Source organism: Rhipicephalus microplus, chromosome X (assembly GCF_043290135.1).
Source record: "Rhipicephalus microplus isolate Deutch F79 chromosome X, USDA_Rmic, whole genome shotgun sequence".
Classification (NCBI taxonomy): domain Eukaryota; kingdom Metazoa; phylum Arthropoda; class Arachnida; order Ixodida; family Ixodidae; genus Rhipicephalus; species Rhipicephalus microplus.
Genome location: NC_134710.1, coordinates 291,923,577 through 292,066,522, shown reverse-complemented (window position 1 = coordinate 292,066,522; position 142,946 = coordinate 291,923,577). Strand labels below are relative to the sequence as shown.

At 43.5% G+C, this 142,946-nt stretch overlaps 2 protein-coding genes and 1 long non-coding RNA gene across 3 annotated transcripts; 2 read left to right on the top strand and 1 right to left on the bottom strand.

Moving 5' to 3' along the window:
* The first annotated feature begins 494 nt into the window (after positions 1–494).
* On the top strand, positions 495–1,055 carry LOC119161412 (uncharacterized). The gene is made up of 2 exons (XR_012887359.1): positions 495–634; positions 840–1,055. It is a non-coding gene; the product is annotated as an uncharacterized LOC119161412 (long non-coding RNA).
* A 20,342-nt stretch (positions 1,056–21,397) lies between these two features.
* On the bottom strand, positions 21,398–32,025 carry LOC119161413 (uncharacterized). Its single transcript, XM_037413868.2, has 6 exons — positions 31,830–32,025; positions 31,208–31,268; positions 31,048–31,119; positions 24,234–24,370; positions 24,042–24,147; positions 21,398–21,632 (listed from the first exon to the last, which is right to left on the bottom strand). Exons 1-6 carry the CDS (start codon positions 31,915–31,917, stop codon positions 21,542–21,544), a joined length of 555 nt encoding a protein of 184 aa, XP_037269765.1. The 5' UTR covers positions 31,918–32,025; the 3' UTR covers positions 21,398–21,541.
* A 5,483-nt stretch (positions 32,026–37,508) lies between these two features.
* On the top strand, positions 37,509–120,682 carry LOC119161414 (uncharacterized). Its single transcript, XM_037413869.2, has 10 exons — positions 37,509–38,197; positions 42,260–42,502; positions 48,879–48,954; positions 55,020–55,172; positions 80,835–81,108; positions 82,208–82,561; positions 84,268–84,441; positions 85,221–85,358; positions 113,000–113,105; positions 115,166–120,682. Exons 1-10 carry the CDS (start codon positions 37,663–37,665, stop codon positions 115,435–115,437), a joined length of 2,325 nt encoding a protein of 774 aa, XP_037269766.1. The 5' UTR covers positions 37,509–37,662; the 3' UTR covers positions 115,438–120,682.
* The last annotated feature ends 22,264 nt before the right edge of the window (positions 120,683–142,946 follow it).

The following is a 142,946-nucleotide window of genomic DNA, read 5'->3' as shown; positions in this document are numbered from 1 at the left end:
ACGAAGGAGTTTAGACACGGTATGCAGTGCGTGTGGAGAGGAGGAGGAAACTGCCGAACACTTGATAATGTTCTGTAAAGGGCTTCACCCTATAGTTCAGGATGATGGCTCAGAATACTTCGGAGCATTGGGGTTTAGGGACAGGGAGGGCAAAAATAGACTTTAGGCGGGTAGAAATAACTAGAAAAAGGTTATCTGACTGGTGGCTAAAGTCAAGGCACGAGTGAAAATTAAACTCTTCATTGCAAAGCACCAGTCCTCTACTTCACTTTTTCAAGGAAAAAAAAAAGATAAATGTAGTTTTTGGTTCACTAAGTATTACGGCTAGGTGGCGTTAGCCGCCGCCTGATCTAAAGGGTACAAATATATTACTTCATCCATCTACCCACCGGCGACTTCATTAGCGTGAGCAACATTGGGAGCGGTATTGTGATGTGACGTCATAACGTCATAAAGGCGCGCAAGAGCGTGAGGTACGTTGTCAGGTGTTGGGACCAAGAATCTAGCAACGTCGGTTGTGACAGCCTATGGCTCGCCCACGGTAGTTCATTCCAAACACACTTCGCACTCACCAGAATATTTCAACCGAGAACAACTGCAGCAGGCGAACTAACTGACGTGGGCTTCAAATGAGGTAAGGCAACATACCATTGTTTCTTGGCGCCTTCCTTTTGTTTTTGAAAGAGTTTTTGTTTGCGTCGGTGAAACTTTATATTTGCTGCGTTCCGACTTTTGCTATTATTTTCTGAAATGCAGTCATTCATATCGAACACTTAAGCTGTTTGCCAGATAGGTTATTGTTAACTGATGTATATACATTTAAAAAAAAATGTGCGCAGGTCCTGCTGTTATGGATGCACAAGACGACGGATATTACGCTTCATGGAACTCCTATCGAAGGAGACCGCAGTGCAAGCTCCTGGAAACTATATATGAATATCCAAAGCTGCGCATGAATGGCAGGAAGCAGTTCATGTCCGTGAGGAAATACAAGCGGTTCATAGATTTCACTGCAGGGCCAACAGCAAGCAAAACGTGGAAAAGAAGTCAAAAAGCGCGGAAACTTGCTAGCAGTCGCTTAAAGCACGCCTTTGGAGCTTCCAACTACGGTGACGGGCCGCTGCACTCGGTCCGCCGTGTGCGAAATGCAAGAGCGCGCACACCGCCTTTGTTCGAGAACCGATCGGTCTCGCAAGAATGCTCCGAAGCATGGACGAGGCCGCCGAGCTTCTTCAAAACTGCCGTTGCTGCTGCTTTGGAACGTGTGGGCGAGACAGATGACGGGTCTGCCAGGAACGACGAGCCTCGTGTGGGGCCAGCGTGTATTGGTAACTTTGAATTGCCAGAAACCTTTGTTGTGTCAAACACGGACTTAATTGTTGAGGAGGCTGCCACTATTGAATTGCCTCTAGATTGCAGAAGCGAGAAGGAAGATACTCTAGGCATCGATTTTAATAGAGATTGTTCAGTACGTGAATATGACGAAAATGTTTCATCCGGGGATAGCACTATTACTCCGTGGTGCTGTGTGCTGCAATGTCCAGAGACAAAGGAAGATCAGGCCATGTATTGTTACAGCAGTGGTGATCCGTCGCGGGTGGTTGACTGTAGAAACGGTGCTTTTTGTGGGAAAAGCCAGGGGGAAACACTGGGCGGAACAGTGCCATTATAAGGTTTTCGTACAGTTTCTGACAGGAGGCCCCTGCGTGCGTGGCCAACATGCCAAGGGGACGATGTCTCTAATACCGCGATGGAACGGGTTTCAGTGGTTGACACAGCTCACAGTCTCTGTGAGAGTGTTGTGAAAACCAGTGGAGCAAGTGGTCATTAGAATAGTAAGAGTTGTTTACTAAGCCAGGCAGTAAAAGCTAACAATGGTAATGTTATATAACATTATTTTGCTAGCTTTTATGTGCACATGATATGTGACAGTCGCTAGTACACAAGAGTTTTTTTATGCTGCATTTGTTGTTCTATGTAAAACTTATCAGTGAGCAGTGCATTATTGCAAAAGGCTTGTGCAGTGCAGCTGATACAGTGTAATACAGTCCAAATGCAAACATAATGTGAACCTGCATTGTGATCCTCTGCTGTGCCTTTAATTGCTGAGCAACATGCAGGAAGTTTTATCACAGTCAGTATGGGCTACGGTATGCGAGTGCATAGCAAAGGGCTGTCCCAGGTTACTCGTACAGATTATACTTTGTTCACAAATTGGACAAGGCACCAATGTTCCCGTAGCGTATAAATACAGTGGTGCCTTTTTGTCATGTGGAATAGTTTAGGACTGTCGAGCAAAGAATGTTGAAGTTGTGGCTTGTTTTATTTCTGGAATAATGAGCGCTCGCAACTTGTGCAAAAAGTGATCACTGCGTGTTTTCGCGAGACCAAAATTTTGAACATTGATCTAAAAGAAATAGTCGTAATGAGCCCTGAAAAGATGTTTGAGACAAGGGAGCTTGCATCCTCCCCTTGAATGTCCCAGTATAAACTGGGACTTCGTACAGTATAAACATCTTGTGATAGGCACCATTATGCAACTTTGGGAAGGTGCTTTGCCATGCGCTCTTGCAATGTAGGCCATAATGAACAAAATGCTACTTGTTTATTTTATTGCTCCAATGGTGCGAGAAGAGTCTAGCAATTGTTTGCCTGGCCAGCATGCACATTTGTCTAAAAATTCTTGGACCAAGGTGATGGCCCTCTGACATATAGTTGCACTATTACTGTATACTAGTGATCTTTGGTTTATAAGTACCTGCTAGTCCGATCTGATCGCAACAAGCATTTGGTTGCATTGCAAGTTTTTTTTAGATGTTTTCAGATACTTTAGCGTTATAGACTAAGAGATGACTTTTTGTCACCTTTGTACTTTAACTGTTTTATATATTAACCAAACTTTTTTTAGTTCTGTTCCTGGTGCAAAAAGCTGAAATGAGAATTGTGCGCCTTTTCAATGCTGTACCAAAAAGCTGGTCTTTCATTACTGTTGTATGTTATATTTCGAGAACTGTTGTATAGTTAACCGAAGTTTTCAAGTTCTGTACCTGGATTAAAAAAAAAAAAAAGAAACCGGGGATGAGATGTAGTTTGTCATGCTTCTTGAAAAGTAGTAGGTGGTGGCAGGCCGAAAATGCGAGAGCAGCTCCTGCTGGAAATGCTGGCTCTCCGTGCCTCCGTGCAAATTCAAAAAAAAAAAAAAAAATGAGGCATTTTAGTGATACGGCAACAATGGAATGAAATGTGGTCAGTGGTCAGGAACAGCCAAAATGAGCATGTGCAGGAAGAGTGACTATTTCACAACACATGCATGGTTTACTGAAAATTTGTGCATACTCATTTCCACAACATGAAAAGAAAGACAGCATGACCGTGTTGTAATAAGCTTATGCTGATTTCTCCATAATCATCAGGTAACTATACTTGCAGACAACTTTTCTTGGCAATGAAGGGAATGCTGTGGGGACAGAGCTCGTGCACATGTACTCCTCTGCAAAGTAGTCCGTTTTTGCTCACGTTTCGAATGATGGCTGTGTTTTAATGATATTGCATGTAATTTGCTTCGTCTGCTTGGACAGTCATTTCGGAGCGAAATTCCTTCGGCAAGTCATCAGAATAGCTGGATGGCGACAAGTGCTCACCTGAAGGTAAAGACGCCATTTTGCCTGACGTGCACTGAAAATGTGCCACGTTTTCACATGTGAAAAAACTTAAAAATGACACTGCATAAAGTAAAACAAATACAATTATCTCCTCAGTGTGTTTTACACAACTTTATAAACAGCGTTCCGAAGAAAATAAAGTAGTGTTGTTTTTATGATTTTCATGGGGAAAAGACCGACAGACATGTGGCACTATATCTTTCAGCAGTGGTACACGCCAACTTTGGCTCCATAGCCTTCCCTTCATTGGCAAGATAAGCTGCCCACGATTATAGCTCTGCTGAGAATCATTGCACAAATGTGTATACCCACTCCAGGGGCTCTGGGGTGCTACCGTGGAGTGATTCTATTGCAGTTCTGGCTTTTTTGTGCCTTGTGTCAGACCAACAGCCATCTCCAACTTGTCACAAGGGGAGGCCCAAAAATATTGACCAATGGCATTGAAAGGCACAAGAAAAAAAAAGTTATCGAATCGCTACACGTTAGCCCTCTAGAGGTGTTAGTGTTTCTGCTGCTGAGCACATGGTCACAGATTTGGCATTCTGCTTGGGTGAGAGTATTCTAACAAAAGTGGAATGTGAAATTGCTTGTGTACCAAGCAAGACTGCTGTGGCACCAAGAAGCCTGCACCATGTTATCTCATATCGCTTGTGTCACTTGATAATGTTGGACATCATTGCACAATATGTGTGCAAGAATACAGGGGATTTTGGGTTAAACAAGCTGCCTGATCTCGTACCTAAAGCTGGTGTTTAACCCAATAAGCTGCCATTCATGAGTGAATGCCTGATGTTTGCATTTCAAGCCGTTGTCACTACTTGTCACTATTTGGACTTAATAAATGTGCTCTTCCATATCTTTGAAACCCTTGCGTATGAAACAACAGTAGCTAAATCATTTTCTAGCCAGACTAACGGTCATTATAAATTTTTATTTCCCCCTGACAAGGGTTGCAGGAAGTTTGACAGCTTGTTGGTACGTTCTTGCGACTTCTTCTGAGGAGTGCTACATGATGGGACAAGAAACTAGCACAGTATGTTCCTCCCTTGAGATTATCATTTGTTATAAGGTGAGGGTGTCTGAACAGCAAGCACTCGTATAAAATAGAATGCACATATTTCAATAAAATTGAGCTGAAAAGACTAATCAAATATAGAATATTTTTTATAATCTTAAGGAGCAATGTGCCGAGGGCATTTGATTAAAAGGTCAGGTCTACATTATTTGAAATGTAAAGTCAATTCTGGGTAGATTTAATGCCATTTATAATAATCTTTATTGTACAGAACATGAAAAGAAGGGAAAAGGGGGGTGTAGGAGCACATACAAGGTGAGGGACTGCCTTTGGTGGCATGCTAGGCATCTCGATTAGGTTCAAATCCTTATGTGAAGTGCCTGCGGCCCACCTGTGAGAGCAGCTTCTGATAAAAAAAAAGCTTAAATGTGATTCTAACAGAAATGGGGCATGTATAGAGCACCATGGTTGTTACAGTGATCTAATACAGAAATTTCATGCCAGATAGTACTTTGTAGTGAGTTGTGTTTATTGAAGGAATTAAATGTAGTGCTATAGCTGCATACATCCATTTAAGTAGATGCAATTGTGATGTTAATGTGAAAGTGAGAGACTACTTCGCACTTCCTATTTTGATTGAAGTGAAGGAACAATGAAACAGAGGAAAAACAAGTTACAGTGGACAGAAAAACAACTCTATGCTATGGGGGGCAGCGACCTTGCATTGTGCTCGACCAGCTAACTACAGTGGCGGCCATCGTCCTGCTGTCTTTAATATTAAACTACAAATACTATCCTTGTACTACTTTTTTTGGCTTCATAACCTGTTTGTTAGCTTCGTATGGCTGTGTCTAACAAAAAAACACTCCCCTCAATCTATTCGTTTTTCTTTCAGTCATGGCATGTGTACCACAATATGTAAAATGAGGAAAAAAAAATCAAACCTTATTATAAAAGCTGCATGTAGCAGTGCCTCTGCGAGTTTTCATAGGGACTGCAGTTTATGTAAAAAAGGTTTTTGCACTGCCTCAAAAATAGAATTGGACAGGCACATTAGGTATTGTTGCATCTGCCCACTTCAGTGTATATGAACTACCTGCAACACCATTTTACTTCTTTTTTTGTGTGGTAGATTAACATTCCGCACATTTCATGCCAGTTCATAAATAAAAACATTCAAATTGAGGGGTATAATCTTTGAAAACTGCCCAAACTGTTAAAAGTAGCACCATTGTGGTAGATTAAATGTGTGTTAATGGGCTAGGTTAGGTAGGAGCCACGATTTTTGAAGAAGCAGCACACGAAAGGACACAAAACACGTACACATAAAAAGACGCAAACACAAGTGCTGCTGTAGTACAGCAGTTGTGTTTGAGACTTTTTTTGTGCATGTTTTGTGTCCTTTTGTGTGCTGCTTCTTCAAAAATCATTGTGGTAGGCTTTACATTTATTTGGCCACCCACAAGCATGGGTCTGCAGTGTTGCATACAAGTGTTTTTGTTTGGTCAGCTTTCAGAATCCAATGGCCATAACTACAACCCCTCAATTTAAGCCAGAAAATTCAGCAAAAGGGTGCGTAACTAGTTTGGAATAGCAGTAACCACCAAAAAACAAACAAAGGTTTAGAAACACTTTTATTATACAACAATGCACCAGGTGAATTAGTAACTATTCATCATCACATCAGTCAACACCACTATAAACCCACCACTTCGTAGCACCCATAAATGTGATGCTGAGAAAACACTTCATAGAACAGTGTATACTAACAGACCATTTAGAACGACTAGTATAGAAAATACTGGTGACAATAGTGAAATTAGTACAAATTAAGGATAAACACAATACATGTACTCATTATAAGATGAAAATTGCAGTGTACATGAAATAAAGGCATTGAAAGTAAAGCTGTCATTTTGAACAAAGAGACCAGTAATTTTATTACACAGACACACACACAAGAAAAGGGCCCCACGAAATCTGCTTCAAAACAGATATCTACTTTGAACTGCTGTGTGTTAAATAATCGAACATGAAGGTCATGCATCACTTTGCATTGCAAGGCTTTCTGCTGATGGAGCTACCTAGTCTAATCTAGGTACATAGCAAAGTTGGCGGTTGGTTAAGCGATATTTTCACATTTTTAAAATTTATATCTTAACATAAAGTGCTTTCAGAATGCTGAAATACCAAAAAGCAAAAATGAGAAGTATTAACAGAATTAAGATGATTTTCTTTGTCAAACAAGCTGCTGCAGTAAAGTACACAAGCTGTACAATAACCGGAATAACAAGTATCTGGAGCAAGATAACCATTAGAGACTAGGAGCTCTATCATAGCTACTGAGAAGGGGAAATGTCATTGAAGCCAAAAAAAAAAAAGGGACACTGAAATGTTATTTGTATATAGTATGCTTTTGTTTACATTCACGGGGGAAAAGAAAAAATTCATGGAAGCGAACACAGGCATTTGCTGTTGGATCTGAACTAAACTATACACGATGTCTGTGGTATTTCGATAAATAGTAGCACTTGTCTACTTCCCTTCCTCTGGTATTTATGAGCTGTTCTCAACTATCGAAAGATATAACCTCATTAGTGCTCAAGTGACCATAGTAGCTTGAGACTAGACTGATTACACACAGCTTAGTCTTTCATTATTGAACATCTGCATTAGGCATCACAGTAGCTGCTTGTTTTATTTTTAGCGAAATGCAAGGAGCAGCAAACTCGCATGACTGAACACAGTTGAGGTGTTTCCTAACACCAAAAGCAATGTGCACGCTCATGTAACAGTCTTAAAAGCGAGCCAGTGCTGGTGACACCCATATAGCAGATGTGGAACACTCGATGTTATTAGTGGCTTTTGGGACATTTCCTAAGAAGCAGAGAAGCGACTGGCATATTGTACTCTTCTGCAGCTTATGCAACTCTGTGACTGAAATGAAGCGACACATGACCTTATGAAATAGTGCGAGCTATGCTTTCCTACTTTGATTGTAGTATTGCGTGTCAGTTATGTAGAACAAAACTATGGACCCCATTTACTTTTCAGCCCATTTGCACGTCTTAGGGCACAACTAAAGGCACAGCTAGATGAGCATCTATTAAATTTTTTTAGATACACTAGCTTTGCCACACACAATAACATGGCCAACATAATACACCAATACTTTATACTTTAATGTCACGCTCAGGGACACGGTGGTTGAAAATTTAGTGCAAAATATCCACTTGTATTGACTGATATGTGGAGTTTAACGCCCCAAAACCACCACATGGTTGTGAGAGACGCCGTAGTGGAGGGCTGCGGAAATTTAGACCACCTGGGGTTTTTCAACGTGCACCCAAATGTGAGCACACGGGCCTACAGCATTTTTTCCTCCATCGAAAATGCAGCCGCCGCAGCCTGGATTTGACCCCGCGACCTGCGGGTCAGCAACTGAGTATGTTGGCTACTAGACCACTGCGGCGCGGCAAATATACACTTGTAAAGTAGCCACTTTAATGGAGAGACAATGCATATAAAAGCAGAAAAAAAACAAGTAGATAGCATTACAACTTCATGAAGCAGTTATTGATGAATTTTTAAAAACTGCCTTACGATATGTTGCTTTAGAGTGCAAAAGCTAAGTATGATGATAATTTGCCTAGGCTATAAAATGTAATGAAGGATGGATTGCTAATTGTTGGTGCAATGCAGTGCAGACATCAAGAATCAGGTGGAGAAAATTTCAGTAAAAGCGAACTGCTGTTTTTGCACACATATTAGCGTGCACCCTATAAGCTGTACGGCTCAATATGAAACACAGATCCAGACAGAGCAGAATGGTTAATCATCCAGAAGCTTTGTGGCTTGGGGGCAGGCAGATATTATGTGCAGCTGAATAAATTATTACTCATTCTGCAGCAAAGTTTCAACAACCATAAATCTGAGTGTTCACACTTCTTCCCCAATTTTTGCACAGACATTTTTCTAGCATTCGTATTCAAGAATCAATGCACATAAAAAAGAGAAGAAAAAAAACACTACTGGCATGCTTTCTTCGGTGAAAGAAAAGAGCACATACACGGACATGAAAGAATAACAATAATAATTAAAAAAACATGTTGCATAAGAGTGGCCGAATGTTGCAGGCACTGTGCATTCTGCACCAGCCCTGCACAATTTGCACCAGCCCTGCAAATTGTGCTCCTTGAGTGATCATTAGTACAAGTATACTGGTTTAGATCTTCCCATTTCCAGTTTGCTCATCTTTGATAATACAACCTTAGCAACCACAAGATATCTATTGGGAATAGTGATGACAAATAAATTTATCGACCCTTGTATAGACACACATAATAAAACGAAAAGTGATAACAATACCAGCTGAAAAAAAAATTGCATGGAAGTACATCATGAGAATCCAAAGTGCAAAGGATACTTAATTATATCTTTAACATCAGTATAACTAGGCTAAATGTTCACATACGTTTAACAATATGTGACCATTAAGTTGCAAGTTATGTCTCGGTATTATATGCTACAGAAAATGTCTTCTTTAAAGCAGTTCTTGAAACACTGAACGTACATTTCAAGGCATGACAATACTTATCAGCTTAAAAATGTGTTATTTCTTACATATACGGTGTATTTTTCAAAAGCAGCCACTATTTCAAAAAACAAAGGGGGAGGGGGGGGAAGCTATCTCAAACATGACAAGATCAAACCAACAAAATTATGTTCCACATTTGCCTCATCAAAATTTAAACATAACTGCTCTAAATCCAATAGCGTTTGTCCAATCAAAGTGGAATGATTTTATCAAGCGCAAATACATAGAACAGCATTTCCTGAGATATTACACAACTGGTGTTCCAAAACTGGAGGTTGTGAAGTGAAATGTAAGAACAGCAAAGTACAAGAAAAATATTGTCAATTAAAGACAGATGCCAGTCGCATGCAAGTCGGGCCTCAACATTGAATCAGAAATGGGAGCTGTAGAGCTCGAGCTTTACATCACAGAAATGCTCCTTTCAAAACAAGTGGACTTTAACCACAAATATTTATAACTCGGCTGATTTTGAAGGAAGTGAAAAAATTTCCAGTTTGTAACATTACATTTATGAATTTCAGTAACTATATTTCACAGCCATGTAGCAGTTATGGCAGAGTTCTAATACACAATGAAAATTAAAAAAAACTTATTCAAAAATAATCAATTCGCTAAAGGCACATGCAAGTTTAGTATCAAGAACCCATGATAATAAAAAATAAAGATATTTAAGTAACATGCATTGCTTATGGAAAAAAAAAAGGCGAGACCTGAATTTAGATAAACATAGGTTGTCTCGAAAAAAAAAAAAAAAACTGCAGCCTGAGAAAATAGGGCTACAGCACAAAGCTCAGAGTCAATGTTTTAGATTAGCTACTTCTACTGGGATGCATACATATTTCATTTTGAATTTGCTGAAAGGACCATTTCACACAAGGATATTAACCAATCTGTACCCAGTGCACTTTAAAAAATACACTTAATTTTTTATGAATAGGAAATACACAATCCAATAATCTGATTTTGCTGATTAGTATTTTCGAAGCCAGAGGTTGCAGCAAGACACTTCTGACCCCCCCCCCCATATTGGCTAGGGTCTCTTTTTTTTTTCCGTGCTACATGTTGTTGAACTTTCTGAAAACGAGAGCACGTCAAATGCACATGATGTGTACTATAGTTTCTAAATTATTCTAAGTTCTATGCTTTATATATTGAAAGAATGAAATGAGTATGCTCAAAATGGAACAAAATAATTGCTATAAAGAGCAAGAATCAGCTAGAATGCATAGCTTTGTTCTGAAGAGAAATGAAATGCTGGTATACTTTTCATAGTACACTGGGGTTTTGCGGGTGCTTATATGAACATTTTGATGCATATTGCCTCCAAAATTGAACCAAGTATTTTCTTCAGAAGAATGCAAATTTCCTAGTTGTCTGAGGCTTACGAGGCTGCAACAGATGTCAGTGTTGATATATGACTGCTCATTTGTTTTGTCTGTGTGTCTCCTGACCATAACATGAAAAGAGATGAAGAGGGAAGAGGGATGACGATGGTATATACGAATGCATGCCCTCAGCCAGCAATAACGAAGATTGAACGAAAACCTCGCAGAGTACTGCTGCTGTTTCGATCCAGGAAACTATGATTTTTTCATAAAACACAAAGACAATAGCATAGTTGCTATGACAACGAACTACTACATGGTCTAGCCACTGTGCTGAGGGAACAGATGGTGACCTACACTAAATAAAAATGTAGTGTCACTGCCAAAACTCGTCAGTAGCCATTGCAATGGCATGGGAGGAATTCATCTTCATGATCAAATTACGTGTAACCTCACAATTTTCACCCAATGGAAAAAGTGGTGGAGGCTCGTATTTACAGAAATTATAAACACTGCTGCACTCAATGCTTAGAGTTTCTGGAAACCTACTGGAAGCTAGCAGGCCCAATATGTGTTCACTGCTGCCATCCACACACATTATAGCAAGACAATACCCGCACCTTATTGTACCAAACAGAACTGTCAAGTGGTCGCCAGCACCCTTTACGCCTACTATTATCCTCTATCCATACGAATATTTGCACAACAAAATTGAAGAACAATTGAGCTGTACTGTTTGTCATAAAATAAATGGTGCTACAAAAAGTGCAGCGTTATGCTTTGCAAGAACCGTCAGTGCTTTGACAAGTTTTATAAGCCAAGATAACTTTATTATCAGTTTGGCAAGGGCCTAACATGCTTGCTATTCTTTTACCAAGCCAGCTTGCCCATTGCTATCGCAAGAGACCAGCATAATTTCCAAATTACAGTATCATAGCTTCTGAAGAAATAAACGCAATGCTATGAAAATTCGCAGATGTTGTCTGCTACTGTAGTTTGATAAATAAGCAAACTTCCAATGAAATCAAACCAATAGTTCTTGCATGCACCTTAATGGATTGAAGAGGCATAGCAAGACAAATTTTAGGCATGCCACCGATTGATGATGGGGGAAAGTGAACAATGCCACATGATCCTAAGGCTAGAAGGGACTCATTGTTCTAGACTGATATTGCCAACACACATGCTTACAAGTCTTCAAATGCTTTAGGTATAGTCAATCGAAGCCTCTTAAGGATGACAATGCCACATCCACCAACCGGGCCACACTGACTAAATGTTGTGCTCACCTCCTGAGGACAAGTTAAAATCAAGGACCCTGAACAAATGGAGCAAGTATGAACTTGTCATTTCCTTGGCCAGTGACAACATGATTAGAGAACTTAATTTTCAACATGTCGAGAAAAATTCTAAGGAGCCTGTACAATGAGCTACTGCAATCTCTTGAAAGCATTGAATCATGCATCAGTTTAAGAAAGTGGCTTTGAAGTTTAAAGAACTATGTTACATTTCCTGCAAGCAAGATTAAAGAAACTTATGAAACTGTTGTGAAATATGGCTTGAGATACAAACATTAAGACAAGATGTCTATTTCATCCTTTTTTTCTCTGACTTTAAGTACATAAGGCAGACTAAACAATGTTTGAATATTAGGTTAATGGAGCACTATAGCTCGATGAAGGATATAGTAGTTTGGAATATTAATATATAAGAAAGGCCCACAATATGTTAGTCAGCCATTAATGTCCCCACAAGAAGGCAAAAATGTATTACTGGCTCGCTTGAAGTGACAAAGTTTCTTGGTGCTGAGGCCTGCTCATGTTTCAATGTTTGTGTTAAAAATGTGGTGTTTCGGTTTGGTTTATTGCTTATTCAAAATATTGTTAGTTTTTGGGCACGTAGCTTTTCAAAAAAGTCCTTTATCTCAACTGAAGTGGCTATGAAAAACCCTGAAAATAATTTATTTATGACTGAAAATATTCTAAATAAAATGCAGAAATTGCACCGCAAGCTGGAAACATAATAAAACAGTTGGTCACTTTCATAAAACTGACGGCGTGTCCATTTGCACAGCATACCAAGTTAGAAAAGTGTTTGGCTGTAGTTCATGCATATAGCATCAGAACTGTAATAGAATACGTATACTTATATTCACGTTGCACTAAAAACATATCAGGCAGTTTGTGCACGTGGGTGTTCTTTTCTTCTTCCTGTTACAGAAACCCGAAAATAAAACATAATCCAAACATTACAATATCCAAAAGAAGTTTGAAAGGTAGTATGAAAATAGTTGCACTTAGCGATGACCTGACTAGCAACGTTTGTGCGCAATTTCGAGCTAGAGGTGTGGCTGTCTCTCTCTCTCTCTCTATGGGGATTTCTCTGCACAGCTTTGGGTGTGTAACATGTTCATGAATCAATAGAATGTCATTAAAGCTAGGAATACCATGCTATGAGTTTCAGAAATGCCAGTGAAAGTCCCCTTCTGCAGCATGAGGATAGTGAACTGGGCCGATTGGGTGCATAACAAACAGAAACAAACAGCACTACATAACAGAACATTGAAAAGACAACAGACACAGCACTGTCCTTACTAAGGCATGTTGTTCTGCTGTTTGTTCCAATACCACTTCTGCCAGCAGTATAATTTTATCTCAGGTGAAAACTCTCATCACACTGATCCTATGAGAACACACTGAAAAAAACAATGACCAGGAAAAAAAAAGTTTTTTATCAGAAAACGTATGATGCAAAAACGTACCAAGATTCCACTGTATTGTAAGCACATGTTGGTGAAGGGTATTTAATTAGTTTTTAACACTTTACAAAACTTTTCTGTGTGTGCATCACATTGTTTTATACCCAATTCACATGGGCACTTTTGAAAGGCTATCCAGTCGATGGCGGTTGAAACACCACAACTCTATCGATTCGATGGAGTTATGGTAGTACATGGCTGTTTTGAATGGCCATTGAAATGTTCAGACGTTTCCCGCAAAAACTGTGTGGCACTTTGCTTATTTATCTTCGTATTCATGTCACCAAAAGTTGAATAAGGTAAATCCCCTTAAAAGCATGGATATGTCCACCGTATTTGTTTACACATTTAAATGAACTGTTTATTCATAGCTACGAATACTGGTTAACTGCGCAACTGTGGCGAATGAGACATCACAAACGGTACAATGAATACGTACAAACACGTTGCTGTTGTCCGTCGCTCAGTGAAGTTTTGACAGAGTTGAAGGGTGCCCTGTTGACTCGAGAAACTATTGACTCGATGGGCTTTGTAACATCTTGTGTAGCAGGTGGTGCTTAAACATCGAGTCAATACACTATTTGTTCGAAGGCTTACCAAACACCCATGTCACACCGGTATCAGAAATTATCACTGTGTGTACCTATAAAACAGCAATAAACAGCTGAAACTATAGTGTATGGTGTATTTAATTTAACATAGTGCTTATGTCAAAAGTGTTATTAACAGGGTTTTCATCTGAGCAAGTACTATCTGCTAGCTGGTGTACATTTTTGCAAGAAGTTTACAATGGGCATTAGTAAGGCTGGCATCACTTGAGTGCAACAGCATTGCTAATTTGCTAGATGAAAATGGCCAGATTAAATATATTTGCAATACAGTAGGTATATGTAATTATGCAAATTTTAAATCTAAAGTGCATTTTATCATACCAAAACACAATATGACTATAAATCATGGCAAAAATGACAGTGGGAGAGAGCAGAACTAGTAGGTACCACTAAAATGAAGTTTCTCAGCCTTCATAAACACAGAATGTTAGCCTTAACACATTTGCATACAACCAAATTGTTTAATTCATGCTACATGTGAGCTCGATAAAGTCGCCATTTCTTCGCAGAAGCCAATTGTGCATTATCGCTTTTTATATTCTCACATAAGCAGTGGTGACATGTTTATTTTCCACAACACCAACTATTTATAAAATTTCGAGCCACAGACAAAAGAAAACACTCACACACATTTTTTAATGATTTAACACTTGCTAAAACCCACAGCCAAGATTTAACTTCTAAGAGCCTCTCAGACAACAAACTACCACAAGAAATTGTCTGAAGTTGTTGACTTCGGTATGATTCTTGGCTATCTGGGCACTGCAAATGCAATCATAAAGATCATGATTTAATCCAAGCTTTTTTTTTTAGCCATTAAACTGTAAAACAGCAGCTTCAATGTTTCCACTCAATGTCTCTCCCAATCACCAGGTTTGTGGACAACAACTAATGGTTTAGGCTTAGGACATTTCATTTGGATTTTTTTTAATTTACCTGCCAAGAAGTTCTGCCTGTTGTGTGCAACCACTGAAGTCTCTGTTGAACGCGAAGAGTAGCACCAGCAATATGAATATGTTCATCTCCCACAGTCAATGCAGATACGTGGATATAAACTGGCACTGGAGTTTCACTAGCCACAGCAGCGCTTTGTGTGTCCTTCCGACCATCCTCGTCCCTGTGTTGCGCTGTGATTCACCAACCGCAGCAGTTTACAAATGACATAATTAAATAACAATCAAAACTGTGCTGAAAAAATGGCCATAAAAAATCTATATTTCAATCACTCTGTTAAGGGCCTTACCACAAACGGCTCCAAAATTGCCTCTCAGAAGACATATTGCAAATATCTAAAAGATGAATTATTGCCAGATGGCCACACAATGTACAAACTGATGCTTCTTTCTCCTGAGCATTCCATTTGGATTCACAATTCAGATATGCCATGAAATTCCCAATGGGCTAGAAAAGGTTAATATTTAAATGCTTAACTGAATGTAAATGTTTAACTCAACCATTTGCACATTTTGACAGAAGGGCTACATAACAGCGTAAATGCACCAGCATGAAATATTAGTTAGAGCAACTGCAATTAAACCATACTTCAGCAAAAAAAAAGAAAATTGCACATTGTGCCATTTTTCCTAAATTTTAACAAAGCCAATGCTTTTGCTCATATTTAGCTCAAGAGACCTATAGTAACCCCAAATTGTAAAGTTTTCATTCTATATCACTATCAAATTAAACCAAAGCCGCAAGTATCGAAATGTAACGTGTGCATGTACCTGCTCAGCAATTCAAACTTCAGTAACATAATTACGTACAAACAAGGCCTACAACACCAGTAGACGGGCAACAATATAGCAAATAAGGAATCGCACATGCGGCTGTCATACTACCCTTATAACAACACTCTCAATTTTCATTAAAATGCACTAGAATTTCCAATGTGACCAAGTTCACTCCACGTTTTGTTTCACACTTGTAGAGGAAAGTATAAGGAAATTGCACACAGCCTACATGAACAAGAAAGCAGCAGCATGCTTATATTATACAAAAAGAAAAATGCTAAAACATTAAATGTCTTGTGCTGATATGAACATCATATGTTAATTGCTCTGCACTTGCAAATCTGGTAAAGAATGATGGACTTGCATAGTTTTTTTTTTGCTATGTTTTTTTTTTTTTTGCCAGTACTTTACAACTGTTTCTAATAACATAGGGGATGGCTCTGCAGGCATTCCTCCAACCTCTGTAGAGGCACATGCATCAGCGATTTCAGCATGTAAAAAACAATATGCTATTCCACTTCACAACATTTATACAACAGCTCCAAGGGGTTGACAAAAGGTACGTAGGAATGCAGGCACGCTCAACTTGGGAACCGGAAATGCTGTGCCGTTCGAAGCAGTCACACCACATCAATGCTGTTTGCGTGTAGTAAAGGCTGCTTATAAAATTACCAGTGCCTGCACCTACTTTTTCACAGTTCACACATATAGCCTCAGAAATACCTTTTATGATGCGTGAGGACACGTGCGAAAATGCACGTTGCGTTGCACACACATGCGTTGTTTTTTTAATTGCCTGTATATATATATTCTGCCCTTTCTAATAAACAGTTTAGTTGCAAGAAAGCGCTTGTCCTCTCTTCCTTTCTGTTTATTCATGCGCTTGAACTGACAGTTATACCAATATACTGCAGTTTGGTTCCACAAACTTGAATCTATCTTGATATAAATCTTTATATGCTGTGAAACTCATGCCCTTTTGATTCACAGTTTGGTGAAAATTGGGTTTTAAGATCACTAGACCACAAAATGCAAAGGAGACATATTTTGATGACAGATCTCAACGCTTATCTTCCATAGCACTACACTTCAGTATGAAATGGAGTGCACTGAATTTTGTCACAATCACACACCGCCAAAGCCACAACTGCTTTGCTATGTTGCAGTGCTCTCTTATGGGGAGACTCGAGTACCCAGACATCTCAAATCTTGAGGGAATAGGTTGTATTATGTATGGCCACAATTCTGCATGTCACATACAGGCTGAATTAAAGAAAGGAATGACTAAAGAAGTTTTAAATAATTACAAGAGCAATTGCTATAATTGACAAAAGCTTATTTTGAAACACAGACGACAAATGGTAGACTCTTAACTTTTGCAAATCACATAAACAGGTAGATACAGATGTAAATCTAAAGGCACATAACACTTGTGATTTAAATTTGCACCGTGCTCAAATTACAATAACCAAACACTTAGCATTTGAAATGTCAAGAATATCTTCAACGTAGTACGAATGAATTCTTGAAGTTCTTTACCCATTTCTATTTCTCTCTACAAATTTCTAAGTAAGGGCAATGTTTTTATCATTTTCGTAACGTTGTGAAGTGTGTAGTACACAATCATGTGAATGCTATATATGTTATACTATATAGCAAGTTCAAGGGTTTTGTGTGCCAATATCACAATATGATTATGAGGCACACTGTAGCAGAGTATTATTTTAGACAACCTGGTTAAATTATTTAATGTGCAACTAAACCTAAAGTACACACCCATTTTTGCATTTTGCCACAATCGAAACATTGCCAGGAATTGAACATGCGACCTCATGCTGAGTAGTCCTATGCTATGGTTGCTAAGGTACCACAATTGGTGTAAATGATGAAACATGCACAATGTTATAGAGTGACTGCTCCAAAAGGATCGTGCAGACATATGAAATTGCTATGCTCACATAACCATCAAACTTCACGTTTTAAGCAGTAATCTGTAAATAAAGCATTTTTAGGTTCACCAATACATCATTCACAACCATAACACTAACAAGTGCAAAAAAAGAAAAACCACCTCTGATGAAGAAAGCAATAAAGTTGCCTTAGCCTTGTGGAGCTGAATATAGCTGCCCTCTACATTTATATATCGTGTGCTCCTTGAAATGTGTCCCGATATTTTTGAGATAGGCTAATAGTTACTTTTTATACAGTGGCAGAATATTTAACATGACTAGAGACATCAATGACAGCAAAATAGAGAAACTGACATTCAAATTAGAGGAGGCAGGTGGTCAGTTTCAATGGAAGAACTGAAAGTCCCTCCTGGTAAGAACCCATTATCGCTTTGAGATTTTAAAATGATTCCTGCTAGTAATTGCCAAGTGATGCAATCAGACCAGTATTGCTGGCCAAACCAAAATGCTGAAAAGCAGAAACGCCATACTCATCCAAGACAATTACAATTAGTGAGTGAATGTGATTAAAAAAAAACAAATCTACTTCACTTTATGGGTCCAACGGCTGTGCTTGACATGATAGCATGCTCGGAACCTGTGGGTTAATGAATTCAGAAGAACCAACACCACAGCAATTGTTGTTCAAAACAGTGTTATTACTCTGGGAGTCTCCTGGGTTATGGCAGGTGCACTCTTCGGCACGTCGGTTTTGTTAATGAATTTTGTCACATTTTATCACTACACAAAAATGACCAGTGGCTGGTTTTTTAAAATTGCAAAGCCATGCTGGGCTCTCTGCAAGAATACCTTCAATGCTCCTATTAAACTCAACTGCCAGTCTTCTCTAATTGAAAAAGTTCATTGTTTTCATTTATTTTTTAATCAACACAGCCATTAATATTTCTTGATATCTTAACATGTTTGCCCTCACATGAAAAAAAATTATTAAGGCAGCAAGCAAGTATCCCAATTCCTGTATAAAAAAAATTGGGGGGAGGAACACATTTCTTGAAACACCCTGTACGTTCTTGCACTTCGTTTCAGTTCCTTTAGTTTGTGGAGACAAAGAAAGTAATCTTCATGTAGATAACATTGTCCAAACAAAAGTTATTCGACTAATGAAAGCTGTGCTCCATACGTAAAAAAAATATTAACTAGGAGGCATAGCTATAGGCCTATGCACTGAGCTTTGATAAAAAATGCGGCCACACCACCGCTGCACTACTTTGCAGGTTCCCTTGTACACGCCGTCTATGCTGTCTGTGCGTCAGCATGCAGGAGGAATTCTGGTAGTCTCTAGTCGTCCAAGTCCCCGACGCATCTCAGACACAGTGCGTGCAGAGAGTGCGTGGATCTGAAATATGGTGACCCCGTCGCTAGGGCTCTTCGCAGATGACGTCAAGTGCATGCTACATATAACATGATTATGGTTGGTTGCTGGCAACCAATCCTTGACATTGCATATTCAAGCAAAAAAAAATAAACTGAATTTTCAATCATATTTTATAAGACACTGGCAGCTGGGTGCTTTTGATCACTACAAAGATAGTAAGATGACTTAAAGTCAGCCTTAAAAAAAAAAAGGCCTCTCTAAATTTATCATTGAAAAAATTTGATTATCACATCTTTGAAATACTAGCACATATGTGCCTAAATTTTTTAAATTCTATCTAGTGTACTACAAAACTTAGTTATGAACATTTACCAACTCAAGCCACAGCTGGGCCCCAGCTGCTGAGCCAGAGTAGCTGAATCAGATGAAATGACAACTCATGCATGCAAACATCGCCTGCCGAAATGACTAGCACCTTTCGCATAAAACCTACACCCTGCACAAGCAACAAATATTTTAGAGGTAAGATGTCCTAGCTATAAAAAAAATAAGTACTGTAAAACATCAAGGAACCACAGAGAAAACCTGCCTCAGCTTCATGCCTCAGCTTTCTTTTCACATTTCCAGAGCACTTGTATAGCTAAAGTGCACCATGATGCTAAAGAGATAAGTAAAGAAGCAGGCTACAGCGTAAGTATAAACCCTCTGTGTCAATGTCAGGGAACCAATGAAATACTACTCCAAGTGGTGGATTTTGGAAACAGGGATGATAGAAGCAGTGTGGCTGACTGGCCACTGCAATTGTGTGGCAGACATATAGAAATTGGGGATGTCCTCTTCTATCAATGTGTAGAAAAAAATGTTTCTGCGGTAAAAGGAGAGGCACCGCATGAAGATTGACACATATCCTGCAAGACAGAGAGCGACAAAGTTTGTCTATGAAGCGTAACCGATATGCACTTGAAAGGTACCTAAACAGCCACTGCACCGTTGTTTCTGGCCAAACTGCAGAGCACAAACTTTGCAAGCAAACAAAAAAGCAGGAAGAACAAGCACAAAGCATAACACTGGTTTCAGCTTGCTTGACATCACCCAAGCATGGAGAGAGCTCACATGGAGCAACCAGCCATCTCAGTTCGCTCAGCCTTTGACCCTACCGCCACCGCTATGCCCCGAATGACCCTCTAATTATTGTGACTGCGCTTCGGCTGCTTCCACACCTGGGAGTTCTGCCGCCCAGACAGTTCCCAGAACAGATACAGGCTTGACTCTCCTTCGTGCCCAGCTCACCATGGCGCACCATTTTTGATCCCAAAGCACACTACTCGAGAGATAGAAGAAAAATCATATCACACTTTGACTTACACAGATCATAATGGCGAAATCACCGGCTTGATTGAAGTGGCTCTATAATGGCTCTGGCAAATCACATGACCATGCTATACATTCTCTCTCGACATGAATTACCCAACCTTCTTAAAATTTAGTGCTGGTGCAATAGCAACTCCTTCTTCAAATTGTCATTTGCAGCTAGCCCACAAGGCTAGGAATAACACTACACAGGTTCAAGACTCCAGGAGTACAGGGAGAAATTTTTCACAAAGGGGGCTAGGGAGGAAGTTCACCCCCTCCCCACCTAGGTAACTATGTTCGTTGATGTATTTGTATGTATTTATTGACATACAAAATGTAAATATTTTGGGGAGGCGGTTAAATCACCGAAATCACCCTTGGCCATGCCACTGTACGACTCAAACCTTTGTCTGGTTATCCCATCTACAGCTTCACAGTTAGGCGCACCACAAGACCAACAAAACATAGTGATGAGCCAAATATGTTGCCAAGTTTTCAAAACCATAAAAAGGCAGCATGACGAGTGAAGTGTACTGCAGCCCACATTTTACACCTAGAATTAGCACAAGCATCAAGTAATAAAACTTTATGCAGCTAAATGGCACCTTAATAAAAGCAACGATGCTAAGGACTGTAAATCCTAGCACAATTACAAGGAAATAATGAAAGGGAGTATAAAAAAAAACAGCTGGAACATCCTTAATACAGATGACAGTAACAAAGATAAAATGGATGGCAAAATGCAGGCTGGAAAATGCAACAAGATCAATGAAAGCTTGTTTCCATTTTCTGAATAAAATGAACAAGTGGAAAGACAAAATATTAAGTACAGTGAACAGCCTAGACTCTAGCAGCCCACAATACCTAAAACCCATAGTACTAACACTTTGCTGAACAAGAATGGGAGAGGGGGAGTAAAAATAAAAAAAGAGGCTAGAAATATGAATCATCCACAATAATACATAACTGGTTCTGGTATATCTAGATGCCTAAAGAGATAGCACAGGTGTAAATATGGTAACAGAAAGATCACTCACTGTATATAACATCAGATCAATAGCTCAACAATAATGACAAAGTGTCTTTATACAACAAGGTGGTGCCTACAAGACCCACTATTACCAACTGTAGAACACTTCCACTATTGACTGTGGCACAAGCTGCTGTCTGTTGTTGCACATAGACACCCAGGAAACAGCAGGTCCTCATACTTCCAAGATGCGGTCTTGGTCACCAACAGTGTCAACATCAGGCTCTGGAAGTGTTTCGTCCACCTCTTCTTCAAGTGCATCAAACCTTAAAAAATAAAGTAACTCTTTAAATTTTACACATTATTATGAAGACTAGCTCCAAACAGGATTGAGAAAATGTGCCTGATTAAGGCTACCAGGGTCAATTTTTTTTACGAAATGCATTGAAAGTTGATTTTAAAAAATTAAATTCTTTATACCATTGTGTCTAAGATGACAAAAAATAATTTATTTATGACTGCAAAATAAAGAAAATGATTCGTGTTGTTACATACACATGGCTTATTTCTGAGTAAAAGCAAGATATATTAAAAAAAATTAAACCTATAAGACTGCTAAAATATTACGCTTTGAAATAAACATCTGTGTAATTCACAGACATACACAAATAAGTGCACAAAGTGGCATAAAGTGGAGACACGAAGAGGAAAATAGCCACTTTTAATCCAGTCGGCATCATCTCGCTGAGCGCACTTTTGAGACGTCGCTCAATCATCGATATCTGAGTCATAAGTTGTAAGTAACTCCTCCTATGACAGGCAAGATTACTGAATGAAATTCTGATTCAGCAATTCAGAGGTGATTAGGAGAAACTGCCGCTAGACTATCTTGCAGCAGAGCAACTGGACCGTGTGGGTGTGTACTATGAAGAAAACATTACAGCTGCGCACGCGTTTGGAAAGAAAAAACAAAGCAAGCAACCTATAATAATTCTTCGTCTTATTGCCAACAAGTTGAAAGCAATTTTGGTGAATACCAAAACAGGAAACGCAACCACAGCAGCATCGTTTGTGCCACTCCAGTGTCTGCACAGACACAGGCGTAATCGCGTACCGGGGAGCAATAAACGAGAGAGTAACAAATTTGTCACCTTTTGAAAGATCATCGGTTTTGTGGGTGCTGCAAGTGAGAACCGAGAGAAGAATGAAACCAAAACTAGCTGGTGCGCTGCTGTAGTAAAGAGTTAATAAAGCATTAAAAAAAGGGAGAGGGAGAGAGATGCATTGGCGCAAGGAAAAAATTACAAGTAATTCCACATGAAAAGCAAGAGAAATTACTGAAAAAGGTATGCGTTTTAGGCATACAGGCAATAATAGCATACATGGACATCTTGAACAGTCTTTTGGCTGTAGCAGATCATGTTTGTACATGTTTGTCTCCGACACTAAAAGGGCTAATATCCTTTTTTCTTAACGAGAAAAAAAAAAAGACCTGTAAAAGTGACCAAAGCAACACTCTTCAGAACTAAGTTTAAAATATAAAGAACATTCCCTAATAAAATATAGTTCGTTTACAGGCACCAATAGATGACATGCTTCATGTGATTCCTCAAAACTTATATAATGGAAGCCCTAAACCTAGTGTTTATAGTGCAGACAGTTCTACACCAGTTGGTCCCTATGCCAGGGTTTATACAAACAGCGAATAAAAAATTCAAGAGGTCTTACGAATGTGCAAGGCACTAAGGAAGAATTTTCAAGAACTTAACAATGCTTTTTTACATCATAGAAAGAATACAGCACCATGTACAGTATAGAGGCATGCCTTTTACATTACACAAGCAAAAACAGGCACATTTTTCACACTCAAAAGCTAACTAAAATTTTGACAGCTTCCTAATAAGCTCATTTTAACAGGAAAGTGTTCTATGCCAGGCTACTGCTGTGCTGACGTATTGTCATGGAATGTAACATATATATACTAACATGTTGAAAAAAAAAAACGAGTAGAAAACGTTCTACAGCTCGTTGTCGAACCTAGGTGATTCCACGAGAGATCGACACGGGTTGAAAAGTTGATATTTTAGATTTGATTGTTTATTTTATATTTTGTGCACATACCACCCAGTAGCCCGAAAGTGAACTTCGTTTTTTTAGTAACTGTATAGTTTAGGAGAAATAAATATTGAACTTATTTTGTACAGAGGGACCAACTTTATTCCTTGTCATTTTCGAAAGTTAACAACGATATAAAAACGCAAATATTAGCTTGATAAAGACTATTTTTTCTAGTAAATATATGCATAATGAAGAGTGAAACAGCATTGTTTGAAGCATGTATGCTGAAGCAAAGTGCTTCTAAAAAATGTCTGAACAGGTGACATTTTTTAAAAGTTGCTTGATTTGAGATTTTTTTTTCCCCTAAGCTAAACCAGCTAGTGTTTCATAACTTGGTGACCTATTACAACATAGTGTTGTAATAGGTCACCAGCCAGGGAGGCGTAAAGTAAAAATGCCTCCCCTCTGCAAATTAACGCATACCAGGATACCTGGACTGAAACAGGTATGACAAACGTCCCGGCCCCCACTTTATCCAGTAATGTTATCTCCTAGTATTAGAAAAGGAGTGCCCACATTGTCGCACATAATGCAGACAATAGCTGGCTAGTCTTTACAATTTTGTAAGCAGATGCACAACACAGCGAATATTATAAAGAAAGGGCCAGGAGATATACCTGTCATATGATGCTTCTTTGTCAGCCAAGAGGGCCTCCTTCACTTCAAGGTGGTTCTTGTAGGTAAGGATGAGGTAAAGGACACACAGAACTAATGTTGTGGCACCTAGAACAATAATTCAAAAATACAAATAGGGAGCATGCACTAACATTTGGCTACATGCTTCATCAATAAATCTTCTGCAAACTCACCAGCATAACCTCCTAACCAGGAGCTGCTGTGGTAGGCGAAGCACAGGATGGACAAGGCCAAGTAAAGGACGCTTTTCCGCCACAGATCTACCCATCGAATTCCTCTCCACAAGCGAAGGCAATAGCCTCTCTCCTCCCTTGAAATTACAGAACAACAAGCTCTAATAAATTTGACAATGAACCTTTAAAACGGTAACACACGACCAGTCTTCAATGATTATCAACTTTTGGATATCAACCTTTTCTACAAGATGAAATCAACTAGGCAGTCTGCATTAAAGGGACACTAAGGCAAATAACAATTTACGTCAGACCGAAAGATCAATGTTTCAAAATGTCTAAAACGTCAATATTAGCAACAGCAATCCTTTATCAATAGAGAAATTGAAGTAAATGAACAACAGCGTATGCACCATGAGTGAGACATTTTGAAATGATCCTAATGATATCGAAGCCCCCTCCCTCGACATAAAGTGCTGCTTGTCGGTTGCTGCTTGATTCATAGAAAAAAAAAAAAGAACTGCCTGGCGTTGCTATGGAGAATGGCATCAATGGTTCAAAATTTCCTTTTACCTAGTTTGGCTGGATAGATTGTGCCATCTAGCAGGGCCCACTTGAATCAAGCAAGCAGAAAACTTTTCAATGGCGGTTGTTGCTGCTGTGGCTCCGGTTACTTTTACTCTGCTGCTAATACCGTCGGCAGCCATGCAGAAAAAGCGGGCGACATTTGCCATGGCAACTGTGGTGTCAAATGGTGCACATTTAGGCTGGTGATTTTAAGTGTGCTAATGATATGTGGACTGCTAAAACGTGATTTTATTTCAAAATAAGCATTTACTTGGCATGAAAGTAACACTACGAGGTTTCTGGACCACTATTTCAGCAATCAACGTCGACTTAGTTGCCTTTAGTTTTAATTTAAGTGTCTATCTACAACAGTACAACTGTACATGAATAGAAAAACTACTATATTCATCTGCACACATTAATACAGCTGCTGGTACTCATCCACTCACACCTGCTGCTTTGTATCTGTTGAGAGAGAGAGAAGCCCCTAAAGCTTGAAAACATATCCAATACAGACAACTATGCAGAGAAAAATGAGGGAAGGGGAGAATGACATATACAGACAGAGCCATGTGCGTCATTCTTCCTTGCAATCATTATTCGGTGCTACTGCTTGTTTTAAGTATATTACTAACACATCCTAGCTTTTGCTTCTAAAAAGACTCACTTCAAGTTGTCATGCAACTGTTAAAATCAAATTACAGGCTCTAAAGTTACAAAACCACAACCTAATTATGACAGATGCCATAGTGGAGGGGGTCGAATTGTGGCTACCTAGAGTTAATTACTACATCCACCTCAATATATATACACATGTGCTTTTACATTTTCGCCAAGTAAAAATGCTGCCAGGATCAAATTTGCAATAAAAGCTCAGCAATGCTATTCAACAACCACTAACCTACTGTGGTGATTTTATACAAGTATCACAAAATAGAACCTTAACTGTCACAGTACCACTGCCCTATAAAGAATGACAGCCAAGTGCTAAAGCTGTGCCTTTAACGGCACAGCTTTAGCATTAAAGGCAAATATTAAGTCGCTGTTGATGGCTAAAATAGCGATACAGAAACCTCATGGTGCTGCTTTCATGTCAAGAAAATGCTTGTTTTAGAATAAAATCATATTTTAGTGGTCTGCACAGTGTTAGCACACTTCAAGTCACCCGCCTGAAAGTGGGCCTCTGTGACGTAGAAATTGCCTTGCCCAACGTTGCCCACCTTTACCGTATGGCCGCCAACACATGCAAAGGGTTTTAGGAATGCAGGGTCACTCGATGATGATGTTGACATCTTGTGATGCTTTGTGCAATCACATTCATAGGAACGTTTGTATTTGCCTAGCATTTTATAGAAAAAAATGATTAGAAAGGCGACCTATTTATAATTACATCACTGCAATCCATTCACACCAGAAATGTGAACGCACAAAGTTTTTGCAATCAAAATTTTGCGCTTGCTTGGTTCAAGTGGGCCTCGCTAGATGACACCACCTATCCAGCCTCACCCGGTGAAAATGGAACTTTTGAACCAATCGGACTATTTCCCATGTTAATGCCAACACAGTTTTTTTTCCATTAATCAAGCATAAATGGAGAAACAGTAATTATGTATCGTAATGCACTGAAGGTTTTTTTTTTATTGCAACTGGTTTGATTATTAGTGGTTAATTGTTGTCGAACCCTTCAATGTCACTGGGATCATTTAAAAATGTCCTACTCGTGGAGCGTATAGTGTCGCACAATTCAGGGTTGCCAAATGCAGGGCAATTACCCTACTTGTATGGTATTTTTGGAATTTTTCAGGCAGCATAGGGTACTAGGGTGGTAATACATGTTTTTCTTTATCAGGCATAGGGTGACTTCCATTTTTCGCTCGTCATTGATCAGTGAAAGTGGATGATTAACGTGACATCACTGAGTGTGGTATTCCTCAGTACATGCAAAAAGTAAATTCTTCTTTGAATAAAACTGAAACTGTCAGAATCCACATGTCACCAGCATAGGGTGGACACAAAAAATAACACATCAATATTTCAAGAGCAGGTGATCAATAGATGTAAAGGATGAGACAAAAAACCCCAGGCTTGTGCGGAAGGAGCAGCGCAATCACAACGAAAGCTAGAAGAACGGCCTTTCAGAGCGTCTTATAAACACTCATTGGGTAACTGCTGCAAGCCCACTTGCTTGATACCCACTACGGCACTAATAATGAACATTTTCGGACAGTAGACCGGCATTGGCTATGCTGATTTTCATCATTCTTTTGAGAAGCGTGGTATCCGCTAAACACTAGCAAGGAATCTTGTGCCAATTGTTCAAGTAGTGGCTGATAACGATGACGAATTATGCCTGAAGTGGGTATGCAGCACAGTTAATAGGTGAACAAAAACAACCTTTTGTAATGGGTTGGAGCATTGGACGACCCACTCGTTACGCTATTCACACTGTGCGACGACTGGTTGTTCTTTCGCTGTTTTAAAAGGCTTTATAAGTCGTATTAACGCGATTGCTTTCCCGACATCAAGCCTGCCTAAGGCAAGTTTGCCAACAAGCCCCAAGCACCAGCATGGCTCAGTAGTAGAATACTGGGCTGGCACCCAGTGGAGCCGGGTTCAAGCCCCACTGTGTCATTAGTGGTAGGTTATCTTTTTCTTCTAATTTTGTGCAGACACCGGTGGCAGACAAGAATAGCGCCACGCGTGACCCAAGTTTTGATCTTATAACATCTTTCGCTGTAAAAAGAAGGTGGCTTTCCCCTTCGAGTGATCTTACGGGAGTGCGCAACAGATCATGCAACAGCTTTTCATTTTTAATTACAGTGCATGGGTGGATGAAAGAGCGTCCCCTTTATGACAGGGCTGCTGCCTGTGCTTCACCAAGCTCAAGATTTTATTATTGTTGCTATGACAATATGGCATAGTTTTGTCCAGATGAATTAGGGATCTCATCCTGTAAAAAAATACCTCATAAATTGACAGCCCACTTTCTGAGCCTTGGCGCAGATTAACACTGGCTTACTCTTTCTTTTTTGTTATTTGCCTATTTTTCTGCCACCAATCAACCAGTCATCTTTTATTTCTATCGCTGGCCTGTGTACCTCTCTAATGTCTCTGAAACACAAGGTCTCAAGTAGGCATTGCCCTGACACACACCCAAGTGGATGTCTTCCCAACCATTTGAAGAAGCTCCATCGTTTTTTTGCCTTAACCACACATGTGCATTTCTCTTCACCGAGTCTCGCTTTACAACTACACATACCAATGCAACCCGACCTCGCTCTAAACAACAAAGCACAATCCCTTGAATCATCGTTAAGTTGTGTACGCTTGCTTATTTTGTCTATACCCCTTTGGTAATTACCCAAAAACTTTCCATCACTGCTATCCAATATATCTTTTCTGCCTTTCTAATGTTTTGCTTAATGCTCTTGATCACCATACCACTTATACTACCAGCTGTTTACTTGCTGATAAGTCTCCTACTTCTTTTTCTCAACTGTGAATCGAAGCTCTCCCCATACAAATAGTAGAACACTTTCTCTTCTCATCCTCTGTCTCTCACGTTCTCATTCTCTCTTTGAAAAATGTTCAAACCAGTTTTCAATGTAGCTACCGCCTTGAGCGCCACTAGACATCTGCATGTGCTACAGTGAAGTCTGTACCTTTTTATTGCTATGCTGCGCTATCCTTAGGCGTACGGTAAAATGTAGGGCAATAAAAAAAGTTCCCAGGGTATAGTAGGGTGGTTTTGACTGTGACATGTGGTACTTTCCAAAAATTGGTTCGTAATACTGTCGTACATTTACCTTAAGTTTTTGACTGCATGCGTGCTGTTGTAAGCACTGCTGTTGGTAATAATGACGCTTTAGACATTCTCAAAGATTGATCTTTCACTCTAACGTAAATTGCTATTTGCCTTTAGTGTCCATTTAACCAAAAAGAAAAGTTGATTTCTTATAAGGCTAAGCCAGCAAAGCGAGCCAATTCTGTGCCTTAATACAACTCTCACATTTACCACTACACTCTAATGTAATGAATATTTTTCTCAGTCACATAATACAAATGACACTGAACACACATAAATTAAAAGCCATACCAGAGCCATCAACACTACTTTTCCAATCGTGGTCACTTTTTATATTGATATATTGTCATGGATGGCCGGATGGAACACCCCAACAGCTCATTAATGTGCAGTGAATGAAGGAAATAAATTTTTAAGGGTTTTTATTTAACACAAGCTTAATGAGAACCAGCAGATAATGAAGCCAAGGAAATTAAAGGGGACATTAATTATACTCTTTCTAGTACATTGTAATAATTGTGATGTAGATGTAAAGAACGACGTAAAGTGTGAAGAACTTGCCACTGACAGGGACTTAAACTACAATCTTTGGATGCAGTTCAATGTGACAACACTTCAGAATGAGGCCTACATCAACAATTCGTTGATATTCCTATAATAATCTTGAGAATAATGTACAGCTGCCCATTTTTTAAAAACAAAAATGCACGAGCATCGACTGCCGAGTCTGTAAGCACCTGTTGCAGGTGTCTTGTTCCTGGAACAGCTCAGCAGAAGACAGCTGCACAGGACTGTTCATTGCAGGCATGCACATATTCTTGTTCATTTTGCCACTGTGCTCTGTTAAGGCATGAGGCCAAGTGATGGAATTTTTTTAAACAATAACCACTAGACATTATTAGTCTGCAAAATAAAACAAATCTTTTTAGAGACATGTTAGCATTATGAAGGAAGATATAATGCTAACATAATCATAATTAAAATAATTAACATAACCACAATTAAAAATTCATTAAAATCATGTTTTATGCAAACAATTTTAATTCAAGTTCCACTTATTAAAAAACATTATTTTTTTCAGAGACATAAAAAAGCTTGACTTGTGCAATGAATCAAAATAAATGAGATATAGTGAATATTCAAAACAGTAACTAAATAAGCAAAAAAGTATGAATTAGCACTAGGGGCACCTTCATATAAAAGGCAGCCATATTAAATGTTGTGGCAAGATTTTGCTTATTGAGGTTCATTTCATGCCTGCCAATGTGATAAAAGAGTGTGCCAAGTTTTAATGAAGAATATCTATTAGCAAAAGAGTTACAATTGTTCGCATATGAAAAAAAAGACAAGAAATATCAGTTCTGAAAAAATCAACAAAGAGATTTGAAACAGGTGCAGTGCTCAGCAAGATGATCAGGAGGGCTAAAATTCTTCATATTTATAGCCAGTTCTATCGTAGACCTTACTACAGGGTGCCTTTTTTCGAGCGGCAACTAATTTTTTTTACCTTGTTTTGCAGCATCAGTGACGTAACAAGGCACTTTTGCGCTGTAATGCTAACCATTTGTCAGGCACGCTTTTGAAGTGTAGGGGCCAGGCTTGATCCTAATTTGCTAAGAGTATCACATATGCTTCTGTTGCAGTTATTGAAATGACACACATCATCAAAAAAAGCTAGTTTGATGGTTTACAGGCTCACACACATGTTTTTGAGTGTGACCAACATGAGTACCATTCTTCACATTCACCTAGTGAGAAGTTTATGGCCTTTATGATTAAAGATGATGTGTTGACAATCCTTTTCGAGCATTATCACATGTTTGCACTAGATATGATTGCTAAATAATCAACAAAATACTACATATCAAGCTATTCTTATGATACACACAAAACTGGAACTTTTAGTTTCGGTTTCATAAGTGATGAGTGCTTTAACAATTTTTCTTGCATCTTTTCAAAGAAACCGCATAGATGAAAGCTTTATGCAGCGAATTGACAGACCATAAATTGCACATTTTAAAAAATCAAAAACTAAAAAACAACATTTTAAGAAAAAATTCACTTTTTCCACTTGACCTCATACCTTAAATGCCACTTATTGACTTGGCGGTCGATGCTCAAGCGTTCAGGTTTAAAAAATGGGAAGTTGTACAGTTACTAGTGATTGTATCGTGATCACGCGAAATGAAAACAGGACATATGGCGCAGCATTAAATGATGAGATATTGCATCTCCTTCTTGTTGCCGTTTTTTTTCTTTTCAATTTTAGCCAATTTCCACACCATGCCTAAAGACTACCTGTCCTTACTATTAAGCTAGTGTGTATGTATGGTAGCATTTATTACATGGAGGCTTGTTCATGGAAACTGTAATTTTTGTTGTTTTGTTTCTCAATAGTCGCCCACATGTAGTAAATGCAGAACAGGTCAAGTACTTACATACCTTATACAAACCTCAAGGAAAAGGTCTACAGCAAATGCCGTTTCGAAGAGCGTAATGAACACAGCTGAGGCCCTGAAATGCGAGTCAATGAATCAGTGCATTTCTTCACAACACTGCAGTATGTTTAATGACACAGATACAGTTAACATCTGATACCCACAGTATGTACGGTCCCAGGGAGTCGCCATGATACGTGATGTCAGCGCCTATGCCCCAGTAAACTACAAGTGCAAAGAAGATGACATCTTATGAGAGTGTGCGAGCAAGACGCGCACGGCATGGTCTGAAAAAGGGTGCTTCTGAGAAGAGCAATTAGAAACTGGTTTTATTACAGAGCAAAGGCATACTGTGCTAACACGTTTGTAAGCAATAAATAAGCGCCGATGTATCCGTTCTGAGTGGTTCAATCATACACACACGCATACACACCAAATGCAAGTAATTCGTATGCTGAAGACTTTGTATTATGAACAGCATATATACGTGCTCGTGTTGACACGCATGCACGCTGCTGCGTACTACACGTGCACACCGCGCTAAGTGGCACTAGCACATGCCCGGCATCATTGAAGGGCAAATTAACGCACTATGAGTTTATCCTGAAATTGACCTGCTTCCGCTATTTCTCATCGGTGTTTAACGAAGCGAGAAGTAAACAGCATGCACTTCGTGCGGTATATTAGCAGCCTTGTTTCTTCTCTATACGCATAAACTTGCTTCTTCGCTGCGCAAGGTCATGTACATACATCTTTAAACGTCTCGCGATTAGACGAACAGCTTACCTATTGCAGAAAAAATGCCCCATACTCGTGTCACAGGAGTAACGAAGTCTAGGGTGCGATATAAACCTTGGTTCGGACGGTAGCTCATCCTCGCGACATTTAACCCGAGCACCGGAAACGAAGCACGAGCGAAACCAAAAACTACTTCCGCCGTTTTTTTCTTTTTTTTTTGTTGGTGTTTTTACCGGCGTAACTCTAGAGCCCACAGTGGTTGCCCAAAGACATGTGGAGGTACGGCCAGTATTACATGCGATACATACGTACTACATACAAGAGTACAGGGCATGTAAGACGCAAGTAGACAGAGTTACATGAATAACTCTGGCAAGATAGACAGATGCGCATAGATTTATTTATTACTGTCAGCGAGAAATTCAAAGGAAAATTAGGATGAACTGATTACGGTGCTTTAGAAGCCAAGGTAGTCAAAGCTTATGCAGCAAAGTTGTTTAAAGAATTACAAGGTAGAAATTGTGTTGTCATGAACTTAAGCATGGTTTCATAAATAATGAAAATATACTTATGCATTAGTAACGTGAAAGCAGTAACCAATATAGCACTTACAGTATATTTTATAGCTTAAACAATATACAGTTATCAAAAGTCAGTAATTATTGTCAAGTGATAATGTCGATTACACTGTGATGGTGTCGCGTTTGTCTTCGATGACGTCATTTGTACACCATGGATGCACAGTGTACTAAAGTTTGTAGTCCACTCACTAAGTGATGGAGCGTGCCGCACTTCATGTCGCCATCGACAGGCGACGCGGCTCTCAGCGTCACTTAAAACTTTCCGCGGCGGGCAGAGCGTGGGTTGCTGTGTTGCTCATCAAGCATCATCATCAAGCATCATCATCATCATCATCATCATCAGCCTGACTACGTCCACTGCAGGACAAAGGCCTCTCCCATGTTCCGCCAGTTAACCCGGCTATGTGCTTGCTGCTGCCAATTTATACCCGCAAACTTCTTAATCTCATCTGCCCACCTAACCTTCTGTCTCCCCCTAACCCGCTTGCCTTCTCTGGGAATCCAGTTAGTTACCCTGAACGACCAGCGGTTATCGTGTCTACGCGCTACATGCCCGGCCCATGTCCATTTCTTCTTCTTGATTTCAGCTATGATATCCTTAACCCCCGTTTGTTCCCTAATCCACTCTGCTTTTTTCTTGTCTCTTAAGGTTACACCTACCATTTTTTTCTTTCCATTGCTCGCTGCGTCGTCCTCAATTTAAGCTGAACCCTCTTTGTAAGTCTCCAGGTTTCTGCTCCATAGCTAAGTACCGGCAAGATACAGCTGTTATATACATTTCTCTTGAGCGATAGTGGCAATCTACCTGTCATAATTTGAGATTGCTTGCCAAATGTGCTCCACCCCATTCTTATTCTTCTAGTTACTTCAATCTCGTGCTTCGGCTCCGCGGTTACTACCTGCCCTAAGTAGACATAGTCTTTTACAACTTGAAGTGCACTATTACCTATCTCGAAGCGCTGCTCTTTTCCGAGGTTGTTGTACATTACTTTCGTTTTCTGCAGATTCATTTTAAGACCCACCTTTCTGCTCTCCTTGTCTAACTCCGTAATCATGAGTTGCAATTCGTCCCCTAAGTTACTCAGCAATGCAATGTCATCGGCGAAGCGCATGTTACTAAGGTACTCTCCATTAACTCTTATTCCTAACTTCCCATTCTAGGCTTCTGAAAACCTCCTGTAAGCACGCGGTAAATAGCAATGGGGAGATTGTGTCCCCCTGCCTTACACCCTTCTTGATTGGTATTCTGTTGCTTTCTTTATGAAGCACTATGGTAGTAGTTGATCCCCTGTAGATTTCTTCCGGGATGTTTATATATACTTCATCGACGCCCTGATTCCGCAGTGTCTGCACGACGGCTGATATTTCTACTGAATCAAACGCCTTCTCGTAATCTATGAAGGCTATGTATAGTGGTTGGTTATATTCTGAGCATTTCTCTATTACCTGATTGATAGTATGAATGTGGTCGATTGTTGTGTAGCCTGTTCGAAATCCTGCTTGTTCCTTTGGTTGATTGAATTCTAATATTTTCTTTATTCTGTTAGCAATTACTTTTGTAAATAGCTTGTATACTACAGAGAGCAAGCTAATCGGCCTGTAATTCTTCAAGTCCTTGTCATCTCCTTTCTTATGTATTAAGATGATGTTAGCGTTCTTCCAAGACTCTAGTACTCTTCCCGTCAGGAGACACTTCGTAAACAGGGTGGCTAGTTTTTCTAACACAATCTGCCCACCATCTTTCAGCAGATCTGATGTTACCTGATGCTCACCAGCAGCCTTGCCTCTTTGCATGCTCTCCAAAGCTATTCTGACTTCTTCTATCATTATAGGTGGGGTGTCATCTGGGTTACTGCTAGTTCTTATAGTATTAAGGTCGTGGTTGTCTCGGCTACTGTACAGATCTCTGTAAAACTCCTCCGCTATTTTAACTATCCTATCCATATTGTAGTTATTTTGCCGTCTTTGTCCCTTAGTGCATACATCCGACTTTTGCCTATCCCAAGTTTCCTCTTCACTGCTTTGACGCTTCCTCCGTTTTTCAGAGCATGTTCAATTCTCTCCATGTTATACCTGCTTACATCGCATACCTTACGCCTATTAATCAACTTCGAAAGTTCTGCCAGTTCTATTTTGTCTGTTGTACTTGAGACTTTCATGATTTGACGCTTCTTAATTAGATTCTTCGTTTCCTGGGAAAGCTTGCTAGTGTCCTGTCTAACTACCCTGCCTCCAACTTCCACTGCACACTCCGTAATGATACTCGTCAGATTATCATTCATTGTATCTACGCTAAGGTTGGTTTCCTCACTAAAAGCCGAGTACCTGTTCTGAAGCGACACTCTGAATTCCTGTACTTTCCCTCTCAGTGCTAGATCATTGATTGGCTTCTTGCGTATTTGTTTCTGTCGTTCCTTCTTCAAGTCTAGGCGAATTCGAGACCGTACCATTCCATGGTCACTGCATCGTACCTTGCCAACCACTTCCACCTCCTGCACGATTCCTGGGTGTACACTCATTATAAAGTATATTTCGTTCTTATTTTCGCCATTAGGGCTTCTCTATGTCCACTTGCGGTTTCCTCGTTTTCGGTAGAAGGTATTCAAAATCCGTAAATTATTGCGTTCTGCGAATTCTACTAGTAGTTCTCCTTTGGCGTTTCTAGTACCGATGCCATAATCTCCTACTACCTGGTCTCCAGCCTGCTTCTTCCCTACCTTTGCATTAAAGTCGCCCATCACTATAGTATACTGTGTTTTTACCTTACTCATTGCCGATTCCACGTCTTCATAGAAGCTTTCAACTGAAGCGTCATCATGGCTGGATGTAGGCGCGTAAGCCTGTACCACCGTCATCTTGTATCTCTTATTCAGTTTAATTACGATAACTACCATCCTTTCATTAATGCTGTAGTATTCCTCTATGTTGCCAGCTATGTTTTTGTGAATTGGGAACCCCACTCCCAGTTCTCTTCTGTCTGCCAAGCCCCGATAGCAAAGGACGTGCCCATTCTGTAGCACAGTATAGGCCTCATCTGTCCTCCTAACCTCACTGAGCCCTATTATATCCCATTTAACACCCTCTAGCTCCTCGAATAGTACAGCTAGACTTCCCTCACTAGATAAGGTTGTAGCGTTAAACGTTGCCAAGTTCAGGTTCCGATGGTGGCCTGTCCGGATCCAGAGATTCTTAAGCACCCTCTACTGCGTTGCAGATCTGACCGCCGCCGTGGTCAGTTGCTTCGCAGCTTCTGGGGACTCAGGGCCGTGAGTTATTTGACGTATGCATGTGGGAGGTAGTGGCCAGATACTGCACCAGGGTGGTCAATCCTTCTCTGGTGAGGAAGTGCGTTCCCGGCGGTGGTTACCGGTGAGGCGGCACCCCAGGCCTCGTAATGCAGTTCCATCACCACGCGGATTTTTTTTTTGTATCCGGTTGGGAACTGCGCGGCATCGGGATTTGAACCACGGACCTTTTGCATGCGAGGCGGATGCTCTAACCACTACGCCATCGCTGCTGTCACCTACAGCTATGCGACAGCATCATCTATTATACTGTTTGGGAGATACTGCCTTTTTTTCTTCTCTTTGTCTTCTGTCGGTTAAGCCTGATGCAGGACAAGGTTAGACCAAGAGGAGCTTCACCCCTAAAAAGACGTAGTATCAGGTAGTATGTGGTTGCATCGTCTCACCCGGAATGAAGAGCTGCTTGATAAATTACAGTACACTCTTGTTAATTCAAACTCAAAGGGACCTCTGAGCTTTGTTTGAAATATCAAGAAGTTTGAATTATCAGAAGTTCTCATATAGATGACTATGGGTGAGGCGACACCACACATTATGATTAGGCATTGATTTTATCGCATCTAAAAATTTTGTTCTTAAGCCATAACGGCATGCTATGAACAGAAAGCAGAGATGTGAAGTCCACAAGTTTATTGGTCATTTACTGCTGATCAGACCTTTTAAAGAAATCAGGCATGCATCAAGAGCGTACCCAGAAGTTTTTTTTTATTTCGTGAGGGGGGGTTAAACATTGTTTATGTGTGATCGTGCTTGCGTTCATTGTGTGTATGCGCCGTTGCTGCTCTGTGCAGCTCACACCTCCCTTTCCTCTATGCACCTGCCCCTCTAGCAACCATTATGCAGGTGATGCACGTCCGGTAGACAGCTAGCGTTGACTTTTCCGTCATACGGTTAACCGTGCACGGTGCACCCTATGGGCCGCAGAGTTAATATACAGACTTTATAGGTCCGTTCGATTCGCCTGCACCATGTGAACCAGTTCACGGGGTGCTGCACTTTGCCATTCGCTTCAGTGGTGTGGCATTGACGACCTCTGAACCCTGCCATTCGTTTCAAGAGGTGCAGCATTGGTTCACAATTTTCGTGCACCTCCTACGCTGATGGTGCCACCTTGGTGCAGCCGCGCGTGCAGCTGAGCAGACGACGCAGCACTTAGGCGTAGGTGCCGTACCCGCCTCTACTAACGCGGTGTGTTTTACCAAGATGTTTGCGCCTCATAAACTGTCCACATGTGCGGTTTGCCATCGTTCAAAGTTCGCTGAACGATGTAAATTAAGCGAACAGAAATAAGGCCTGCACCTTGTTGGCACATCGTCATTCGTTTCGGTGGTCGCGCTGTGCCTGCACCGCTGAACTCGCGCTGCACAATTTCTGAACTTCGCGTGCACAAACGTGAACCGGTTATAATTGGTGCAGTGAATCGAACAGACCTATAAATGCAACGGGCTCCTCTTCCCGCTCACGTTCCCATGCCGTTGTCAGATAGGAAGGAAACGCGGTGCCGAAGGCGCTTTGTCTCAGAGTCACACATAACTCATCAACCCATCATCATCCATACGACTGTCCCGGCATGTCTTCCCCCCCAGGGTCGTGTGAGGGGGAAATTTTTGTTTCGGGCAGAAGGCCATACCCTGGCAAGGGGGCTGCCGCTTGGCGCTAGGCGCCATGCCTGTTTTGCGCAGTCAGCGGGCGAGTTTGCGCTGAGATGAGTGCGAAACTAAAGACTTAATGTGAAACTAGTAGCAGCGCCCCTGCCGGGCGCCAAATTTGTCGACGCGGAGAGGGTCGTGGTGGTGCAGCGCAGGTAGTGAGCCTACTAAACCGTCATAGTACGCTGTTGTCGTAGGACAAGAGGGTGAGAAGGACACTCGCGGCGAACTTTGTGACGCCATGTTCATGTGCTAAGCTGCCGAGAAGTATTTGAGTGCTTACGCAGGCGCAGTTAATCGTAGTTTCTTGACCATCAATCACGCTTCATTGTAGGCGCGTTTAGGAATGGCTACTGGCGCGAACACTACACCTTTGGGGCGCCTAGGCTCGTTCCCTCCAGCTCGGCCAGCCGCTGGTACTGGGGTGTCTTTGTTGAAGCCTAGTTACATGGCCGGCGCGCTGCCGCCAACCGCGTCGCAACCCAACGGCACCTCCGGTACCGTGAGCGCACCTGCGCCGCCTGTGGCTCTTCCAATCTTCCCTGCCCTGCCTACGTCGACGAAGGCTGACAAGGACCACGACGAACGTGATCGAGATCGCGTTCGTGACCGAGACGGCAGGAGAGACCGTGATAAGGAACGCTCGAGAGACCGCGGTAGAGACCGTGGTCGCGCTCGAAGTCGGGATCGAAGCAGGGATCGACACCGTGACAGAAGTCGAGGCCGCGACCGAAGTAGAGACAAGAGCCGCGATAAAAGTCGCGACCGAAGAGACCGTGACAGGGACAAAGATCGAGATCGAGACAAGGACCGCGAACGGGACAAGGACCGTGATCGCGACAGAGATCGAGACCGGGACAAAGACCGAGAAACAGCCCTTCGTAAGTTTCCTACTTTCATTATATTTTATTATTTTACATTGTTCGGGGTCATCTGAGCGTGCGCATGCTTCGATGGACGGCAAGGGCGACTGTTGTTCCCCGACGTGTTTGTGACATTCAGACATAAGAGAAAATATATAGTTTCAAGGTGCCTTAGCTGGAAGTTCTCTTGAGATTTCTTGGTAATTTGGGTAAAGATTATTCTTGGCTTTTGGGAGCAAACACAAGTTTGTTACAGCTGTTATGTCGAATGTGCATACGTGTAAATGTAACTTGTGTCACAGGTTGTCTCTGTATTCTGTTGCCTTTCACACGTAATGGCTACGCACTTATACGACGAGAAAATTAAATGTTTAGCGCAGATATTCCGCGAACATATTAGTTGGCGCGTCTGCGTGTCTTCTCGCCACGTGCGCATAGCGCTAGAAGTGGGAGTGGGGGAAGGCTAGACTCGTCGATTTCAAGTCATACGATGCTAAGGTACCGGAAAATTGCTGGCTCGTCACATACACAAGCAAGCTTTTAGGGTGCCTGAATAACAAAGTGTAGGCCATGCAAGCAAAAGGGTAAATGAATGCTACTAAAATAGCGGTTTTGTGCTCTGTATCCGGTGGCATTGGTGTTCATGAGCTAGCCTCAAATGACATGTGAGCTGGTGTTGGTCACCTCTGCATATGCATATTCAGATTGTAACTGAATATGCATAGTGTTCATGTGATGTCACTTCCGCCATTGTCGCGCTCTCCTGCCATGCCCCACAGGTACCTACAGCAGTTCGCGTGCTGCAGAGCTATTTGTTGAGAGCTTGTCATCTTTTTCTGTGCGCGATGTTGAAAGAGAAGCAGTGTGGTTTTTTTGTTGTCGTACTTCAACGAGCTTATCACATCAGGAAGTCCTCGCATGTTCACATGATACAAGACCAGAAAGTCAAGATGTGTGACATGTCGACCTATACCGGATTTTAATCAACAGTGGTGCCACCGTGGGCTCCTGCTGCCTGCCATGATCTATGAGGAGCATTATCTCGCGTTCACTACAAATTTGCGCCGCTCGAGAACAATTGAAAGCCCAAAGTCTCTCGTGCCGCAATTGCAAGAGTGGATTTTAAGCCGCCATTCAGATGAGTAAAAGGGGAGAACGACAGACACTTTCATGTCTGAAGTTCTGTCAGGTGTAGGAAAAATAATTGGGTGGCCCTTAAGTCTTGCCTTTAAGAGTTGAATGCGATAGCGATATCTTGTCCCTGGTGCATACTCTAACCACCTAGGGATTCTTTTTTTATTGCGTGATGTTGCTTGAGAAGTTTAAATTGTGGATTACTATAATGTAGTCGATAAAGTTGAGGGTGGCTTGTGTTAGTGAAGCTTATGCATATGGCTGAGTTCTGTGTAAGTGATAACTTGCTTTAAACCACGAGCAAGTATGCACATGAAATCTTTTCGAGCTTGCTATGCACCCACTATGTGGTCTAAAAGAAATACATTTGTAATTTAAACCACTACCGTAAAATGCCAAGCAAGCTTCCCCCCTCCCTCTCTTTTTTGGGAAATCGGAAATAAGCGCCATTGACAAGTCCGGGACTGAGCAAGTGCCCTTTACCCTAATCTTGTTGGATTTCCCTTCTCTGAAGCGGGGGTTGCCTGCATGGCCTTTTATAGTAAGTCATTATGGTAAATGCTTGTACTATGCAATATTGCTGCAATATTATATGTTGTGTTGTGAAGCCTGTATACAGGACCATGCTTGTGAACATCATTTTTGCTGCATTTCCAAGCAGAGGAAGTTATTTTAGCTGTATTTCCAAGCGGAGCCATGGCTGTGTGGTAGAACGCCTGCTTGCCATGCAAACGGTCGGGGTTGAATCTTCACATGGAGCTGGAAATTTTGATTATTTGCATCTTTCTCTATTTTTGGGTTGTGCACATGACGATTTTTCGCTCACAACCAACGATTCCTACGCAGTCACTGACACCAGCAAAACGAGCTCATTAATGCTATTGTGTTAAAAAAGCCAGAGAGCTAGCAGGTTGTTACAGTACTTGACTGACAGTGAGAATGATAAAGAGATTAGTTACTGATCATGTGGGAACATTTGGGAGCTCTGCATTTGATATTCTATAGAAGTCCACTGTACTGTTGTGGAGACTTCTATGATATAATAATTGGAAACTCAAAATTTGCCCGAATTTATTTGGATACTGTTGAATGGTAGTATTATATTTCGTGAATACAAAATACTACTGACAAATAAATGAGGCTAGGAAATATAGATGGAACAATTTTTGCAAAAAACACTAAATGTTTGCATAAAGAATGCATGATAGACATGTGTACTGATTTTCATTATGTATGAATAACTATGACTGTGGATGTTGAATTTCATTATAATTATACACTATAATTGATAAACCATCAGTTCATAAGTTGTGAAAGGTGTTCAGAAATGACACATAACACATTTGAAAACAGTCTGCTTTATGTGATCCTTTTTTTCCCTCGCAAAAAAAAAAAAACCAAGCTTGTAAAGCTTTCGTAATGTTCCCTTGCACGACATCCACATGCCAGGTGTCAGTGATAGTCCTTGTCAAATATTGGTCTTCTTTATTGCTTTGGGAACAAGCTATTGCACCTTCCACAATGTATCACTAGCTCTTTGGTACTCAAGTTTTCTTATGAAATTTGAAACCCTGATTTGTTCATGTGTTAAAATGTCACTAAAGAGAAAGACAATTATTCTTGTATTTATAAATTCCTATTTGACAATTCCAAAATCTACACACTTGTTGCAAAACGTTTGGTAAGTAAGAAATTGGGTTTAAAAAAGAACGGGGGAAGGGGGAGCTGGTGGCAATGCCACCTTAAAATTTCAGCACCATACATTTTGATGTATTAGATTTTCAAGGCACCCACTAGGTCCCATGTAGTTCTTAAATTTGTAAAAATGAAAGTACATTATCCTCTAAGCGGGCCATAGACTTAACATACCAGGTTTCACCTAATTTCACTTTGCAAATGTTGCCATAATATGAAAAATACCCTTTGAAATCCTTGATGTTATGCACAAGGCTTTCGGCACAAAGTTTCAAAATGATACTTTGACCTTTGTTGTCTTCTATTTTGAAAGCTGTAATGGCGAAATTAATGACAGAAGTTTTCAGAGTATGAATTTTATTCTTGTGCCATTGCATTGTTTCGCTTTAGTGTCCCTTTAACATGTGAGAGAAGATATGAATATCGGACTGCCGATATTGTTTCATTGTCACTTACTATATATTTAAATTTTCATTTGATATTTTTACTGAAAATTAAGGACCACCTTCATGACCCAGGCTGCTTTAATTGCAGTTACTAATCAAATTTGTGCAAAAGGTTTACACACGGACACAAAAACAAATGCTGATGTTTTCGTCTCATTGGTAAGCACTATTAAGTAAAGAGTCTGTCTTGAATGAAGCCCTCAGCGTCTGCTTCGGTGGATCAGTGGATAGGGTGCTCGGCTGCTAACCCAAAGGTTGCGGATTGGATCCCAGCTGAGCTGCTGCAGTCGCATTTCGATATAGAGGTGAAATGGTAGAGGCCCACGTGCTGTGCGATGTCAGTGCACATTGGTCCAGATGATCCAATTTTCCGTTGCTGGTCCAGATGGTCTAAATTTCTGCAGCCCTCTACCACGGCGTCTCTCATAATCGTATCATGGTTTTGGGATGTAAAACCTCACTTAATAATAATAATAATAATAATAATAATAATAATAATAATAATAATAATAATAATAATAATAATAATAATAATAATAATAATAATAATAATAATAACAACAACAACAACAACAACAACAACAACATTATTATTATTATTATTATTATTATTATTATTATTATTATTATTATTATTATTATTATTATTATTATTATTATTATTATTATTATTGAATGAAACCCTCTTGTCTGTAATTTTCCAGCATAACATGGGTTGATCTTTGCCAACAAGGGACCTATTTATATTTGAAGACAATTTGGGCAGGAAAATATGTGTTCATTATATATGTATGTATTGTTTCAGCGGCAATGACTGGAGCACCCCCTATAATATCAATGCTGCCATCCTGGGCTAGTCAGGATGAAAATAGCAATACAAGCATGGGCTCCATGGGTTCCATGGGCTCTCTAGAGACTAGTACTGGAGAACGTCGTCGAAAGCGGAGAAGCCGCTGGTGCTGTGACGAGAAAGAAAAGGTGTTCATCCCTGGAATGCCCACTGTACTCCCTACAAACTTGGATCCAAACCAGGAGCGGGCCTATCTGTGTAAGTTGGTTTTCTTTGTTTTTTCTTCCAATATTTTTAACTTGACAAGAAATGCTTAGTATAAGCGAGTGATTTTTTTTCCTGTAAATTGGTGGCAATTTTCACATTCTTTTCCTTTAGCCTTTCATTTTTTGTGTGTATACAACAAAAATTTATAAGTGATAGTTTTGTCAGTGTGATTGCTGGTAATTATAATCAGGTAAGTTTGTTTTGTTTCTTGTAATCATTATAAGATTCAAGTGCTAAAATGAGATTGGCTCTTGCTGTCTTATCTTCATGAGTTTGCTTTTCACACGGGGTTGCCAGCTTTGTATCATGAATTTGCTGTTGGCATAGGCTGGCAGAGAAACAAACCGGGGTTTGGTCTAGTGACAAGAGCATAGTGCTGTGTAATTGTCATCATGCTCACTGATTTCGTTTTTAACATAGCATTTATAGTGGCAGGATTTTCCTGGATTTTGAGAGGCTGTACTTAATACACAAGTAGTTCAGTTAGCCTTCTTTTACTGACTCTTATCACCATGAGGGTTAACAATGGTTATGTTATGCCTTTTTCTGTGTGTGTATATATCTGTTTTGTCAGTGTTCTTTGTGGTAAGCTTAATCGGGAAGATTCTTGTTCAGGGAAATTATTCCCTTTTTATAGTGTTAAAATATTGTTACAGATGTGATGGGTTTATTTACACTGAAAATGCCAGCGCTCAACTGTCACTGCCGAATCACTATCGCTCGAGAGGGTCCTACCTCCTCTTCTTTCTCGCTCTTTCAGTCGGCATTACATTTTCCTCCAGCCAAGACGAAGCTCACCGAGCGAGTAGAAGCCATCAGTTGTTGTAGGGCTTCAATCGGGAAATGTGCACAATTTGCGTCTACGTGAACGCCGGTTCTGAGCTGTCACTTTCGCAACGTGACGTCACTGAAGCATTGAGTAATGACGACTGGTCCTAAGTACTTGGAAAGAAGCTTCTGGCAAATTCCCTTCTTTCGAACGGGCATCCACAGCCAGACGAAATCACCCATAGCGAAAGTCACAGGCGGGTGTTTTGCGTCGTAACGGTCCTTCGCACGAGCTTGGGCGGAAAGAGTTCGGAGCCGAGCAAGTCGACAAGCTTCTTCGGCGCGACACTGGCGTTTTCGTTCGTCGAAAAAGGAAGTATGGTGTCAAAGAAACTTTGGGAATGACGAGCATAGAGAAGAAAGAAAGGCGTATAACCTGTGACCTCGTGTTTCGCGGTTATAAATGCGTATGTAACAAATAGTCATACGGCATCCCAGTGCTTGTGATCCGCTGCGACGTACATTGAAAGCTTGTGGATGATGGTACGATTTGTGCGCTCAGTGAGGTCGTTGGTCTGGGGGTGGTGTGGCACAGAATGCCGATACTGGCACCCACAAAGCCGTAGCAGCTCTTCGACAACGTCAGCGGTAAGCTGCCGACCGCGATCACTTATCAGCACACGAGGGGCCCGTGACGGAGTGTAATAAAGTGCAGAAGAAACCATGACACATCAGATGGCTGAAGCAACCGCCATCGTTTCAGTATACCGTGTCAGGTAATCTACGTACACAATAATCCAGCGGCGGCCGGTGGTAGACTTTGGGAAAGGGCCCAGTAAATTTATGCCGACTTTTTCGAACAATGATGTATGTGGCTTAACCGGTTGCAGTGGGCTGGCCAATGGCGTGGTTGGTTGTTTGTGGCGTTGGCAGACATCACAACTTGCGACGTAGTGCTTGGCGGTCTTCCAGAGTCTAGGCCAGTAAAAACGTCGGATGCGGTGAAGCGTTCTGGCAAATCCAAGGTACCCAGACGTGATGTAATCGTGCATGACTTGGAATACCGCAAGACGCAGGCATTCTGGCATGACGAGGAGTAGTGTGGAACCATGGCTGGAGTAATTCTTGCGATATAGTAGGCCGTCATGAATCAATCGCGAATGGCATGGCGCGTTTAGAGCTACGAGCCACATCGATCATTAGTTTCAGTGAAAGGTCACGCTATTGGTTGTGACGGAAGACGTCCAAATTTGGGAAGTTGGAAGAAATTGCAGCCAGGTAGTTATCCAAATCATCGGCATCCACAGTCGTAGATGGAAGACGAGATAAGCAGTCGGCATCTACGTGACATCGACCACTTTTGTAGGTCACAGAAAAAGTATATTCTTGAAGCCGTAAGGCCCAACGAGCCCACCGGCCAGCTGGGTCACGTAGTCCGACGAGCCAACAAAGAGAATGATGATCTGTGACGATCTTGAATTGCCAGCCGTACAAATAAGGTCTGAACTTTTGGACGGCGAAAACAACCGCAAGACATTCAAGTTCGGTGACCGTATAATTCCTCTCAGCCTTAGTCAAAGTACGACTTGCATACGCCCCGACGTGCTGGCGGCTGTCGTGATACTGAACTAGCACGACACCAACACCGATACCACTAGCATCTGTATGCAGTTCCGTGAGTAGGCTCCGCGTCGAAATGGGGCAAGAGGGGCCTGGAAGTAACCAAATACATCAGCTGCTCGAAAGCAGCCTCACACTCAGCGGTCCATCGGAATGGGGCATTTTTGTGGAGCAACTTTGTCAGAGGATGAGCAAGGTGGGCGAAGTCTTTGATAAACCGGCGAAAATAAGAACACAGGCCCCCGAAGCTACGGAGATCCTTCACAGACGTTGTTTGCTTGAAGTCTCGGACAGCATTGATCTTTTGCGGGTCTGGCCGTATACCGTCTCTGTCGATTAGATATCCGAGCACAAGTGCTTGACGCTCACCAAAATGAGACCTCTTTGCGTTTAAAATGAGACCAGCTTGTTTGATGCAATTTAGAACAACGCTAAGCCAATGGTTGTGCTCTTGGAATGTCTTACCGAAAATAATTACATCAACGAGATAACGCGTACATATCTCTCATTTGAGACCGCGAAAAATGGAGTCCATGAATTGCTTGAAGGTAGCTGGGGCATTACATAAGCCAAACAGCATAACGTTAAATTCAGATAAGCCATCTGGCGTGATAAAAGCAGTCTTTTCTCTGTCAGACGGATGCATTGGTATTTGCCAGTATCCAGACCTTAGGTTGACAGACAAAAAGTATGCGGCCGAGTGCAGGCAATCAACAGCATCATCGATGCATGGTAGCAGATACACATCTTTCTTTGTGACGGCGTTGATACCGCGGTAGTCGACACAAAATCACCAAGAGTTGTCTTTCTTTTTTACCAATATAACAGGAGCTGCCCAGGGACTGCTTGACTGTTGAATAATGCTTTTCTGCATCATGTCATTGACCTGATCGGCGATCACTTTCCTCTTTGACGGGGATACGTGATAGGGTTTCCAGCGTATCGGTGTAGCATCTCCCGTGTTGATGCGGTGGTGCATACGGGATTAGCTCAACATGGAACAATGCTTGTCTTGAGCGAAATCAGACTCCCGCGTAGGGTGTAAGCACCTCCTTGAGGACATCCTGCTTGGAAGAAGGCAACGACATATTGATCCTGCGTTTCATGTCGGCTGAGTAGTTGGGCGCAGTCTGACTGATGGCTGGAGACTGAGATCATTCTGACATTAACTGTGGCCTGCTCCTCAAACGTTCCCAGTCTAAATCCTGCTGGTAGAACAACAGGCTCTGAGGCTGCGTTAAGCGCCCACAAACAAGCATGTCCGTCGATGGCTATAAAGACAGAACGTGGGACTAGCACATTCTTCTTGATAACATTTGTATGATCGAGCTTGACAAGTCCAGTGCAGGGTCCTGAGCGGACGTGAGAAGAGCATACGGGAACAAGCATTGCTGTCCGACCAGGGATTGTCACATCTTCAGACATTGAAAGCGCATCGATGGGGAAAGTCGGAAAATCGTCAACTATGGCAGTGGGCAACGTACTTTGTAGAAGAATCTCTCCAGTTCCACAGTCAAGCGTAGCGCCCCATTCATGAGGGAGGTCTATTCATAAAATGACGTCATAAGTTGCGCGAGCCAGTACAGTGAATTCAACTCGGAAATTTTGTCCACCAATCGTTAGTACAACTGAGCAAATACCAACAGGGCATAACGCTTCGCCTCCAACTCCACAAAAGGTTTCTTTACGATCCCACGTGAACATTACTTTGTGACCCAAGAAACAATGCTTGAAACGAAGACTCTTAACCGAAATAGCAGCACCAGTGTCTACAAGAGCAACAGTATCTACACCGTCTATACACACACGCACTTTGTTCACCAACATCACAGCGGAAGGAGGAATTGGTGAAACTGACCATCCCGCGACCGCACCTCCATCGGCCGCACCAGCTAGTTTCCAGGCTAATGCGGGGAAGGCGACCGACGACACGGAGATGGCAACCGGCGGGAAGGTGTGGAAGGCGGCGTCAGGCTTCGCTCGCAGGCGGGGGAATCACTGCGAAATTCGTGAGGCCATTGCTGTCAGACGTATCGGGCATACGAGCCGGGTACGTTGGAAAACGTGGCGGCTTAGGCAGCCGGCTGGGACAGAAGCATGAAATATGCCCTGGGAGACCGCATGTGTAGCAAATGGAGACTTGTCGGCTTACATTAGCAGAAGCAGAGATGACAAAAGTACGCGGAGACAGGTCGTGCTCTGCAGGAACATTTCGTGATGACGCATAGTAGTCTTCTGGTAGAGGCCTTGTTGACGATGGTCAGAGGTCTGCAGCGGCACGTCGAGATGATGACACCAGGTGGTGGCCGTGACCCGTCGAGGAAAATGGAAGCCGCAGGGTGAAATCTGCAGTTTCTGTGCGCGGTCGGTTTTCGACGTGGCGCTCTCGCATTCAATGGGGAGGTGGTTCGGGGCAGGCGACGAATGAGCATTGATAGTGAGCGTCACCTGCTTGAAACCGTACGAGCTCTTTTCGAACTACCCGACGTATGAGGAAGGGAATGTCTTCGCAGGCGGCGACGTCCATACTTGCAACAGTGGGAACATTGTCCAAGCGCCCGAACTTGGGTAAAATTCTCCGGGTCTTCAACACCTAGACTGCGCGACACTGCTGCCTGAAAATAGTAGTGTTCAAGTTTTCTTTCGTTATGAGAAAATTGTACACGTCCTCAGTGATGCCTTTTAACAAATGACCGACTTTGTCTTCGTCAGACATATTTGTGTTGACAATCCTGCAAAGCTTCAGTACCTCTTCAATGTAGGTTGTGCACGTTTCGCCGGGCAACTGAGCCCTACGTGACAGCATATGCTCAGCTTTCTTTTTCATAGAACTCGTGTCCCCAAAGCAGGCCTTCAGTTCCGGACAAATATATCCCAAGTGGTGAGGACATGTTCATGGTTCTCAAACCAAAGCAAAGTGGTCTCGGCAAGGAACAGTGCTACGTTCACGAGCTTCGCCGGTGCGCCCCGTTTGTAGTAGCGGCTCAATCTGTTGTAGTGTTTTTGCCAAGCATCTACGTCTTCACCAGTTTTACCTGAGAATATCCGTGGTTCAGGCGCCCAGTAGTCTGGTTGTCGAAGTCGACGGCCACCTTGTGTCATGTCGGTGGCACTGGTGGATGCAGCAGCGTAGTATGTCAACGGGATTGCTGTGTCGTTGTTCATGCTGATGTTGTTTGGAAGTAGGCCAGCTAAGCGTCTGCTTCTTCGAAGAACTTCTGCTGCGGGATCCAGGACGGCGAAATACTCAGCACCGCTCCACCAAAGCTGTTATGGATGTGGTGGGTTTACTTACACTGAAAATGCCAGCGCTCAACCGTCACTGCCGATTCACTATCGCTTGAGAGCGTCCTACCTCCTTTTCTTTCTTGCTAACATGTGCAAAGGGTCCTAACGTGTGCTTTTTTTCGAGCATTTCTAGAAGTTGAAATTAGAGGTAAACTTTTATCGCTAACATGTTGTCATAGTGTTTCATGCATAGTTTAGGTAGGTTATTTTTTGGGTATTCTAGAATCTGCTCCTTTATCTACCTTTCTCTTAGGGTCCAAATGTTATTCACAGTGTAGCAAGCAGCTGATACAGGGTATGAATTGTAATTGTGTTTATTTCGAGCAACATTTTATGATCAGATAATGGCAGTGCTTGTTCACAGCAGAAATCAGTGTGTATATGTGTGTGTGTGTGCCATGTCGGCCGAGCAGGTGTTGAGGCACAGGCCAGGGTCAGCACTCTGCACCCTGTGTGCTGGGCTTCATGGCACCACATCTTCCTGGCAACCGCGCATTGAGCTGCTGGCATGTCTCGGCGCGGTGTGTGTGTGTGTGTGTATGCAGGGGCTGCCCTTTGAGGCGGCTGGCCGCTGCCCGACTCCAGGGATGTGGGTTGTGTACAGGCCAGGCTGGCCCTTTTGGTTGGGCTGAACGCGGGTTTAATTGCTGGGGGGCCCCGCCCCTTCTTTCTCTAACCCCATCTCTTCCAGTGCAACTCCAGATTGAAGAGCTCAGCAGGAGGCTGCGCACTGAGGACCTTGGCATCCCCTTCAACCCTGAGGACAGGTTTGGACCAGTGCTGCTGCCCCATGGCTGCATTATCTAATGCACTCTTTTCTTCCCCCCCTGCGTGTGTGCTCGTCTCCGAGGATCACAAAGGCTAAACAAACCTGTTTTTTCTTCCTATTTTATTTTTGAACTTTCCCGTAATCGAGGGGGAGGTGTGCCCTGCTGCTTGCTGTGTGGTGTGGATGAGACAGGTGGCCTGCTTGCCACTTCTGCTCATCCTAATCACAAAGGGCGGTGCAGCTGCTTCAGATTTCTCACTGTGGAAGCAGCTGCACTAATATTCAAAAATACTTTAGCTTACCTTAAAGTCGTTTTAGGCACTGATTTAAGCAATAACGTCCCTGTCCCCCTACGTTTCACCAGCTCTCATTTGGGTTATCTTCTGACAGGTCACCTCCTCTCGGTAACGTAGTTCTGTCGTGGTGTTATCTGTGCAGCTATTTCCATCGTTTTATCATAAATGGATACGGACTAATATTCAGTGATAAACTCTTACGATGGTGACAGCAAAGTGTCTTGCTTTCTTTTCATCAAATACCCCCTATACATTATTGGCATTAATTGGCATTAATTAAAAAAAGTTCAATAGAATTTCTGAAATGTACCGTACAGTAAATTTCATGTATTCTGAAATTATTAACCACATAATTATTTATGGGGACGGTTTGTTTGTTGCTTGAAATATTCTTTTTTTATGTCAAAGAAACTCTTGATGATTGATTGATATGTGGGGCTTAACTTCCCAAAACCACGATATGATTATGAGAGACGCCATGGTGGAGGACTCCGGAAAGGTCGACTACTTGGGGTTCTTTAATCTGCACCCAAATCTGAGCACACGGGCCTACAGCATTTTTTCCTCCATCAAAAATGCAGCCGCCACAGCCGGGATTCGATCCCGCGACCAGCGGGTCAGCAGCTGAGTACTTTAGCCCCTAAACCACCGCGGCGAGGCGAAAGAAATTTTTATGGAGGCTGCTAAATATATTGAAGCCAGTTTGGCTCATTCTGAAAGTTCCAGGCTGTTAATCGTGGACTGAAATAGAGCCCTTTCTCTCTGGAGACCTAGTGCAGAAAGCTTCAAAAATCAGAAGAATGTTGCATTACGAAGTACATTCTGCAGGTTTGCAAGAATACTTCCACAGCTCTTTTGTAATGTATGCAACTACTGTTGCAACAGAGATAGTGTCACAGTCTTTGTTTCTCCTGTTGGTTGTAAATATACTTTTCATGCTGGAGAAAGAACAATTTAGTGTCAAGAATAACATTTCTGCAATAGCTGCTTCAAGCTAAACATCATGGCAACATTGATTGTCGTTGCACAGGAGTTTAGTGGAATTTATTTTAATTGATTTATAACTTAATTGTCTGAATTACATTTAAATAATGTTAATGGCAAAAATAAGCTAGGGTGTAGTGCAGAAATGCTTTTATACTATGTGCTTTGTAAATAACATTTAATCAAGGCACTTAAGTGCCTTTCATAACGATGTCCCTCGTAAGTTTACAGTTTCTTGGCTTTAAATCCCAGAAATAACAAATATGTCCTTCAGAAATGTAGGAGATTCCTAAATGGATGGTTAAATGAATTGCCTAACCTAGCAGGCTGCACCTCGTGTACAAGTTCCTAAGTGATTTAGGTGCGCTAATAACATACAATCACCCTTCCTTGCCCTTTCTCAATGGGAACTGGGTCATCATCTTGCCTTTCACCATTTCTGTGACCTTTCATGGCTAGGTTATGATGTGGTTTGTGGTAAAACAGTGTCAGTAAAGCAGAGGTGTTAAGTTCTGATTAAATTTTTTCAAAGCAGATTTTGCCCTAGTGTAGCTTTTTATAAAGTATCATGTTGCTTGACAAATTAGTGCCATTGTTCATAGATACCATGCACATACGGTTGCTTTGAAATTCTATTAACAGGCTATTGTTTTATGATTTTTATCTTTAAGTGCACTTCAACGGTCAGTCTAATACTCCCTGTAATTTGAAAGAAAGGGAGGAAGGGTAATGCGGAAGCTTGCAATGAGAAATTTGCAAACAGCGGTTGTGTGGAGGCTCCTAGAGATGTACACAGGCCGTAGTTTCGCGGCTCAGCCAGGGCCCGATAATGTATAGAGGACGGGCCACCCAGGCCCGGCTCGGCGTCTTATACCCAAGGTCTGGCCCGACCTGGCCAGACTTGATGAACGATGCACTAAAGCACATGGCAACAGAAAAATTGAAATGCTTTGATTAAAAAAAAGCGTGCCGTACATCCCTGTAACTTCTTTTTTTTATACGATAAATATTTTTTGTTTACAAATGTACACGATAAAGAACAAAACATTTACAAAACTTTTGCCAGTTCTTTTGCTTATAGTACATATCTGTGCTGTTCCCTCAGCCCTTAGTGTTAAAAGTCGTGAATTTCAGGTAATTAACCCCCATACCCCGACTATGACAAAACAAATATTTTTCTTTAAAAAAAAGTGTAGTTCTTTTCACTAAAGAAAGCACACCTTTGAACAACGAGAATTCCGGCACATCATCTATATTTTTGGCTTGATTCAGGCTTTTCATCAGGCCAGAGCTCGGCCCAATAATTCAACAAGGAATCCCGAGCCCGGCCCGGGCCCGAGGTGAAAAGACGTCTGGCTGCCCGAGCCCGCCCCATGGGTCGGGTCGGGCTTTCGGACTACCCGGAGCCCGTGCACATCTCTAGAGGCTCCAGTACACAACCCCTGTTTACGAGTTTCTTATCCCTTGTCATTTGGGCACTTACAAAATCCATTGAACGAGGTGCCCTTTAGTGGAGCAGGGATGCTGTCACTAGGCTACACCAGGGGAGGCCTATGGTTGGGTACAACTTAAGAAAGTATCGGCAGGTTCACTTCAAAAGCGGATGCACATGAGCCTGCACCAGTGGATGGACACCCTAGACTGGCTTCATCAGTCAGACGACTAGTGATCCAACCTTTAGAGAACATTGCCAAATGCATCAGCGGGACTATTTCTTTAGTCATTGAGGCGATTGGTTGTCGCACTATGGTCGTCTATGCTAGCCTTCTCATACCTTAAAGTGCCAGTAAACAACCTTTCAGTGCAAAATTTGTGATGGAGCAATCAATGTGCATTTGTACGATGTGAACATGCTGCCGCAATAATTTTGCGAGTAGGTTGCAGGGTGTTTAACAACTACCTGCTTAAGTTGGCTGTAGTTTCTTCTTCGGCCTTCCCACTCTTCTTGGCAGTGAAGAGTAGCCACGACTTCCATATTCAGTATTTGAGAACATTAGCACACCCCTAGGGGAAGTAGAGAGGAGGAAAGGCAACTCCAGATGATATGAATTATAGGTATAATGATCACTTTCTTTTAGTCAAGCTAGCGTTAGACATTGTTATAACTGTATGTGACAAGAATCGCAACATTTTAATCCTCCTCTTTTACGGCACCCTGGAACATGCACCCTTTCCCTAGTAGAAAAGTTACGAAATGTCTCACCTGGAGGCTCTGCCTCTGGCAATACCAATATCTCGGCACCTGCCGATGTTGCAGAAATCGGCACAGGCAGATGAAAGAGGCAGATTACTCAGCATAGAAATGTGTACCCACTGGATGTAGCTAGCTCCGATGACACTTAAACTAGAATCTGACATCAACTGTTTGATAGTGTCAATTTTAATTAAAAAAAAAATCACTGCGCAGTTCAAGTGCTTTTCAAAATATTGATACTCCGTTTCAAAACATCAGGTGCAACGCTATGAAATCTAGCGAGACTTATTGTGCCAGATAGGCTTGCACTAAGACATAGTTCAATGATTTTACTACCTGAAGTGTTTTTTTTTGTTTTTAGACAGAGCGATAGGCTTGCACTAAGACATAGTTCAATGATTTTACTACCTGAAGTGTTTTTTTTTGTTTTTAGACAGAGCAATAAATTTAGATCCTTTGTGTCTTAGAAATTAAGGAAACTATCATTTACGCAGTTGTCAATAGATTTTCAGAATCGCTAAGCACATCTGTGTTTTCGGGTTGTGGCCTCCACGATTAGTTCCATCAGCGTTCAGCTGGAGCCAATCAAGGAGGCCATGTTTACAACGACTAAATCCAAGCGGGAGATGCGCGGAGTAATACATTTTGCTGACAGAGCTTCTTGCATAGCTTCCACAGGATTGCACCTGATGTGTGAAATGGAGTATAATGAGGTAATGCTTAGACCAGTGGAATTCATCTTTCATATGATCTAGTGGTCATGAAGCATTTCGAATGTTCACATTTTCAAGCCACTCTCTTATTGCTTGCTCATTCTTGTTATCGTACCCAGGACCTTTTTTTTCCTATATCTAATAACAAAATTGGTGCATGACTTTGCCACCTCCCACATGATTGCACAGGAGCTTTAAATATGGCTGAAGGTGCTAGTGATGCATGCAAGCTATGCTGGAGTTCAATTGCAGCGTTTGTGAATATTATGGTGCTTACATTTTAATGGTTAAATCACGTTACGTCAATGGGCAATATCTCCTTCGGGCGCAAATTATGATCTACTGTCTGCAAATGCGTCAAATTCGCACGGCATGATTCCAAGGCACTCAGTATTACATTCTAAGAAAGAAAATGAAGTAATATTTTGTTTTGCGTAAGTTTCCCTAATTAATGTCAATTACCATGTAATTAAGTATGTAAATATTATTTAATTAGCCAGCATTAATATTTGCATAAAATGAAATATTAGGCCAAATTGCAATTAATTTTTTGTTGCATTTGTTTTAAGCAAAGAAAAAAATTCTTGGTGCATGGCATTGCCATTGCTTTTTGCCGTGGTTCCTGGAACACTGCACATCAGCTGGTCGTCGAACATGGTAGTGTTGCCAGCAAAGTGATCCTCTGCAGCATTATGCAGCTTAAAAAAGCTAAATGACCGGTATTTATCCACTCGAGAAGCCTGCACGAATGTGCGCACCCCGTTTCAAGCTATTTAATAAACAAACGGTGCATGATGTGCCTCTAAATTTGATGTTTACAATTGTACACGCTGCTGCTGAAGGGGACATATACCAAGTGGCTTGGAAAGCAGTGAATGTTTGGAATAGGAAAAGGTTCTTGTTTTGCAAAATGGCAGTGCAGGGTACAACAAAAGTCTTTATAATTTTAATTATACCATAGTATATTAATCTAAACTCAGCACTACTAATAATAGCTTATTCAAAAATAGGTTAATGTTTCTATAATGGCATTTGGACTGCGACAGAAACAAATGCATTGCCTTTAGACACATGTAAGGCTTTTCTTGGTTTTTCATGTAAAGCCAATAATTCATCTAAAAGGAAATATACATAATTGTGTAAACTTGAGCCACTTTGTCATTTAAGTAAATTAAGCAAGCTAATTTGTGTAAGCACTGTTTTTCTCATTTATGCAATGTTGTAGTTGTAATTTTCTATCAATGACAGAAACTGAGGCTTACATATTCACATTTGCAAAAGAGTTCAGCAGGACTGAAAACCTACACCAGAACAATGTTGCCCTTTTCTTTTTCCTGAGCAGTTTGCTGTCTAACCAGCTGTTGCCTTATGAATTTTTGTAGGCCACCTAATTGTTTCGTTTTCAGCATCCATTATATATATAAAAAAAATTTATGAGTGATGTTCTCCGCATTTTTCCTTCTTTCGCATAGTTAAGTCAAGATCATAAAAGCAGCGTAACAAATTTCTATTGTGTGTATAAAAGCATTTAACTAGACTGTTTGCAGCATGTGTACTTGTGTGAGCGTATGCATTAAATTTGCAAGTGTAGTAATTTTTATTCATAGTTGGTCTCTCCCTTTATGGGAGAAATTTTAGACAGATACTCACCGCCACTCAAGATGTTGCCTGAATGTTGTGTGACAGCTGCATTGTCAGCATTTTGGGTGGCCGCTGTGCTGCCGTATTGGGCAGGACGGCTATTCACGAAAAGTGTTCTCAAAATGCGTACTTGAAAAAAAATGAAGTGTTGGTGAGCTGTGGGGTGTCTGATGTTAATTGACTGATCGCAGTCATCATGCTACACAAACTTTGTGTGCCTCTTGTTTCTTTCTAGGTCACCATCTCCAGAGCCAATATACAACAGTGCTGGAAAGAGGCTGAACACGCGAGAGTATCGAGTGCGAAAAAAATTGGAGGATGAGCGGCATGTGCTCATACAGGAAATGTTCACCATCAATTCAGAATACAAGCCTCCTTCAGATTACAAGTAAGCAAGCCCTGATGACACTTTCTGGTAAATTAGTATACGGAGCTGTGTTTCCCTTAAGTTTTATTCTTATAAAACTACATTTTTAGTTTTATATTTTGGGGGCTTCCTTTAACATTCACAGCATTATAGCAGTTTCGCATTGTAATTTGATTGCTGTTTTGCCACCTGGGGTCCTGAGGCTGCAGTTCTCAGGTCATATTTGCATGTTTAATGCTCTGATGTAAGGTCTTTGTTTCCAAGCCCTGGGCCTGCCGTGTAATGCTTTGTAGTATAGAATGTTTATTTGAGTTAAGTGCCATGCTAGGCACGATTTTATTGTGCATAGAGTTCACTCAAGCTCATAACTTGACCTGACCTCGGGTTATAAGCTAGTGTGGACTGAAGTGAATTTTCTATGGCTAATTGTACAGTATACAGTGTATGCTCATTTTAACGGACCTGTGTACTACATATTTTTGGATGTAATGGACCATTATTCAGCCCAACTTTGATCTGTGTAATAAGTTAATGAAGCAAAGTTTGATTTTGAAGGGCCACTTACCAGGTTTTGATAATTTTGAGCTGACAAGCGCAATACGTAGATGGGGCGTTCACGATGACATCTGCCAAGACTTGCAATGCTACGCGCCGCGGAAATTGGTCAAATTTCAAGATGAACACTGCTCCCCCTTCATTTCGCGGGTGCGCCCCAAGATAATGAGAGCATGACATGCACGTATGAATTGCCATACGTACACGGCAGTGCAGTGCAGTGACATTGGTCCTCTGCCTAGATGACTGTGCAGTGACGTTGCGAATAGGGCCACGTGACATGGCTAAAATTATTTACCTTGACATGCGTAGTTTATGTAATTTGTTGCTTGAAGAGATTAATCAAATTTGAGATAAATAGGGAGACGCGAAGAAGGAATGTGTGCTTTTTGCCCCATTTTTTTCCCGTGATTTGCTACGAGATGCGGGGCTAATGTGCCGGCATTTCGCATGCATTCATGTGCCCCGCGGTCGTGCATCGAGCAGACGACAGCTGTAGAAGCGAAAGTAACGCTCGTACGCCTTCGCACACTCATTGTGCTCATCTATTCTACTGCGTCTAAGCCAGCGTTTTCAAACCATCCCGCAGAAACGGGCAGTAGACCACAAAATAACGCTGGTTAACAAAACGCCGCCGCTTGTTGGGCTTGTACGTGCACGTCATGCACACATGAACTCTTGATCGGATGCGAGAGAAGGTAGGGAAGAGATTTGGCTTGTGAAGGCTATGCGGGGGAGCAGCAAAGGTTTCGAGCTCGCCCCCTCTCATCCTAGTTTCACGCCGCTTGAAAAGAAAAAAAGTTTTCTCAGCTCGTAATGAACCGATTGATAAAAAGTTTTGTGGCATTAATGCTCACCACCGGACACACAACAACTTCCATGGTCTAATTAAAATTTGTTATGGGGCCTGGTGAGTGGCCTTTTAATCGACCGTGGTACAACGGACTATCGGCTACAGTGGACGGAATCAGCATTTTTCTTTGAAATTGGAGGCACGAAGCGTACTCTTGCTTTGTTGACGTGGTCTGACTTGACCACGCCGCGCTCTGCGTGCCATAGCCACGATATTTTGACGTTGCGGTGGACAACATTGGTGGCTTCCATCCAAGCCTCTATCTAGCCAAGTCACTCTGAGAGTGCTGAGAGGACGACGGACATTGCTCACGCCAATGGTTCAAGCAGTTCAAGTAATACAGCTCGCTGAATTGCGGCACAAAGGGATTGCATCATTGCTCGGGGGTGCGCACCAATCGTGACTATGAACTGCTATAAAATAAAGCTGCTAAACATTCCTGTATAGCTCCCTATGCAAAATTTTCTACTAGCACCAAACGATAAAATCTTAGAATGGACATCTTGAGAATGAACACATTCATTTCTCATCACTAACTACTGTCACAAGTGTAAGGTACGCTTAAGTAGTCGTGCACTTTCTTGTGCAACAGTTCCAGTTGAACTGCAACAGTGTGAATCTCATCCAGTTTGTGCACATACACCGGTAGCCTCCTTTTTGCATGCTTAACATTGATGAGGGATTTGATATAAGACAGTCCACTTTTCGTAGTTAAGAGATTTAAGGGGAGACACTGGTCTGAAGATTTTTTTTTAACTTTCAGTATTTTCAGCTGAAATTTTAATACAATATGTATTTTTCACAGCTGAAAACAAATATGCAATTAGTTTTTTTGCTATCACTTTTAGATTTTTAGATATTGGCTGTTACATAAACTTGCATTCTGCCCAGCCTTTTGACATCTTCCTCATAAAATATTGCTACAAATTTGATATGACAGCATTCCATGAAGGCCAGGGAGTGCAACAAAACCATAATTTTATTTTTAGCTTCATTGGTACCAGAGTTATGGCCTTAACAAGTATACTCATTAGAAATCTGAAACTGTTGCTTAAGTTTGTTGCTAATTAAATCACTATTATAAATAAAAATATTACATTTTTTTTGTTTTCTTGCACTAATCAATGTATAAGCTTTCAAATGCTGCAAGAATTATCAAAATCCGACTGCTACATCAAAAGATACTGTGGGCAATGGCTTATGGTGTGATGAAAAATGTTGTTTTGAGAAAACGAGAAAAGAAGCTTAGGAACATGCTGAGCACTTATATTTAACAAGAAAAGGTGTGAATCGGTGTATTAACCATGTTAGAAGCCACCAGGAATGTAGTCATCATCATTCTCCTTGGTGCGCTTTCTTTTCATGGCATGCTTGAGGTTTTCAGCATGCTCATGCTTCTTCTCCGATGCCACTAGTCGGCGACTGTTCTTTTCTGAGCATCTTTCAGCGGCCACAACAGTCTGCTGCAGGTGCAGCTCCTTCAATATGGCGGCATCTGCTCTGCCTTTGCCAGCGTTGAACCTTGCGACAGCTTCGGCCACAGCAGCTTCAACGGTGAAAAACGACGCGTGTTTGTTTTTGGACACGAGCGACCAGATGACAGAGTGCAGGCTCTCGTTTGGGTTTTGTGTTTTGCCTCGCTGACAACGCTCCAGCAATTTCTTGTCAGAGAGGCGCGTGTAAATAGGCTGCAAGGCATTAACCACATACTCCGGCAGGTTGTAGCGATGATTCAAAGGAGTCTCCTGCTTGGAAACAGCCTTGTTGTACTTACACCATGACTCTTCACCAGTTGGGCAGTGATAGTGCTGAGGGCTTGCATCAGTAAATGCTATGTGATAAAAGGTTGCCCAGACAGCATTATTCATGGCCTCAATGCTTCCTTGGTTGCTTTGTAAAGCCCATTAATAATATGACGTGAGCTTTGTGACCAGCTCGCCTGTCAGTTTGCCCTTGCCACCAAGGCTTGACTTTCCTTCGGCTCTTTGTTTTTGTAGGGGGTTTCGAAGTGCTGTGCCCATGCGCTTATGCACATGGTTGACACAGTCCTCTTTTTCTATTGGCACGAAGCCATATACCTGTGCCTCCTGCAGACTGTTGAAGGCCCGGCTGTCTCCATCACACAACATGGTTGTGTGGTGGAGCCCATGTCTCTCCAATGAGCGGCCAAATAAACTTTGTGCTGCTTCCACCTTCATTTGTCCTGGCTTACTAGAGGTATTCTTTTGGAAAGTGTGACCAGCTAGCCACTCGGCATACCTTGGGTTGTCCTCCTTCGGCCCTAGCTAGCAGCCCAAACAAAAGTTTGATAGGACACCGAAGTCGAGCACATAACCCGTGAATAGTTCAATCACGGTCCCTACACAAATATGGGATGAGTGGCCCCTGGTCAGCCAAGTCCCATCAAAGGAAACGGCGATATTTTCAGGATTTCCATAGTAGAGTTCGGAATACACCGTTTTCACGGTGCTCGCGCAGTCGTCAATAACGCGCGCGGCAGGGTTCATTTTCAATTTCACATAATCCTGGTATGTCTTGGTGTGCAGGCCTCTCCGTGAAATATTTAGGGCGGAAAAAATATCGTTGAGCGCAGTTTGCCCGTTTCCTGTGCTCATTGCCGCGCGAACCGCGAGCACGTTAATTTCGAAGGGGCCGTGCGCTGCGTCCCCCCCTGCTCTCGGCGAGCTCCATATGGTCCTCAGTTTACCGCACTCGTCACATGTGAGAACAAGTTTCACGGCTATGCCATATTCGCGGTCTTCCTTGGAGATTCTGCCAGGCCCGCCACACACACCGCACTTCATACACTGAAGAAGTTCGTTGACCAACTCTAAGCTAACGGCGGTGAACTGCGTACCAGGCGTTGCGGCTCCATCCGAGTCTCGAAAAAAAAGACCGCTTGCGTTTTGTGGCAGACTTCGATGAAAGATCTTGCAGAACATCGCTCGCACGACACTCGACGGCCACTTTTTCAGCGTCGGAAACCAGGGGAGTGTCGACGCGCACAGCTCTCGTGTGATCTTGGGACGCGTCCGCGATCGCGGGTGCCCCGGCGGTGATAGCGCTGGCACAGCCTGCTTCTTCCGAGTTCTCGCTGGTGATAAGGTGCGGGCTCTCGGACGCCGTTTTCGCCTTTTTCCGAACGCATGAGCACTCCGGAACTTCCGATAACCGCCAGCCATTGCACGGAATGCACAGCCGTTGTTAGGCCTCTACACAAAATGGCAGCTTGCACGCCGCTGTCTAGCAGACGAATCCCTTTGCGTTCAGTAGGAAACCGGGAACTGCCCCACGTGACAAAAACGCACCAATGATGTGCGAGTATTCAGTTTTTCTTTAGGTGCGATAGCTGCGTTGTTGCTAGACGAAAAACGTTCTTCTGCTAGGAACAGATAATAGAAAAATGTGTCTTAAAATGAGACCAAAATGGCCGGGCTACTTGGTGCGGTTCTCGCGTGCTGCGGCGTTGAATACGACCGTTTTTGAGGTGGTTCCGGAAGCGAAAATTGTCATCAAACTGACTTTGCGACCCAATAACTCGACAAATACGCATTACAGGGCTATAATATTTTAGGAACAGCTTCCTGAGACCTAAATGATTATGAAAAAAAAATACTTCAAAAAATCGGTTTTTCGGAAAATTTTCGGCCTCCCATACCCGTGTCTCCCCTTAAAGTGGGCCAGTGTCAATTTCATCACTGCTGTTGCACCCTTTTTGCAGGACATAGCAACACTATCTGTGCTCAGAAACTCCTCCTTGGATGCCCAATTTCTTTCATTATCATTTGCGCTCTGCCTCCATAGCTCGGAATCGTCCGCAATTTCCATCAGGGTAATTTCAGCGCAACGGTGTTTTGTCCTGACATAAGAAAACGCCTTCCTGAAGCAGTTAAGAAGTGGTGACAGAAAAGTTATGCACCTCTGTTTTTTGGTCTTCTCATGGTCTTCTTTTTTGGTTTTCTCATCAATGGCTATTGACTCATTGATAACAGCAACGAAACTCGTTTGCCTCAGCACTAGATGAATGTTTGATTACCGTATTTACTCGCATAATGAACCCACCTTTTTTTAAGAAAAGTTCATGCCAATTTGGGGGGAGGGTTCATTAAGCGGGAAAAAAAGTCGCGGGAGTTACAACAGCGAAAATTTGTTTGATGGCTTTGATTGTTTGGGCCCGTGAAATGCGCGACAAATCTTTTTTGTAGCCTGAAGCTCTTTTTGTTTCTCTCGTAACGAAAGTGCACAGATCAATGCCGAAGTGTCTTCCAGCCTCTTGGTTCGAATGCTCCAGCGCTTGCTGTTTGTAACCAGCCGTGTAGCTAGCGTAACAAGTAACAAGTGCTCCAATAAGAAGTAACGCCCCAGTTGTTACTTAGCTGTGCTTGAAAAGCACACTCTTTTTGCAAACAGCTAGCTGTGCTTGAAAAACACACTCTTTTTGCAAACAGCACCTGTCCTGTGAGCGAAGGGATCTTTGTGCGCCCGGTAGCTAAACGCAATCGTTCCGGTCAAAGTGGAAGGCCCACGATTCTCCCCACTGAAAGATAAGCACACGCGCACAAGCATCTATAGCCCCCCCCCCCCCCCATTAACGGGGCAAAGTATGCGTGTGGGATAAGCGCGCGTCTTTTTTTTTTTCTTGAGTTTTTATATATATATATATATATATATATATATATATATATATATATATATATATATATATATAGATACATCCCATTAATTCGGACTTCACGGGACTAGAGAGAATGTCCGAATCAACCGAGGGTACGAATTATTGCAAGTACGAACAAAAGACTCGAAAAAAAGTCTCCTACACCATCAGACTTTTATTTTTTAAAAAGTCTGTGATCGCGGTTTGCTTCACGGACGCAATGTGCGACGAAGTCACAAAGCATGCATATGTCCTCCAAAACTGCCAATGCATATGCAGCCTCCATAATAGTGTGGCATGGGCGCTCGTCAGCATCACTTACGTCCTCGACAGCCAATTCCTCTTTGTCATTCAAGACTTCAGTGACGATATCGCTGTCGGTCACTGTGCCGGCCACAGCAACATCACTGTCAATTGCAAAGTAATCGCCAAGGGGCACATCAGCTGGCATGATGCTCACATAGCGGCCGTCTTGCTCTTCACCGGTTTCCTCATCGGCCACCACACTCTTATCAGCAGCGTCGTGCACGAAGCCGCTATGCCTAAAGCAGTTTGTGACTACTGCAGGTGGTGTGTTGTTCCACACGTATGTCAGCATGTGGATTGCTCTTAATAGGCTTACTTCGTGCGTCAGGCAGAGCCTTATAGAACAGGGCTGTCTCATCAGCATTTAAAATGTTGCACGGCTTATACGTAGAAAGGCGCGGATAGTCCAGACCGCCAGTCCTGCATAACACTTTCGTCAACCGCACCTCTTTCACCACACATGTTGCGGAACACCAGCCCGTGTCGCTTCTTGAAGCAGTCGAACCAGCCTTCCGACGGATTGAAGGAGTCAATGTTCATAGTCACCGCAAACTTCTCTGCTTGTGCGCAGATAAGGGGGCTACTCAAGGGCAAATGCGCATTGCGCCTAACAGCAATCCAGCGCAACAGCGCTTTTTATAGCTCGGGATGCGCTTCTGTTCGAAGCCTCTTCTTTTGGTTGCCAAACATGTCCCCATCATGCGCCTGCATAATCTTCTCTTCGTTCTTCACGTAAGTGCTTAGCGTGCTTCTCTTCACATTAAACTTTTCCATCACTTCTTTTCAAGATGCTCCCGCTTGCAACACCTTCAATATTTTTACCTTTGCAGCCAAATCCTTTGCTTCGTACTTCACCTTCTTCGCTGCGGGAGTTGGGGTGGTTGGGGCCGCAGGAGACGGAGGGGAAGCCATCCCGGCGTCTCTCGCGCGGTGGTCACGCGTGCACGCACAAAGCAGACAACACAAGCACACACGAAAAAAACTCATGGTGATAAAAACTAAATAGAAACAGTGAAATTTTCAAAAAACAGCAAACAGTAAGCAGATGGCACTGATCACGTACAGATAAATAATTTAAAGCACGCTAGAGGCGAGCAATCCAACCCCACTGTCACGCAAACATGTTTGACGTGCAAGAAAAAAAGAAAAGGCAAATCCGTGGGTTGCCTATTCCTGATGACAGTAGCGATATACTGCCTTCCATTTTGGTTGTTTAAACCACCATGTGTGTCTTTTTTTTTTTTTTTTTTGTTCCTTGAGATGTACTACTAAGGACGAAGTTTTGAATCTTGGAGGCTGCAATCCGATCCCAAAGTTTTTCAGGTGCGCTGTCGATTTGGCCGACAGAATCCGCTGCTGCTTCCCCGTCGGGACTCGACAGCGGTCGGGCGTTCATATTAACCAAAGCGCGGCTGAATTCGTCTAAATTAATGAGAGTTTTCAATCATAGAACAATGTACAATTTGGGTGGAACCAGACGCCGTGGCCGAGTTAACCGAAATTCCAAATTAACGGGGGTCAAATTAACGAGATTTTACTGTATACATATACGGTGAGTGACGCTGACGTTGGCGGCAAAACCCACCCGAGAGTATCCATATAATTGCTATTGCAATAAAATGCAGTGTCGGATGGCGGCACACAAACGTTGTGGGTGCTGTCGGCGCAATGGGTGTAGTTGCGTTTTGCATGGCGTTCAAGATAGCGAGCGCACGGCGTGTGTGTATGCCGCATGGGCGCCAGTTTTAAGGCCATGTGCTTTGTTTTTGTGCCGCTGTGCTTGCGTGGCGCTATCAGCAAATACTTTTCTCCTGCATTCAACAGATGATGCTTTGCCGTAAAAGGCGCGACTTTCAAATTTTGATTGACGTCGTCCGCGCTCGCACTGCTCCCAAATGTTTAGCATGGTTGAAAAACTATGTTTTGACTTTTATATTGAGTTCTTATGTTTTGATATAATTGCATGATTTAACGCTGTTTCAATCGTCAACGGCGCTGGTTATCATACCGAAATAAAATTAATAGGTACATATTACGAAAAAGCTTTTTTTTCTATTTTTTTCAAGGCAAAGAGGGGGGTGGGTTCATTATGCGAATGGGTTCATTACGCGAGTAAATACGGTATATGCTCAATCGTTACTACCCGAGGCGGTGTTTCGATTTCGAAAAACACTCTGGGTGGAGGTGGGGGGGTGGGTTGACGTTGACGTAGTCAGTCTGCTCGTCAACAGATACAGTAATATTATGTGAACATAGGGCAGCGAACTCAATCATGAGTCAACTCATTTGGACTCACTCAGATCGAGTCGTGAGTCTGAGTGAGTCCTGGTGAGTAATATTTTTGTTAGTTTGAGTCCGAGTGAGTTTGGTCATAGGAAAATTTCGTGGGTATGAGGCCGATTGAGTTTGGCTCAGGAAGTATTTGTTGAGTGAGTCTGAGTGAGTTCCACTTTTTTTTTGCACTTTAGGTCCTATCTAGTCATCTTCAGCATTACTATCAGCCTTACCTGGATTTACGTTTATACCGTATTTATTCGCGTAATCCTCGCACTCGCATAATTCTCGCACCCCCCACATCGCCCAACAAAAATACGATTTCTTTTTTTCTTTGAGTAATTATCACACCCCCGAAAACTGCCGCAATAATGTCGTCTGCCCGTTCCAGCCAAAGATGATGATAGCGCGTGCCATCTTTTAAGCATCTAGCGTACTATTGCACGGATTTTCAATCCAATCTAAGCCAAGCCGAAGTGGCCAGTGCGCGTTGCGGCGTTTTGTATATTGTGTCGGTAATTTTGACTCGTTATGGGGCGATATTGAAGCTACACGGCTGCTTCAAGTTGCGAGTGAGAGATCATGCACTAAACAACGGCAACAGGGCCGCCGTTTGTCTACGAGTTTTGTGTTCGCTATTGGTGACGGCAGCTGAAAGCCCCCAAGACGCATTGGGCCTGCCGTGTGCCTAAAGCTGGGAATGATGGTAAACTTTCTTTCTTCAGAAGGAAACTGCGGACGATTCTGTTAAATAGCTATCAGCCCAATATTGACGTCCTACACTTACCTTTTGAGGGCTCCTGTTGAGCGACGAACACTACCGCTACGCCCGCAACGCCCACAAGCTTTGTGTATGGCATTCTAATTCTCGACCATTTGCTTCCACTTTTTGTCTCTCAAATAAATCTTGTCTTGTGTTGAACCTCTGCTTTTAATGTTGAGATAAGTTTTAATTAATACTTTTAAAGCTTGCTGTTAATTGCTGGTGTGAGAATCCTGATTTGCGGCCACTTTGTTTTCTTTTTCGCTCTGTACGTTTTCGTGGAAAGTTTTCCCCCTGTAATTCTCGCACCCCCCAACTTTGCATCGGTTTTACGGCAAAAAAAGTGCGAGGATTATGCCAGTAAATACGGTACTCGTGTCTATTCTCAAGTATTCCAAAGCAGTGTCTTTCATACACCGTTTCAGTAGTTATTAATTAGAGGCGTGAATAACCCATTAGGGTGCCTTGACCTCCCCTCACAACTCTTCCAGGGAATTTCTTATTGATTGTATCTTATGCTGTCATCTCTTCCAAGAAAAATGACCTTACTAGTTTGGAAGCACCTAGAACTTGTTTTCGAAGATACTATGTCAAACGGCACCAAAAAGATCACCGATTATGTGAGATATTGGTGTCGAAGAGTGTTGACACCAGAGTGGACGGACTCACGAGCTGAATCACTGGGACTCACTCAGACTCCGATCGAGCCGCGAGTTTGAGTGAGTCCGTGTGGGCAATGTTTTGGCGAGTTTGAGTCCGGCTGAAGAAAATATTCGCGAGTCTTCAGCCGGACTCAAACTTGCCAAAACATTGCCCACACGGACTCACCCAAACTCACGGCTCGATCGGAGTCTGAGTGAGTCCCAGTGATTGAGCTCGTGAGTCCGTCCACTGTGGTGTCAACACTTTTCGACACCAATATCTCATGTAATCAGTAATCTTCTTGGTGCCGTTTGACATAGTATCTATCTGATTGAGTCCGGCTCAAAAAAATTTTCGCGAGTTGAAGTCAGAGTCCAAAACTCAAAATATATTTTATGAATGAGTCTGAGTGAGTTTCACAAGTTTTGCCAACCCATGCATGTGAACATGATAGCCAGTGACTTCACTGAACAGCTTCTGCTATGTTGTGAGCACTGAAGTTTCGTTTACTGTGTTGAATACTATGAGTGCTAATTCCTCAATCGTCAGTGTTACTTATTTAATGCGGCGAATTGCTTATTTAATGCGAATTTCGCCACCAGCTGCGATTTCGTTCTTGTTGTCCAACTGGTCCAAATGAAGCAACGTTTTATGTGAGGCTTGAAGCAGCGGCAGCTCTAGGCATACTCAAACATTTTCGCTCCTATCATTTGTAAAGGGGCAGTTTGACAAGTGACGAAGAAAACAGTGAAATTGCCATATTGATGCTCTGTTACGGTATGTGTAACATGTAAATGGTGTGATGCACACTTTACTGACTTGTGTTTTGATCAGGCAACGTTGTGTTCTAAAGTCATGCCACTCTTACGTATTTATGTTGGAGCATCCGTCCAACGCGCTGTAAAGTCCCGGTAGTAGAGAGGTTTAGTAGTCTGTAGACTTATTAATGTTTGTGGATACCGGTTAACAGCAGCCATTGATGGCTGCTGCAGCAGCAGTAGCGGCCCTGCCCGGTAGTGACTTGCGTTTTATTCAACTGCAATAATTTTTTTAGATGTGTTAATGTTCTTGTAGAAAACAAATCAGTAAAATTACTGCGAGTTTGTAGTTATTTCACTGCCAGTGCTGGAGTCGGTAAGCAGGTAAGTCCATGCAATGTTATTTCTGTGGGTCTCTAGTTAGGCTCTGCATCATTAAGTGTAGTTACCAGCGTTGCTCATCAGTCAGAGCACGTAACATACATGGTATTCGCACGATGACCTCATCGCTTTTTGCTTCTATTTTTGAGTTGGCACATTAAAGCGCTTTTTGCTTCTATTTTTGAGTTGGCACTTTCATGAATTTTAGAACTCAATTAAAATACTTTTTAGGTAGTATTTGTGGCTGATATTGCACAGATGGCATCTCCAAGTTTCGCTCAGTGTGATGTAACTGATTGTGTCCGAATTTTTGTGTCACCTCTTCTTCAAAGGGGTCGTGAACATCCCTCGGACTTGATGAAAAATCGTATCCCGTGGAGAGCAGCCACTGCTGGAAATCGCGCTGCCAAATCTTTCAGGTGTACGCAGCAAGGAAAGTTTAGAAGCTGAGCGGGAAGTTGCCATTTTATCAGGAACCCTCTTTTCATAGAGGCCTGTGCTCACTCTGTTGATCTGCAGGTGCTTGCTGTTTAATACTAAGAAACAAATAGCATGCTATTGGCCAATAGCTGACTTAGTACCAAGAGCTGAAATTGTATAGGATATGCATCTTGCCAGGGGCTGCAACCACACGCCGACGGCGCACTCCACAGTTCCCTAACATTACACAGTAAGCCAATCATGCAAACAGAAATTGCTATAGGCAAGAGTGATCATGTTTCATTACGAGTGCTCAAGGTCATGCCCTATGCCATCTATTTCTCGGTAGCTGCCAGTGCGCTCGTTGGGATGAGAAAGAAAGTGCTTAAAATGCGTGGCAAATTTCTAGAACTCTGCTTGTGCGTCATGTATTCAAGAATTTTTTGCAGCAATAGATTCGTGAGGCAATAAACTCCTATCCTGAGGTAACTTTATAATTTCTTAGCAAAGTAGTTCAGGAGCCTCTTAACCTTCGTTATCGCGAAAAAGTGGCTATTTTTTCATATGGCTCGGGAGTGAAGCTTTTGCCAATTAGCTAAGTACTTCAATACGAATTGCAGCATACCAGATTGTGCCTAATGAAATTCTCTTTCCACAAAATATAAGTAGTAGTGCAACAAAACTATTCTGAAATGTACAAAAGTTTGAAAAATTTGTAATTTTGGTTGCCAGCACATGAACACAGCAATAAAAAACATGATATATCTAAAAACAATCAAAACAAAAAACTTTGTATATACATTTCTGGATATACCCAGAAATGGAATGGTCAATAATAAATGTTCTACACAATGCTCCTATTAACATAGACAACAGAAATCTTAACTAAGGTACTGCTTCATTGCTCATGTCATGCGGTGATGCATTTGCTGCTTTTTCGTGAGACACAAGTGCACTTGTATACTTTCCACGTAATATTTTCGTTTTTTTTACGAGTAGAGTCTACGGGTGTTTCAATACAAATGGACACACGTGATATGAACAGTGCCTATATCATTCAGATGTCCAGAGAACCTCACCAGTTCGTGAGCCACCTCTCTCTATCTGCAGAGATTGGTGTTTGAATGACTGGCATAAATTTCAGGCAATTGTTTTGGCTCAACACTGTCAGACTGTGAAGCTGATGCCATAATTTGATATTTGACTTGCTGTTCCGCCACGGTGGTCTAGTGGCTATGGTACTTGGCTGTAGACCCGCAGATGGCGGGATTGAATTCTGGCTGCGGCAGCTGCATTTTCGATGGAGGCGAGAATGCTGTAGGCCAGTGTGCCGAGATTTGGGTGCACGTAATAAAGAACCCAAGGTGGTCAAAATTTCCGAATCATATGGTGGTTTTGGGACGTTAAACCCCACATATCAATCATTATATTTGGCTTCCTTGGGTGCTTTTGATTACATAATTTTGATGTTACTGCAGCATAACCACAAGCGACATGCATATCTCTCAAGTTCATCAGCTAAACACATTTTCACTAGCACATACACACATTTGTTTGCGAAAAGGTCTGTCAAAAATTGCTATGTTGCCCAGTAAGGCAAATTCAAACTGACTTGGCTGGGAGGTCAATGGCTGAACTAACTATTAGAAAGTGCTAGGTACACGCAAAACAAAATTCAGCATGCCAAAAATGACAATTCAAAGCATTGATTACTGGTGATTGGCTTTAATAGGCATGGTAACGAAAGAGTTAAGGAGTTAAATAGCAGTTCACTTGTACCTTGTGTTAGTTAATGCTAGAAGCATGTTTGGAATAGACAATAGAAATACGGAATGCTGGGACCCTATGCAAGTCACTTGGGTTCTAGTGGAAAGCCAATCCATATTAAATAAATATTATAAGGAAAATCATTGTTGTTTGTTCTTTGCTAAAAAAAAATCGCAGCACATCCAGAGTGAGTGCTGATGAGTGGGGCGAAGCGCTGGTGGGTTTGATCGCTAAACCATGAACCATCCGCGAATATCACCCACTACATCATCAAACGTCACAAACACTGTACTATATACTTGTACAAGAAATCTTATTATTGGCAAGTGGTAGCTATATGTCGCTTTTGTTCCCCCTTCATTAAAATGTCTTAATGGTCGGTGAAGTGCTGAATCGATGATGGGGCATAGTGGGATGTTTGCAAGGACGAAGTAGTGGGCAGTTCGCAAAGGTGGAGCTATAGGCGGTCACATAGAAACAAGGGATGGACACAGTGGGACAATCTATGGTTCTTCAACGTGCACCTGGATACAAATACTTGACCATCTTGCATTTCATATTGGCTACTTCTCTGCAGTATTTGCTTTATGGTCAGTGAAGTGGTGGATGGGTGATGTGGCATAGTGGGATGTTTGCAAGGATGAAGTAGTGGGCAGTTTGCAAATGTGGAACTATAGGCGGTCACGTACACGCATACAAGGGATGGGCAGACCCCTGCCTTTAGGAGGTTCGCCCCTTAAAAAAAAAAAAAAAAACATCAGAAATTATAATCGACTTTCATTTCTTTGGTCACAACAGCCTGCTTTTTGCCTTCCGGTTACCGAAGAATATCCATTGTCCCACTTAGCGAAAACTGCTTCCGCTTCTTCGTTGCAAGCAGAGATGAACTCATTTGTAGTATCACTGCAGTGCGAATGCCGACTTGCTTTCCGAAGCTGATATGTAATCACCGAAAAGAGATGAACACGCAGATTTGGGTGCACGTTAAAGAACCCCAGGTGGTCGAAATTTCCGGAGCCCTCCACTACGGCGTCTCTCATAATCAAATAGTGGTTTTGGGACGTTAAAACCCCACATATCATGAGATGAACACGACTGAAAAAACAAGGCCTCCAAAGAAAAACCCAAAACGTCTCGGCTGTCATCGCCTCTTTCGAAGAAAAAAAAGTGCTATAAAAGAAATTTCTTGCGTTTCATTTTCTGCTCTCTCGCTGTCTCAGGTTTTTCGTGCCCATGCTTCCTGCTCCGCAACTCCCACTCTGCCTCGCTGACCTTGCCCTCCCGTGTTGCCCTCGCCTTTGCGCTCGCTTGTAAACCTGCAGCGTTGGTGTTTCAACAAAAAGAAAGAAGAGAAAGTCGCTCTTCTGTTTTTTTTTTTCCTCCACATCGTCGCGCACCTTCCGAAAAGCAAGGCGTCCGTTCGCTTTCTGGTCTGCTTGCGTACCGCTCCAGTGGTCGTGACGGATTTCAGAACATAAGTTCGTAGTACTGAGGCGTTGTTAATATAATGTGGAACTAAATTAACACTCGTTATTCTAATAAGTTTGGTATTCTGAAGTATGTAGTAGTGAAATAATTTTACATTAAAACTATTAGCAGTCGGCACGAGATTTTTCAAAAAGTTTGTTAACCTGAAAAGTTCGTTAATGTGGGGTTTGTTCTACCGAGATTTCACTGTAAATGGTTTTCAATATAAGCAATCGCTTAAGAAAAGCTAAAGTTGTCGAGCATTATGGCGCTACCACTGTGAGGAAGTCAAAACGCAATGTATTCAGTGATGCAAAACTTTATTTAGCTTTATTTAGCTGAAAAAAAAAGCACCCTGAGTAACACAATAACATGGCCAATCACACAATGCATGCACCCCTTAATGCTAAGGCACAAGTCAGCGTGATGTCTTTTGGACACTTTTTGGCATGCAAGAAGCAGAGGTTTTCTGGCATCTCGAAGCACTGCGATCAACCCTTTGAGGGTTTTCGCTGCACACATACGGCATCACCTAACACGGACCAAAGGGCTTTTGCCGTACATGTACTGCATTGCTTGTATGTTTGAAATGCATGCCTTTTTTATCATTTCTCTTTCTTAGCATCTGCTGCCACATTTTATACAGTAGAGCCTCATTCATACGTTTCCTGCTTAATACGATTTCCTGGTTCCTATGCTTGAAATCGCGATTATGTGTTGATACGTTCAATTTAATGCATTCCCGGAAAATACGATTGTTCAGCATTAACGTTTGGCATTGCGGCAAACTGCGGTCGTTTGATATGTTCCGCGGGAATAAAATTCTCATTCAGGTGTTCAAAAAAACTGCTCTTGCGTGCGTGTAGAGTCCTGCACTTTTTTTTTGTTCAGACCCATGGCTGTGACAGCCAGGAGAACACTATGGAGCTTACAATGTGGCATAAAGATTGGATGCACTGTCGGTGCACTTTTGCTACATCTGCCTCCTCTCCCAACCCCATCCCATTCTGTTTACATGTTCTTCCTTCAGGAGGTTTACAAAGCCAAGTGCATTTAAGTACGGTATGCTAGCCACACACCTTCAAGCGGTAAAGGTGTGAACGTGACGTGCTTCGCTCTGCTAATCACACCCCTCACCCCCACCCCGTGTCGTTAGCAAGAGATGCATGCTCTGTTGTGTTATCTGTACGCCTGCAACTCTGCAGGGTATTATCCACCTGAAACTAGCATCGTCCAATGAGATTGCCATCAGTGATTCTCTCTACTTAAGGAGAAAGAAAAAAAAAAGGCATATGCAGGCTGGGCCCTGTGCGAGACTGCACATTGCTCAGTAGTTCGCGATTCGAGACAGCTGCGTCTATAATGGTGTCGATGAAGCGCAAGCATTTGCACTACTTAAGCACTACCTGGGGCAGTCTGAGGAGCGAAACTGTTCGCAAATGTTCCCGGAAGTGTGGTTTTTGGCGGCAGCCTGCATCGAAGGATACGGAGTGCAGCGAATACGACTCTGTGGCGTGCACGTTTGACCTCGACGACGACATCGATGAGGAGTACTCCTCCATAGGTGCCAATGCACCCTTCGTTGCATTCGTCTCCATAGGCGACAACGTCCCGACTTGGGAGTTGCAAAGTTATGCCGAGATTGTCGCAGAGGTGGTGGGTGCTGGCGCAGCGAAGGAGGTGGGGGACGAGGCACTCGAAGACAGCGGCGAGAACGAAAGCGTGTGCCGACTTGCTAACTTCGTCGAATCTCTTACTGGACTAGAAGCTTTAAAAAGCTTCTTTTGCAGAAAAAAAACAATGAAAATGTGGGCAAGGATCTACAATGTGTGCTGAAGGAGCTTTTCTTGTCCAAGGGTGAGCGGCAGCAGCAAGAAATTGCTAGTATGTTTTTTTTTTTAAATAAATGTTTTTTGCCCTTACACCTCCATATGGACTTCTCAGCCTCAATTTTTGCTGAATTAAAATTGTACGCTGTCCCAGATTGAACATTTATGTTCCGCAGCTTTTTTAGAAACATATTGACAAGGTTCTGCTGTATTTGTTTTCTGAAGCAGTGCGCCGGCTATCGCTTGTGCATCCGAGAGCACTTGCGCTGCTCGTGGTTTGAAATGTGCGCCTTTTTCAATCATTTCTTTTGCTTGGCATCTGCTGCCACGTTTGGCGATATGTGAATTTTTTTTTCATGTGCCAGTGTCTCCTCTCTCTCTCTCTCTCTCTTTTTTAATGCTTTCTAAAGCGGCTTGGTGGCTTTCGCTTGCCTATCTGGATGTAATCAAACTCAGTGCGGCTGAGTTTGATTACATTCTTCGGGTGGTTATTGCTTCTCGCCCCCGAAAAGCTGATGGTGGTCTGGTTTTTAATGTCTCAAAGGGCGACTAATTTTTGACTCTCTCATTTATTGCTCCCTCGAACGAAATTGCGTCTGTGTTCATGCAGTGCTAAATTGCACAAACAATGCCGCTGTGGCTGTGTTACCTTGTTTAGGGACTCTGTAAATCTAAGTATGTCTCATTGGCGATAAGACAAAAGATTATTGTATCTGTTTCACTTGTTTTGCTTTTCGGACATCACAAAATCACAGTTTTCTCCGAAATGAGTGCACTCACTCAAGCGGTTTATCTACACTATGGAGGTGTGCGCTGGTTGCTTTGGTGCCATGGGGTCGAGTGGCAGTTCTTCTGTTGTAGACTATTCCCCAAGTGCCGAATATGATTCAGACTGTGATGACGATGGGGCGACATCTCAAAAGCGTGCATAGTGAGACTGTTAGAATCTGATCAGAGGTGACTATTCCCCAGTGTTTAATGTTGGAGCAAAAAAATTCTTTTGCTGGAAAAGTACTCTGGTATACTTATTTCTGTATGTATGTGAAGTATGTTTAATATAATGCATAATTTGTATTTATAAAAAAATCGTAGAAGTTTCTTTAAGGGATTTCGCGTGACATTACTATGCAGTATATACTCGCATAATAAAAGCATTTTTTTTCCTCCCGAAAAGTCTGCGCAAAGTTAGGGGTACATTTAATATGCGGCGCAAATTTTGTGAAAACTTTTTCAGGATGGGCGAATACAGTTAAAACCCCTTTATAAGAGGCATGCTCTGGGCAGCAGTTCTTGTCTTTTATATGAAATGTCTCTTATAAGCAGGGTACCATGTATGCAGCTTCCTATCAACCTGTATTTTAATTTAGGCACACTGGTGTCTCTTATACCAATTTGTCTCTTATAACAGTGTTTATAAGAGACACTGATATAAAGGGGATCGATTGTAAGGAGAAAAAAATATTACATCACTTGACCTTTTGCATTTGACATATGCGTACACTGTTTGGAGACAACTTCTTTGTTTCACTTCACTCATCATTGGTGGTTGATGGTGCTATCTCCTGCAAGCTGTCATCACAGCTTGCAGGAGATAGCGCTGTCAACCAGTAAGTGCCCGCGCCAACGGTGCACTACATAAAAGCGTTTTGTGGCTTTTTTTTTCTCCCAATCGTGTAAGTGCAACAGTGGTATGTGCTGTGATCCCAAGGGGCGCCAAGAAGTGTGCGCTACGACAAACTTTGTCAACTCCGTCCACCACCCTGCCATTGTTGACATTGCAGCAAGATACTACCGAAGCATCAAAACAAGCTGTCGATAACAAGATTATTGACACAATACGGATGCCGCCTCGCTGTTCATTAAAAGTGATTGTAGAAAAGGTAGCCTATATTTCGAGTTCCTTGAAGTACGTGCATATAACAAGCATTTAGAGGAAATCGCGACCTAAGCGAGAATCGGGGGTGCTGCCATGTTGCGGAAATTGTCACGGTTCACGCTCTTTTCTGGGCGACAAGCGACGTTTTCTGGTTGTCCAGAAACGTGTGATACGATAACGACAAACGGCTCTTTGCGATAGCCATGACCACAGCGAATTCTGTCCTCGTCACGCAAAAATCGTGTGCATGTAATTGAGCCTTAATGTTTTGTATTTGCAGGATGCGACCGTTGGTTGGTGCGGCCAGTTTCACGACCTTTGCTCGCTGTATACTTGCCAGCTGCAATGTGTCTACACTCGCACTATTTGTGAACCCCGCTGCGGCCCACTGATAATTGAAAAAATGCAAGAGGCGTGCCGTGCACAGATAGAGAGGGGGAAGAAGAAAATGCTGCAGGGGGCAAGGGGGGGAGGGACCGAACCGAGGTGTGTCAACAATATAAAATACCGGAAAGATCCAATGGTCAAGGAGGCACCAGGTGTTGGTTTATGGGACTCCAGCGGAAGAATGTATGGAGTGAGTTTGTTGCATGGGAGAAAAAGAAATGCACATTTTAATGACTGAATTGGGGGGTGCATTTATTATACAAGTGCGTTCATTATGTGGGTAAATACAGTAAGTAACCCATGTCGATATAAATACAAAAATAATTTTTTGTCACTTTACGGCCACGCAATGAATTTTGAACAATTTTTTTCCTAGATGGAATTGCTTAGAGAAATTATTTCAGCAATAATCAAATTACTAAGTTTTGGACTGCATTTAGCAAAAACAGTCAACTATGAAAGGGTTAAAAGCAAGGAAAGTTGGTTGGGCACGCTCTGAACCATAGAGCAGCTCCAACTCTCTCTGCAGTACAATTGGCGACCGATTTTTCATACCTATTAGGGACAGAAATTTTGAACAGTCCAAATAGGGCAGCATTAAAAACATTTTCTGATAATGCCCCGATTCATGCTACGTTTGGGGGTGAGCTGATTTGGTTGTATTTGGGCTACGATGGTTACATTGTCAGCGCGTTTGCGATTGGTACTGCCGACTGTTGTTGACAGGACAGATCATAGCTGCATTTCGCCAAGCAAACAAAATTTGATGCCTCTCAAAACTGTGGTCGGTGCGATTTAACAACATAGTCTGAGGTTCTTTAATCTGTTGTAGTAATGCAGAGTGCACCAGCCTCCAGCATTTCGCATTTATGGAAATGTGGCTGCGAGCACGACCAAACCCTTGTCTGTCAGGTCAGCAGCCGAATACTGTAACCACTGAGCTACCACAACTGCAGAGAACATATGACACTGACGACAGCTGAAAAACACTTGACACACCACTAACACGACCATGTGTAGAAGGATAATCTGAGAAACTATTGTATGCATGCACATACGCAGACACGCCCACACACACACAAACCCCTATCTGCGCGTTAAAGGTGGCAATCCAGGTTAAAGGTTCTGCAAGCCAGGAAAGAGAAGGCATGGTGTCTAAAACTGGAAGATTGTGTGTGCCGTGTGTGCTCCGCAGACAGCACAACTGGTCCCTAGAAGCCAAAATCGACCAACCAAGCGAATGGAAGATCGAACATTTTGCAATATTTGGGTTGTCTTAGGATTTTAGCACACATGACCACGATGTTTCCTGTTGGAACCAGAACTAGCTGGCTGATGTCTGGCTGCCAGCGAGATGCCAGAAGTTCGAAAGCCAGAGTTTCTCTGTTTTTTTTTTTAGAAATACATGTTTTTTGCTCTTGCACCTCAGAGTGGGCTTGTCAGCCTCAATTTATGCTGAATTAAAATTGTATGTTTATTTCAGCTTTTTTATTGGAACAGTATCAACGTGCTTCTACTGTATAAACATACTGCAACAAATGTTTTCTGCAGCGGCTTCACGGCTGCTATAGTCTTTATAAATAGAGTGACAAAATCCCAATAAATATGGGTGTAAGGCAGGAAGGCGAGATCTCCCCAATGCTACTCACTGCATGCTTGCAGGTTTTCAGCATCTTAGATTGGGAAGAGTTAATGTCATGAGTTAATGGAGAGTATTTTAGTAACCTGTGATTTTCTGTTCACATTGCATTAATGAGTAACTCGGGAGACAATTGACAACCTATCATTGCGGAATTGGACACAGAAAGCAGAATGGTAGGTCAGAAGGTTAATATGCAGAAAACTAAAGTAATGTGCAACAGTCTCTGAAATTAACAACACTTTGCGATAGGTAGTGAGGCACTGGTAGCTGTAAAACAAGCATATTCTGCGACAATGCTAAATTCATGACTAGCAGTCTGTCACTTGAAAATGTATTTAACAGCTGCATCTTACCGGTACTTACCTATGGAGCAGAAACTCTGAGGGTTACGAAGAATGTTCGCTTTAAACTGACGACGACTGAGCGAGCAATAGAAAGAAAAAAAAAGATAGGTGTATCTTTAACTAAGGGACAAAAAAAACTGGAGTTGCTCAGGGAATAAAGGTGCAAAGGGCATCACAGTTGACATCAAGAAGAAATGGACATGGTGTTGCGACTGGGGGACTTCGTCGGGATTCGGAGCCATCCAAGGGTCAGGGCGGAGATGAACCGAGGAGACGGGGCTTCTTTACAGTATTTACATGATTAAGGTAGCGTGATACATGACAAAAAGGAAAAAGCACACCCGAGCGTCTTTGCACTCGCATTTTATACCCTCCGTTTTCCCAAGATTCTCTGCAAAAGAAGACAATTGAGTTCAGGATCCTCCAATGCGATCGTGGTCTTTCACGGCACTCGCGAATAGGCATGTTCACAAGAACCTCCCAGGAAAGGGACAAAAGGCACGCCCAGTTCATCCTACAGGGAGGGGGCAGTAGACACAATACGCTAGGTGATGGCACGGCACATCTGGCACGATGCGTTGACCTGGAACCCCATGTGCATAGTCGACCCAACTGGTTTGCCAGGTTCAAGGGTCATTGATGCTGGGCAGTCCGTGGTGTGCTCGAAAGGCCCTACAAATGCGAGAAATGTCACTGAAAATGTTCCTCCTTCGGCACTTGGCTCATTGTCAGGTGACTTCTGACGACTCCAGTGACGCAGAGGGGACCATTCTTTCTAAGCAGCCCAGACAGCAAAACAGCCCTTTCCTGTTAATCCTTTGGCCGTGCAGGCCCAGAGGACTTGAGGCAAGCCGACGGACCTAAAGAATTCGCTGTGCTGTTGCTTTCTGTACCTTCAGGAAGCGCGTCAGTCAAAATCCTTCCACGCGTACAAGCGGTGCCAAAACACGGGAGCTGATCACAACAATGGGTAGGGCATGTAGCGCGTAGGCAAAATAGCTGCTGGTCATTAAAAGTAAATGACAAGATTCCAAGAGAAGTCAAAAGTGCGAGGAGAACGTAAAATTAAGTGAGAAAATGAGATTAAGGGAGCTTTGCACATTTTCTTAGCATGGTCTTAAAATTACGCCTGTTGGTAGTAGAAACTCCTGAGAATATGTGAGGTAAACATAGTGTAGCATGCCACCTGGAATTTGCATTTGTGTTTTAAAACCTGCTAAAGATTGTTCCCTCTTTTTCGACATATGTCATATGCCCAAATGACCGTGCCGTATGCCCACACTCATAGCCATTGGCCAATTTGAGCATCATTAGCTGCCTAGTTACCGAAGCCATCATGTGATTGATTGCTCTCAATTACATGAATAGTAAGCTGCCCATTTGAAAAAAGGAGGAGGAATAAATGGGGAAAGACAGGGAGGTTAGCCATTTGAAAAAAAAAAAAAAGTGCTTAAGGTCATGACGTGCTTGATGTTGTTCTTTCCCCCATGCCCTTCCTCCCTGATCTTCCTGCGCGCTCGGTGTGAGAGGAGAGAGCAATTGCAGCATGCGACAAATCTCTGTGCGACTCCGCTCATCCTTGATTGGTCTAAAAAACTTGCGGTTCACGTTTCAGGAGGCACTCAGCTTTAGTGAAGCCAATCTATGGTTACTTAGAACAGAGTTTTAGAACCCCTTAAAGAGGTTTGTGGGTTTAATGTGGCAGCAGCAAGCACAGGATTGGGTTGATGAGTAGTGCATGGCAGAGACCTTATTCCTGCATTGGGTGTAGTCGGGCTGATGATTATAATGCAAGTGCATAAGGTTTGCCACCACTTGTAGATGCCTTGCCCCGCCGCGGTGGTCTAGTGGCTAAGGTACTCGACTGCTGACCCGCGGGTCGCGGATTCGAATCCCGGCTGCATTTCCGATGGAGGCGGAAATGTTGTAGGCCCGTGTGCTCAGATTTGGGTGCACGTTAAAGAACCCCAGGTGGTTGAAATTTCCGGAGCCCTCCACTACGGCGTCTCTCATAATCATATGGTGGTCTTGGGACGTTAGACCCCACAAATCACTTGTAGATGCCTCCGCTCACCATTTCATTTAAAGTGGGTGAAGCTTTTTGTGCCCTTCGAGTAATGCAGCTTAATAAGCATGCATTTGGGTTGAGCCCAGAAGAAATTTTGAATACAATCGATCCTGGATATATCAAACTGATATATCGAATTATTGGCTATATCGAACAGTTGAGAAATCCCCTTGAATTTCCATGTAAAAGTATGGGATATCGAACTCCTGCTCAGAGGGACATCCGATATATTGAATGCTGCGCCGCGCCGAAGCCTAGAAAGTAATTTTTACTAGCAAATATTGATCAATATTCGGCCGCGTTCTTACGAGTTCCGATTTCCTTGCATGCGCAGGTGATGAAAATGCGGTATTATTCTATCGCACTGATCTGGTTTGTTGCACACCGCTTGCGAGTGCATCGGTGCTTTTGATGTGCGATCTGCAGGTCTTAACCCGCGAGCATAGTGTTTTTCAAAAAAAGACCGATTGCCGATGACCAGGGGGTAGCACACCGGGCATGCCTCCCCTCCCCCTCTTCTCAAAAATTTTTTCCTGATGTCATAGAAAGCGAAAAATTGCCATTTTAAGCCGGTGCCCCTCCCCCCCTCGAAAGAAATGTCTGGCTATGCGCCTGCCGACGACACCAAAATGAGAATGCGAAGTGACTTGGCGATCTTGTTGCAATGTTCGCATTCCCTTCCTTGTTAGTGCGCAATGGCACACGAGCCTGAAAAGCATGACTTTCGAGATGTGCACCTCGTGACGTAATTGTGGTGTTTTCGCTTTTAAAACTTATGTCTTCGTGGCTACGCTCTTACTAGCTTTTCGCATCAAAGCAGCTGAAAGCAGTGTCTGCCAGCTACAAAGGCACAAGTGATATCGATATTGTCACGTAACAATATTGCCAACATGCCGACTGTGGAAACTCGACATTGTCTTATGCGCTTTCTTGCTGCGTTCCTGATAAATCCTCATTCTAAGGCTGAATGTAGCACGTAGCCATAACTCGCACGTAGCCATAAAAATTATGACTGGTGCTTGGAACGGCTTCAGGTAAAGCACCATCGTAAACTTTCCTTGCGGGCCAGGTGATGACTTTGGGTGCGTCATGACCGCTTGCGTACGGTGCTTCGGTTAATTCTGCGACTTATCAGCGTTTCCGGGCACCATCTTGGACAGTGAGGGACTTATTGGTGCAGATGACGACGTAGTTGTTTTTTACTGTATCGATGCTGAGACCGTGGCTGCTGTTGCTAGTGCTGCGGAAGTGTACCTGTGCGGTAATGAATATGTCACCGCTGCCGCCACTAACCAACATTTTGCTCTGCTACTAAGTTTGCATCAGCGTTCTGCATCAATCAATGCTGTTGAGGCTGAAAGAACTTAATTCACTTATTTAATAAGCTTCAATGATATTGAGGATAACTGAAACTTGACGGCGTGCAAGAAGCGAGACAAGTTTACGGACTATTTTGATGAGAAGTGAGGTGAGGTAAATTTTGGTTCACACCTTGTGCCTCATCATACTGTGAGCGAATCATTAGGTTAGTGCTTATAACGTTTATAAGGCCTGAATTGCTTTAATTTAGGCCTTAAATACGCATAATCTGTACCGTATTTAGTCATGCAATGAACCCATTTTTTTTTTTTTTCGGTGAAGTTGCCGCGAATTTGGGGGAGGGTTCATTATGTGGGAGAGAGAAAAAAAGTCACGGGAGTTACAACAGCGAAAATTTTGCGTGACGGCTTCACTTGTTTTGGCCCGTGAAAAGCACAACAAATCTTTTTTTCTAGCCTGAAGCTTTCTTGTTTTTCCTCCTGTAACGAAAGCGCGCGGATCGACGCCGAAGTGTCGTCCAGGTGCTCGGTTCCAATGTTTCAGTGCATGCTGTTTATAATCAGCAGTGCAGGTAGCGTACCAGCCTGATTCGCCCTGCACAGCAAGGGTCCCAAGGTTCACGACGGCAAACCGGACAACAAAAACACAGCGTCGAATGGAGGCGCATAAACATTACGGTAGACTTTGTGGGTGCACGACGCACCGTCGGCGCGGTGGGTGTGGTTGCGCTTTGCACAACCTTCAAAAAGGCGGGCGCGCAGCGTGTTTCTACGTTGGGCGCCCGCCATTTAAGAGGTCGCGTGCTTTGTTTTTTGCTTTGTTTTTGTTCCGCTGTGCTTGCATTGCGCTGTCAGCAAAGGGGTTTCTGCTGCATTTGACAGATGTCGCTTTGCCACAACAGGCGGGACTTTCAAATTTTGATTTACGTCGTCCGCGCTCGTGCTGCTCGCAACTGTTTAGCATGGTTGCGAAACTGTTTTGACTTTTATTGAGTTGTTATTTTGTAATATAACGGCTTCATTTAACGTTGTTTCGATCATCAAAAGCAATCGCTCTCATGCCGAAATAAAACGAACAGATACATTAAAAAAGATTTTTTTTTTTTTTTTTTTTAAGGACTGGGGGGGGGTTCATTACGCAAGTAAATACTGTATTTCGAATTGTCGATATATCGAACTATTCTGCAATCCCCTTCGAGTTCGATATATCCGGGATCGACTGTAATGGAATATTTTGAGTAAAGCGATTTTCTTGGAATTATCACTGTATGTTCAAGGTGACGTCAAGCCTGTCCGATATACACAATAATACTTTATTGCAGGTTTGACTGTATGACCTTCAATCATGCTGATGCAAATGTGCCTTGCTTTTTTCTAGGCCACCACTGGTCCGTGTATCTGAGAAAGTAATGATTCCACAGGAAGAGCATCCAGACATTAACTTTGTAGGCCTATTGATTGGTCCACGGGGCAACACGCTGAAGAGTCTTGAAAAAGAAACTGGTGCCAAGATCATCATTCGAGGGAAAGGCTCAGTGAAGGAAGGCAAGGTTGGGCGCAAAGATGGCCAGCCGTTGCCTGGGGAAGATGAACCTTTGCATGCCTTTGTCACAGCTTCGAGCCAAGAAAATGTTCGGAAAGCTGTGGACAAGGTGAGTAAGTTCTTCCAATTGTTTTCAGGTTCTCTTTCAGAAAGCTTCCTCTTCAGGAACTTTACAGGTTGGTAAATGTTTTGAAATTTTGTCAATATGCTTTTGTTAGCCAGTTTTTTGTAGTTACTTTTTTATTAGACCTGTGTGAGTAATCTAGGGTATGTTGCAGTTGTCAAATTCACTTCAACGGTAATTTAGAATTTCTGTATTTGAAACTAACAAATAGATGTATTCTGCTGCATGTAATTCGTCTAAAAGACTCTCGCAGCACAAGGCCACTGTCTCGCTCTACAGGATAACTGTGTCGCAACACAGCCACTGCCATGCAGCACAGGGCCGCTGTGTTGGGAAACCATCTTGTCAGTGGATACTCGTATTGCCGTGGAGCTATACTTTACCACACATTTTTTTTTAATTAATAGAGCATCTTATAAGGGCAAAAAAGTAATATGACTTGCGTCATACTACTATTCAAATTGGGCTACTACTTCAATTCACTTCAAAATTATATGACATAATTGCCATTCACATTGAACCAAGGAGGTTATATTTGCATGAGCCTACTTTTGAATAGAGGCAAAATGAGGATCCTATTTAGTTAGGTGGAGAGGGCCTCTGGGGACATTTGATGGCTTTGTGTGGGTGTGAATGTATATTCACTCCCTGACCACGTTTATTCAGACTTGGCGGAAGCAGCCAAAAGGTCTAAATAGTTGATAGTCCAAAAGAATGGATTCAGTTGAATAGGGAATAAGACTGTATTTTTTGGCCCAGTGGATAGAAAAGCTTATTAATGCGGGTTTGCAGTAGGGCTGAAAGGAGGACTAAAAAATTCTGCACACTTTCACGCTGCAGGGCTATCAAGTCGTCCTGTATTTTATTCAGCCAGTGTTTGGCCATTTATGTAGGTCAACAATAGCACTGTCATGACCTGTGTTAAAAATATTCTCAGTGGCTTTGTGTGACATACCGGATGTTTCAGCCGTTACTTGTCATGACAGTGTCTCAGTAACTCTGGCTTACAATAGAAGTGATAATTATTGCATTAAGTAGTATGTTAAGTGCTAATAGTATAAACTTGATGTACAATTTGTTGCAGATCAAAGAGATAATCCGGCAGGGTGTTGAAGTTCCGGAAGGTCAAAACGATCTTCGACGAATGCAGCTGCGAGAGTTGGCGTTACTGAATGGTACCCTGCGTGAGAATGACCTTCTGGGTGGACCGCGATGCTCCAACTGTGGGGCGCCTGGACACAAGGCATGGCAGTGTCCTGACCGGCCCAACATCACCAACAGTGTTATCTGTGCCTGTTGTGGTGGCACTGGTCATATTGCACGAGATTGCAGGGATAGAAACAAAGGTGGCAGCAGTGGTTACGGCGGCCGAGGTGGCTTTGGTGGCGGGGGCAGTGATGCAGGGCTAGGATGCTCCCAGTCCAAAATAGATGAAGAGGTAGTGTGCTTTTTTTTCCCTTCCATTTGTGAACTTCTCAGTGGCGAGCTCTCTTTATGTATTTAGCACTGTTAAACATTAATGCAAAGTCGTATAATTAGTGAGAAGTCTAAATGAAGTAGGATTTCGAATCACCTCTCAAGAAAAAAAACGGGGCGGGGGGGGAGGGGAATCCAGACAAAAAATTTTAGTTTGGTAGGTTGCTGTGTGGGATTTAACATCCCAAAACCACCATATGATTGTGAGACATCGTAGTGGAGGGCTCTGGAAATTTTGACCACCTGGGGTTCTTCAACGTGTACCCGAATTTGAGCACATGGGCCTACAGCATTTTCGTCTCCATTGTTAATGCAGCTGCCACAGCCGGGATTCAATCCAGCGACCTGCGGGTCAGTAGCCGAGTACCTTAGCCACTACACCACCCTAGTGGGGCAGGCGAAAAAAATTTCATTGGAAGAGCTTGCTATGAACTACTTTCTATGGATGACGGAAATTAATTTATAATAAATCACTCAAATGTAATCACAGATGATGCTAGTTTATTGCTTTCGGTAGTTTGCTGTGGCAAGGGTCATGTTTTTTCAACTGATCACCTATTTTAAAATTTTGCCGTCAAACTTTAAAAGGGCCCTGCAACACTTTTTTAAGTAGCCGTGAAATGGATTCATTAAAGGAGCCTTTTTTGCCTCCCAAATTCACCGTTGCAAAAATTTTAAGAATCTGTCAAGTACGAGCGGAGTTGAAAAGATTTGCCACATGCTGCAACTGCTGTCTCTTTTCTCTCGTGCTGACGAAAGCACGGGAAGCTAAGCAGGTAGGGATGACAGGGGAGAAGAAAGTATGTCACATGTGCCTTGTGACTTGGAGCACCTTTTCTCTTTTTTTTTTTCTTTCAACACCTGGCTTTGCAGCGTGATTGAACGCACACATGCGGACACATTGTTGCCTCCTGTGGCAGCTCCAGTAACTGTCGAGCTCGTCATGCTCAAATCAGCGTATTGCATGATACTTGGGCCTATCACACCAAAAAATTTTGGTAAATAGCATCATTTGAAAACGATTTTTAGCTGACCTTGAAAATTTATTTTACATTTCCGGCCACGTGCTGCACCATATTTGGCTCATGTGTTTTAAGGAGCTTGGACTGCTGATTGACACGGTTTTCTGACCATACCCAAAAAGTGTTGCTGGGCCCCTTTAATGCCTGAATTATTGATACAGCAAATGTGCAAAAAGAACAGGTAAATGACTGTGTGTACTAACAGTGCACGTAAGGGTAGTGGGTGAAAGCCTGTGACCGACTGCTCGCATAGGTCAATGACTGCTTAACTGATCACAAAGTGCAAAAAATATAGACACAGTATAAGGGGCAATGTAGCAGTGGACAGTCTTATCAATTGCTACTGGGTTTCTCTGAAGCCCATCTTTATATAAGTGCACATTCCAGCAGTCCGTGAAGTGCATTGCAGATGGGTTCCAATTCTTGCAGTTACAAAACTTATGTGCTTCACCTGTGTTTAATTGGCATTACCATGTGCAGGCATGGGTTAATAGTAAACTTGAGCTTTGAAGTGAGTAGTGATTTAGTCAAGTAATTTACCTAAAAACTCTGATTAGCAGCATTTTATGACCATGCTCAAGAAGACCAATGTTCTGAGGGTACGCCAGTTTCTCACTGCTTGAGCCTGTTCTGAATAATACTGCAGTATATGTCCTTGATGGCTGAGCTTGGTGAAGGCCCTCCACCACCAAGCAAGAGTGGAGGGGATGATGCAAATAACCGTGGTGGTAGCGGTCCCCAGCTGGGAGGCACACAGGGGCCAATGCGGGCCATCATGGCACCACCTCCATTGACTGGAGGCAATGCTCCTATAGGAATGGTGAGTGGCACCTTGCATGCTCCAGTTATGTGCTCTGTCTAGTGCCAAGTAGTATACAGGTGCTTTGGGAAAACCACGCTTTGGCGTTTAAAGGCGCCAAATGAAAGAGACTCAAATCCGAGCATTCATGGGAAAAGAACGTGTTCTATTTCCTGATGGTCTCTTAAATAACATTATTTGAATTCTCTCAATTACATGGGCTTGAATCTACACACAACAGCTGACCAGGGCTGTAGGCACTGTCCACTGTTGGCTTGTGTCTATTCACAAGCATGTTTTTCATGGCATTCCTGGCTGTATAGTCTTTGTTGCATATATAAATGTTGTTGTTGAATCTCCAGTCACCCTGAGTGAAGCTTGCCATCACGAGTTTCACACTGAACTCCGCACTCGTTTCTTTGCTCCTTAGACACTGTCACCACAGTAGGCGCAAATCATAAGCGTGAGAAGGTAATTAAACAGACTCAAATGTACGATCAAGAATTCCGTTCCACGGCCATTGGAGTTCCCTTGTTCCGTGCCGACGCCGAGAAGTTGAAATCTTTCTTCAGCCGATAAGAAAACGTTATCGACCGCTAACTGCTCCAAAGCAAGGTTCTTCTGCTCCAAAATTGAAATTTTGCTGCTCCAAACGCGGCTCCCAATTTAGGCTCGGCCGTCTCACCCCTGAGTACACCTTGTGCACAAAAGCAATTTTAGAAACCCAATCGTTGTTTCCAATGCTGTGAAGAAGATAAGGCTTGTGGAAGATCACCTGTGATAGTCATTTTTTCGCACAGGACCGGCCACCACCACAGCAGTGGGCGACAGGAACAAAAGGAATGATGCCTCCAGGTGGTCCACGGCCTCCTTCAATGATGGCTGGGCCACCACCACCCCATATGGCTGGCCCTGGTATGCCCTGGCAGTCATCACAGGTATGTGTATACAAGACCTAGTTTTATTGACAAACTTATAAACATACCGTATTTATTCTAATATAAGGCGGTCACAATTATAAGGCGAGGGGGGAGTTGAAGGACCAAAGAAAAGGAAAAAAGTCTGCACACTAATATAAGGCGAGAGTTCTCGCCAAAAACTTTATTTGACATCCCACCTTTAAGGGGGCAGACTGGTCTTAGACATTTTTTGTTTATTTCTTCAGTGATCTTGATGAAAATGCACAGCCTTGTGCAGTTTTTTCTGCTGATTTCAAATATGCAATTACTTTTCCTGTAACTCATCTCATTCCCAAGATAATGCAAGTTCAACCCCCATTGTTTAAGGCCTCAATAGAAAAAAAAGTGCCTAATTAAAAGCAACATTCAAGATATGGCAAGATAGACTAATGATCTAAGATTGAAATTATGCAAGTAGTTTCTTTTATTTCGCCTTTTTAGTTATGTTATGGCAAATTGCACTTTCCACTCTGAAAAAGCAGTTGGCATAATATTACAATTTTGATGAGTAATTAATTAAAAAGGCTTGTACTCTAAATTCCATTCCCATACCTGGATTCTATACACATACAGGTTTCCATTGCAAGAAGAATTATTGCTCTACCAGCCCTAGCTGCCGAGATATCGAGGCCTTAAGATTGAATGAAGTCATAAATTCACATTTTGAGAAAAATGGCAAAAACAAATAACACACACTTTATTCAAAAACAACAATAAGAAGGTGCATATTTCACAATGCAGATCTTAATAGCCACCAGGAACATAGTCAGACTGGTGCTTAGCACTGCGGTGGCGCTTCTTTATTGCTTGCTGGACCTTCTCACTAGAGGCACGCTTGCGGTTTGAGTCGGCCACTCGACGCCTGTCCTTCTCAGTCATCCGTCTGATGCTTGGGAGGGTGGCGTTGAGATTGAGCTCATCGAGGATTCCTGTTGATGTTCTCAAGTTGCCACAGTTGAATTTCATCACTGCCTCGGCAACTGCAGCTTCAACCGCAAACAGTGAAGCATGGCGCTGCTTAGGTGCCAAAGCCCAGATCACGGAATGAAGGCTTTCATTACTATTCTGGGTTTTACCCCTTTGACACCTTTCTAGAAGCCCTTTTTCTGACAGGCGCTCATAAACTGGAAGAAGAGCCTTGCACACATGTTGTGGCAAATTGTAATGGTGCCTCGGAGTGGGCTCCCCTTTGGCAGCAGCTGCATTTTGCCGGCACCAAGAGTCTGGGCCGTGGGACACAGGCTGTGGTTTGACTCACTATCATTAGAAGTGATGTGATAGTAAGTCGCCATCACAGCTCTGTGCATGTCCTCAACATCTCCTTTGTGAGATTTGAGCGCCCAGCCGTAATAGGAGCTCAACTTCGTGATGAGGTCCCCGGTGAGCCTTCCCCTTCCTCCAAGGGTTTCAGAGGCACCTCCTTTGTGCCTTGCTACTAAATTGCGTAGGGCAGTGCCCATACGCTTTTGGACGTGATTGACACAGTCCTCTTTTTGGACTTTGATGAAGCCATAGACATCTGCTTCTTGCAAAGCGAGGAAGGTGCGGCTGTCACCATCTGACAGGATTGTAGTGTACTTGAGGCCATTTTTTTTTATGGACCTCTCAAAGAGGTGCACAGCTGCCTCAACTTCCATTTCGCCAGCTTTTTTTGTAGTATTTTTTTGGCACACGTGGCTGTCCTGCCAAGCCTGATATGCCGGGTCGTCTGCCTTCGGTCCGTGCTTGCATCCGGCACAGAAGTTGCTCAGAACGACATAGTCGAGCACTAGACCAGTGAAGAGCTCGATCACTGCCCCCACGCCTATGTGGGACGAGTGCCCGCGCGTCATCCAGGAGCCGTCGTACGAGACTGCAATACTGTCGGCATTGTCAATATGCAGCTCCTTGTAAAGCTCACGAACTGCACTCGCGCACTCGCCCATGACTTTTTCGGCCGCGCGATTAGCTGCAGGAGTCAATTTCCGCTTCACGTATTCTTGCCACGTTTTATTGTGAAGTCCGCGATGGGATATGTTCATTGTCGAAATATATCATTCATAGCTGCTTGACGGTTCCCAGTGGCCTGCATGGCTCGAGCGGCGAGAATGTTGACGGCGAACGAGTTTACTTTCTGTGCTCCATCCACTCGCGGAGAGCTCCATGCTTGCGCGATGTCGCCGCAGTTCACGCAACGCGCACACATTTTCACGGCGAGGCCGTATTGTCTGTCCTGTCTGTAGATGCTGACGCTTCTGTTGCAGATTTTACATTTCATGGCATCTAACTGTTTACCGAAGCAGCCAAGATCGGCGATCAAAAAACTTGCCTCTTCGTTTGGCTCCGCGGGAGCGGCGCCGGCCGGTGCGTCGTTCCTCAAAAACTTTTCTCTTCGACGCGGCGGTCGATGCCAGTTCCTGCAGCCTTGCATCGGCCTTTGTGCACCTTACCTGCAGCTCCGATTGCGTTAGTAAGGTTGTATGACGGCGGACGCGGCCGCTGCTTAGCGAAGCGTCGGTGACCGGCGGGCCCGCTAGGCCTAACTCCCCGTCGACACTCTCGGGCGCCTCGGCGATTCCTTCGCTGTCGGCGGAGATGGAGGTCGCGCAGTCTCGATGTTCGCAAAGTTCGTCTGCGCGTTCGGGTGATGAATGTGCCAGCGATGCGTCACGTTTGGGAGCATCGCAGGCTGGCGAGGCCGTCAGGCTGGCGTCGGCGGCATCGGCGGGCGACCCATCTCGTTGTTCGTTGACGCTCCTCGCCAAGAGACGCGCCTTGAAGTTGTTCGTCTGAGACTTTTTTCTTTTTTTGCCGAACTTATGCCGTGTATGAAACTTTCGTGCCAATCCAGGCATTTCAACAACTTCGATCGCGAGCACGCTAGTCGAAGCACAGGCACAGGAAATATGTCGGCGCGACAACAGGTGTTCGCGCGTTGTTGACGCGCCAAGCAGACGATGCGAGCGCAATCAGCCAATGAAGTGGTCACGTGCGCTTAACAACGAATAGCATCGCGTACTTTGCTTCTTCTTTGGTTGCTTTTTTTCGGTAACCAATGAGCGGAGCGAGGCTCTATGAGCGGGAATCGGAAGGTGAAGAAACGCTCTTTCAAACGAGACCAAGATCGCGGCAATGGCGTTCGGCAAACGGCAGCTCTGCATCGCGAAAGAGGTGGTGTTTTTTCGTCAGATTCTGCGCAAATCGAGCTCGCGTGTCCTCTTTGTAATGATATAACAAGTAAATTATCGCTTTCTGGAGTCTGAAAATTGGCAGGCAGGTGTAAAAATGCTTGCAGAATTCAAAAATGACATTGAAAAAAAAAAACGTTTTTTTCGCGATTTTTCGGTCCCAAAGACCCGTCCGCCCCCTTAAGTGTGCGAAAATCGGCCGTGTAACTGCATAATCATGAGCTATCATCCTCTGAAGTACCACTGCTTTTCTTGTCGCTGTCGCATTCCCAAACTTCACTATCTTTGGTGCTGTCCAGTGAGTTAGAAATGGAGCACTTCTTGAAAGAAACTACCACCATTGCGTCTGGTATGGCTGCCCAAGCGTCTGCTATTCAGCAAGCCACTACAAACGGAGATGCACACTTCAAACAGCCCGATGGTGTCAAGGCCGTATTGTCGGAGGCCATCCACTCGTTGTAGAGGCGTCTTCCATGGTCCTTAAAAGGCTTGTTCAGACACACATCCAGTGGCTGCAACTGACTCGTCATGCCACCAGGGATGACAACGAGATCGGTGGCTGCTTCTTGTAGCTTTTTCTTGACCCCTTCGGTCAGATGTCCCTGAAAAACGTCAAGGACGACCATTGATTGGCGAGCCAGCAGAGCCCCGGGACGCCAACACCACACAGTTTTTATCCAATCGATGACGAGTACTTCAGTCATCCATCCTTTTTCCTGGCTGCGGATGTGCACACCCCTAGGAAAATTTTCATTCTTGGTCATGGTTTTTCTTTCGGCTGACGGGCACAAGGCTATCATGACGGTGATTCACGCTTTTTTGCACCCTGCGGTACGCATGTAAACTTGACGATCACCTTTCGCATGTACAGTTTGCGCCGACGGTATGTCAAGAAATATCAAGGTTTTGTCCACGTTCCCGATCTGGCCGAGGAAAAAGTTGCGCTCTCTTCTCACTCCATTTACATAACGTTGAAAAAGACAGCAGCTTTTCTTCGTAGTCATTGGGAAGCTTTTGTGCAATTGAAGTCCGCCTTCTAAGTGAGAAGCCGGCTCTCTTCATGTACTCGGCTAGCCTTGAACTGCGACTCGGAGACTCCGCGATCGGCTGCCTTCTCTCGGGCCTTCATCTGAAGCATTTCTGTTACAGTCAAGCCATGGCTCCTAGTTTCTTTGACGAATTCTGTCAGGCTTGCCTCCACTTCGGGAAACACACCCTTGTGCGGTCCTCGAAAAGCTTTCCGCGTCGCAGCGCAGGCAAAGAGGGCCCCCTTCTCCTTCCTCCAACGACTCACGTTGTTTTCTGGGACGCCGTACTTCCGACCTGCAGCGCAGTTGCCTAAAGCTTCAGCATCGGCTATCACCTTCTTCTTAAAGGTAGCATCATAGTGACGACGGCAACTTGCCATGATGACTAGTGACGACGGAAAGGTTCTTGTAGTTAGTCCAAGTGCCACGCTGAACAAAGGTCTCGGGAGGCTGCATGCTCAGCAGCAAGGGAACATAAAAGACAAGCGCACATGGAAAAGTGGCCGGGATGGCCGGAACTTGGCTTGTGGATTGCAAATACTGGATTTCCGCTGGCTGTTCCTAGCTTTTAGTGATTACCCGACGCGTCGCTGTAGATATCGGAGCCCGCAACCTTCTCGGCCGTTGTTGTTTTTGCGGAAGTAACTGCTGTCAAATCCTTTTCTTTTTTTTTAAATCTCGCTGACGATGACGTATTAAGTTACAGCGCACATATGTAATAGCGTTACAACGTTAAAGATTTAGAATTACAGTCAAAACCCGCAATAACGAAATCGCCGGGGAAACCGAAAAATTTCGTTTTCGTGAGAATTTCGTTACCACGAGTATGAGACATGAAAACTGTGATACGGCCAGCAGAACGAAAACTTATTGCCAGAAGTCGGTCAACTTACTTTGCCGACCCTTGCCATGCAACAACTTCAAAGCTCTCCCTTCGCACTGGAAAAAGTGGTCCATTGCTACGCCGTCGTCATGTGCGCCGAAAAAGGAACGAAGGGTGTCCAGCGCATCCAAAACAACCTGTGGGTCGTTTGGGATGCACTTGCGCGTCGTTCCTGCCCGCAGTATCGCTGTCAGTGGAGTTAGGGCTAAAGCCAACACCGATGACGCGCCGCGCTCTTAGACCATGCGCTCGCTCGTAGTAATCTTATCGTCCATGCGGTGCGGCCACTCGTAGTAATCTGACCGTGCCGCCGCTTACAGCTTCGTTGCTTGCGACGAAGCACGTCACCACGAGTGCGCTAGCGCGTCGTTCCTGCCCGCAGTCTCGCTGTCAGCGGAGTGAGGGCTAAAGACGACTCCGATGACGCGCCGCGCTTGTAGCAACCTGATGGCGCATCCGCCTACTGCTCCTAACTAAAGCGTAATTATATCTTAAGTGATCATCGAGCCGTGAACACGTCACGAAGTAGCAATTTTCGAGAGCCATGTCCTCGCGACGCACAAGCAGTAGACGACGATCTCCCGGAGCGAGCATCGGGCCAATGGCGAGGGGAGCTAAGGCAACATGGCGGCTACAGCCAATCAAAGGCCTCGAAACGACCTTCGAACATTTGTTTTTTGTGCACTTGTTTTTAAAGGGAGGGGGCCAGCTGAGGCGGGAAAGTTAAACACGGAGAAATGCTCTTTCGGTAATTTTGAGTGCGCATAACACGCATACGAGCATATTTTCCACAGCCAACCTTCGGCGGGAGAATAAAATCAGGCCCGCACCGTGGTAGAAAATTCGTTAATGCGGGATCGCTATCCAAAAACACTTCGTTGTCGCGAGATACGTAATGCATGGGCTTCTATAAATGTTCGCTGGGGATTCGGAAATATTTCGTTGCCGCGGGGATTTCGTACTCGTGGGGTTTCGTTATTGCGGGTTTCGACTGTATTTACATTTTCATGCAAAGAAAATAACAGTATGCCTTTCCTGGCATTGAAGCAATAATTGATGTTTACCTCAAATATAAGGCGGGGGTAGACTTTGAGGCCACGGTTTTGTGAAAAAAATCTTGCCTTATATTCGAATAAATAAGGTATGTTCTTAGATGCATAATGTTTATTGGCTCCTACATGCTATTGCTGACTGTTTATTGAAAAACCTTCACAGCACTGCCACTAGTCTCATTAAAAGAATGTAAACTTAGACCGAAAATTCGGATGCACCACAGTGTGATGTTAAGTTTTTTGGACTCCGGCTGGCTAATCGAATGTAGCATTGAAAGCCATGATCCCTGTTCCCGATATGGTGGCCCCTCTAGCCACCGTAGCGATGTTTACAATATTTTCTAGGCTTGTGCGAATAGTGAATTTTAGGTTCGAAGGGGGTAGTGATTTTGGTCGAATAACTTCGAATCGAATTTGACTAGCATACTGTATTTATTCACTATTGAAGCCACCTTTTTTATTTTTATTGCAGAAAAGTTGATGCCAATTAGGGGGAGGGTTCATTACGCGAGAGAAAAAGGTCATGGGAGTTAAAACAGCGAAAAATTTAGCATGACGGTTTTGCTGTGAAATGCGCAACGAATCTGTGTAGCCCGAAGCTTTTGTTTTCTTTTGTAACGAACGCGCACGGATCGATGCCGAAGTGTTGTCGAGCCGCTCTGTTTCTATGCTCGACCATTTTTAAGTTTAAAACCAGTCATGTAGCTAGTGTACCGGCCGAACGCACCCTGCGCAGCAGGTGTCCTCAGCTAAGTTCACTATGACAACCCGGCAACAAAAACGCAGCGGTCACGTTGACGGCACCCTTGGGCTGACCCACCCAAGGGAAATCGGCAATCGCCTTTTTCTATCTCTCTCCCCTACAACTTCGTCTTTAACTCTCACTGTTTTCGTTCCTGTCTACTTCTCCTTTCTGTTTACTTCCGATTTTTTTTTGGCGGCAAGGGTTAACCTTGTGTATGTGCTCTGTCTTGGGCATAATATATTTGGTTATAGCGGCTGTGTACAGCTGACGTTGACATACCTCATAATATTTTAGGACCTGTCACGTCCCCGTGTTGGGCTTCATGGTGGGCAGCTGGCATGGCTGCTGAATTTACATCTATTTTATGGCTTTTACTTCTCCCCTTCAGGGGGGACATGGGACCCGATAGTGAAATATATTAGTATTAGGCCTGGAGACATGATTTTTTCAGGGAATATTCAGCTTTGTACAGTAATTGAAAATATGTAATTGCATTTTCTTTACATCAATCCAAAAAAGTTACAAATATTCTTATTTTATGAATTTGGGATGTGACGTGCATAAAAAGTAATGCATCAAAAGAACTATAATTGAACCTGTATATTGCTGAATATTCAAACAGTGCAAATATACAATTTCATGCTAGTATCTGAATTTTACCCTAAGTTATGTAGTTTTATGTCGCAGTCTCTTAGCTCTAAGTTTTCACTGGTGATTTCTGGAAAATTTCAAACTTTTACAATGTCCTTAAACATTTTATCAAGGTTTTTTTCACACTTCAATACCCTAGCATTTAAACAAAACAAAAAAATCAAGAAAGTCAAATCAGTATTAGCGACACAGTGCTCCTCCCAAAATTCAAAACATGCAAAAATCTGTATTTGAGAAAAACACAATAAACTGAAAAAGCTGTGAAATTGAAAACTTCATGCATGAAAGCCGCAGAACTTGTATTCACAATCACTCAGAAAGCCCCTGCGGCGTAGTCTGAAGCAGGCTTTTGCTTGTGCTTCGTCTTTGCGGCTGCCTGGAACGCCACTGAAGACGCACGTACTCTCTGAGCTGACTTCTCGGCCATAGTCTTTCACAACCGTCCGCTGGTTACCTGTGCATGTTTGATCTAGCTGCAGTTCGCGCAAAATAAGCGAACTAGATTCCTTGTTCCCTAAGTTGAAACGCATAACAGCATCTGCCATGGCAATCTCATCGGCAAACAATGACGCGTTCTTGGCGGCCCTTGCCACTGACGCGCTCGCTGCTGTCGCCTTTGTGCTTCTGCACGAGGTTCCGAAGCGCAGTCCCCATGCCCTTTTGCACATGATTCGAGCAGTCTTCTTTTTCGACATTTATGAAGCCGCATCTTAGCTTCTTTGACAGCACTGTACGACCGGCTGTCACCATCACAAAGCATGATGGTGTACCCAAGGGCATGAAGCGAAAGGGAGCGCTGAAATAAAATCATTGCTGCCTCTACTTCCATTTGGCTAGCCTTGCATGAGGTATTTTTCTGGCATGAATCTTTGGCTTTCCATTCAGAGTATTCTGGGCTCTCGGGTTTTGGACCACGTTCACAGCCGAGGCAAAAATTAGAAAGCACAACATAGTCTAGCACATAACCTGAAAAAACTTCTATCACAGTGGCTATTCTAATGTGAAGAGGTGTGTCTTCTTGTGTACCAGCTTTCATCAAAAGAGACTGCAGTATTTCCAGGATTGCCGAAATTGAGGTCTTTGTAGAGGCACTTTACCACTGTGGCACACTTAGTCAAATGTACGGCACAAGCTCTCATTGCTGCTGGCTGAAGCTTCATTTTCAAGTACTCTTGATACGTTTTCGTGTGAAGGCCCCGATGTGAAACACCGATAGCAGCAAAAATGTCATTCAGAGCTGTTTGATCATTCCCAGTGCTCTGAACCGCACACGCCGTGCGAACGTTGATTTCGAACGGTTTGCATTTACTGCTGCCACCAACATGTCACGAGCTCCATTTCGAACCAACTTCTCCGCAGTTGCTGCAGTGGAGCTTCAGCCGGCTACGCCGTACTCACGTGCGTCGCGTTCGATGGTCAACTGACCACGGCACACTCGGCAAGCAGAATGTTCGTTTAATAGACTGTTCACCATGTCGAGGTCCACCATGGTATACGTCGAGGCCGATGAACTTTCAGTGCAGCACTGGCTTGCGAGAACACTCATTTTGCGATCGGTTGCCGAGACCGACGAAAGTTCCGCTGCTTTTTGCTGGACGCGACGCTCGATTAGTTCTCGGTCAGCCGATGTCAAAAAGGTTGCGTCTGTCCTCGCAGCTCGATCGCACATACTTGAAGTGCCGCAGGCAGCGGCCGCAGTAGCCGCCACGCTTTCTCTGGCTGCGAGATCTGCTGCAGCAGCATTCTCTGCTGTCTTAATCACAAGCGGCGGCGTTGTTTCCTGGCGCCTTGTTGAAGTATCACCGCAATCAGCTGATTCCGACAGCACCGTAGTCGTCGTCGCGATCGCTTGTGTTGCAATGCCGCTTCGTCGTGGAATCTGTTGCGCTCTTCCGCCGAGATCTGCAGATATCTTCGTCGGCAGTTGCGATGATTTATGGCACTCTGAGCCTGTGTCGCCACTGGTAGAAGTTGTAGCGATCGAAGGCTGCATTATGTCGAGCTGCTGCATCGCGGCGACTGCCGGTCTCCTGTCCCGCTCGGCTGTGCCGGCGTAGCCTGCGCTGGCTGCGATGACTCCTTGGGCTGCACAGCACATTTTTTCCGTCGCTTGCTGAATTTAAGTGTGTGGAACTTTCGAGCACTGTTCGGCATCTCGGTTTCGATCGCAAAACTACAAAACTTCTGAAACGGCGGTGACAATGCGCATGTTTGCATCCGCGCGCGCGCGATCACCAGTGTTGTCAGTCCCCGCGCACCAATCACAAGCCACTGTTCACTCACGTGACTGCTATGGACCAATGATACGGCACGGTTTTGTCGCTTGTTTTTGCTTGGTAGCGCAGACTGGCTGCAGCATTGAAGGTTCATTCGTGGCGGGAAAGTGAGCTCAACAGAAGCTCTTTCAAACGAGACTAAGATGGCCGCGATCCGATGAGTGGTAAGCGAAACCAAGTGCTGGGATGAATAAACACGGCATTTTTTGGCTCAACGACGCCTCATTTCGAGTTAATTTTTTGCCGGCAGGTGCGGGATGATATGAAGATAACGAAAATCACCAAACTGAAAAATCAATTTTTTTTTTGGTGTTTTTTTCGTCGCCAAGACCCGTTTCCTCTCTTCCCTGCATGATCGTCCTCTGTGGAAGATACAGCGCATTGAAGACATCTCCAATTATTTCAAAAAACCCAAAGAAACATTCCCCCGCTACCATGTAATTCACTGTGAAACTGCTGAAAAGAATGCCAGAATAATCTTGCCTTCTGTTTTCTCCAAATGCCTCATCACTGCACTTGGCCCAGGTTACCAGGCTATAAGAATGGCCAGTGGTGATCTCCTCCCCGAGGTAAAAGCTAGGCCCAGTATAAAAACCTCCCGAAACTAGAATCGTTTGGAAACATTCCTATCTCAGTTACACCACACCGTTCCTTTAACATATTCCGAAGCGTTCTGTCCAATCCAGACTTGCTTGGCCTGACTGAAGGTGAGCTCCTCGAGGGTTGGAAGGACGAGCAGGTGGCACAAAAACAAAAAAACCAAAATCAGGCGTGATAAGACCGAAGTCCCCACAAAACATATAATTGTGACATTTTGCACCAGTACCCTTCCTGAACATCTCGAAACAGGATACTTGAAGTTGAATGTGCGACCCTACATTCACAACCCACGACGTTGCTTTAAATGCCAGGGTTTTGGTCACAGATCTCAGTGTTGCCGCGGCCAACTCACCTGTGCAAAGTGCGCCACTACAGGACACGCCACAGATGATTGTAAGGTGGAGGATGGGGCCCGTTGCGTATACTGCGATGGTGCCCACCCCGCATACTCCTGAACATGTCCAACATGGAAAAATGAAAATGAAATAATCACAATCAAAGTCGCACTAAGCATAACTTTTCGAGAAGCCCGACAATAGGTATCTGAATTTTTCACAAATGAACCATTGTTTGCCGATGTAGTGCAACAAGGGGCAGCACTATAATGGCCTGCGGCAGCTGCTCATGCCAGGCACAGTGTGCCCAGGCAGTTGCCAATGCCCCCCCCCCCCCTCCCTCCCCCACCCACGGTGGAAACAGCCAAGGCTGCCCTGCCACTCGTCCCCACGGCCACACCTGCGGCCACTGCAAGCTCTTGCAGCAGCAAGGGTAACGCAGCAGCTAAGGAGGTCCCCTTGACCTCTGGCCCGATGGGACCAAAGGTTTCGCCTCCCGAGGTGAAAGAGACCCCAGGGTCGGCAGATATAAAGGCCTCGGTTCACCAGGCGAGGCCCCAAGCTCGAAACACCAGCTCGCGAATGCGGGCACGTAGTGCCCCTGAGGGGGCAATGGACACCACGGTACCCCTGGTGCTTTAAGATCGGCGTAGCTTCCTGGAGCGCGCCAAGAGAAATAAAAAGCAAAGAATGGGGCCTGATGACGGCCCTGTTACCCGAGTCTTAACGTCCAGCTTAAAGAGCAGACACACCCATTTTGTACGCACAGTACTACATTACCCCCATTATGGCAACGCAAATAATACATTGGAACGTCAGAGGACTGCTTAGAAACCTCAACGATGTCCAAGAGCTCTTATACAAGCATTCGTCAAAACTGCTGTGTGTACAGGAAACACATTTAAAATCCCAAAACACCAATTTTTTGCGTCGGTATGTTCTATGCCGAAAGGACAGAGATGATGCTGCGGTGTCATCTGGCGGTGTAGCCATTATTGCTAATCAAAGAGTAGTATGCACAGATTGACCACTACAAACAACCCTATAGAGGCAGTGGCTGTCCGAACAGTTCTTTTCAACAAATTCGTCACCATCTGCTCTCTATACATACCTCCACACCACCGTCTTGAAAAACGAGAATTCCAGTCCTTAAGGGGGGAAGAGGCACTTAGCCATCAGGCATCTTATTATTTAAGCTAGGGTGATTAAAACTATGAGATGCGGTATTTACATGTGCAGATGTCAAATATGAACTCATTTTTTATATACCTCTTCCCATTTTGTTTTTAATTAGTCAATAATTAAAAGTTCTTTTGATCACCTTTTCAGTAAATTAGCTGTACAGATCTTGCTGAATTAAATGTCATCGCATTCTACAATTAGCAAAGAGTGCAAAAAGCAAGTTTAATGGCTCTAGCTTTCCTGCTACAAAAGTTGTAAAGTTTAGAAGTTCATCTTTTCATTATCAAGAACGATAATTTTTGTATTTTATTTTTTCTAAAAATTTATGGTGTCCTATAGCTGCATATGGCACTTACTTGCACTCACTAAGCATCCAGCTTCTCAGCAAGACAAAAATTATCAAATTCCAGTGTACCAAAGGTGAGAAGCGCTTGTCAGAAGAATGAAAGGTGGCCAAAAAACTGAAACTGAGAAAATGGCAAAAAACAAAGCTCTGTATATTCAAGGAATTCTGCTCAAACAAAAATGCTTCTCTTTGCATATAAATGCCTGAGAAGGCACCAGGGCAGTAGTCTTTGTCACACTTTTGTCGTTGCCGCCGCTTTGCTTGTTGCAGGAACCTGGATGATGCTGAACACTTTCGCTCGGCACTGATGATCTGATGAGAATCCTTCTCTTCTGCCCGTCACTCGCTCACAGAGTTTTGCTCTAGCTGAAATTCTTTGAGGATACGTGTGGAGGCTTCTTTATCCTGAATTGAAGCGCATCACGGCCTCAGCAACTGCAGTCTCAACAGCTATGAGTGAAGCATGCTTCTCTTTAAGCATTAGAGATTATATGACAGGATGGAGTGCCTCGTTTGCATTTTGTGTCTTGCCTCTTTGGCAGCGTTTTAGGAGCTCCTTGTCACAAAGTCGCGCGTAGACTGGTAGTAGTGCATCACGGACATTTTGTGGGAAGTTGTAGGTGAGTCTTGGCAATGGTTCTCCCCTTGCAGCAGCAGCATTCTGCTTGCACCATGAGTCACTGCCACTTGGGCACAAGGTGCGGTTGGACCTTTCATCAGTCGATGCCGCATGATAATATGTGGTCATGGCTGCCCGGTGCATTGCATCTATGTCACCAACATTGTACTTCAGAGCCCAGCCATAGTATCTCAACAATTTCTCAATGACATCACCTGTCAAGCGGCCTCTTCCACATAGTGTTTCACCAGAACCTTTATGCTTTTGAACAAGATTGCGTAGTGCAGTACCCATTTGTTTTTGGACATGGCTTATACAGTCCTCTTTTTGAACCTGTATGAAACCATAAACTATCGAGTCTTCAACAGCACGAAATGATCTACTGTGCCCATCACACAGCATCACTGTGTACCGCAAGCCGTGACGGGAAATTGAGCGCTCAAAGAGAGTGACTGCTGCCTCCACTTTCATGTGCCCTGATTTGCACTGTGTACTTTTGTGGCAGATTTGCGGTGACTCCCAAACGAAGTAATTTGGGCGTTTTTTTGGTGGTGCGCGCTTGCAGCCAGCACAAAAATTTGACAGGACAACATAGTCTAAAACATAGCCAAAAAACAGCTCTATAACAATGCTCACACCAATGTGCGACAGGTGGCCTCTGGTCATTCATGTGCCATCATAACAGATGGCCACATTACCTGGGTTGTCAAAGCACAGATCTTGGTATAATGTTTTTACTGACATGGCGCAATCAGAGAAGACCTTGTCTGCAGCTCTTGTTGCCGCAGGATTCAGTTTGTTTTTCAAATAGCTCTGATAGCTTTTGTGGTCAAGTCCCCTGTGAGAAATTCTCATTACAAGGAAGATGTCGTTTAGGGCTGCCTGGCCATTCCCTGTGCTTTGCACGGCACGAGACGCATGGATATTGACATCAAATGCAGTGCATTTAGCCTGACTGGTACCCTCCCAGCGCTCCACTCACTGTCAACAAGTACACAGTTGCGGCACTCTGAAATCAGCTTCATCGCAAGTTCACGCTCACCTTTTTCAATAGAAATGGTCCCACTGCATGTCCGGCATTTAGCCATTCTTTCAAGAAGCTTGTTTATCGCGGATAGGTTGACGATCCTGTAGGTAGCCGCCGACGGGTCCGAGTCCTCGCGCATTGTCGCGAGCGTTCGCAGCTTGCACTTGCTCGCTGAAGTTGCCGATAAGCTGCTGATCTTATCAGCACTCACTTTCTGCTATTGCGCTCGATCGGCGCTCGTCAAAAAGGTTGCGTCTTTTCTTATGCACTGTCTATCGCCGACGTCGTCTGAGGCGGCCGGGGAAACAGGCGGTGATGTCGGCATTTCATCCGACGGACCGTATTTCGTTGCCACGCCGTCCTGTACTAGGTGCGCGTCGAATATACCAGCGCCATTATCTCTTTTTGCCGTAGATTTCTTGCGCTTTTTTCTAAACTTGTGAGCAGCGCGGGACTTGCGGTACGGCTTCGGCATGATGAAAGGTTCAAGCCAGGTTCAAAATGTGGCCCAGAGCGTAGGCCTAACGTACTGGCCCGGTGGCTGCGGCTTGCTTCGTCGGGCTGGTGCGGCGGCGTGCTTGAATGAGCAGACTTGAGAAACGCTTGCTCCAATTTCTCGCTAGTTCACGTAGGTTCAGGAAGCAGACGAGAACAATGACATGTGAGCGAGATACACTCACCGCTTCACGTGTGCTCTACTGCTGCACGCAGCAGACAGCTCGGGAAAACGCGGCCGGGAGCGTTGGCCTATCGCACTGTCCCGGCGACTTCGTCGAGCTCGTTCAGTGCCGTACCAGTATACCGCCAAACGTAGAGACTTGCTCTAATGCTTGCTCTAATTTCTCGCTAGCTCACGCAAGTTCAGGAAGCCGACGAGTACAAAGTGAAATACACTCGCCGCTTCGCGTGCGCTCTGCTGCCACACGCAGCGGACAGCTCGGGAGGCCCGGCGAATCGGAAGGCGCGATTTAGTCACGTGTGCTCACTGCACCAATAGGCTCACGCGACGGGGCTTTTTTTTTTTTTACGCGGATTCACAGCCTGCATACTGAGTGGTCGAAAACAAGCGCGACAGAATATGAAAGAAAAAGGGCGGCTCTTTTGAATGCGTCCAAGACTGCTGCTGTAGCAAGTGTAGAACGGCAACACTGCGGCACTGAAAAAGCCCATTTTTCACTCGTCCATCGCCAAAAATTCAGCTCACTAACGTCGCATAAACTACTCTCATGGCTAAATTACCAATCTAGGACGCGTAAAAATTGTTGAGATTATGCAGCGATAGTGGGAGAACCAAATATAGCATTTTCAAAAAATCATACTTTTTAGCGATTTTCGGTCTCAAAGACTGACTCCTCCCTTTAATATATGAACTACCTGAACCCTATCTGGTCCTTGGGGACCTGAATGCTCATAGTGGTCTGTGGGGTGATTCTTGCTGCGACGCACGAGGTCATCTCATTGAACAGTTACTTTTCTCTTCCAGTGTCTGTCTGTTGAATAGGAAAGAGGCAACATAATATAACCTTGCCAACAAAACTTACTCCTCCATAGACATCAGTATCGCATCTCCTTCACTTGTACCATTACTCCAATAGAAAATTATAAATAACCTCCACGGAGTGACCATTTTCCTGTCGTTTTGAGTACACCAATATCATACGAATGTCCTTCACGTGTTTCCAAATGGCTGACATACAAAGCCGACTGGGAACAGTTTCATAACATTACTCATTTAAATTGGACTGACATATGTGGGTTAATCATAGATGAAGCTGTGCAGTAGTTCACAGCTTTCCTTATTGGTGCAGCAGCCAAGTGCATCCTTCAAACATCTGGATTGCCTGGCAAGCGACACGTCTCATGGTGGAACACTGAGTGTCGTAATGCGCGAATGGAGCAGAACAAGGCATGGAGGTTGCTTCTGAACTCACCGACAGCCAAAAATCTTGACAGCTTTAAGAAAATAAAGTCTCAAGGCAGGAGAACGCGTCGGCAGGCCAGAAGAGAAAAATGGCACAAGTTTTTATCGGGGATCAATTCATATACACAAGAAGCTAAAGTATGGAACATGGTTGGTTGGGTAGCAGGAAGACAAATACACTCACTTCCACTCGTAAACACACAGGGTGACAGCCTGGAAGATCAGGCGAACTTCCTCGGTGCACAGTACGAGCAGGTGTCTAGCTCGTCACACTATACTGAAGCTTTCCAAAGATATAAAGCAAGAATAGAAAAGTAGAAACTAGAACACAAGTGTACAAAATGTGAAGCATGCAACCAAACTTTCAACTTAGCTGAGCTGCAAACGTCACTAAACTCCTGCAGTAATTCTGCCCCAGGCTACGACCGTGTCGTGTGAAATGTTGAAAGACCTGCCGCTCAAAACGTGAAAAACTTTACTTTCCTTATACATTGCTATCTGGCCTTCTGGCACCATCCCTACTTCCTGGAAAGAGGATATTGTTATCCCTATTTTGAAACAGGGCAAGGAGCCTTCCTCAGTTTCGAGTTATAGGCCCATTGCACTTACAAGCTGCCTTTGTAAACTTTTCGAAAAGATGATAAACCGCCGAATTTTACATTTCCTTGAAACACACAATCTGCTCGACCGATTAAAGTGTGGGTTTTAAGAGACTGCTAGGCGAACACATTCAGTCATGCCTTGTCACCTGCATTGCTGTCGTCGCCGTACAAAGCGTCGACTCTGGTTCATTACGGTAGTCTGCAGCTTGGAATCCCCGTGATTTGCGACGTCGCGGATTATTTTTGCTTCGATCAACCTTTTTTCAGAACAGTGATTCTGAAATAGACGCCGTTCCAAGCAGCACTGCAGAGGTGCCCGAGGATGCACGCTTCAGCTATGTTCGCTCGTGTGTCTCAGTTAGCTATGTTGGTGTGATTTGGCATGCAAAGCATTCAGGTATACGCAGAGGGGTCAATGCAATATAGCTATCGCGAATGAGCATCAGAGAAGAAATAGAATACGTTTCCTGCTTGCCAGGTTCTTTTTTGCGCCTCCAGATCGCCCCACCCATCCAGCCTCTCGCGGTCAACATTGTATTACCACTTTTACGTGGACGCAAAGTCTACAGATGAACTAAAATTCAACGCTACGTGCGTGTTACTTGTTAGCAATGATATCTGACTGTATGCTGTTCCACTTTTGATAGTTTGTGGTCGTGTCGATGTGTAACACATACGTGATAAGAAAAGACACCCTCATTGCGCTTTTACCGTGCTTCAAACTAGACAACTGCAACTCACCTGCAACTCACGATTCCCCGACATGCTGACCGACAAGCACACGTTTAATCATGCTCTTTTCTGTCGCCGTTCTTCTAAAGGTGGTTTTTATCTTCATAATTTTACGAAATCATTCAAACCGGTGCACGAAGATCAGAAGCAACGAGCGAGTGCGTTTCTGCACTTCGGCGCTACGATAAGAACACTCCGATTGTACACGTCATCGCTACTAGGGCATCGTCACTCAGGATAGTATTTGTGGAATGTATCACACCGAACACGTAGCACTAGTGTCGATGTCGCAGGGCAGTCTATTTGCCGTTTTTTCTCCTTAGCTTTTCTACGCTGTTTGACATCGAATTAAAATAACTTCCACGCGACGGATGTCGTTCAGATTTGGCCAAGAAGACCTATGCATACTAAGCGATCGAATGATGGGCACATCTCGATCTTGAAGTTTGATGTCAGTGCTCCTTCAAGACACTTGTCTCACCTGGGTGTGCGCGGTAGAATGCTTTCCATAATCGAGAGTTACTTGTCCAATCAGGCATTCCGTGTCCGTGTGGGCAGTGTTCTCTCCCTAAAATTTGTCAAAGAAACGGGAGTACCGCAAGGTGATGTACTTATTTGTACACTTTTTATTATCAAAATGAATTCCTTGCACCTGTCCATCTCCCGCAATATGTTCTATAGTACATATGTCGATGACGTCCAGCTTGGTTTTAACTCTTTCCTTACCGCCAGGAAAAGACCCGTTTTCATGTGGTGCAGCAAAAAAAAGTTTATCGTTATATACCAATGTTTTTTTGTTGATTGTAATACTCCAAAATGTAGACAAATAAATGCGCTTTTTAATGATATAAATACAAAACATGTGTTTGCAACACAATAGCAGAAAAAAAATCCCAAACAACAAATTTCTCGCAACTACTGCAAAAAAAATGTGGAAAAGTAAGCATGGTGGGCACGAATATCTCAGTAAAAAAAATTCAAGATATGCGTTTTGTGGCATATTTACATAGCTAACTATCCTAAAAGTTTCAACAGTACACATAAAAAATTGTTAGCACAGCAAGAAAAAAAGTTAGCACTTGTGATTACGGGACAATTTTCTGAGGATGCAAGAAAAAAATTTTATCCGCAGATAAAAAATATTTTAGATGTTCTGCAGCCAATGAAAATGTAGAGGAATGAATGATCTATTTATTTCAATAAATTTAGAACGTTTTTATTACACAGTAAGAATTAAAAAAAATAACAAACAAAAAAATTCTCAAGGACACAAGTTTTTTTTTTTTTTAAAAAAGTGGGTGTAACAAGCGAAAAGATGGCAATACAAATTCTGAATATACATTGGTTAGGTAGTAGTTACTTCTAAAGACCACAGAGGTTACAAGAGTACACGTAAACAACTGTGAAACCACACAAAAATGTTATCCCTTGTGGTGGCGGTGCCACTCACCAAAGCAGTCTCTGGTCGCGATGAAGCACAAGTAAACGCCACACGTTTCCGTCACGCTCAGCATACCGAGGAAGGAGAAAAAACGTTTTCTTGGCATAACCCCACGTGGGATTAGCCCAGAAAACAACTCTGCTGTGCTCCAATAGAGGTGCAGGCGAGGCAGTTGCACTATCCCCATGTAGATGAGGAGTCCGATGAACATCATCATTTCATCTGGGGAAACATTTTTCCACGATCCGTCGCGTTCCGAGTACGTTGGTTTCTCGAGAATGTGCGCCCAGGCGTATTTATTTGTGTTCTCGCACATGGCTGTGACGAGTTCCGTTGTGAAAAACAGCAAGAAGAAATCCAGGGCTCGAAGAAATCGACTAGTGCTGCTCCGTCGCGCCATGCCCAGATCGACTCCCGGTTTCCGTCTTGGACAAAACTGCACGCGCTGTGCAGCGGGAGGCATTGAATCGCGCCCATAGGACGTAGAGACCCTGCGGATAGAGATAATAACTGTGACAACACGCTCGGTCCCCTCGCAGGCGCTCAACAACACGATAAATCCCGTAAAAAAAACTCACCGTCGAGCTGACGAAGACGTTCCCGGTGTGTTGAGGGCCTCATCGCTGTCGGTGCTAAACTCTGATGATAGGGAATCTTCTTCAGGGCCACTGCTACCACTTTCATCCGAAAAATCTACTGTAACAACACTAGAATCACGAGAAATACGACAATTCCTTTCAGACCCGGTGCGCGACGACGACGCCATGGCTGCCGCTATCGCCGGACGCTCGCTTATCTTCCAAGCAAGGTCAAAAATCAGCGGGTCTCCGGAAACCAAAACCGAAACTGACACGGGTTGTGTGCTTCCTGAGCTTCATTTCAGATGGCGCCTCATGTCCATACGGCGCGTTGGGGCGCGGGAATTTCAACTTGAACCCATCGATCAGATTGACCGAAATTGAATAGGCGCGGTAAGGAAAGAGTTAAGTCAACCTGGCAATGTGTGAGCGGTAGGTTCAGCTAGGTTAAACAAGGCCCCCAAATGGGCAGAGGAAAATACATTCCGACTGAACCCACAAAAAAGCATGTGTGTCTTGTTCTCCCGAAAGAGAGGCATACACTCGGCACCTGACATTCAACTGAATGGTCAACGTCTGTCTGTTAATGCCGAACATCAATTCTTAAGCCTAATTAATCTTGGACAACAAGCTAACCTTCATACAGTACATCAAGTATTTAAAAACAATATGTGTAAAAGCCATGAATGTTCTAAAAGTGTTGTCACGTACTATGTGGGGTAGTGACAAGCAATGTCTCATGAATTTGTATAGAAGCCTCATTCGCACCCGCTTAGACTATGTGGTCATTGTTTATCAGTCTGCGACTCAAAGTGTTTTGAAGATGCTGGGCTCCGTGCACCATTTGGGCATCCACCTTTCTACGACTGCTTTTAGCACCAGCCCCAAAAAAAGCCTCTACGTTGAGTCAAATGAGTGGTCGCTTCATTTGCAAAGAACTTGCATGTTCTTTGTATATTTCCTCAAGGTGAAAGCAGGCAAGAAGCACCCCTCATATTTCACTATTAATGATTTGTCGAGCTTCATTCTGTTTCAAAACAGGCCTTTTATGAGGCAGCCCTTCTCAGTTCGTTTAAATAGTCTAGCTGAGAAAGCTGGTGTGTCACTTGAACACAGTTTAATGGCTCCTGCAGCACACGTGCCACCGTGGTAGTGGCAGACTATAGGCTACGATGTGTCTTTCCTAGAAGTTACAAAACACGCGCCCATTACCCATATCTGAACATACTTCCTGGAACTTTAACAAAAATACACACGTCCTGAGTTCTTTACAGATGCTTCTAATTCCTCTGTGTCCTACGCTGCTGTTGCCGCATCCTTTTCGGATGCTTGCCCTCTACATCCAGACACAAGTATCTTCACAGTGGAAGCTTACGCGATACTTGTGGCTGCTAAACACATCAAACAATTACAACTACAAAAAGCAGTAATTTATAAGGACTCCCTCAGTGTGGTAACAGCTCTGCAAACTCTTAAACAAAAACAGAAACTGTCCTCGTCTCACTTTACTCTATTTTATGCACACTCTACACACTCAAACAACATAGTGTACTGGGTGCCAGGGCACCGTGGGATCCAAGGCAACGTGATGGCGGATCAGCTTGCTGCATCCGTCCACAAAAGCACTGCAACTACACCCATATCAATCCCCGCCCTTGACCATAAACAGTCTCTCAAACGAAAGCTCAGGGACTACTGGCAGAGCAAATGGGATAGACTCACACAAAACAAACTACACGTTATTAAGCCACACCTTGGTAATTGGCCGCAGTATCGAAATCACGTCGTACAGAGGTAACACTAACAAGGCTCAGGACAGGACACACATATACGACACACTCATATCTTTTGTCTGGTCGCAATCCACCATTGTGTGACAGACGTGGTGAAGTGCTAACAGTTCTTCACATTTTAATCCAGTGTGAACAATTAGACACTCTAAGAAGACAACATTTCTATTACCCTACTGACAACTTATACCATTACACCCTCCAATTTTCGCTTGTAAGGAACCACTTTTCACTCGTAAATCTGTGCTAGCTTTTTTAAGAGATGTCCGCTTCTATCATGTAATATACCCAGGCATTGTGTAGCGCGACCTCTCAAGAGAGGTTGCTGCTGTGGTGGCTACATTGAAAAGCACTTTCCTTGCAGCCCTTGTACACAAGGGCGCTGATGTGGCACATGTGCTAGTGTCAAATATCTTCACACATACTTTTATTATCAGAACTTTTTGCCAATTATTTTTATTATACATTTCACGTAACTGTCATTATTTTATTACTTCTATGTTTTACCCACTTTAACGCAAGGAATTTTAAGGTCCTTATACAGCCACACAACATATTCATTGTTCACATCTGGTCTTATGACCTGACGCTCTTTGGCCATCGAATGGCCCTTGCGCCGCAAAACATCACACATCATCAAAAATGCAGCATCATATGGCGGTGCACAAACGTCCTGATGGGCGCTTTGCATGGCTTCCGAGATAGCGGGCGGGTGGCGTATAAACTCGTCATGCGTCTGCCATCTTGGAGGCCATGCGTTTGTTTTTTGCTTTGTTCTCGGCCGCTGTGCTTGCGTAGCACTATAAACAAAGAGGTTTCTCCTGCATTCGACAGATGGTGCTTTGCTGCGAATTGCGCTACTTTAGAATTTTTATTGACATCGTCCACATTTGGGCTGCTTGCAGTTGTTGAGTATGGTTGTGAAACTATGCTTCAAATTTAATTGCGTCATCATTTTGTGATATAATGGCTTGATTTATTGTTCAGGGGTGGAAGTGTTGTGCCAATCTGACCTGCTGCGCCAGACTGCACACAAATGGCAGTTTCTGCAATGCTTGTTGATTGGAAATGCAAATTGCCAAATCTAGTCGATTATCGTTGACTGAGCAACACTGAGCGCTGGCTACACGAAGGACGCAACCACATCTATATCTAGTGCAGTTCGATGGTTCCATCGTGTTGTACAGTAGACTCTCAGTAAACAGAAATCTGTTAAAGGGAATTACTGCTGAAATGGAACTGTCGCCTCTGCAATGCTTGGTTTCAGGCTTGTATTCTGCACCCATGTTCACCTCTCAGTAAACGCAACTCCTGTTAAATCTAACGTATTTTTCCGATCCCTTCAGGTTTCGTTTACTTGAGAGTCTACTGTACTTCGATTCATTCAAGGGGCTTGCTAGGGCTCGTCTCGTCACTGTTGTCTCCGTGGTTTCCTTGCAAAAGTGCTGGTGCCAATGCGAGTAACCGTCGGTTGTCTAGTAATACGATGAATCCTGGATAATTTGTACCAGTGGGAACGCGGCATGATCATGCACAAAAGGGCAGTGCGCATTTACAAGTACAAATTCGATTCTACTGACATGCCCCATCGCCACCAATGAACAAATACAGTATCACAGCAGGTGTTGCCCAAAGTGCCCACCAAAAAGTAATTTCTTCCACTTTGGCACAGTGTAGGTAAGATACTCGGCTGGCACTCTCGCACAATTGTTTCATATCATGCAGTGGGGACGCCAAGGAGCATTTCGAAGGTGAAAATGCTGTAGGCACGTGTGCTCAGATTTGAGTGCACGTTAAAGAACCCCAGGTGGTCGAAATTTACAGAGCCCTCCACTGCAACGTTTCTCATAATCATATGGTGGGTTTTGGATGTTAAACCCCACATATTAATTAAGGAGCATTACGAAACTATAGTCGAACACGGATAAATCGGACTCAAAGGGGGTCGCGAATTAGTTCGATATATGCAAAAATTCGATATCAAAAATAGGAAGCCCTGAGAGCTTACCCTGTAGCGAATCATCACCTACAATCGGCGCATTGAATGACAAATGATCCGCACACATGCCGCAACAAAATGATTTATTTGCAGGCAAAAAAAATGCTTATCTTGGCCTGCTTCTTCGTTTTTGAAATGAAGTTGAAGATGTCTGTCTCGATCTTTTCAAGGCTGTCCAGGTGCAACATCCCGTTTCCTCTATGTCGCCGATACAATGGCGAATGACGCCAAACGGTGCCGTCACTTCAGCGGGGGAGTACGTGCATGTAGCCAGCACCTTGTCCCTCGTCCCGATGATTCTCCTTGTAACTTTAGCTGTTGGCCTGGGCATCCTGGGTCCCTATGACCGCCGTTACGATGTCCTCATCAGGGAGGCTCTCAACAGCCTGGAGGTTCTCAAAAGCCTGGACATTGCAGTCCGCTTTGACAAAATCGTCTGCAGATACTTCACGCGGAACTGTGGCCTAGAAGAGGGACAACAACTGATGAAACGTGTCGTCTATGCACTCGTCGTCACCATCTTCACTAGTTTCCGCAAGTTCTGCAGTCTCAAAGCCTGCCTTGCGGAAGCAGTTCACTACTGTGTTCGTCTTCACGTCTCGCCAGGCACCCGTCATCATTTGTATGGCACCAAGAAGGTCAACCTTGAGCTCGGTGCCCATGCAGAGGTTGATCAGCATCCTATCAAGGAGTCGCCTCCTGTAGCCTACATTGAAGGACTTGATGATGCCCTGGTCAAGTGGTTGCAGCTTCGCCGTAGTGTTGGCCGGCGGAAACTTCAGCTCGATGTTTTTGAGCTCGCAGGTGGTGTGGTGGGTTGAGCAGTTGTCTACAAGACGGCAAGCGCGACTCCCCGACTTGCCCAGCTCGACGTCCTATGCTTGCAGCCATTCCGTGAACAGCTGACGCGTCATCCACGCCCTCTTGTTTGAGGCGTAGCGGACTGAGAGCTGCTTACAGTTCTTGAAACAGCGCGGTGCCCTTGCTTTACTGATCACAGAGGGCTGAAGCTTCTGAGACCCATCTATGTTGGCTGCCAGCAGAACGCTCACGTGAACTTCACTCATTTTGCCCCCATGACACGTGCTACCGCGAACGTCGGGAGTCTTGCTCGGCAACATTTGCCAAAAGAGACCGGTCTCGTCGGCATGGAAGATCTCCGCGGGAAAAAAAACTTCGCAGAGATTTCCGGCCACTCCTTCGTCATCCACTGCTGATGTCCTGGCTGCTGAAACATTTGCTTTCACCAGAGATGGCTTTCCCAACGATGTTGCACCACTGCTTAAATCGGTGAAGCCACCCGGTGTTGTTGGCGAAGCTGTCTTTATCGAGTGCAGTGGAAAATCATTTGGCCTTGGCCGTCAGCACGGGGCCATCCACTGGAATGTTCTTAGCGTGCACTTCTAAGAACCAGGCATAGAATGCCTTTTCTACTATTACATGGGCAGGAGCGCGCACACGACAGGCTCTCTAGGTTCGCTGCTCCGCCGCCTGTGCCTTGATGTCTGCCTTGTTTTTCAACAAGGTACTCAGCGTGCTCTGTGGTATGCAGAAGTCATCCGCGACGATCGAAGATTTCTCGCCCTCCTCAACACACTGAATCACCTTCAACTTCGTCGCAATGTCAAGGGTCTTGCACTTCTTGACGCTGGCCATAGCTACATGAGAACAAGGAGTCCGCAGCAGATTAGCACACGACGCACGTAACAGAGGAATGCTGCACAAGCAGTGGTACATAGGTGACGGGACAACTAAAGCAACAAAGCGCTCGCCACTTGCGAGGGTAACAGCAAAAGGCGCGAGCTGTGATTGGCTGATCAAAACTCGCAAAACAGCAACAAAAAATAAGAGAAGGCGGAAGGAGGAGGCATCGGTTCCTTCGGTCCTGATCTCCGAGCCTACCCGACGGGTACGCGGAAGAGAAAGCATGAGAGAGAGAGAGAGAGAAAGAACGGGAAACAAAAAAAAAAGCTGTTTGGCAAGTTAGAGACTGGGCGCTTTGAGCCCTCTCGGCCTTACATTTATTCATGCGTTTTGGGTTTTGGCGGAGCCGTGAAAAGCGCGCCTTCCAACTCACGCATGGAGCCGCGCTGGCGCGGAGTTCACGGAGACGCGTGTGCTGAAGCGCGTCTTCCAGCTCGCCCAGCGTTCAATATACCCAAAGGTGGGTAAAAATACCGTTTGATATAAACTTGTGAATTTTTATACTTTTACAAGGGCTTTTCAAGGGGATAACTTGCGAGTTCAATATACCTGAAAATTCTATATATGCGGGTTCGATATAACAGTGTTTGACTGTATTACACTGTAAGGTCCTGGATGCACAGCTTCTGTGATAGCAACAGCATGGACCACGATCTGATACTAAGCGACAGCTGACAGTTCGATAGAAATACGTAGCGGTCACATAGACTTGGTCATCTCCTGGTCAGGCAGTACCATTCTTAGTTGAAAATTTTTGTGGTTTTTTATATGTGGGGCATTGCATCGTAGATTTTAATGCAACGCGTTATTAGACTGGTTGTGTGGCCTGGCCATCATGAGAAATTCGTGGCAGAAATACAGCTTACAAATTGTATCATACTCGTGCTGTGCACGTGGTTATGCTGGTTTGTGGGCCATTCACATGACACGGCCGTTGGATGAAAAAGCGCACGTTATGGCCAGCCGCGTCGAACACGTTAGTCGAACGTGTTATTCGAAGGTCGTAGGTTCGATTCCTGCTCACGGCTGGTTATTTTTTCACCCACTTTTCTTTCTTCTTATTTACATTAGATTTGTTCTAATAACTTCCCCTATACCTTCCTTGGCATTATTGTCTGTTAGATCTCATTCATATATATATGTATATATATATATATTACACGCACACACACACACACACACACACACACACACACACACACACACACACACACACACACACACACACACACACACACACACACACACACACACACACACACACACACACACACACACACACACACACACACACTGGCGAGGAGTGCCTTATCTAGAGCAATGACGCTGACAGTAATAGTCCTCAACTCCTGAAACAAAATCATGAGGCTGCAGGGATAAACTCAAGCTACTTGAGCTATATTTATGTATGCGCGACATATATATATATAACGGCCGGGTCAAGTGAAAACCACGTTTTCACTATGTTTACACATCGCGAAACCACGGCTGCTCTAGGGCAGTCGAGTGCACGTGATGTGCCTTCGTTTGAGCGAGCACAGGTGCCTATTTGTCGACGATACATAGTAGAACAAATAAACAGTAATGGATGACAGAACCGCATGATGGAGACTGCCAGAAGACAAGCGCGTTGGAGTGCTATTGGCATTCGCCAGTGCCTGTGGAAAGGATAACATGAAAAGACTGAGCGGATGCTTTTATTGTCGATAGACACAGAAGCCAAAAGTTGGGCGCACAAGCTGGAGCAATTGTGAAGTTGTTTTATTATGCAAAACTGTAAAGAAGTATAAAAAATATTAAGAATGCCAAGATCAGCCATAAATGGAGAATAAATAAAATATTTTCGCGCATCTTGTTCTGATTATGTGTTCACTGTTGAATTAGTTACATTATCATAAGAACGTCGAGACGGAAAGAGACGAAAACATTCAAAAGCGCAGGAACGCAAGCAGTTGTGTTTGCATTTTGCAGCATTTCATCGCTCTTTTCGTCTCACAGTTTTCATATTATTCAGTTGAAAACTGCTCGCTCGATTGCCAGCGTTGAAAATTACAGTCACTGAAACTTCAAAGAGGCTCGAGTCCACTGTTATGCGACCCCACACATGCTAAGTATATTTCGTGACTGTTGCATCTCATTGTATGAATACTATGGATGTGTTTGGAGAAAGTGGGACGTCTATCTTATTTTGTGCTAAAGGAGCAGTGGCAACTGCAGTTGCTGAGGTTACATATTCTTAATGAAATTATCAAATCTGAAGCGACATACTCATTTACTATAATTAATTTAAATGTATTAGAAAGGTGTAGCTCTTCCAGATCTGTTAGTTGTGATCTTGTAGGATCTGAGTAAAGTGTACTCACAATTCTCACTTCCGCGAAAACTGATCGGTGTGCAAGGTTCCATCTCGGGTAGGACAATACCCAAAATTTGCAAGGGCTGCAGGTATCTAAAAGCAAGGTCGGTAATCACCTGGTGCGCACATGCCAGACAGATATTATAAGAAGGTTTCGCGGGTCACACAAAGGTGCAAGCACTCAATGGTAACTACCCCAAGCGCGCAGCGCATGCGATTCTATGGGCGCTCGCGAAAACTGTCCCCCCTCCCCCCTCGGTGGCGTCGCAGCGGCGGTTTGGGGACTAGACCTGTCACGCCGGTTTTGGAGCACCCGGCAGGCCGTACCCGTGCACTCTTTCATCCAGCGGCCGTGCACATGATGGTGCTGGAGCTCACTGTGCATGCTCTGCAGTTGCCTTTTATATTGTCGGAGACTCGGTGAACACTGTTTCGCTGCATTGCGACGGTCTCTACACTGTTGGCAAGGCATCCATTGACATAAGGGACAAGTAATGTCCCATTTAAACATCCCAAAAGTTGCTTAGGGGCCATTATAGTTTTTTTTGTATTTAACGTTATTAAGCAACATGTTTGGGTTATGCAGGCAGGAATTCCTCCCATCACTGGAGTGCCCCCACCTCCACCTATGCTTGGACCTCCGCCGTCAGGGCTGCCTCCATGGATGGCAGGACCACCACAAGGTCCTGGAGGTATCGTAGAGTTTGAATTTCTCATCTTTTTTTCTTTCCGATCTACCTTTTTTAAATTTTTTAGAAAAATATTGGTTCAATATTGAGATCAGTCCTTTATTATTGAGAAAATAAAAGTGCAAGTTCTGGTCTTGAATTTCTTCAGTTCTGGTCTTCTTCAGTTCTGGAAGTTCTGGTCTTGAATGCCACCCGTCAACCATTGTGGTGTTGCTCATGTTGACGTCATTTTTTTTTTTCGTTCTTTTTCACTGCGATCACGTCTTAAATGTTGCGGAAAGTTTGCCACGTTAAGCCGTGTTTTTAGGATAAAATGATTCTCATTTTTTCACTTATCAAGAATAATACAGTCAAAGCTAATTGATTTGCACTTCATTAATTTTAATTTTTCTGTAATTCGAACCAAGGTGTGTAGTTGTGCAAACTTCTGTAAAATTACATCTATTGAATAGAGATGCTGCTTGAAAAACCGAAGTTTTTTCAAAAGTTGCACATATTTTTTCAATAATATGTACAATTTTAATAATATATGCCTCTATTTCTCAAATTGAGGTTTTTAGCACCAAGACAAATCAGACGGTAATGAAAAAAAAGTAATACTGTCACAGATGAATTAATACATCCTTACTATGATGTATGTAAAAAAACATTTAGCAGTTTCCATGCTTTTATTCGCAAACTGGACTAAAATAAAAGCAATAAAATGAAAAGAAGTACTTACCTTCAGAGCAGCAAGAAAATGTGGCAGTGATTTTCGCTTGTGTGTGAGGAAAAAACAAAAACAAAAACATGCACATGGTGATATCCCACGCACTCTGCTTTCTGCCGTGGTTTCCGCCACCCCCAAGAACCCACATTAAATGCGCCCCACTCGCGGTAGTGGGGCACGTGAGACGATACTTGCTGAATTTGCTGGGGAGCACCTCGATTGGGACGACTGGAGAAAGCCATGCCGCGCGCTCGCAATCTTGGAGGCCATGAACGAACTTAATTTCTTGCAAGATGCAACTTTATTATAATGAGGTTTTAGTGTATTGAAATCGACTTGAAAACGTTTTTTTCTTGCCTTAGCTTAAATTACCACGCCAGATACCCAAATTCACACCCTTTGGCTGATTTGAGTATTGTGGGCTGCATAGTTACTGTGGTATTCGCAAGAGGGTGCGATGAGCCCACCATCACATTGAGAGTAAGCTGCGCATGCAAATGAAAAAAAAAAATGTGACGAAGGGCTCAAGATCATAATTCGTCGCATGTGAGACTTGACTTTCTTCCCTGTGCCATCCTACTTCTTAGCCTACAGCGCGCTCGTCCGGACAAGAGGAGAAAGCAGCGACAGTGTGTGACTAATTCCTGTAACGGCCCCATGCTTGAGGGATTCTAAAAAAATTTGAAGCGCTCTGTTCGTTAGGCAATAAACTCCTTTACTAAAGCCATGGTTACTTGCAAAAGTGTCGCAGTGCGCCTTTAAGGTACTCACTTTGGTATCATGCAGTTTTAGACTGCAGCTCTTATTTTTTTGTGACATGCGCCAGTTTTCGATGTTGTGCACGTTTATAGGGCTGAGTGGAGGTTTTGTTTGATGAACATTGTCGCATATGCATCGCCCTGTTCTGGGCAGCACATGAGGTCTCTGACCTACTGTGGAAACAGAATCGACGTGATCTTATCCCATGTTACCATTCTGCGTTGGACTTGAATATCTTTAGGCTTTATGCATGATGTGAGGGCACTCAGAAGAGGACTTCACTGGCATGGTATCAGAGCATTGTCGCCCGATCTTAGGTTTAACAAATTTTTTTTACATTACTAAAACTTCTTTTTTTTTCATATTGCCGTATAACTCGAATGTTCTGGTGGTACTTTCCATGTTATCAGAGTCCCTTGGCAACAATACATTGTATAAAAGTCACTTATCACCAGTGTTAACAATTTGTTGATTTTACTAACTACGTTATGTATTAACTCCGTATGAATCGTCTGATGCTTAAGCTGTTCTTGTTTAGCCATGGTACGTAATGTGGTATTTTGAGTAGTCCTGAAATATACATTGTTCATTACAGCCCCTTGGCAAACACCGATAACAGGGGTGCCTCCACCACCGCCTCAGCTGTTTTCTTGGGGCCCTGGAGGAGCCTTTATGAACATGGGCTTGCCACCGCCACCACCACCGCCGCCCGCAGTTAGCTCAGTTGCCAGCACAGACAGCGCCGCCTCAAGTACCAGTACAAGTACTACAGCTACTGCAACTACTACAACTATGGTGGATCTAAGTACGCTGGCTGCGCTACCTGGGCTGCTGGCAGCCCCGCCACCACCGCCACCCCCAAGTTAAGCAGCATTGTTTTGGCCAAGGGTAGTGGGCAGAACCATGCCTTTATGTTCACCCTAGTATCCATCTTAGGGTTACTCTTTGAAGGCTTGTGGTTTAGTTGGCTTCAGGTGCACAATGCACTACATTTGCACCAATAGGACACATCGTATATGTTCGAATGATTGATTAGATCAACCTTTGGTCATCTGGCATTCTGACTGATTGGTCAGTCATTCATCACTGCTGTCTGTTTTTGGGTATTTTCATTCTACACACATTTCTTTATCCGCTCAGCACTGTAACTTGATGTTGTTTGAGCTGCTTGACAGCAGCCTAAAGTGCTGCTGGCAAAGGGGCATATCAGTGGTGATCCTCACATTCTGTCATTCATTGTCTTGAACATAGAGTTTCATACAATAATACCTGGAGGGGAATCTGGCACTAGTGTCTATGCGGGCTCCTTCAGCGGCGCTTGTACCCCCATAGGAATTATGGGAAGTACAGGCTTCAGATCTGCTTCGGATGGATCACGTTCTTGAGATTCGCGATGCTTGTTTGCTGAGTGTAAAAAAGTAATATGAAGTTGTGTTTAATTGAAACTTGCTTGATCTTTTTGCACCTAAACTTATTGCAAAAGGTTTTTTTTTTTTGACTTTGTGGCAAAAGTGAAACCTGGACAAATATAACTACCAGGGTATGCATTGCTCTGCCGTTTGCATTCCAGATATGGTATCATGATTTAATTAACTGTTCTTTACAATATTTCAAAAGAAACATTCTTGTTTTGCCGTCGAAAGTATGCAATATCTATTAATGGAAATAACAGCACAGTATTAAGTGAGAAACACTTGACGTTTCGTTTGCTGCAATGCCAGGTGAGTCTGTTCAAGTGGCCTGTCCCCAACGCACCTCTCGTTTTGTTGTGAAGTCGAGTCGGAAGAGCATGGCAGTGCGTCTACTTCGCATTGCCATTGTTTTGCATTTAATTTCAACGAATTTTGGCAAGACGCACTAACAACAACGTGAACTCGGATGTAATATCCTGCACTGGCATGTGACGCTACATCTATGTGCAGCGGTGAGTGGAAAGATGCTTTGTTTAAACTGTCAAACACGACTTATTCAGCTCCAACGTTGCATTAAATTGAGAGGCCTAGCAATTTGCAGCCTCTTTGAACAACAAAGACACAGCTTCAGTCCTTTGCACCCACCCTACTGCCCACTCTACACGAAGAACGAAACTGAAACTGTAGAAAAAATCCGTAGACACGCTGGCTAACGCGATCCAATCCGAAGCCTGTACTTCCCATAATTCCCATGAGGGTGCACAATCGCAGCGCCAGGTTCCTCTCTAGGTATTATTGTATGAAACTCTATGGTCTTAAAGGTGCTTCGTAGACAAACACCATTTTTTCTGTTGCAAATTGATTTGAACTGAAAGAATGTTACAGCTGTTTTCAGCGTAGGTATTGTTTATTTTGGATATGCCATGTAATGAATTGAGTGCATTAAATATACCACGTCAAATATTTTTGTTTTGATAAATACTTAGGGGACTTGCTCTTTGTTACAAGTTTTTTTGTTGTTAGTATGCGAATCGATTTGAACTGAAAAAATGTTCTCAAACAGCTGTTTTCAGCGTAGGTATGGTTTATTTTAGATATGCCATGTAATGAATAGAGTGCATTAATATACCACGTCAAATATTTTTGTTTTGATAAATATTTAGAGGACTTGCTCTTTGTTACAAGTTTTTTTGTTAGTATCTGGGTAAAGTTCGTAGCCATATACATACCTGCCAAGTCTCCCAGATTGGCCCAGACACTTTCGGTTTTGGACCGTTTCTTCCATTTGTACGGTTGTCATGAAAATCTCCCGGAAATCTAAATTTCTGTGCTTGTTCTGGCCGCATTGACAAAAAAGCAGCTCAGTATGCACCAGACTTTTCGAACCTACCCCATTTTATTACGAATGAGTTTAAGAGGTGTTCATTTAAACGTACAGTAGAATCTCGGTGAGGCGAAACCGCGGCAGATAGAAATCGTGAAATTCCCCCGCCCCACTATGTCTATTCGGCTTGAATTCGGATGTTTTGAACACATTTCCTAATCGCGGTGGCTGATACAGACTTTAGTGCGAAAACTGTCGAACAAAGGCCAAGAGCAGCGTACTCGAAAGCATGGAAGTAGGTGTGCGACCAGCGCACGCACTGTCTTCTACAGTGCATGTGATCGTCGTTGCCACAGCCGCCGTGGACGAAACCGTGGTCGCTCTTGACGCGATCATGTATGGCGACGACGTAACTGACAGGGTCCCGAAAGTTTGTGCTCGACCAGTCAAAGCAACGCTGCTTTCCGCAAACTTTGCGGACAAAACTGCGGCAGATGCGATCGTAGATGGCATAAAACAACTTAGTTTTGAAGGCGCGTGCGCAGCGAAGCACACAAGGATTGTAAAAGGAACTGCTGTTTTCCGCTACCGCTGTGCATACAGCTGCAGTCGCGGCAGTGCGGTAGCGATGTACGAGCTCCGAGGGCACGGAGCGGTAGATTAAAGGTCGTAAATTTGTTTAAAAAATGTCACAGTTTCGCTGTAAGGGCGAAGCAATGAATGCGACAGCAACAACAATTGAGGGTCACACTGAAACGGCAAACAGATTGAAACAAGCAGCGCGCTGCTTACTCACAAGTGACGCACGAAAACAATACACACAGGACGAGAGCCAACTAACAATGTTTACCGCTCGACACGTAACGCGCTGTTTAAAGAAAAACAATGCACGATACATAGTCACAAGTACAGATGAGTACAAACTAACAAGTGGCCCAGTTATACGTCGCTCTGTATGAAAAGCGCACTCTTTTCGCATAGAGGACCCGTGCAGAGACCGAAGTAGCCTTTGTGGGCTCGGCAGCTAACACAATCGTTCCAGTTCAAGCCGAAGGCACACAATTCTCCCTACCAAAGAATAAGCGCGCGCGCACGAACATCCACTCCCCTCACCCCCCACTCACCCGCGGGGCTTAGTATGCTTGAGAGAGAGATAAGTGCGCGTTGGCGCATCAGGAAGAGCTGGGCGCCGGGTGCGAGTGGATTTTTTTTTTCTTTCTTGAGTGCTCATTATATATATACATACACACGGTGAATGACAGCCGTGACGGCAAAAAACCAGCCTAGACTCTATATAATTGCTATCGCAATAAAAAGGGGCCAGATGCATTTTTAGTGTTCCTGTCAAAAGAATTTAGTGGTGAGCAAAGCTTTGACCCTCGCTTTTGCGGCAGCCAGCTGCGCTGTTCCGTCCATTCACATGTGTCCCAGGAAGACACGCGAGTTATTTTGAAGGAAATAGATTCTGCTAGTTGTGTTCATTCTTTGAGACTCTCACATTAGTGGGAAATCCTAAACTCGTGTGTTCGGCCACTTCAAGCCTTTATAAGACTGCAATGTTGATGTTAATTCTTGCGAATGAGACCTCCCACCCCACCCCCTCTTGTTTTTTGCAATGTTTTTGTTTTTTTGTCGGTCCTTGGGTTTTATTTTGGTGCGCCCCCCCCCCCCCCATATAAGGAGCAAATATTTCAGCCCCCCCCCCCCCCCTTGTTGCGGAAATCTCGCGGATTCAGAATGCTTAAACTTGGCAGGTATGCATATAGGGTGGTCATTTCTGATAGGTACTATTTCTGGTTGGTTGTAAAAACACACTCCTCGGACTGAATGGCAGGCATGGCGTATTTCCTCTTGTGACAAGTTGCACAGTAGCATGGATTTTGTTCTTTGTCACTGTAATGCATTGTATAAGTGCAGAAAGTATGCTCTCATTTTCCTAGTGTTCAAATATTGCACATGACTGCATTATGTACATCTTCTGGCTTGTAGTAACTGTTAAAGTTATAAACCTATTAGGTTGGTTAGAACATCACATGATATGCTATTATCTATGAAATAATTGTTGTGATGAACAGTGCATCTTCACACAATGGTAGCTTCATTTGGGGCATTTAGCTCCAAGAATTGTGTTAACAAGCTATTCCTTCACATCCGATGTTGTTTTCTTTATTTATGAAAATTCTAGAAGTACAGTAAAATCTCGTTAACCCGGATCTCATGGGACCGGTGAAAATGTCCGAGATAACCGAATTCCAGATTATCAAATGAACCATCAAAACAAAAGGAAGATGTATTCTGCACAGACAAATCTTTATTTGATGAAAAACTTTGTCAACTTAGTCTGCCTTGTCATCAGAATTAGTGCTCGAACGGTCTTCTTCAACCCCATGTGGTGGTGCTGTGGACGCTCGCTGTCGCCAGAACAGATGCACAACTCCGCGAGGACAGCGAGAGCTTCGGTGGCCTTCTGCACGGTGCGATGTCGCGTCGGCTCATCTTGAGTGTCATCATCGGAACAGTGATTCTGATCCTCTTCAAGCACTTCCGATAATATGTCATCATCATTGAACAAACCAGCAATGGCCCCAAAATCATCAACAGGCACAAACACAGCCTGAGAACATAATGACAGTTTCTATGTCAATCAACTCTTTTGGTGTACCCGAGCTGCACACGCTAAGTGCGAAGTCACAACGCAAATAAATCAGCAGCGTAGGCGTCGCTGGCAACTGGGATAGCGGCGGCTGCGCAAACTGTCCCGTGCGGCGTATTTCGCAGAGACTGGATGCGCCGGCAGCGTAAGCGCTTCCGTATGGTAGTGACTAGTGCCACCTGGCCACTTTTCTTCTCATTCACTATCATCATGATCATATTCTGCTGCTGTTCGTTCGGTTTCGGTTTCTCCAAGAACTTAGGTTCAGTGGCGGAGCCAGGACTTCATGCTTTCAGTAACCGGAATCGGCTACCTAAAGCATGAAGCCCCGATAGCCCTCTCTGGAATCATCAGAGTTAACCAGTGCGTGTCTAAATCCCTCCGAAATAATGAGCATTTGACACCATTGAAATATGTAGAGTTTTGCCAGGACCGCGCCGCGTGTCCAAGTCAATCGAATTCCCGATGAAACGAAATCTGGATAAACGAGCTTTTACTGTAATATGGTTTGCAAGTAATGGTCATAATGAATTGTTTTTAATACAGTGAGTTATGGTGTAAGAATTCTATTTAAGTACTTGCTAGCCATTTTGTTTAAAACGTTTGTCTTTTTTCCTACAATATTATACGTATGCGCTGCTTCAAATGAAATTTCTAGACATGAATGGTTGCTTTGTTCACGATTGTACATGCCATAAAGGACATTAAACATCAATACCTCTATTTTGTGTTTTTTCATTTAATGCATTTTGGTTTTTAGAAGAAGCACCTGAATTCAACTATTTTGTAGCCTCTTGTTGTTGTTATTGTCTCAAATCAAGTTTTATATTGTAGCACATCAGTGCTGAACAATAATGAAGATGATGGGAAATGGAAATGGAAAAAAAAAGGATTCTGTATGGTTTTCAGTCCATCTTGCCTACCCAGCAATTTTGATGAGCTGGTGAGCATAGCACAGCTTGGAGTTGTTGAAAGTGTCCCACAGCATTTATTTCATGCAGTAACCCTGTCTATATGTTGCTAATTTACTGTTGTCTACATTCAACAACTGTCTTAGTATTAATTTTAATGCAGTAGTGTTAGCTTGTTTCAGAGAAACTGTGGCATCAGCATTGTTGTTGTGAGATAAAAAAAATTGCATTGTCCACGAGCGAAAAATTGGGAAGTGTAGAAATAGTACTAAACACTATGGTTCTGAGCAAGAATTGAACCCAAGCTGTCTCCTACGGCAAGCAAGTGTTTTGCCACAGAGCCATGCCTGTGCTTGGAACTGCTTTGTGGGGAACAGGAGTCAAGTGGGAAGAGTAGTCTCATTAACACATGTAATGTTCCATGGTAGAAACATAGAATCTCGCCAGACATTGCATCATGCAAATTCTGCAGTGAGCGGGTGGGTAAAGGCCCATTCATTACAAAGTGCTAAGGTATAATATATTCGGCAACAGCACAGACCGTGTGCATAAGTGCGCGGATTTTTCCTTATGGACTGGTAGTGGGCATTTTGCTAATTTGCAGAATGAAAAACTATGGCGTTTTAGACGCCTTGAAACTGCATCTGTACATAGGTATTCAAGGATGGCCTGAAATGGCCAACGTTATACATACAGACCTGCCTTTCCTTCTGGCACGATTGAGATGTCCACCGAAAAGTGAAGCTTGGTTTGCGAATGACAAGGCAATGAGAACGGGCCCTATTTCGGTGTCGCGTTTTACTTTTAAACGTGAAATTCAAGAGTCATCCAATATTTGTTCTCTTGACACGGCCATAAAATTTCATTCCTATGAATGATATGAATAAATACCCAATTCTCTGCCTTGATAGACAACAGCTGTGCTAAAAACAGTGTAGTTTTCCCCAAATGCTGATTAAAAAGTGTGATCAACTGAAGTGACTAAATTCATATTCATCAGTTTTTTTTTTACGTAAAGGAATTGATCAAATGAAAGCTAAGTTATGTCATATTTTTTAATAAACAAATGCAGATACAGTAAAGAAAAAGCGGGCCTGGCCTTCTTGGTGTGTCTTCTGCTCCCTGTTGTTTTGTAGACATTAGCGGCGAGCCTGAATAATCGATGGGCATGCTGGAGGCCAGGGAAGTGTTTTAAAGAGGCCCTGAAACACTTTCTTATGTAACCATGGAATGAATTCACTAGAAGAGCTTATTGCCTCACGAATTTAATGCCACAAAAGTAAGAAGCTGCCCAGTACGAGCGGAGTACGTTCATTATGAGCGACAAAGATTTGTCGCACGCTGCAATCGCATTATCTCTTCTCTCGTCCCAACGAAAGCGCTGGAAGCTAAGCAGGAAGTGATAGCAGGGGCAAAAAAAATACGTCCATGCGCCTCGTGACCTTAAGCACTTTTTTCTTGTCTTTGAATAAGTGGCTCTTTCAGTGCGATCGCGCGCGCACGCACTGACAAGTCGCGTCATTTCGTGGCGATCTCTCTTACAACTGAGCGCGCCATCTTCAAATCAGCCTATGGCTGATAGATGGCCCGCTACAAGTGATTTTTGAGCGTCTTCCATCATTTGTCGAGGGAAGAGAAAGTATTTTTTAGCTGACTCTAATAATTTATTGTGCATTCCATGCTGTGTGCTGCGCTATAACATTTGGCTGGCGTGTTCTCGAGAGCCTCTACTACCGATCGGCAGCGTTTTTCTGACCATGCTCAAAAAGTGTTGCAGGGCCTCTTTACCTCGATTACAGGCGATTACAGCTGGTAATCGCCCTGAAGGGGGAGGGTTTGCAATCTTGCCGTTCTATATCAGCAACGAATGGTTGGTTTGCTCGCCGCAAGATGACACGAAAAAAAGACTGTGGTTGCTCTCGCTCCCACTTGAACGGGCTGCCAGCAGCCACCGTAGCGTGCAGACCATGCTCTCCCGTGTTCTCTTTCATAAAAATGGACACTATACATGTGTCAGTGTGCTTTACCTCTTAGTTTGGTGTGCATGCTGCACATTTTTATTCTACGTTAGTTTTGCATCATGTTACGTGATAGGACCCCGAATGCCCTTGATATTAAAAGGGGATGATGTGGTATAGGGGTTTCGGTTGCAGTTTGGGAACCTGTTCTCTGGCCTCCTAGAGGGTGTTGTACGATTGTATATATACCATGCTGTACATAGTAAAGAATTTCCGCCAGGGTCTCGGCTTTGCCACTTTCTCCTTCTTCCCCGCCAGCGCTATGGGCGTCGGGCCCCTTCGTTCGCCATGCGTCGCGTCCGACACACGATAAAACAATAGCATGTGCCCATCGTGCAAGTTTTCCCAGATCCAGTCTGCCCATCAACAAGCACTGCGACGTTGTAGCCTTCGAAAGATCCATAGTTAAGCTGACGGACACAATTGGTGTCAATAGTCACCTGCTCGGAGGGGCAGTCGAAGACATGGTTTAATGAAAACGCCTTCTCCTTGCCTACCATGTCAACAATGGAGACACTCAGTAACCCACGCCCAGCACTTTTTGGCTGCACCTCAAGGAGCCACGGCTCATCTTAGGCACAGACACCGAGGACGTAGATGACTGTCGAACCATACAGGACCAAGCTGATGACAAATCCTCAAACATGACTTGTATTCACTCAGGGGGATTAGCCAAGAATTTATTATGTAATTTAGTGAGACTTTTTCAGTATTCAATATCCATACCCAAAAGAAAAACAATGTACGTAAAACTGAAGAAGTGCAACAATTCTTTTTCACTCGTTCAGATCAGACAGTATAGTCGTTATTTAAGACAGATTGGTGTGAATAATTAATTAGTTTGTTGATTGATATGTAGGGTTTAACGTCCCAAAACCACCATATGACTATAAGAGACGCTGTATTGGAGGGCTTTAGAAATTTTGACCAAATTAGTAATTAAAAAGAATTCTAATGATGTTAAAATATTGCTGCAGGAATAATACGCAAGCAGGAACTTATTTCATTGAGTTTCATGAAGGTTAAGCACAAATGGCATCAAAAGCATTTTTGCGGCTGAAGCCCAGATCCAAAACACTGAAGGAAAGCCTGTTCTCAAGTGTGAAATTAAGCCCCAGGTTAGCGAATAAGGCAGCAACAGTTTTTTCTTGTTGGTTGGATGGTTCCTCAACAACTTGGCGTAGCCCATCCAGGGAGATAGGCCATATATCGGATGATACCTGGCTTATTAAACTAACTCATTTCTTAAAGAAAAGAGCTGAATTCGTAATAATTTAAACTTGTAGGATTTAAAAGGAACTTTGAAATGAATGGCATAATTAACACACACACACATAAATGTCTATGCCTAAAGCAACTGAATTTAGCTATGTTCATCATTCCATTGTTAAAATGACTCGTTAAAATTCTCTAACAGCGTTGAAAACGCTCCTGTGGCTAAAGCCAAATGCAATTGCACCGAATGAAAGAATCACCGGAAGTGACAAGATTAAGCCCAACTATTGTAGGGGTTTTCTGGTAGTCTTTTCCTTTGACTTAAATCTTTGGCTTGTCAAAAAGTGCTCCAGAGATTCACTCTCATTACAGTGAAGGCATAAACGCGCCCTGCTGCAGTGGTCTAGTGGCTAAGGTACTCGGCTGCTGACCCACAGCTCGCGGGATCGAATTCTGGCTGTGGCGGCTGCATTTCCGATGAAGGCGGAAATGCTGTAGGCCTGTGTGCTCAGATTTGGGTGCACGTTAAAGAATCCGAGGTGGTCAAAGTTTCCGGAACCCTCTACTACGGCGTCTCTCATAATCATATGGTGGTTTCGGGACGTTAAACCGAACATATCAATCCTATCAATGAAGGCATAAATGCGACTGTGCCAGACCCAACCTGTGAAGGTTAAAGTTCAAAGAAAATACTCGACAACGTGGCCTTGTAATGACTATTTCCTCCTTTCTTGAAGCACACCACTTGCTCTTCTAAAAGAACTTTAGCTGTGGATAGTGGGATGAAAGGAGACTTTTTCGAACTCATTAGCTGTTGCACGTTCTCACAACCTGCTGCTGTGAACAGGACAGGATCATCAAGCGAAGTTATAGCTAGTGTATCTGCATGCTCATTGAGAGCTAAACCATTATGACCTGGTACCCACACTAGTTGAATGAGTGAGTAGAATGTCTCTAAGGTACGTGAAAAATTTGGTGTGCTTAAGGCAGCACAGAGAGAGAGACACTCTGTTAGAACAACCACGGCTGATAGACCTTGGGGCAATTTATGCAGTGCTAGGACTATTGCCAATAGCTCAGCTTAGGGGTAAACTTGGGTAATCAAATTGAGAAAGCGCAATCTACAGAAGATGATACGATTTCTACACCTGCCTTCTTTTCACAATTGGAAACATAAGTCGCTATCGCAATAAATGTTTCTAGATTGGCTAAATGATCTTCCAAAATGCCATTTAGATACTGATATGGTAATTTTTTAGCATTCTTGGAATATATATATGTATATATATATATATATGTGTGTGTGTGTGTGCATGTGTAATCAAATTCAATCCTAATTGCATCTTTAGTGTTGAGTACAGCTACTTCCCAAAGGTTAACTCATAAGGAGTTCAAATGTTTGTGTGTAAAAATAAGTTGAGGGCACTTCAATCTAGACCATTGGTGGCTGAAAAATGAGGCCTCCTAGTTAATAAACACATATTGTGACCTAAAGTGAAGCAGTTATCTTTAGAAATGTTCATAATGTTAGAATATGGAATCTTTTGTTAAGAGAAGGAAGGCGGGATTCTTCATACCGTAAAAACCCGCATATAGCTCGGACCCGCATATAGTCCGGGGTGTAATTCGGGGATAGCAAACGTGAGAAAAAAAGTTTTCACCCGAATATAGTCCGAGGAAAATGGAAAAAATGCATTTATTGACATTTCATTCATCCTCGTCGTCGGACGCACTCTCTTCCGAAGCTCCCTTGTCGGAAATGTTCTCCCACAGCACATCATCCTCAGTGCCATCAAGCGCGTTGGAGATGGAGCACTTTTTGAAGGCGCGGCAAACGAGCGCCTCTGGAATGCAGGCCCAAGCCTCGACTATCCACGAGCAGAGCATCGCTGGCGAGGCCCGTTTCAGCCGTCCGGCAGGGGTCACTTCTGGTTCTCCGGACCTCATCCACTCCACGTACAGGCGCTTGACATGGTCCTTAAATGGCTTATTAAGGCACACATCAAGCGGCTGCAGCTGTGATGTCATCCCTCCCGGGATGACGACGAGCTCGGTGCGGGAGTCGCGCAGCAGTCGCTTTACGGAGTCGGCCAGGTGACACCGAAACGCGTCGAGCACAAGCATCGAAGGGAGCCCCAGCAGTGCTCCGGGCCGTCGACACCACACGGACTTTATCCAGTCAAGGACTAACGATTCGTCCATCCACCCCTTGTCCTGGCAGCGGACGACGACATTTTTCGGGAACTTCTCCCCCTTCGGCAGCGTCTTTCGTTTGAACACCACGTAGGGTGGCAGCTTGCGACCGTCAGCCGTGCAGGATAACATTACAGTCACCCGCGTTTTTTCGTTTCCAGTCGACCGCACGATAACTTGCCTGGAGCCTTTTTGATGCACCGTCAGCGCCGAGGGCATATCCAGGTAGACCGGCGTCTGATCCGCGTTGCCGATCTGGCCCAGCTGAAAGGGGACTGCCTTTCGCAACACAATTATGTACCTTTGAAAAGCCACGAGGTGCTCTTCGTAGCTCTCTGGTAGCTTCTGGGAGATCGACGTACGCCGACGTAGGGAGAACCCAGCGCGGCGCATGAAGCGAGACACCCAATGCTTGCTCGCTTTGAAATCCTCCGGCTGAATGCCTTTGTCTCGAGCGATCTCCCTTGCCTTCGCTTGTAGCAGCTCGATGTTGACAGCGAGATGTGCAGCTCGCTGCTCCCGCACAAAGTCTGTGAGTTCTCGTTCCACGTCAGGAAATGCTCCATTTTTTGGTCCGCGGAAACTTTTTCGCTGGCCGCTGCATGCAAAGAGGGCTTCCTTCTGCTTCCGCCAACCGCGAATGCTCCGCTCGTTGACTCCGAACTGCCGCTCCGCGGCACAGTTGCCGATGGTTTCGGCAGCAGCGATAACTTTTCTTTTAAAAGCAGCAGAGTACTGCCTGCGCGGTCCTGACATGGCGTAAAATCACAGGAGCAAAATCGAGGCCGTCATTATGGGCACCAAGTTGAAGCAAAGGCCACTGACCAACTGACCAGTTAAGACTAACGCCGCTAACACTACCTAGCGCAGAAGCGCGCAGACAGCTGATGATGATGATAGCACCGCGCTATGCCGAAACCGAAACTGAATTTGGGCCGAAAATTCTTGGGACCCGCATATAGTACGGGGCCGAAATTTCGCACCCTAAAATCTAGAAAAAAACCCCGGGCTATACGCGGGTTTTTACGGTATATGATTTTTGTTCGCTACATATATAGGTAGCCCCAAACATAAGCTAACGATTCGCATTACGCTTATGCTTAAACAGCACACAGCAGAATTCTAACATTGGCTGAGTGTACATGCGGTAAAACCTGACGAGCACGCCCCTATTCAAACCGGCACGATAATTACTGAGCCTACGCAGCAGCATTCCTACGACTATAGAGTGCCTCGATGCCCGCTCCTCCTACGACACTTGCTCCCGTAGCAGCCATGTTTTCTATGAGGGGACTCCAGTGTAGTGTTTTGGTGTAGGTTACCTCTAAATACCTAATTGAATTGGCCTTTAGTACGACATCTTGTTTGTGCATCAGTGAAATTTGCTTGGGACATTTTGTGCGAAAATTGCGATTGCACTTTTGTTAATATTGATTGAGAAGTTATATCCTCTAGCAGTGTTTCTAGACTATTCATGTATGCCTGCAGATTTAGCTAAAGTGTGTGAATGTCTGCCGACGCAGCGAAAAATGCGATGTCATCGGCATACACATAGACCTGTACATCTTGCTGTATGGTAATGGTACACAGTAGTACATTAAAGAGTACTGACCGTTGCTGTAGACCCCCGTTTGTCTATATTTTGAAAAATTGACACCTGAATGCGAGCATCAAAACTTTCTATGACTTAAGAAACTATGGATCCAGGCCACATAGTATTAAGGTAGTCCTAAATTCTAAAGCGAATTCAGCAGTTTCACATGCTCCACGCTATCATAAGCTTTCGGGATATCTAAAGTTACCAAACCGAAATATTGTTTCTAATACCGAGCAAGCTGAATTCTGCTTTCGAGATCAACATGCGCACACCAAATAATGCAACCACGTCTGAATCCAATTTCACACATGGGCTCAGTGTCATTTTTATCGACATTCATCGATCTACACGAATATATAAAATACTTTCGACGACTTCTACTATAAATTGTATGTAAGTGCTATGGGCCTGATACTATCTAAGATAAACCCAGCGCCTTGCTTTTTGAATAATGGAATCACTTTTGCCATTCTCCAGTCGCGTGAAGTCCCAGAACTTCTAATTAAGCAATTAACAATTTCGAGTAGACAAAGTGGGTAAATTTCATGCACGTTTTTTATCACCGACGTCGTCATGCCATCGGAACCAGGAGCAGAATGAGGTAGTGTTTTCACTACATTTGCTAGTCATGCAGCTGTGACCTCTTCAAAATCCTCACCCCTATGGGGGGGGGGGGGGGGGGGCTGGGCATGGTATAAGAGAATGGTCGTGAAGCGACTTTTCAGGCCCTGAGCAATATCATCAAGGAAGGCCTTCATTTCACCTGGTGATGATACTACGGGTTCTGCGTTTTTTCAGTACTGGAGGAAGTTTCTTATTTCTCAGAAAGCGAAATGGTGCATTTATATTGACCGGCTTTGAAAGGAACTCGGATCGTTCGTTGTCAAATTTGTCCTTCGCATTAGCAATGGTTCTCCTCAAAATAGCGGCCGCATATTTATAACCACTCCAATGGCTGGGACACTGGTTGAAAATAATTTTTCCATGCATATTTTCTTAGTCTATAAGCCCGCGAACAGTCTGCATTCCACCACGGACGGGTTGGTAGAAGGTTGAAAACTTTCAATAGTGAATTCAGAATTTTTCGACGAGTTTTTAAAATGTCGCATACTCTGATGGCGTCTGATTCCCTATCAAATGTTCGGTTAGATAAAGCGCCTCGTAATAATTTCTCAAATGTACTGAAGTTTACATGCGCAACCGATGATCTAATCCTGGAGGTTAATGCTAATGCGGCTGGAATAATATAGGCATATGGTCGCTACTTGTGCCCGAGTTAATCGTAGACCATGATGGGATGGACAGGTTAGCGTTAAAACTTTTTTTTCACTCTCTTCACTTCGTCCTAGTCTGGCACGTACGTCATGTAACAATATTTCTATTTTGAAAGAATCAAACGCAATAGAAATTCGAATCTCGGGGAGTGCTCTAAGAAAGCCATGGTCCTTCGATGCATGTTAAGTCTCTTCTTGTGAAATACTAAGGGCTTTCCGCAGGTCATATTTTTTGGAGGGTCCATTCTCCCGCAAGAGATTTCGTAGCTGCGTCATGATGTCTACGGCATCTTTCTCGCTGAGCTTCGGCTTTGGAGTGTCGTGCTCGAAGGCGTCGTTGGCTACAAAATCATTTTCACCTTCAGCAGATTTCGACGTGCTCATAATAAATTTATGTGCACCCGGTCACTTGCACATATTGTTCAGCTTCGTCCGCGTAGTAGTGACATTTTCATCTCTTGAAGGGCACTGGCAATCATGTAATTGCTAGTGTTTCTGATATCGGTAGATGGTCGCTGATCTTGATAAGCTTCCTGTTGGATCCTGAAATGAACAAGAAGTTTTCGCAGGTTGGTTTTTATGTTAGAGGACGTGTTGCCAGGGCCTCTACTGGCCTTTTTAAAGCCCAAATACTGCTTCGGGTTCCGTTTCGTCCTTCTCTTGCGCTTTGGAACAATGTCGATTGACATGGCCTGAATGTTCAAACGAAGTAGGTGAATTTCCGGGAGCGCTGGCTCAGGCAGTGAGCTTCCGATCGTAGACGAAGCGAAAATACTGCGAGCATTCCGAGCAGTTCGAGAAGGTGAGGAAGAAGAAGGAGATGATGATCACCTAGATGAATGGCTCACATCTACTCCGTCGGATTTGCCAAGGAAGAAATAATTAAATAGAAAGAATGACATAATAATTGTATATATAATGCATTAAAATGGCTGAATTAATTTTACTGATTTTGAAATTAGAACATGTACAATTTTTGTTTTCCTTACATTGTGGTTCTTGCACTATGATGCCGTACGTAATCGAGTTAAAACTAGATTTAGCGAAGGAATGAGGATGCCCGAATTATTTCGGTAAATCGACAAATTCATAAAAACGCGAATGAAATCATCCTGAACCTTCGAAGTCTCAAATTGTAAGGTAGCGTCATCAAAAGTTTTCGCGGCGTTTTGTTTGCCTTCAACAAACGCGAACATGCGTGAAAGGTGCGTGGGGGAAGCTCGAGCATGAATTCCTCTAATGTATGGGTGATACAGGTGAGGTAGACGGTCACGTGAAGCAATCACAAGCTGCTGACATTCACGAGCAGGGTTAATGGACGCCGCTAATGTGAGAGCAGGCAGAAGAAGAAAGTTGCAAGGAGAGGATCAGTGACATCGGACGCATAAACCTATAAATGACGATAGCAACCCCGGCATTTCTTTGGAAGTATTTGCATGGACAAAAAAAGAACAATGTGTCCCGGCGTGACGCTGACGAAGGCTGAGATGGCTTCTCCAAAATGAAAATGTTTTTTTTTTTTTGGTCTAACTGATTGATATGTGGGGTTTAACGTCCCAAAACCACCATATGATTATGAGAGACGCCGTAGTGGAGGGCTCCGGAAATTTCGACCACCTGGGGTTCTTTAACCTGCACCCAAATCTGAGCACACGGGCCTACAACGTTTCCGCCTCCATCGGAAATGCAGCCACCGCAGCCGGGATTCGAACCCACGACGTGTATATTTCAAACAATTGCATCATGAAGCAAGGTCCGCATTACAGCTTGGCAATAGAAATAGCAGAACTTATTCAGGTTGCTTCAACAAATGGACATCTTATAACTTTCCAGTGGATTCCCGCGCATTGCGGCGTGATGGGAAACAAAGAGGCAGACGCTGAAGCTAAAAGTGCCTTAAGCAGTGCCCCTGAAGAACGCATTGCGTTTTCACGAGCTGACACGAACGCCCTGATTCGCTGCGTGATGCGCAGCTACACACTTCAGCACTGGACCAAACCGAAACGGCGACTTTACAAATGGGACCCGGAAATGAGGTTCCACATGCCCCCTAAATTGAAACGGACACTCACAAGTATGATCCACCGCATTCGTCTTCGTGTGGCGTACACCAGACGTTACGCACAAATAATTGGTCGCAGTGACACTGGTCCTAATTGCGAACACTGTGATGTGCCAGAAACACTTGAGCACGTATTTTGTGTCTGTCTAGCATACGCACGTGAACGACAAATACTGATTTCTTCTACTGAGCGATATCACAGTAGGTCATTAACTGATGAAACCATGTGGGGCCCTTGGCTAGACACCAACAGTGCAATTGTAGTCAAAAAGAGCGCTTATAACCTTTTGGAAGCAACTGGACTAAATGCACGGCTATAAAATTTGTCTTAGCTAGAAAGAATACTACACACTCACCTCTCTGTCTCACCATCGTCATCCATTAATCTTTCTTTTCCCCTTTCCCCTCCTCCACTAGCAGGCTAGAGCACGCTATCGCTAAGGCCAAACTCTCTGCCCTTCGGTAAATAAACCTCTTTCTCTCTCTCACTCTCCCGCATTCCACGGTCTATGGTTATTGGGTATGTGCCACACATGTTTTCGGGAAACGCTTTCATGCCGCACGACATAGGCATGTCATCTTTTTTACCGTCTTTATATGTCACTCTGGTTGATACGCTCATACTTTTTATTGCCGATTCTGGTAAACAACAAGGGGAGAAGGGGGCAGGACAGCACGAAGACATAAGCGGCTAGATATAAGAGCTATCATCTGCCTTTGGTTTGCTGAAAATGTGCTTCTCATTCGAAAGTTGCTGTTTGATAGGTGACGCCCAAATACCTATCAGCGAAAAGTTTTAAAGCGAAACATTTCTTAGCGAACATCGGCGACTTTGAGCGTATCTATCTATCTATCTATCTATCTATCTATCTATCTATCTATCTATCTATCTATCTATCTATCTATCTATCTATCTATCTATCTATCTATCTATCTATCTATCTATCTATCTATCTATCTATCTATCTATCTATCTATCTATCTATCTATCTATCTATCTATCTATCTATCTATCTATCTATCTATCTATCTATCTATCTATCTATCTATCTATCTATCTATCTATCTATCTATCTATCTATCTATCTATCTATCTATCTATCTATCTATCTATCTATCTATCTATCTATCTATCTATCTATCTATCTATCTATCTATCTATCTATCTATCTATCTATCTATCTATCTATCTATCTATCTATCTATCTATCTATCTATCTATCTATCTATCTATCTATCTATCTATCTATCTATTCTATCTATCTATCTATCTATCTACTAACGTTTGCAATGCCTACCACTGCTGGTGTAGGTATTGCAAACGTTAGTAGTGCCGTCGTTAAGTGACTATAAACAATATACCTGCACCTTATCTAGATATTTGAGGTCGCTTGACATTTCTGTTTGTGTTTGCTGTGTACAATATCCGTACGCATCGTAATGTTATGCAGATATTAAAGCGACATATCAGTCTTCCTCATTCGTGCTTTGCATATTAACGAATCCCACTGTACGTGGGATATGCCATTTCATTTTCCTTGATAAGGGGGGGGGGTTATGGTTTTATGTTATGTGGGCACATCATAACTGCCGTGAACCAAATATATATATATATATATATATATATATATATATATATATATATATATATATATATATATATATATATATATATATATATATATATATATATATATATATATGTATATTTGATTACATGTGGCGGTGTGTTTTTGCTTAAGCTGGCATATTTAACACGACGTGTAAATGTCCTAACAAACAGTTTCCCCTTGGCTTTAGTACATGTCACTGCGAATTATGTCTATCATTCTTTATGGTATTCTCAGAAAAGAACAGATGTGAAAAAATTGCGAACTCGTCCCAAAAGATGTTCGCGCATTTTATATTTCAAACAGAAGCTCGAATATACTTTCAACCATACAAAGGGCCTTTCGAACATTCCTCCAGAATATCATTTGCCTCAAGAGAGCGTACGAAAAAAAATATATTTAAAGAAGCAAGAATTTAAAACGTCTATTCTAAACAAGTGAGCAAAACACTCATGTCTCAACTTTGTTGAACATTTTTTTATTGGTGAGTGCTTATCTCTTTCAAAAGAAGGTTTCAAAATCCTATTTTCTCAATCACTTTGTTCACGAGAATAACGTGCCAAAATGGCCGCTTCTTTGTGCACTAATTCACTGGCATTCATGGTTCTTACCAGCTGCTTGTATAGTGTGCAAATCTTCATTTTAAATCTTTCCTCTCTATCTTTCATCTCCCCCATCCCCCTACCTTGCGCAGGGTAACAAACTGGCTGCCTATAAGCTGCTTAACCTCCCTGCCATTCTTTTCCTGCTGTTTTCCTTCCTTCCTTGATTTTCAATTACTTTGCTGAAGCATAACTTTGCTCTGGAGGCTTCCCTTGGGAAAAAACTGTATAATCAGACTTTTTTTTTGTGGCTGGCGTGTGGGAAGCTGGTCTTTCGGCGCTCTCGGCCACGAGTGAGTAATTTGCAGCATACAAGCGTCAGCAGAAAGGACGACTTGCCAATTCAGGATATCAGTCATTTGTTCTTCCCGATAAACAACCTGGTCTAGCTCATCATGATTGTCTTTGATGTACAGACGTTTTGAAATGCGAAGTATTTCTTAGGTGCCTCTAATGGCACTTATAAAACACGCAGAGAGCTAGGAGCCACCTAAGGGGCCTTTCTGCCTATTTATCCATCTATCTAGCTGCCTTACAGCCCCTAAAACTTATCAAAGTAGCGACGTATGGGGTTATTCACGTGCGTCTTCTCTTTTCCCCCTTCTCCGACCTCGATGAAGCCAGCGCCGCGTCAGTAATGTCAAGATGCCGTCACGTGGCATTGCTTGCAGCGTTCGTTCGTTTACAGTCGCTCGCGACTACCATCATGGTTCACGAGGCGTGGACTCCCTTGGGGAACGCGCATCCGTTTGGACAGGTACGAACTTTAACTTCCGTGCGCGCTGTGTGGTCAAATATTTTTCACCTAAGAATGACATCGTTGTTCGTTTCCGTCAGTGGTTGTTGCGTCTTCTGATATCAGAACAAGTCTGGTGATGACCGAAAGCCCTTTATGAAACCAACCGTTAACAGCTATAGTTGCGACAAAAGACATGTTTTCATAGAATCGGAAGTGAGAACTTCAGGCGGACATTTTAGAATCCACTTTGTGAAGTAAGTACGCGTCTATCATTATGAGTATGTTTCGATCGTTGCTGAATTCAATGCCTGCTCTAACGCCGTAGACAAGTCACAGCTAATCGTGCCGGTCAACAGTGTTTTTTGTCAACAATACATGCTTACATGTTCTGATTGTCGTTATGCGCCGACTGGTTTGAGTTCACGGTACCGGTTTAATTGTGTGCTTAGCATGTACGTGGAAAGACACTCGAAATTGTGATTGTGAAATTTCAGTCATTTCGCGCCGCTGTTTTGAATAAAGAAAACGGGAGTGCAGCAACTCACCTTAAGAGCAGTTCTCTGCGTTTCTCTTTTTTGCATGCTCATATAATTCAGAGCGAATTGGTCTAAGTGGCTCTTTTACTTTGGCTTGTCAGCCGGGAAACTCGCGATGCGAGGGCTGCGATGCAAAGCGTGCATGTATTTGGGTCATAGACGTCAGACTCTGGAGCTTTGCGTACACGCAGCGCCACCTATCGACGCAGTTTTGGGTAGTTCAAGGCCCAGTTTGCACAGTTACTACAGCGTACGAAACAAATATTGAGCTAAATATTAGGTGCATTTGTGCAATGAACGCTAAGCAAAAATAGATGAATTAAATAAAAACTCGGCCAAAAAGTTTCGCTGAGCCGACACACGGGTCTTCTAAGATCTTCTGAGCTGGTCGAATGCGGTTCAAATGGGCATCACACATTCTTATCTCCTGGCGATAAGGATACACAATTGACATGATTTTATCTTCATTTTGATTATATCTTGATTTTGAGTGGCTGGCATAGCACCACGCCGTTACAGCTCAAAGACTGGGACTCCTTGTCAGATTTGAATGTCGTTTCACGCCAGACGCCTACTCTGGGATATTAGAAGATGTTCTGCTTTTATATCTTGTTGGGAGACCATTCCCTGACATCCATTGTATCCTCCAGCATGATAACTCCCCTATACATAGCTTAAAAAGTTTGCTCAGTATAGAAAGAGTCCCGGCGTTACAGTTCTTGAGTGGCCTCCACAGTCGCCTGACTTAAACATCAGTGAAATGTGGGGAAGGGGGGACTTTAGGCTTGTGACGGCCCACCGCTAACTCCCTGCAGTCTCAGCGGATGCACTTGGGGCCATTGTCCAGAAAGAGCGGGAGCAAATCAAGGCCAACACCAACATTTTTCGGTCCCTATACAGCAGCATCCACAATAGAATGAATTCGGTTATTGAAGCTGGAAGGGATCCTACCCGCTATTGATAGTTGCTAACTTTAGAAAACGCATAACACAAGAAATGAACTTGCAGTCCTACTGTCTACATCATTTTATGTTTCTTTAACTGCACAGCATTCCACTGCTTCAAAAAAGCAGACAAATACAAAATGTCTTAGTTTTATGAATTTCGATACCTGCAGAGTGTGCAGAGCCGCCAGAATGCCCCACTGCGGAGGCTTACTGATCTACACTTAACCTAAAATTATTCATGAGACACAAGTTTGATAGCGGCTGCACGTGACATGTTTAAATGCTGGGGAAATGCAGAAACCATTGCGCACGTATTTCAGGCCATAAGAAATATTTCCCGGTAATAGAAACTTGTGAGAGCACCGCTCATTGGCGAAATCCTTTCACGGACTATAACACCACAAGCAAAGCAAAACTAATACTCAAGAGTTTGCAATAATGTATAACCTAAACTGGTATTCTGCTACTGAAACAAGAGGGATGACCCACGTCTCTATTATGGTTACTACACAAGACGTTGCGCCAAGGTAAACCCGCTTTCCTGCAACTTGCCGGGTGTCTCGGGTGTTTTAAGTTTGCTTCACGGCAAAACAGACACGGTGCACTCCCGCGCTTTTAGTCGAAATGAAGCCCCGCCTCCAGGCTCTGGTGCGCATGCGTCCAAAAGCTTTGATGCGCGGCCGCACCGCTAGCGCCCCCCTGAGGGAAGCCACGCGGCGCCGTTTTCGTACTAAGAGTGGACGGCCCTGTATATTTTGTACAACATGACGAAGATGTGGCTTTGTAACACGTACTTAAGGTTACACAGCTTGTGCAGTAAGCCTGAGGCCCGTTGTGCCTTTGCTGCTATACACTCTATGCGTGGGCTCCAGTTAAGCCTTTCATGGTAAATTATTCCCAAATATTCGATAGAGTCCACTTGTTGAAGGGGTTCCTGTTTGTATAGCACAGAAATTGAAATTGAGCCTACATGCGGAAACACCAAGAGCGCAATTTTGTTGACATTTAGCGACAATGCAATGAACTTCAGCCAATTTCTGACATATAATGTACCTTTGCACTTGAAGTTGTAATGAGTAAATGTCGCAGTCAGCAGCAAACAATGCCAAATCACCATAAATGTAGACATTATCTTCCTGATCAGTTGGAAGTGTACTCATTAGGACATTGAATAATATTCGTGTTAAGAGTGCTCTTTGAGGAGCTCTCGCTTTTTTTATAGCAGTCGTTAACGCAGTGAATTTTTTTATTTTGAAAATTCTTTCACCCATTCAATATTATATTGTAGAAAGCTTAATCTCTGTATTGTATTCAATAAAATGGAGTGCTCCATACTGTCATAAGCTTATGTTGAGTGTTACTGAAGCAGCGTTTTGCCTTCTTTTTCGAGCAAGCTGTATTCGGCTCTCTAAATCAGCATGGCCACACCAAATAGAGCAATCACTGCGAAATCGAATTTGGTTCGGTTTTAATATTAGGTTATCTTCCATCCAGATACTTATTCGGCCATGTAGGACCCTCTCTATGAGATTGACTATTGTAAATGTTAGAAAATGCGCCTGATATAGATTTTACCATAAGATTCTTGTTTATTTATAGTATAAATTACCTTCGCTATTCTCCAATTATGTAGAATCTACGATATTTTGAGGAATAGTTTATAACATAGACGACATCACATTGCGAGAATATAATAAAAAGTTAATCATAGGAACTGTGATTCCCTCCAGGAGCTGAAGAGGGTAATTATCTAATCACGTTAGATACTTCCAACTGTGCCACTTTTGCAAAGTCAGTCATTGTCGTTGAGTTTTCCCGGTTGCTTGACACAGTCGATGTAAATCTGCTTTCCAAGCCTTTACCAATTTTCTCTAAAGATTTAGTCCTTTCTTTAACCTATAGATTTTCATAATTTATATTTACCAGTGATGGCAAGATTTTCCAGTTCTCATATATCTGGACAGTACTTTACTATTATGAGGCTTTGAAAGGAATTCATCATGCATTCTGTCATATTCTTTCTTAGCTTGGACTACCGTATACATGCTGAAAACCAACTGCATCAAATTTATAGTTGACCGAATTATTCGGGGGCTGATTATTACAGAGTTGCTTCCAAGCGGCCCGTCGTCGTCGGTTCTCTCTTCAACATTCATCATTCCACCAAGGGCCATACGGTGCCCTCTTGGGGGATTCAGTAGTAAATTCCGCTCTTTTGAAAGCTCTTTTTGTAACTGCATTCATGCTTACGGATTTCGTATCATCGCCCTTTTTCCGAGTGAAAAGCCAACGCTGACTTTATGTCATATTTAAATTTTGTACAGATTAAAAAGTCTCGTACTTGAAAACATGATAGAATTGTCGGACAAGAAATATTAGAATTTATTAGTAATTGGTCACTGTTGGTGCCACAATCCCGCGCTATCCAGGAAGACGTATAGAAATAGCCGAAATGGCGAAACTAAAGTCTGAGGCTGACCTGGGTTGATTTCCAATAAATGTGGAAGGTCTGACGGCGAGGCATTTCAGAATATTGTCTATTTTTCACTCCCATAAGCGTGCACCACACTGATCAGTCCTGAAATTCCCACACGTGTGATGTGAGTTGAAATCTGCGATAAAAACTTTGTCCTTGCAACATGACCTTGTGCCCTGTCGGGAAATAATAGGTTAACTAAGGTGAAAGGAAGGCAGTTTGGTAAAGACTGCAAAGATTTCACATGATCAGCACATATTCCTATACGAAATTTAGGCCTTCATACTAATTCCTAACTACAAAACGGCGGGAAAAAATGACAAGAAACAGAGAAGGCACACACACGAGCGTGTGACTCCCCTGTTTCTTGTCGTTTTTTCGCGCAGTTTTGTAGTTGTGAATTACCAACCCACCCAGCTTTCACTACTTTTAAGGTCTATTATTTCTATTTATATTAAAGAAATCTAAACCACCACTTCTAGATGGACGATCTAGTCGAAAAGACTGGTAGGTGTTTAACAGGAACAATTTATGTACAGATAGCCGTGCCTCTTGAAATGCAATATCATCAGGAGCGAATTTAAAAGTCATTTATAACAAGTCCGTAGTTGTAAAATGAAGTGATCGACAATTACAATGCAGAATCTTGAGCGACCCATTGATTTTGAAAGAACTTATTTCGCTACTAAGCTTATCTAGCATGCTTAACTTGAACAGTTTGTTTGTTTGTTTTCCTTCTAGAAATTGCACGTCCCCACTTTGGCGGATTGGCCATAAATGTGATGTTGAGACTTTTAAATGGTATTTTAGGTATGGTGGTCAATAAAAAAAAATAAATGGCAATAGTACGTGATGTATTCAATTTAAACTGCAAATATTATGCTTTAGAGCGTGTATTTTAGACAGCCGTGTTTACCTAATCGGAACAATTTTGAAAACTTAGGTTTTTTCTTCTTGAAGTGATGAAGAATTATGAACTTTGATTGATTGATATGTGGGGTTTAACGTCCAAAAACTACCATATTTTTACGAGAGACACCGTAGTGGAGGGCTCTGGAAATATACCTGGCAATCTTTAAAATGCACCCAAATCAGAACACATGGGCATACAGAATTTTCGCCTCCATCGAAAATGAAGCCGCCGCTTCCAGGATTCAATCGCGCGACCTGCGGGTCAGCAACCGAGTACATGAGTCACAATATCACCGCGGCGGGCGAACAATTATGATCAAAATGCGCTATTTGGTATTCCTCATATTGTGCTTCTTACCCACTATGTGGCTGTACAAGCGTTGCCAAATCTCATGAATATTGTTACTGCTAAAACTCGGTTTAATGAAGGGATGAGGCTGCTCGAATTATTTAGTCAAAATGGGGTTTTCGAAAAATCGAGGATAACACTATCTTGGCCTTCCGAAATCTCAGATTGTAACGCAGTATCATCAAAAAGCTTCCCCTGCATATTTTTGCCATGCACTAATAAACGCCTGCGTGCGTGAAAATGCACGTGGACAGCTCGAGCACGAAGTCCTCCCGTGTCCGGGTAATAAACGCGAGGTAGACGGTCAGCTGCGACAGGCTGCCGGTATCCGAGGACGGGCAGAACGAAGGCAGCAAATGTCAGAGCAGGGGCCGAGCGAGAAAGTTCCAAGGAGAGAACCAGCGCCATCGGACGCATAGACCATGAAATGACTAAAGCTACCCCGGTTTTATTGAAGATATATTTGCAAGGACAAAGAAAAAAAAACAATTTCTCTAGCGCAATTCGATTTGTAAAAGCGCTATGCCAACTGTTGCGCGTAGCGTCGTCTGTGTACAACTGTACCTTCGTGACTTGTGTGTCACACTTTGTGGGCAAAAAGAAATCATGACCACCTCAAGAAAAATCCAAATACTCATTGCGTTGACGAAGTTCACGTTTGCTGAGGAATGCGATTTGCAAACCACGCACGATATACGCAACTTTCCGCGCCTAGAGAGGGCGCGGAAAGTTGCGAGCCCAACATGGCCGTCGTTTGGGTTTCGTGCGGCCGGCTCCCCGGCAGGCGCCGCCGGTGTGCCCGTGACTTCGAATCGTATGGTATTTTCGGCAGCAGATATCGTGTTTTCAAGGCTTTGCAAAAAAGATCATCGACTCCAGCATGTATTATATCCCACACTGCGGTTTGAAAAATGCGTTTGTGGTGTATATTGTCACGGGGTCCTGACGTGGACGAATGGAGCACACTGCGATTTGAATAATAAATTGTTTATTTGGGCGAACCTGGGCCCAGTAAACGGAAAGTCGGACTACAGTAGCAGTCTTGGTTTGAGAGAATTTTATTTCCTGATATACACATAAAAATGGACAATGGTGATCAATGCGTATGTACAATGCAAGCTGTTATATACAGCGAAAGAACTTATAGCGTATGCAGTGACGTACAATGCAAAAATTGTTTAACCAAGGCAGGACATTCTTGACATCGAAATGATTAAACTTAAATAAACAGTAAGGCTATAGAACAAACAAGGGGAGGTCATTCACAGTGAAGGGTGATCTGTTGCATCACCTGTGAGGGCAATTCGCTCTCACGCTCAAGAACAATACTGCACAAAAGAACATGTTTCTAAAGAAGAAAAGAAAAATACACACTGTAATGTCACAGTGGTACAAGCTCTAGCCCACCTCCTCAATAGGGGAGGAAAGGCATGGACACTCTTGTTTTTTACGATAATGAATCGCATAGGCCAACGTCGGAGGAAAGCCTCCTCTCCCAGCACTAGTTTTGTGTTAAGATGCATAAGCATTATGTTTCTTAGCCGATGTAGTAGGGGAAACACAGCTCTCTGGGGGGTCCCCTCAGACGGGCTAGTCCCCTTCGTTTCCATAAGACAAAGGCTCCGATAGCCATTAAGAGTACGACAAAGTTATCCCTATGGCTAGACTTCCACTGCATACTTGTTTGGAAATTTTGGTAACCATGCGCCAAAAGGTGCGTGCTACTATGCATTCATGGAAGACATGGTTCAGTGTTTCGACGCGACCGCATTGCGGGCATGTGGCGAAGGGCGCCACGCCGCAAGGCGGTCGGCCGTTGGTAAAGCCCCCCATTCCTTGAGCAAGTTTAGGTCACGGACCTCGGAGGGGAGAGACGTGTTTGTAAGATTCCAACGTCTTTTCACCCTGAATTTCTGGCGTTGTTCTTCAGATAGGCTTTTAAATGCTATTAATTCACTCATGTCGGTGGGGGACATTTCCATAAGTTCTTGAACTGGAAAGTCGTTTCGCCATTCTTGCAAAGATTTTATAACATGTGTGTAACACGCCGGTGGCTGTTCGGCAGCTGGTCTCGTGTCGTTCGCTAAACCGAAAAATCTTCTAGAGGTTCCTAGCAGATACACTAGGAGGTGCCTGCCTCGATACGATGAGTTCTCTAAGAGTGCCCAGGTGTTTTTGAGAGCCAACATGCGGCACATTACATCATGGTTGGGCACACTGAACCCTCCCCATTTTACTGGTAGGCGGACCAAGGCTCTGGAAACAGCTTCGGCGTGGCCATCCCAAAAAAAGGAGCCGCACGCAGTAGCCACTCTCAGCAAAACCCGTCGGGGTGGTCGTGCAATTCTGGCTACATAAAGCAGTGGCGATGTTATGCTGGATTTAATTAGATAAGCTCTTTCAGTAAAAGGTAGTTGAAACGTTCTGGTGACTTCAATGCGTCTGTCCACTTTGTATTGGATTTCTTTCCATGTGGTGCGGGCTACCTCACCAGTCGAAAAGAAAGTTACACCCAAGACTTTAACGCCTTGGACGATGTGGACGCCATCAGGGAACTCTTCAATGTGCATCCCAAAGCACAATGCCTTGCTTTTTCCGGAATTAAGACGTGCTCCCGACAGGTAACTATACGTGTGGAATATTCGCAGAAAGGCTCTGTAGCTATCTATGTTCCGAATAAACAACGAGATGTCATCGGCGTATGCTGCTACTTTTACTTCGCCCAAGCCTGGAAGAGGGAAACCACGTATCGAAGCACGTTTCTGGATTTGTTTCAATAATGGATCTATGCATAATACAAAGAGGATTGCGGAGAGGGGACAGCCTTGTCGAATGCCCCTACTTACTGCAATAGGTTACGATGTATAGCCATTCGCTACTAATGACGTTTCTAAGTCTGTGTAGAGTAAGCGGATGATGTCGGTTAAATGCGCTGGGAACACATAACACTCAAGCACAGCGAAGAAATAGTTCCATTCTACGCGATCAAAAGCTTTTTCCTGATCCACGGAAACAAAAATGCCAGATATTTGTGTTCTTGTAGCGTACGTGAAAAGATCGTGAGTCAGCGCAAGCGAGGAATAGATCGTACGACCTGGGACACAGCATGTTTGTATGTCGCTTACTATTTCCGGTAAAATGGTAGTTATGCGGTGTGCAAGGATGGCTGTCAATATCTTATAATCCGAGTTAAGTAGGGAAATGGGCCTCCACGCTTTTGGATCAGACGGCTCTCCCTCGCTTTTAAGTAAGAGTATAACTCTGCTCTCTCGAAACGTATTCGGTCTGATTCCATCAGCAAGAAGCCCATTTAGCATTGTCAAGAGGTGGACTTGTATTGTTTCAAGGAAAGTTTTGTAGAAACTCAAAGGTATCCCGTCAGGGCCGGCGGTGGCAGTTGCGTTCATGTGCTGAAGCACAAAGCGTAATTCATTCAGCGTCACTGGGCTGCGCAGACCATCGCGGAGCTCCTCCGGTACGCGGGAAATTCCCGCGCAAAACTCGTTAACCATGGTGGTGTAGTTCACGTCGCTCACGTTCTCCACC

Bases quoted from the DNA above. Each gene is read 5' to 3' on its own strand.
- LOC119161413 (XM_037413868.2), bottom strand. From the start codon at position 31,917: ATGAGCTACCGTCCGAACCAAGGTTTATATCGCACCCTAGACTTCGTT. The intron at 31,269-31,829 runs GTAAGCTGTTCG...TTGCACTTGTAG, and splicing joins GGGCATTTTTTCTGCAATAG to TTTACTGGGGCATAGGCGCT. The intron at 24,371-31,047 runs GTATGTAAGTAC...TGTAATTTCAAG, and splicing joins TTCCTTGAGGTTTGTATAAG to GGAGGAGAGAGGCTATTGCC.
- LOC119161414 (XM_037413869.2), top strand. From the start codon at position 37,663: ATGGCTACTGGCGCGAACACTACACCTTTGGGGCGCCTAGGCTCGTTC. The intron at 42,503-48,878 runs GTAAGTTGGTTT...CATCTCTTCCAG, and splicing joins CCAGGAGCGGGCCTATCTGT to TGCAACTCCAGATTGAAGAG. The intron at 84,442-85,220 runs GTGAGTGGCACC...TTTTTCGCACAG, and splicing joins GCAATGCTCCTATAGGAATG to GACCGGCCACCACCACAGCA.